The sequence below is a fragment of the Carettochelys insculpta genome, chromosome 2, assembly GCF_033958435.1.
Source record: "Carettochelys insculpta isolate YL-2023 chromosome 2, ASM3395843v1, whole genome shotgun sequence".
NCBI classification, from domain to species: Eukaryota; Metazoa; Chordata; order Testudines; family Carettochelyidae; genus Carettochelys; species Carettochelys insculpta.
In genome coordinates, this window is record NC_134138.1 from 109,140,120 (window position 1) to 109,263,797 (window position 123,678).

General features: G+C 42.8%; 2 protein-coding genes and 1 pseudogene across 4 annotated transcripts in view; all 3 read left to right on the forward strand.

Annotated features, from left to right (window-relative positions):
* The first annotated feature begins 1,026 nt into the window (after positions 1–1,026).
* Positions 1,027–23,316, forward strand: CNDP1 (carnosine dipeptidase 1). 2 transcript variants are annotated; one of them, XM_074985868.1, is made up of 13 exons: positions 1,027–1,335; positions 2,975–3,094; positions 4,525–4,668; positions 7,260–7,422; positions 8,604–8,692; positions 10,744–10,944; positions 12,340–12,424; positions 13,064–13,224; positions 16,151–16,315; positions 16,546–16,687; positions 18,586–18,733; positions 21,327–21,453; positions 23,204–23,316. In XM_074985868.1, the coding sequence occupies exons 1-12, from the start codon at positions 1,312–1,314 to the stop codon at positions 21,415–21,417; spliced, it is 1,533 nt and encodes a 510-aa protein (XP_074841969.1). In that variant the 5' UTR covers positions 1,027–1,311; the 3' UTR covers positions 21,418–21,453; positions 23,204–23,316. The 2 variants fall into 2 exon arrangements, with proteins under 2 accessions (XP_074841969.1, XP_074841968.1); XM_074985867.1 differs by lacking the exon at positions 23,204–23,316 and having other exon boundaries at positions 21,327–22,052.
* Positions 23,317–30,105: 6,789 nt separating this feature from the next.
* LOC142009442 (beta-Ala-His dipeptidase-like) lies at positions 30,106–57,275 on the forward strand (annotated as a pseudogene).
* A 47,067-nt stretch (positions 57,276–104,342) lies between these two features.
* ZNF407 (zinc finger protein 407) overlaps positions 104,343–123,678 on the forward strand; it is a 431,800-nt gene continuing 412,464 nt past the window's right edge. For both annotated transcript variants that reach the window (XM_074987526.1, XM_074987527.1), the window contains exons 1-2: positions 104,343–109,235; positions 115,248–115,362. In XM_074987526.1, coding sequence (XP_074843627.1) covers positions 104,402–109,235; positions 115,248–115,362 — 4,949 coding nt within the window. In that variant the 5' untranslated portion in view covers positions 104,343–104,401. The remainder of the gene's footprint in view (positions 109,236–115,247; positions 115,363–123,678) is intronic.

Genomic DNA, 123,678 nt, shown 5'->3' on the forward strand with positions numbered 1-123,678 from the left:
GAGTTTTTGTTACTTTGTCTTCATGATCTAATGAAAAAAAATAGTAGAGATGGTTATCTTCCCTGCCCATTGTTCTGACTGCAGCAACCCTATGTGTCACAGTCACTGGTTTCCCTGAGACTTCCTCACATTTTCAGATTTATTTGGTTACCCATGAAGGCCTTTGCAACATTGCCCATCTTTGCTTTTCCTTTTCTGTCTCCTAGTCCTATGCTTCCTCCACTGGGTAGCCTCAGCTGCCACTTTGTCAGCCCATCACCACTGTCACAGCATGCTTGTTGCCATAGGCTACGTCTACACGTGCCCCAAACTTCGAAATGGCCACGCAAATGGCCATTTCAAAGTTTACTAATGAAGCGCTGAAATGCATATTCAGCGCTTCATTAGCATGCGGGCAGCAGCGGCACTTCGAAATTGACCCTATCCCCATGGGAATAAGGGGACTTTGAAGTAGGCGGGGTCCTTTCGAAAAGGAGGCCCATCTGGATGAGACGCGCGGCAGCAAGCCGTGTCAATTTCAAAGTGCTGCTGCCGCCCGCATGCTAATGAAGCGCTGAATATGCATTTCAGCGCTTCATTAGTAAACTTCGAAATGGCCATTTGCGTGGCCATTTTGAAGTTTGGGGCACGTGTAGACACGGCCATACTGTCTCTCCTTCTTCACATCCCGCCTCAAGATTCACCTCTCTGTGGTGACAACAAGGAATCATCCAACTAGTACATGTCTGATTTTGTGTCCAATGGGTTTAGGCAAGGCTAGGTCGATTTAAGAAATGAGAAAGCTGGTGCCTTCAGGAGCCATCAAGTTGTGCAATAGCTATCGCCAAATTAGCTTATTTTCATGATTCTTGTTCTCCCTCATGCCTTTTTCTCCTCTTCTTTGTCAGTCTCACTTTCTGTATCTTGTTATCTCACAAACATCACTGAAACTGTAATCAAAACCAGAGGCTAAAGTTTGAGGAATGCATGTTTGCTTTGTACACTCTGTAGTCCTAAGTGTAGATATCACAGCTGTGCATACAGCATCGTGCTGAGTTTTGTGGACTCAGCATAGAGTATAAATTTTTGGACAGGCAGCTCATTTATTTTACATTCCAGAATTCCTTTTCTAAACGAGAACTCCCTACTAGGTTTTAGAACTCTATTTAGGTTTTAGCCTTACCCTTTGAATAGCTATCACCTGCTTCCCAGCTCAGAGAATCATCAGGGCAGAAACTCCAGGAACACGGCAAAAGAACTTCCACACCCTTGTGAAGCAAGAAAAATATTTTAACTGCAAGGATTGTTTAAATCTGCTTTTGTCTCACATTCATGGCAGAGGGACTATCCAAGACAGTAAGTGATTTCTTCACCTTTCAAATGCTTCAGCTTTGCCCACACGTTGAATCATCCACAAAAGTCATTTGTTGGCTCCTTTACATTTCCATCAGGTTTGTTACCTCTTTAAACAAAGTGCATGTAACATATGTAATGTACATTGTTAAATTGTTCCTGCTTTTTCCTTTTTGGAAATGTTGGAATAGGAAGGTGAGCTCCTTGGGCCACAGATCATTATGTTTGCATTCCCTCCCCATGTTTGTTTGTCGTGTTTGGTGAAAGCTACAGTTTCAGATTGTCTCACAGGTTCTCAGGAAGCAATAAATGTCTGTTTAGAAAATGTTTGTATATTAAACTCATTCCCACAAGTTGCTTGTTGTCTAGATAGTACAAAACCCGTTTACCATTTTTTCCCTACAGATTAACCAATAAACTCTCTGCGTGCTACATGTGTGAATTGCCTTTGCCTCTTGCAGTGGGACTTTAAAGCAGTTGTGCAGAATCCATTTGTGACTGCATGCCCAGCAGTGAAATGTACATGACTGTTAGCGGGTGGCTGGGTAATGTGCGGTGAGGTACTCCCCTGGGTCCTAAACAACCCAGTTTTTTACTGTTAGAGGAGGCAGCTCCTAGCACACTCACCCACGGCCAGGCTGTAGTAACCAAACGGTTAAAGTTCTTTTGTTGTGCCGGCTGTGTTGCAGTGACAAAAGGGTTAACAAAATGGTTAGGCTCAGAGCTTAACTAGTTACAAGTTTATTTAAGCTACAGTTATAAGCGTGCGGTTACAAAAGGCTATTGTTTACTTCTTATATGCTAGCAAAGTACAGGTGTTAACAAGTTACGTTACAATCCAATACAAAGATATCTGTTATCATCTAACACAATGATATCTTGGCACAATGACATCTAGTTACAGAGCTCTAATTCTTTAGCTGTGCACAAAAAAAGTCAGAGACCTAGCATGGGTGTATCTTACCCTCTCTGCGTCTCTCGATACCAGCGTAGCCAAGCCGGATCGGTCACTCAATTCCGCGGAAAGAAGAATACGAGGTTGGGCGTCCCCAGTTGTGGACCTCGGGAGGCAATCACCTGACCCGACCAGCAGGAAGTTGGTTGAATGCACTCAAAGTTAGAGTTCTGCTGGACCCATCTTTTATACCCCTTTTGGGTTACGTATTCTCTTTCTTATCTATGGTGCCAGATCATACTGGTCTGTCTTTGTGACACCAGTTTGTTACAAGGGCATTTCTTACTTAGTTTGCACTTGTAAGACAAGAGATAAGCAATTTAGGAGTACAGGGCATTCTTTTGTGTGGGCGGGGCACGTCCCCTTCTGGGTGATTGTGTGTGTGCATCATATTGATCAATGCCAGCTGCGGTGATTTCTTGAGGGTCCCCCCGCCCTCATGTTGACAGTCTGGCCTGTTAGCCTTCTAGCTGTACTTTCTGCTTCTCAGGGTCATGATAAGCTGACATATCTGGGCCTCAATGAGGGCATCAAAGACTGTGCTGTCAGCAGCCGTTTCCGTGCCCTGTGTGCTCCTCAGTGGGGGGGGGGCAACAAGCAAGCTGGCTTGTAAGGGGGAGACTCTGTCTAGCTACAATGACAAATGCTCTTCTCTTTAATATAGCAAGCTTTATCTTGAACTTGCAGATATTGACTATCTCCGTCATGCTGGTCTTAGAGGCAGGAAGGTACCCATTGGCCTCTTCCTCAGGCTTGGAGAATCAGGTCTTCCAATACATTGATGTTCATCAAAATGAATTTATTAAGGTAAGAGAGAGATGTGTGGTCAAATAGCTGTAATGCAGAAATGGTGCAATTGAGACCAACAGTGTATGTTCATGAGACCAACTTCGTTTTTATCTTCTAAGGGGAAAACACTGAGCAGGCTTCCATACCTCCACAAAGCCTAAAGCGTACTTGAAATGGCACATTTCACTGTGCAGCAGGGCTAGGCAAGGGAAAGTCTGTGATGGGGACTCTGCACTCTTCTTCTGTTCCATGCAGCAGAGATGGGTGGATGGTGGCTTTGTGCACAGTGTCAAGCAACATGGGGATATGGGTGGACTGCAGACATCACCAATACAAATCTGTGCATAGTATGCAAATCCATAGTGAACCAAAACCTTGCATGAAGGGGTGAAGCAGGCTAAGTCTGCAGTTGCTTCACTCACCTTGCCTTGCAGACAAGTAGGGATCAGTTTGCATTGGGGAAAAAAGCAGCAATAAATGTCTCCTTAGAAAACATTTGTGTATTAAACTCCTCCTCAATGGGAATGGATCAGACATGATTAGTTCATGTGAAATTATGAACACTTCATTTCATTAGAATTACCCAACACCATGTGCTTGCTGTGAGAGTGAGCATGTCTAAAACTAGATGAGGCTTGTCTAGACAAATCATGCAAAATACAAATATCCAGTTCAAAATGAAGTTAGATGGACAGCCCTAATACTTCTCCAGGCCCTCTCTACGTTCTCCTAGATGAGGGTGTAAAGCCCATGATGACAGTTAGCTGAGAGTTACCTAAAATGCACAGGAAACAGAAAAACCAACCACCCCTCCCATGAAAAATCTCTCTACAGTACTCTATCCTTAAGAAATCTGTTGGGGGCACATTTTGTTTGCTGTGAACGTATACTCCCCCTGCCCACCAAGGAGTGGTCTCTGTCAGGAAAAAGAAGTCTTGTGGCACCTTATAAACAAACAGATATTTTGGAGCATAAGCTTTCATGGGCAAAGACCCGCTTCATCAGATGCATGAGTGGGGGTTTCCAGAGGAGGGTCTAAATGTATAGGCTCATGAAAAGGAGGGAGTCCCAGTCAAGAGGAGGGCCAGAGTTGACAAGATAAGCACGAGGGACAAGTAGAAAGGTGATTCAAAATGTTGGGGCCCCTGCTGGAATCAAGAGGGTTGTTTTGATGTAGCTCTGGCAAGAGAGGTGAGAGAGCCAGATATTGATCACTATGACTTTTGCAGGAGAGCTGGCACTCAAGAGAGAAAGTGATCTGCTGTTCTGACAGTTCTTTGCTGGATAGAATAGGCAGAGGCTATGGTATGGCCATGACAGAACTGAAAGTCAAACAGCTTCGGATCTCATATGCTTTGAGTTCAACCGGCAAGGCACAGTGCAGATGAGCTGGTTCTCACACAGTCCTCTACTAATTCGTTCAGCTGTATTCCTGGCTTCCTTTGCAGACCCTTAAGGAGTGGGTGGCGGTGGAGAGTGATTCCATTCAACCACGGCTAAGTCAAGAAGTGACACGAATGGTGGAAATAGCAGGAGACAAGCTTCGAGTTTTGGGAGCCACTGTTAGGATAGTGAAGCAGGGCTCCCACAAGGTACCAATGTACTGTTGACATATAGTAGGTTTTGTACTTTAACTGTGTGCTCTAACTCCTGGAGCTGAGGTAATGCCTGGAGTAAGACCCTTGTCACATGGCTACAGAGGCATTCTCATTTCTAACCATAAGCAACTCCATTGCTAGACCATCTCCTCTACTTCTCCCAGTTCCTGCCGTGCCACTTCCTGCCTCTGCTCAACCCCCACTGCATCCTTTCCCCCACTATCCCTCCCCTGAGTGACACAGCCCAGGGGATTACCGGGGTGGCTTCCTCAGTGCCAGCAACAGAGATCAGGTCTTCCCCCACCCTCACCATGACAGCAGGAAGTTGAATGACTTGGCCCCAGCCTGAAGCACTCTGCTTGGGTGACCGTCTACTTCCCGTTAGTGCGGTGAAGTGATGGGACCTGGCTGGGTGATAGCGCTGTGAATGTATACTGCCCCTGCCTGTGGCAGGGCTGCTCCAGTTCCCACAGCTCCCACTTGTGCTGGGAGTGGGCTCAGGCTAACGTGAGCTCCATGGGACTCCTCAGATCATAGGGACTTCCCTGAACTGCCCAACGGATGCGATGGCTCTGAGTATACGATCGAAACGTTAGCCCAGGAAGGAAGGTTTCTGGTTGCATTTGGATTTGGTGCAGAAGGAGATACAGTAATCCCCAAGATATGCACATTCAGTATGAATGGGAAAGAGCCCCACTAGCTGCCTCAGGGGCAGGGGATCCCCTTGTTAAGGGGGATCTCCCTGTTAAAGGACTGCTGCTGCTGCTGTTAAAGCTACTCCAGCGCAGTCCCAGACACTGCCATGGGGTGGAGGTGGGAGCTATGACTGGAAGTTGGCTGGGCGTGGAACCACACCAGCGGCTATGGTATCCCTGGCTGGTGGTACTGGGGGACCCCACAGTGCCACGCTGGGAGCTGGCTGGGGACCAGAGCCCAGCCGGCAGCCCCATATGTGGGACCTGTGTCTAGTAGGTTCGAGGTCCCCTGCCATCCTACAGCTGGGAAGCAGCTGGGATTCCAGTCCAGCCCCTAGCGGCAGCTCCAAATGAGGCTGCTACTTGGTTCCTGGTTGCCCTGTGCTGGCAGGATTCAGGAAACCGACCAGCCACGTGCTGCCCCCTGATTCCCATCTCCCCCGACTTAAGCAAAATTTGAGTAACTCAGGGGTGTACTGTACAGACCCCAAGGAGCTCAACTAGCTGCCATGGAAACCTGTACTATTCCTGCAGCAAAACTGAAATCCAGAAGTGAGGCTTTGCCCTGGGGACAGGAGAGTGCTCCAGCTTTTAAAGGGCCAGAACGTTCCATACCTACCCCACACATTAAAAACACCTTTCCAGACATATATATAACATAATCATTTACATATAAGATTGGCTTTGTCCCGCATCCTGTCCCATTTCTTCCATGAGGTCCTGCCCCTGCTGTGCCCTGCTCTCTCACTGTAACCCACCTGCCCCTCCCTCACTCTCACCACGCTGGGAAAGAGGTTGTGGCACAGGATTGGGTGAGGGATCTGGCTTGGGGCACACAACCACCATTCCCGCAGCTCCTATTGGTTGTGGCCCCCAGCCAATGGGAACTGAAAAACCAGTGCTTGGGGCAGAGGCATGTAGTGCCTCCCTGGGTCCACCGTACACCGAAGAGGGGTTTGCCAGCTGCTTCCTGCAAGTTGCATGGAGTCAAAGAAAGTAGGAAGCCTGCCTTAGCCCTGCTACGCCACTAACTGGTCTTTTAATGGCCCAGTTAGTAATGCTGACCAGAATCTCCAGGATCCCTCTTTTACCTGGAGTTCTGGTAGAAAACCAGATGCCTGGCAACTCTATTTACATTGATACTGAGACTTAAGTCCAGGATGCCCATCATGATCACCCCATCTGACCTTCTGCACGTGGCAGATCACAGAATCTCAGCTATCAACTCCTATAATAGACCTTTGACCTCTGGCTGAGTTACTGCAATCCTCAATTCATGATTTAGAGACTTGAAGTCATGCAGAATCCACCATTTATACTAATTTAAACTTGCAAGTGGCCGATTTCCCATGCAGCAGAGGAAGGCCAAAACCCCTAGGGTTTCTGCCAATCTGACTCACAGAAAATATTCCTTCCCTGTCCCAAATGTAGTGATCATTTAGACCCTGAGTACATGGGCAAAACCCAGCAGCCGGACACCTGGGAAAGAATTCTTTGTGTGACTCAGAATTGTCTCCATCCAGTACCCCCTCACAGGCCACTGGAGATATTTCCTACAAACAGTTACAGATTTGCTACCTGCCATTCTAGCCAGCCTCATTATACCATCCCCTTCATGAAGAGTGTGTACTATCTTTGTATCACAGTTTAACTTTAGATGGGCTCTTCAATTTTCCTACAGAAGCTGAAGGACGGGGAGAGAATCTTAGTTTCTGAATAAGTGTTAAAAGTGTGGTGGAAATCAGATTTGGTAACCTTCTCTGATTAGAGTCTTGCACATCATTAACATCTCAATTGAATATTGACAGTTCCAATTATGCTTATAGCTAACAGCATGTTCTCACAAATAATTGTATTTTCTTTGTTACGGTGCTTAATGTTCCTCCACAGCTGCCTGATGGCCAGAGTCTTCTGTTGCCTCCTATAATTCTGGCAGAACTTGGTAAAGATCCACAAAAACCCACTGTATGTTTCTATGGTCATGTGGATGTACAGCCTGCCAAAAAAGAAGATGGATGGAAAACTGATCCCTACACGCTGACGGAAATTGATGGTCTGTCCATAGTCATCATTTGTGCATAAATACTTGTATGCATGACACTAAATTATGGAATGGGAAGAGGTTCCTGCTAAACTCGGGCATGGTGTAGGAAGATGCTCCTCCTGTGGAAATCTGTGGGACTAAATCAGGGGAAATGGGCCTTCAGGAGCAGCTCTGCCATTGGTTGAGTCCTACTTGTGATTTGTAGGCCGGGAGCTGCATGTGGTGGGGTTTTGCAGGTTTTGATTGGTGGGCTGGAAACATTTTCTGACCAGGGCTTATTCCTGATTTGGAATCATGTGTGTCAGAAGAGGACGATGTGCCTTCCCAATTCTGCGTTACTGCAGCTCCACAGAACTTTGCCATAGGACCTCCCAGGAGGGTTAACAGTCATGGGGGGGCATGCAATTCATAGAACTCAGTCCTTGTCCTTCCCTTAATTTCATGGACCCAGGAGAAATTAAATGGATCTAAGGTAACAAATTAATTGTAGAAGAGGAAACTATAAAGCCAAAGGCACTGTGGGTGAGTGGAAGAGTAAGGTAGAGAACTCAGAAATCCCTAACTCTCACTCCCATGCTTTGTCTCCTAAACTGCTCCCTCCCATTCTTTGGGACCAATTGTCATCAAACTCACCAAGTATCTCCATTGAGTTCAGTGGGAGTTAGTCTGGATTTACACCAATGTAAATGAAAGCAGAAGCTGGTCCTTTGCTAAATTTGCATACATTTATAATCCGAAAAAGACTTTTAGTAATACCCTGGCCTGTATCCCTGGATTTACCTGTAGGACTTCTAGGTAGCGTACAACCCCTACACACATCACTGTTGAGTGATAGCATCCCTAAGGTTCTTCACGGGGGCTTCATCTGCATAGCAACTGCATATTATGCCAAACTATTTTGAACTGCTGTGATTTGGACAAACTTCTGCTAAGAACAAGATGAAAGCCAGCAAGCAGACTTGTGCCACAAATCAACATTTTAACTTGGAGACCACCAATGTTTAGTGCACTAACCTGGCTCAGAAACATCTCACTTTTACTTAAACCTATTCTGTGAAACCCTGGTTCCATTAACGGCAATGGGTGATTTGTCATTGACTTCAGTGGAGCCAGGACTTCACCCATTGATATCTGAAGCAGCAACCGAAGCTCCAAAGTTTGATATGAGTTTTTTATTTTCATTTTTAAAGGAAATCTTTATGGGCGTGGAGCAACAGACAACAAAGGACCTGTCTTGGCATGGATACATGCAGTGGAAACATTCAGGGCACTAAAATTAGTAGGTGACAAAGGGAAACATTTTATTCCAGTAGCATTGTGCAGGAGTGAATTTCAGATGTAATCTCATCCCCACAAATTGGTTTCCTATATTTAGAATCATTAGCATATTTTAATGCTGTTTCAAATGTGTCCCAAGATCACTTTGTGTTGGGGTCTTTCATAAATTGACTAGGCTCAATGTAATGAAAAAGGTGCAGCTGTCTTGGTCTTGCCTTACAGAAGGCACCAAGGAAAAAGGCAAGCATTAAACTGATCTGCTAGCCATGAAGACCATGTGAAAGAAAGCTTTTTAAAGTAAAAGAATTGACTTTTTTAAAGGGTGTGTTGGTCATGCTTAATTTTGCACCTTTCTGTTCTTTTCTTGGTTGCAAATTATCATCATCAATATGAGTGTCCATGGGCAGAATAAGGATATCAAAGCACATTTAGGGTAGTAATATTCTTTCAATAGCATGTGAGATTCAGCAAAGTCTGCAAATATGTAAATTATATCTTAAGTTATTTGCTGTCCAAATCAGCTGTCGTAAACGGATTTGGTTTATGGTTGTTTCTCTACAATGTGCTAATCTTTCAAATCACTAATGTCAACCTTGGCATTTTAACAAATGAATCAGACAAGGCTTATCCTCCTGAAACCTCTCCCTAGCAAACAGCCAAGTTCATTATTGAACACAAGTGCACAGTTTATTCCTGATTTCTTTGTGCCTATTTCACGAAGCATTCACGTTTTAGCAGATCACTCAGGCTAAACTTGTCCCTGACATAAGTCCATGGACTTGCACTGGTGTTAAATCTGAGACCCGAAGAAATGTAATTGATGTTTTCTGATTAACTTAAAAGACAACCTCCATAGTCTAAAAATGAACCTCAGTGCAACACTGACTTTCTCTTGAGAAACTTGTGATCATTTCTAACTTTTCATGGCCCCTGATCAAAGTTATCTGTATGATCTTTCCTGCACTGAAGATTTTTCTCAAATTCTTCCTGTGCTGTAGTGTCGGTGCAACTTCCCAGTTGCTAGGGGCACTGGAAGTCCTGCTGTAGATTGCGTTTTTACTACCATATTGTCTAATTCTGCAGGTATGGAGAACAAAATTATAAAAATGACAGCAAAAGGTATATGTGAACAGCACCAGCATTTCATAGCATTGCAACAGTAAGAGATATAGAGGATGCAATGAAGATGCAGCCTGTATGTTAGGAAGCATGGGAAAAAAAGTGTGTGGGGGAAGAATAAGGCTAAGAGAGAAAGTTGGTAAGGAAATGGAAATGTATGTTTCAGGATTGCCCTTTCTACAGCGGTGGGTTGTTATTTATAACTTGTAGTACTGTAGTGCCCAAGAACCCTCACTATGGACCTGGACTTCATTGCACGAGGCAAACATGGCACAAAAACATCTCCCAAAGCGGTGACAATTTGATTAGATACAGCATGACCACATTTCCCCCAGCCAAATATGGGACACAGGGAATGACACCATACTGGCCAAAATGGGACAGATAGTCTCCCTACCTGGGAGTCAGGAGGTGGCTGCCCTGTGGGGGCTGCCACCTTGCTGGCGGGGGGAGGGGGGACAGGCGGCAGCTATGGCTCGCAGCTGCCCCATGACATGGGGCACTGGGAACTAGGCTGCCCCCTGCTAGTGAAGCTCGCTGCTCCCCCAGCTGGGGGAAGTTGGGGGGCAACCATGCTGCCATGCAAGTCTGGCTCTCAGCTCCCCCTCAGCCAGGGGAAGTTGGCGGCGGCCATGCCGCCATGCAGGTCCAGCTCCTGGCTATCCCCAGCAAGAGGAAGTCATGCAGCAGCCACCTGTGCTAGTAAAAAAAGTAGATTATGGGGCAATTGGCCCCTTTGGCAAAATAAATTGGGATGCTGGGATGGCACCTGAAATATGGGGCTCGCCCTCCCAAAACGGGACTGATGGTCACCCTAATTAGACAGCCCACTTGGGTTGTCTCCTCTCTCCTTCTCCCATGGCCTAGGTTATTTGTCTTTGTAATGATTGAAAAAGCCAATTTCTTATGTAGGCTTTGTTGATTTTTACTTAGGACATGCCAGTAAACTTCAAGTTCATTATTGAAGGTATGGAGGAAGTGGGATCTTTTGGTCTAGAAGAACTAATTGAAGAAGAAAAACAGCGTTTTTTCTCTGATGTTGATTATATTGTAATTTCGGATAACCTTTCACTGAGCAAGAGGAAACCAGCCCTCACTTATGGGACTCGAGGCAACATCTGCTTCTCTGTGGAGGTACAAGAAAAAATGGCATTGATTTATTTGGGATGGAGCTTTGGGCAGAGGATAACAATATGCTCTGTAAATACATGTTTGTGTGCAGAGGGAGACTGACTGAATGCGTGTGCAGACCCTTCATCCACATCCTCTGCCACGCCCCCCTGCACTAATTTCATCAGTGCCATTCATTCTCTCACCCACTCCCCCTTGCATTGTCCTCAGCCACAATTTCCTGTTTGCTTTGTCTCTCTCTCCCCTCTGCCATCTGAGTACACATTTGCTATGGCTGGAAGTGTAGTTTCCAGCTCAGGCAGACATACATGCATGAGCTATGATCAAGCTGATGCACTAAACATTGAAGTGGTTGCCTTGGTATTGAAGGCAGGGGCCCCACTGCTGTCCTGTCTCTCTGTGTGAGGCACTTCTCAATGCATGGTGTCTGCCAGCAGAGTGCACAACTGAGGGCGGGTCTACACAAGACCTTAAAGTCAATCCTAGATATGCAATTTCAGATATGGCAATTACATAGCTGGAACTGACGTATCTATGATCAAGTTATGTGGCCATCCTCCCTGAGGGAGGGAGATAGGAGACACTCTACCATCAACCTCCCTTACTTCTTGCAAGAGTGAAGAGTACAGGGGTTGACGGTCAACCCCTGATAGTTTCATTTCACACATTCCCACAAGGCGCGCAAAATCAACCCCCATAAAATTGACCCTGATTGGGTCAATCTCCCAGTAAGTGTAGATGTTCCCTCAGTGGGAACTGTTGGTTGAGAAGCCACTCTAAAATTCCGAAGCCACTGACCAGAGCAAATAGTACACGATAAGGTATTTACCCATCGGTGTGCACCACTGAGAAACATAGGAAGGACAGGGAAATCAATGCTCCAGCTGGAAGGTTTTGTGTCAGAGAAGATACTTCCTTGGCCCCATCCTTCAATCTAATCCCTAGAGAAGCAAATCAAAATCTATATAACCCTAGTACTGGAAAAAGAATAAAATTAGCATATGAATATTTTGACTCAAAGCAAGTCTCTCAAGATCCTAAAACCACTCTTTCAAGCTATGCTGAAGAGTGACTTCATCAAAACAGCAAATATGATGTGTAGCTGGTATTAAATGACTGAACTGAATGATGTGTGGAGCTCAACCTATCTGTCTCATGCTCTTCCATGAAGCTACTAGGTCGTTTTTCACTTGCCAGAAGCAGATCTGATCCTGAAATTTCCAGATTGTAGCAGAAAGTCTTTCCTAGAACTATCTAGTATATTTCTTTTTTAAATAGAGGAAATAAACAAACAATAACATGGAGATTTCCTAAATCCTTATGGAAATGCAGCAATTTGAAAGCATTCAAACAATGTCTGTCCTTTGTATGTCAACATGTTACCTTTATGTCACACAGGTGCAGGGTGGGGAGAAGGATCTTCATTCAGGAAGTTTTGGAGGCATCATTCATGAGCCAATGACTGATCTAATAGCTCTGCTTGGTAATACTGCAGCTCATATTCCTAGATAAGAACTAGTTAGGACTAGGTGAGGGTGAAGTTCCAAAGGTTTGATTTGCATAAGCATCCTAAAGTTTGGATGATCATGTGGTGGGATTTTTTGTTTTGTTGTGAAAGTGGCCCATTGGCACACATGTTGAAAGTGCCATGTTGATTCCAGGCCTATTCTGGATCTAAGTGTGGCCCCTCTGTGCCTTTCTAAAATACAAATACTTCCCACTATTTCCACGAGTGCTACCAATGGTAGGAGCCTTAAATTAGATGGCCCACCAGTTACTGACACTCTTTCCAGCACCATGTTTATCAGACTACTTCGTGCAAGTCATATCAACATCTGTTGTTGTTAGGCTTCTTAAATTGGATTTATTTTACGCTAATTCTTATACAAACTGAACTGTTCATGTCAGCCACTAACTCCATGAAAGACTGAACAGTAAACAGCAGCTCAGTGGGTTTCTTAATAAATTAGAAAATACCCCCATCAGATTGCCTTTCCATATTATTAAATGGGAACGAGTGACTGGGTGTTGGTATGAAACAGAGAGGCTCCTGTATGGAATGATGAAGAATTACTACACTGCATTAAAGAAAAGATTATGCATCTTGGTATCTGTTCTGTAGGTAGCCTGGTAGATTCAGCAGGTCGTATTCTGATCCCTGGAATCTATGATGATGTTGCTGTCCTTACAGAAGAGGAGAAGAAGTTGTATGAATCAATTGACTTTGATCTAGAGGAACATAAAAATATTAGTGGTGTGAAAAAATTCCTTTATGATACTAAGGTATATGAACATCTTTATTAATGGTCTGTAGAAAGAATTTAAATGACCCATGAATTGCTTTCACTGATTACTCCAAACCTTAAGGTTTTTTTCAAGTGATACTGAGCATAGGCAAATGAAGCAGAGGAACACAAAGAGGTAGGAAGTATCTCAGGTAGGAAGTAAAAAAAAGAAAGAAATTTGAAAAGAAAAGATTTGGCTGATCAAATGCAAACATCTAGGGGAAAATATTCTAAAATGCATAGAGTCAATAAAAAGTAATACAAAAAAAACATCCACCAAACAAACAAAAAAATCCATTATTAGAGAGCACAGGTCGAAGTGGGTTTTTGTATGATCATAGGGAGTAAGTAATATTTAGGCTTGGATGGCAGCAGAAAAGTTGGTATACTTTGGAGCTGGTTTTATTTATTTGGTTTAAAGTTTGATGCCTGAAGCTTTTGAGAGAATTTTAAAATAAAAATCTAAAAATTAACAATACCAATAACACTCAACAGTTAAGAATGGCTAGGTGTACACAGACCTGTAGTGCCAGCAGCTTCATGCTAATGAGCAGCCTCACAATTGCCAATGGCTACTCATTAGCATAATTGCTCAGCTAATTAGTATAGCCGCACAAGATCTCGCTGCTGCTGGCAGTAAACAGGCTGTGTAGATGTGCTTTGCTGGCAAAAAAACCCCTCTGTTGCCAGTCCCTTATGCCTGAATTCAGGCATAATCTGAATTCAGGTATAAGGCATAATTGCAGTTATGCCAACTAGCTGTGCAATTATGCTAATACGCATCCATTTGCACTTGCAAGACTGATAATTAGCATGAAGCTGCTGGCACTACAGGTCCATAGAGACCTAGCCAACTGGTCTACCCAAATATTACTACCTCAGTTAGGCAAGTGATTTTTTTTTTTAAATTACCATTATATTTATGTTGTTGTAAAGCCCTAATACATATGCAGTTATTCTGGTACATAAGTGCCTTATACTGGTATAGCTTATGACACTTCCTGAACCAGAATAAAAGCTAGATCATTTTAAACACTCTCATGCTGATATAACTGGGTCCACACTTGGAAATTTTTGCCTCTTTAACTATATCAGTATAGTTAAAGCAATGTATCTGTTCCAGAGACTGGATAGGATTGTCATTGTCCAGTTACTTTTCCCTTATTTAGACATGAATTGCACATTATTAAAAGCTTTTCTTCCCTTCTTCACCACCAGAGCTTATCCATTCTGGCTAGTGTCATGTGAGCCAATGAATGAATAATGTATGGGAGGATGCTGAAAACCCCTGTAAACTGAATAGGTCAACAGTTCTAAGTGTGGAGCTAGAGAGATCACAGAGGTTTTTAGTAGCTGTCTGGAAAGCACATAATAATGGTCCCTGTTAACTTGGTAATGATTATATTTCAGGTTAAGTATCGGAGAGGTAGCTGTGTTAGTCTGTGTCTTCAAAAACAGCAAGAAGTCCTGTGGCACCTTATAGACTAACATATTTTGGAGCATAAGCTTCGTGAGCAAAGACCCTCTTCATCAGATGCGTCAGATGAATCATGCAGTTGATGAAGCGGGTCTCTGCCCATGGCAGCTTATGCTCCAAAATGACTTCTTGTTGTTCATTCCAGGTTAATACGCTCGTTCGTCATTGGCATCAGAAATTAGCTCGCTTACAACTATTGCTTTGCACACAAGACGCACACTCAAATTATCACTGAAATATTAATGGGGACATTTTTCCAATTCATGATCTGATATGAATTAATGACAGATGACAATTGCTAAATAATCACTAGGTAACCCAGTCGGTTGTTAGAATTTAAAAAAACAAAACTGAGTGCCTAATGATATTTTCCTATTTAGCTCATTATCTTTATTAATGTAAACCCTTGATATAATGGACTAATAGTGGGGGAAGGGGTTTCCATTAACACCAAAAGTCTGTTATACCTGAGGGTTTACTCACTGGCCTTCCCAGCTCCTCCTGGCTCCAGCAGAGCATGGTGGTCCCTCTGGCCCTGAGCTACCCATGCTTAGGGCAGGCTTGGGGGCTCCTTCAGCTCCCAGGCACCTGCGCTCTACCCTGAGCGTGGTGGGTCCTCTGTCCCTCCCTCCATGGCTGGGATCACTGCAGTCACGGGACATGGTGGCTGCAGTTCTCTAAGCCATGTTCAGGGACCCAGTGGCTGCAGCTGTGGCTGTAGGAGTCCCAGCTGGGAGAGGGGGAGACACAGCAGCAGCAGCTCTCCAAGCCATGGCCAGGGACCCTGTGGCGATCTCAGCTGTGAGGGTGACCGGTGGCATCCCTGGTGAGTCGCCATTTACAGTACTGTAGTGTACTTTCTTTGAGTGGGAGGCTAGCAGACATCTGTTATTAATGATGTCCAGTAAAAGGAGGTCTGCTATATTAAGGGTTTACTGTATACACTTTTTCCTCCACGACAGCCTTGGCATGCCATTTTTTCCCCCCACTTATCTGCCCTTAGGCTATGCCTACACTAGAGGGTTTTGTCAACAAAACTGGAGTTTTGTTGACAAATGCCACAAAGCATCCAGGTTACCAGGGCATTGTGTCGACAGTAAATCAACAGAACTCAGCAGTTCTGTAAACAGCATTCTGCCATTCCCCACAAGGCAGAACACCTCTTGCTACAGAGATCTATCAACAGAAAGCCAGTCTGGAAGCTCTGAGGGGCCTTCTGTCGACAGAAAAGTCCTCCAGGGTGCCGCTCATGTGCCCTGGGGGGATGCGCTCTCCCCAGCAAGCTGCACTCTATGGTCCCTGCCTCCAGACATTCTTAAAGCTGCAGAGAGCCCCCAAAACCCCATGGCAGGAAGCTGAGAGTGGGTGAATTTTGATTGTGCTATTTGTGAATTGTTGTGGCATTGTCACTTTTTGTTTTATTTTATTTGTTTGTTATATTATAAAGGAGGAAATACTTCTGAACCTCTGGCGTTACCCCTCTCTCTCTATTCATGGGATTGAAGGAGCTTTTCACGAACCAGGAATAAAAACAGTTATACCCATAAGAGTAATAGGAAAATTTTCAATTCGACAAGTCCCTGACATGGACATTTCAATCGGAGCACGTAAGGTAATACTGGCAAATGTTAACTTTTGGTCAGTCCTATGCACGTTCAGTTCCTGTTAATTTTAGGGATCCCTTCAACACTTAAAATTTACAGCCCAAATAATGGCCACAGTTTGGCTCTTTTGGGGCTCGGGACTGAAAGTGTGCATCTGTAAGTGTACCGTTTCTAGCTATATTATTGTTTAAGGATGTCACGTATACATGCTCTCACTGAAAAGACTCTTTCCTTTTAGGTGATACAATATTTAGAAGATGTATTCTCTAAGAGAAACAGCCCAAACACACTGAAAGTGCACATGCTAATGGGTGCGATGCCGTGGGTTGCTGACATTAACAATCCTCTGTATACAGCAGCAAGAAGGGCAATCAAAATAGGTTTGTTCTTTCTTTTATTACTGTTAACAGATCTACCGTGCAATGTAACATCAGTTGTGACTTGCACAACGAAAAAGGAGCTTTCCTGAAATTAAAGACAGTCTTGATTGGAAAATTATTTAGAGACAGATTAATTTTGGAAGAGGGGGTGGTCTTTATTCAGTGAATGATCTGTGCCCGTTTGATGACATGCATTCAGTTTGGTTTTATGGTTCTCGTCTACTGTCAGTGCACTGGAGAATTTAAACACAGGTAGCTGCTTACTGCTGTCTTATGCACCAGGCATACTGAAGAAAACTCACCTCAACGCTGCCCCTTAGAGCCCTGAACATATAAAAATTGTGATCCACTTTTGCATCTGCAAAAATGATCCGCGGAGAGCTGCAGCCACATCTGCGGATGAGTTACCCACAGACTAAACTGATATCTGCAGATTTGCAGGCTTCCACCCATTCCCATGTCCTGATGTACCTGTATCATGATTTCAGAGAACTGTAATAAATAAATGCAGCCCAGCAGATAAATGGGGTGGAGAGCTGTTATGCAAGTAAGCATTACCCTTATAATGCTCCCACTTCTTGATAGAAGATCTTTTTAATGTTCCTCTCAGCAGTATCAAATTTTGTTCTCTCTCTGCCTCAGGAAAGGCAACATAAGCAGATGGTTCACTGCTAGCTCTCTCAGTCCAAGTTTCTTGTCCCTGGGGACACTCTAAGCTCCTCCTGAAACCCCCAGGAATTGCCCTCCTCCCCTGCCTGTCCTCTTTTCTCCATTCCCAAGCAACATGGTAAAAATACAGGTTGAACCTCTGTAATCTGGAACTCTCTCAGTGGGCAACATCCATCATCCGGCATGATTTTAGTTAGCCAGGTAACCGCTTATCATAGGTGTGGCCAGGTTCCCCATGGTCCTCCCATAAAGTTTGTTTCCAGCCACTAGTCCTGACTGTCCATGTTCTCTGCTGTAATTTAACCCAAATGTCTTCCAAGAGCCCAGTAAGCAGTGGAAGTATTGGTAATGTGCTGACCTCCCATAGTCTGGCAAATTCTTTTCTGGCATCAGTCAGGTCCCGAGGGTGCAGATGAGAGAGGTTCAACCTGTTTCATGAACCTGATTGCCTCTGTCACTCTTCAACTCTTTTGCTTAGCTTATTAAAAGGGGGCTCGGACAACAGAAATGGTATTTCCTCTTCCCCTCAGGTGTGACCGGTACTGTCTCTTCCCCACTTCATGTATTTTGCCTTCTCCACAAGATTAAGCATATGTGACACAGCAGGACTCCAAATAATTGTGTTCACTCACTGTGTATAAACACGCAAGACCTATATGCATTGCTGCATTGTTAAACCACAGTGGCTTCTACAATACGAATTAGGTCGTACCTCTTAAAATAGTTTGGGAGCCCCCTAATGGGTTTCTTTTTCCCCTAATCATTACTTTTTCAAAACCAAAAGACTCACTTATACCACTTTAAAAAAGAGGAGAAGAAATCCCTTTGCACTGGTTTTAGGTTGACTTGAGGCTCTGATTTAGCAAGATATTTAACCTTGTGCTTAATTAATCATGTGAGTTGAGTCACTGATTTCAAAGGACTACTTGTTTTTACACCTTCTTGATTTGAGTCCTACACAGCATGGTAAGAGGTAGCCAGAAGATAACACCTCACTCTTCTGTGCACTGAGATGCAAAACCAGAATAGTATCAAAAGGCTTGTGTAGTTTTCTAGGATGTGTATAAAATGGTACTATTACACGTGCAGGCTCTTCCAAAAGAAATGCATTCTGCTCAGCACCGACTTGCCTTGGCAGTATCAGAATTTAATATCACTATTTCCAGTGAAGAGACAAGTGTGTTGTCATTTTACTTCCACAGAATTTTATTCTTTCCTATGTGTTTCAGTTTCTGGACAAGACCCAGATATGATCCGGGATGGTGCAACAATTCCTATTGCCAGAACATTCCAGAATATCACAGAGAAGCATGTGATGATGTTTCCAATTGGAGCAGCTGATGCTGGGGAGCATGCCCAAAATGAGAAAATGAGCAGGTTCAGTAAAAAGGCTCCTTTAACGACGGAGTGGGGAGTAGAATTGAATTACTACTGCTCACTCACAGCAATCCCAGCATGCTAGACTGTGCCCACATGATTCCAATAGCAAATCTATCTTTGCATTCAGTTACGTATGCTTATTCTAATGACCCCCCCCCCACAAAAAAAATGTCTCACTGTTTTTACTAGTGTGGGTCCTGCAGCCCCAAACAAAGCTAAGAAGGAATAAGAATCTATTCTTTCTTCTCTAACTGACAGAACTGCAGTGCTGCCAACATGCATGATTTTACTGCAAGTCTCATAATAATTTCTGGGTTTTCTTAAAGTCCCAGATGCAGGCAGATGCTGGAATCAAAGTATTGCATGACAATCTCAATTGTCATTTAGAGAATGAAAAGTATGTGTTTCTGGACCTTGCAATTGTGGAGGAAAACATAAAGGTGAAGGAAGTGTGCCCTAACGCCTCTAACACCTAAAAGCAAACAAAAACACAAAAGTTAGTTATAAAACACACACACACACACACACACACACACACACACGAATTAAGCTTATTTTATTTTACTTTGAGCCAGATACATGAATTTGGAACACACAGGTTTCCCAGTCTTGCACTTGGGTACCAAGTTTCCAATGAAAACAAAAAAGCAGTCAAGTAGCACTTTAAAAAGATTATCAAAATAGTTTATTAGGTGAGCTTTTGTGGGACAGACCCACTTCTTCAGACCATGGCCAGACCAGACCAGACTCAATATTTAAGGCACAGACAACCAAAACAAGTAATCAAAGTTGACAAATCAGAAAAAAAATTATCAAGGTGAGCAAATCAGAGAGCAGAGAGGTTGGGGGAGTCAAGAACAGATTAAGCCAAGTACTGTTTTGGTTGTCTGTGCCTTAAATATTGGGTCTGTTCTGGTCTGGCTATGGTCTGAAGAAGTGGGTCTGTCCCACAAAAGCTCATCACCTAATAAACTATTTGGTTAGTCTTTAAAGTGCTACTTGACTGCTTTTTTGTTTTCATTGGAAACTTGGTACCCAAGTGCAGTATTGGGAAACACGTGTGTTCCAAATTCATGTATCTGGCTGAAAGTAAAATAGAATATAGGCTAACACGGCTCCTTCTCTATTACTAAGTTCCAATGAATTACATTTTCAGGCAGCTAGGCTGCTCCCAGAGGGCATAATTAGAAGCCAGTAGTGTGACTGAAGAAGGCTGCAAACTCTGTGTAACAGGTAATGATATGGGAGATGGAAGACCTGCTTGACTCTTAGAACTTAGGTTTGCAGGGCTGGTAGTTAGAAGAAAATATATTTTTCTTGTGAACTGACAACATTTGATCCGGAAATCACAGAGTCAGTAAATATGAAATCCTCCGATTGCATTCAACAGGTGTTTTTTCAGAGTAGCCCCATACATTAAAGTTATGGACAGAAGTGTTGTGGGGACATAACACAAAAATGTGAATACTCTGTTCATCTTTCTGAATTCAGACATTGCTGCATGTCAGGAAAAAAATCAATGTTTAAACTGATTTTACAGCCATGCACCTGTTCCATCCTCTCTGCCTAATTTCCTCTTACTATGGCTATGTCTAGGCTAGAGGGTTTTGTCAACAAAATAGCTATTTTGTCAACAAAACCTGTGGCGCGTCCAGATTCCAAAGGGGGTTCTGTCAATAGTAAGTCGACAGAGTGCAGCACTTTTGTCAACAGCTGTACCCTGCTCTTCAGGAGGAAGAGCACCTCGGTTGATAGAGATCTGTCAACAGAAAACCAGTCTGGATGTTCTGGGGTCCTTCTGTTGACAGAAAGGGCTTCTGGCACATCGGGCAGCCCTGTCTGCTGTGCGTCTAGTTGGCTGTTTTTCTAATAGAGCATCTGGGCAGTGTGACCGCTGTCTGTCAACAGAGTGGATCACTTTTTCAATCCACTTTGGTGGTCTGGTCCCAATCTGTCGACAGTTTTGTCGCAAAACATCTTCCGACAAAAACTTCTGTCAACAAATTGCTCTAGGCTAGGCATAGCACATGTGAATAATAATTAAAATAGGCTTGACAATGCTCTGTTTATAGGATGGAAGAGAAAAATTAATTCTTTCACTTCACCGCTTAGTTCCTCTGTGGTGTTATACAGTTAATTGACAGAGAAAGACTTGCCATTTTAGCTTGGCACTAATGGCATTCTTATGATACTCTTAGCAAAGAAACACGAATTAAGTTGCCACAGAGCACTGCAGTTCCTGTCTCATCGGGTTTTCTCTGTCCTTACCCCGGAAGTGGTATAAGGCATTTTGCTGAGGTGGCGTTGAAAAGCTAGCACAGCCATTTCCCATATTGCATTTGTCCTGTGGCTAAATTGGAGATTTACAGTGTAAAGGTTTTTTATCTGGCACCTTGAACCACAAGCACTTAATTCTTCCCTTCTCTCTCCTTCCCTACCAAATGTAGGGCCCAATTTTGCAAAGTGTTAAGTGCCCACCGAGTCTCATAGAAACCAATACAAGAGGAGGGTGTCGAGCACCTCACAAGGTTAGGTCCTTGTTTTGCAGAATCTGTTTAACAACATTGGTCTTTGTTTCTTTTTTGCACAGGCACAATTATATTCAAGGAACAAAAGTGTTTGCAACCTTTTTCTTGGAGATTGCAAAGCAGCATGAACAGTTACAGGAACCTCCGACATGAAAACTACAAACTGATTGATCCTGGCAAGACAATATGGTATAGATCAGCCTGCCATTCTAACCTTCTTCTTTACTACGGTGCAGAAACATGTTAGAATAATAAATAGTTAGAAGTGCACTGCATGTCTGAAAAACAAAACGCCTGCTACTGCTTGCAACATGCACTAAAACAGCATACAAACAGTGTTTAGCCAAATCATATTGAACAGTATCATTGGGATCAAAGGTGCTTCATGCTCATTGAAGGAAATGTTTCAGTTTGTAACTTTTGCCCTCACGAGTGGGGCGAGCAGGAAACACAGCTTACGTTATTAAAGTTTACTTATTTGCAGAGACAACCCAAGCCTGCCCATGCTAAGGGAAAAGCAAGGACATCTGGCTTCAGCAGATGTTACTGAGCATGCTCAGTACAAGCCAAGCAGCAAATCAGGGCTTGGGAATGCACATGACCTCTCATACCCTCCCTCCCACATATTGCAGTTTGTTTATTTGCGGTTTCGCAAAGACCATATGGCTTTGTTCACATGCCAGTGCCTGAAAGTAAGCTCTTTTGCAGCATTCCTCTTTCCTTTAGACACTAATAGAAACAATCTCAGCAAAAAATAACATCACTGTACAAAATAAAGTTCTTCTCTCTTGGTGTTTGTTCTTTCAAACTGGAGTCTGTTTCTGATTAAAAGGTGTGGCAAACATAATTCCCGTTTTGATTCAACACATACAGATTTGTACTAGATGCACAATTTTGTCTGTCTTCCTCATGTAAGTTTGGAATAAGAAGGGTGTTCCATCAGGATCAGTTTGTCAAACTCATTACAAAAACTAGCCTGTCTGAGGTCATTGAAGCCTCAGGTAAAAAAGAGATTGGCCAGTTTGGATCTTATATTTTTCTCTATTTAATATTGTTTTCTTCTTGTTTGGCATTAAAGATTATTGTGTACAGTAGACCCCCAACTTATGTGGAGGTTGTGTTCCTGCGCACCCCTGCATAAGTCAAATTTCACATAACTTGGGGGAGCTGGGAAACTGACCAGTTTTTAGTTTCCTTGGATCCCAGTTACGTATTTTGCCCTTAAAAATTCTTTGGTTTTTCAATGGTAACCAAGCAGGATTCACCAGACAGACAAAATTATTTTGTCCCTTTATACATTTAGGCTGAACCCTCAGTCATTTTTGGGAAATAATAACTTGGCCTCAAGTTGCCAAGAGAAAAGGACCGCATGTAAAACAGTTCTATCTGAAAAGTGTAATCTCTGTGGAAAAACTCCATGGAGACACACGCAGAAGAGACTGTATGGGAAGTAACCATGGTTTATCATTGGTGTTTGGATTAATATGTTCTTTTACTTTCTTTAACTATGAGATAACCTGGGTTAATAATTGAGATAATTTGTTCAGCACTTATTGTGGTGTCTGTAGTATAAGAAAGAACCCCTTTCCCTAAAATAGTGTGAGACTCATGCTTGTGTTGGAAGTAAGAGAGAACTTGTAAAAGCTGGCCTGCCATGTTTTGTTTATCTAATCAAAATATTTTTAGTAACTTTGGGGATAAAATTACTTGGCACTTAAAAGTCCCACACCTCAAATTTGCTCTCTGCCTTAAACTCTCCTTGAATAATTTCATAAACCAGTGTTGCTTCCTGGGAATCAGGCACTGGTGTTTGGGCTAAGATTTCTGGAAAAGGAATTTGCTTACCATTTGTGACACCTTCTGAGCTAGTAGTTGAGCATACAGTAGAATTACACCAAGAAAATATGCAGACCCTGTGTTGCTTTTTCTTTCCCAACAGGACACAGACCTTTAAGGCCCCAGTATTTGCTACTGCTCAGCGGAGGGGCAACAGCAATATGCCCATTCCATAGATGAGTAAATAAAAGGACAGAATTGTGACTGAAATGCCCAAGGTGCTGGTACGAGTGGGTGATACTGCAAAGAACAGAACTCTAGTACTAAGCTCTAACCACACCACCACCTTTCTTCAGTCATTTTTGCCTGAGGACGTGCTGAAGGTCAGAACTGTGTATTTTCTCAAATCCATTTAGCAGATCTCTGAGACCTCTAAAGCAGTGGTTCTTAAGCTGGGGTGCATGCACCCCCTGGGAGTGCATGATGGCCTTTCTGGGGGGGGAGCGAGACATGCCAGACTTTTCTGGAAGGTAAATCAGCAAAAACACATATTAAACACCGGCATGCCAGTACAACTACTTTGTTTCATCAGACCTATGTATTTAGTAACATTATACATTTTTAATACCATAAAGCTATTTTACATATATTTACTATGCATTTAAAAGTGTATAGGCCCCCCCATCTCCATTTTTGATTTTTGGTAAGGAGTGCAAGAACATATTTTGAGAACCAAAGGCATGCAGGCTGCCGCCAAGGTTAAGAATCACTGCAAATGGATGGTATGGATTTGGGGCTGGCAGAACTCACTGTATGTTATTTAGGCCAGATATTTTCCGCTCCCTGTGCATGCCTAAAATGCAGTAAGCTTCCTCAAACCCTTTTGATTTCATTATAACTGCCACATATCTTTACTAGTGTAACCCTTCTGCTGGAAGGAGTTGGCAGCAACCAGGACCGGGTTCAATATCTAGGGGTTCCTTTTCATCCATCTCACACAGAACCAGCTCAAGCCACCACCGAGTAGCCTGGGAAATTCACACACCCCTGGGCGCCTGGGAGAGGCAATGCTTCCCCACTCGCAAGCACAGAGTCTGAGTGTAGAAAAGAACATTTAATAAAAGAGGCAGAAAGGTCAATTAGCATACGCTTGGGAAAACACCACACCCAGAGTTCATAATCAATCCTCAAGTAACTGTCCCAGCTCAAATGCATTGAGCAATATCCTTGGCCTCTCATGCTCACCAGTCCAATACAGTAAACAGCCAATCCCCACACCCAACTTTCTCCGCACCCCCAATTCAAATGCCCCACTTACAACTCGATCCAGTCCATGTGGGCGTTGAACCTCACACTGATGCATTCCCTCGTGGAACCTGAAACAAAGCCACCTTTGTGCTGGTCCAGCATTCTGCTTGCTCCTACAGGCCATCCAACAGTTGCACTGTCGGCCGCTGCTCCTCCTACTAGCTGTCCCCTCATCACGGTGTCCACTGCTGCTCTTACCATCTGTCCACCAGTCACACCATCTGTCCACCACTGCTCCTCCTACTGACCAGCCACCCATTGTGCTGGCCATGGCCAATGTTTGCCTGCTGTGGGTTTGGCCTGAGGCAAAACCCTGGGATTTCAGCTCTTAATATCTACTAAAGCAAAGTCTCATAAAAACCACTTATAGCCACCTTCAGCTTTTAACAGGTGAGGAAAACTAGGCAAACCAGACTTATAGCTATATGGCCAAGGCTGAGCCATAACTAAAGCACTCAACTGCTTGCTTCTACCCATAACCTTCCCCCTCCTGCTTTACCATGCTTTAAACCAGGGAGCCCTGTGTAATTCATGTCTTATGCAGTTATGACGACTGCCCTGTCCCCCACAGTGACTTGGAGAATCCCTGAGATTTCACAATTCTTATACTGAGTGTTAGCATAAATTGTGATTTTACAATGTGTTTAGAATAGACAAAACCACATTGCTTCCTTGCTACCCATCAGTCTTTGTTTGCAAGGTATCACATACGCACACCTTTGCATTCTCATGCAAATGATCTCTGGGAGACACATTCCTCCCAGCCTTCAGCAGCATTGAGTTCCTGCTGGCACATTCCTTACACTAGTCTTTAACCTCCCTTAGCAGCAGAGGTTTCCGCTCTCCTCGTTAGTGGGCATATTTGGGTTTTCCAATCTGTTTCTGCATGTCTGTAGTTTAAAGAGCCTTTCATTTCATGTGTCTGTACTTGCTGAGCTCTGTGAGGTGCATTAACTGTGCAGCATTTCTCAAGAGTCAATTTTTGCAGTGCTATTTGTTTTTCTTCATTACCTGTAATCTGTGAAGGTCTGGGCTGGGCAGCTGGAACATGGGGGCTTTGGTTAATGCAGAGGTTCCCAACCTTTTTGAGACAGTGACCCATTTTGACAATTCAGTAAGATGTTGTAAACCAAGGCAATTCAAAATGGGTGTGTGGGGGGAGGTTCTCCTCTGGGAAAAAATTTATAAATCTTGACTTGCCCTTCTCCCTGCACCCCCAGCTTAAATCCCAATCAGCTCCAAACTGTCCCCCTTTCCCCAGGCTTAAACCCTCTTCAGCCTCAAGCTATGAACCCCTGCAACCCCAAACCACAGCCCCCCAGGCTTAAACCCCTAACAGCCTCAAACTACCTTCATCTGAGCCACAGGCTTAAACCCCTCACAACCCCAAGCCACCCCCCACACCTACCTCACATGAGCACCACTGCAGCCTCTGCTGCTCCTTCACTGGGCTGCCACCGCTGCCTCTTCCACATGGCTCCCACCGCACCCCCCCGGCTACCCCTTTCTGGCCCTGCCACACTGAAATGGGACTCAACTTAATTGGTTTAACATCTGGATCCCTCCTGTCAGCCATTAAAACAATTAAATTGAGTTCTATTTCAGTGCAGCAGGCAGGGACTGGGAGCCAGAGGAGTGAGCGGCGGCTGTGGCGGGAGCCACAAAAGGCTCCTTAAAGAGGCACATGCATCTCGGAGCCACCCAGCCAGTGACTCTTAGAAAATCTAATGGTGATCCATGGTTGTTGGGAATCCCTGAGCTAATGGCATTGGCAGCCACCAAAAGCCAGAGCCCACACACTCATTTCATAAATGAGAATTTGCTCATCATTATTTTTGACTAGCTGAGTGGGCAGAAAGAACTTCCTGTCATAAGATTCAGAGGAAATAATTTTGTTAGAACGTTATAACACGGTTACATAGTTTCATAAAAATGTTGTTTTTGTAGTAAATCCAGACAGTTGAGGGAAGGAAACACCTCTTCATAATCTGTCTCAAATGAACCATAAAAATTTGGGTTGAGAGAAATTTATTCCATGGGTAAACTGGTATTAAGCAAAGCAAAATATGAACAGGGTTCTCTCCAAGTTGATCATAGTAACCTAGATTTTTCTGATTCTATGTAAATGGCAGTCTACAGATATCATTAAGAAAATATTTGGAGAGACTAAATAACTAATGGTAACCTGCGGGAGAGGTGATGGTCATACCTTATTGAGCAAGAGGCACCTGATATAAAAGGAAGTCACCACAGGCCAGACTGTTACCCTGATGTGACTACCTCTGCCACCTGTGAGACAATTTTGGAAGCTGCTTCAATCTGCATCCATGGTAAAGCATTTCCTGGATAATTTTGTGCTTCATTTTTGTTATATTTGCACTAGCTAATTATGCTATAAAGAGAATTTAAGTGTTTTTGAAAAATCACAAAATTTAGACTACAGGAGAGTATTCTCTTTGAGGAGCCACAGGGCACAGAAAGAGTATGTATGAGAGTGTCAGACATTTTGCTTTTAGTTACAAATCAGCGTGTATAGCTATGTAGGCAAAGAGAATGACAACATTGTTTTGGCAAACGTAGAAAAGCTGTAATAAAAAGCAGAGAAAAACAGAGGAGAGCACTGAGTATGCAAAAAGGAAAATGACTTTAAAGTAGTTAAGTGAGGAATTAAAGCAAATTTTAAAAGATTAAAATAATTTTATAAGGAATTAAAAGAATTTCAGACATTCTAGGTTAAAGCTACTTATCATGAAATTTCAGCTGTTCAAGGATGCAGTTGTGTTTCCACTAAATAGTCAGTGGGAAATTTTGTCATTTTCTAGCATCAGGATTTGGCACCATTTGTGGAACTTTCAACAAAATCCTGTTATTTCTCCTAGAAAAAAAGTGAGTGAACCCACAGAAACAAAATTAATAAATAATAGTAATTATATAATAGCAGCAATTACATCACCCTTTTCAAACATTGATTTCAAAGGCTTTACAAAGGAATGTAAATGACCAGTCTAAGGCTGAGTCTATGCTACAAGATAAGATCGAATTTATTTGTATCAATTTTTCTAATTCTGGTATTTGTAAGTTTGATTTTGACCATTCTCACTTCCACCGTGCTCTCCACAAAGTCGAGTCATTGCTGCCACACATAAATTGGCTAACATCAACTGTTGCAATAGTGCATTGTGGGAAGCTATCCCACAGTTCCCTCATCCCTGTAGCATTCTGGGTATGCACGCTGGTCTTGACGCCATCTTCCCCCATTGCATTTTCATCATTCCCCTCCCAATCCCTGAAAATGTTGCTCCCTGGAAATAATGCAGAGCTCCTCCAAATTAGAAGAAAGAATTTTTGGTTTCCCCACACATTACATTGCCAACATGGGTGCAGCAACTGTATTCTCAATTGGCCATCCACTGAGTAGCCTACCTCCCATGATTGCATGCATGTGATCCTTGAAAACAAGGAAGGGGCCCCATGCAGGGGGAGGGATAGCTCAATGGTTTGAGCATTGGCCTGTTAAACCCAGGGTTGTAAGCTCAATCCTTGAAAAGACCATTTAGGTGGTAGGACAAACAGATGTCAGGTATGGTGCTTGGCCCTACCAAGAGAGTAGGGGACTGGACTAGATGACCTCGCACAGTCGCTTCCAGTTGTAGGAGATGTGCATTTGTGATGTGAACATCTCTTAGATTGGGAAGAATGTAGGAAGAAAGAATTTTTGGTTTCCCCATTTGTGATGTTGTTAATGGAAAGGGTATTTGGCTTTCCAGTGCACTATAAGACTTCCATGCAATGACTGTGTTCTCAACTGGCCATCCACTGAGTATCCCACCTCCCATCACTGCAGAAATGTGAGTCCTGAAAATAATGCAGGGACCCAGAATGTTTCTTAAATTGAGAAGAACATAGGAAGAAAGAATTTTTGGTTCCCCATTCACTATATTGGTGTTGGGGAGAGTCTTAATGCCAGGTCCTGGACTTTTTTTTTTAAAGTTAGAAGAAAGAGGACAGAAGAGTGCAGGAAAAAAAGAATTTTTGGTTTCCCCCAAGCATCAGCAAGCCCCAGTATGGGTGAAGTGGGGGGTGCAGTGAGGGGCCAGTTAAAGTGTTCCATCCCCGGCAGCAGCAAGCCCTTTAGTTGCTGGGGGGAGACTTTTCCCCGGTGGCAGCAGCAAGTCCAAGTATGGGCCAAGGGAGGGGATGGACATATTCATTGTAGGACCAGTTGAAGTTGTCCTTCCCCAGTGGCAGCAAGTCCCTTAGCCTCTGGGGGAAAGTTATCTTCACCCCTGCATTACCAACGTGGCTTGGCCAGTTTTCCTCTCAATCCCTTGGGAAGAAGTCCTTTGTCCCTTTTTCTCCAGGAGTCGGGCATCCCTGGGGACCTGGGGAGACCCCCACCCTCCTGTCCAGCAGGAAAGATTATTGGAGCTCAAATAGGGGGTCTGCTGGACCCCTCTTTTATACCCATTGGGTCATGTTGGCTTCTTCCTTGTTTCAATTGAATTAAACTGTCTGATGCTGGTTCTCACAGGGAGTTCAAGGGTGTAGCTCACACCTGTGAGGTAGACAATTGAGGGCATTTGTTTTTTTAATGGGCTGGAGATTTTCCTTGTGTTTGGGACCCTGTGGGTGAATCAACTGATGGTAATTAGCCAAGGGCAGTCCAGGGCCCGGCTGTTAATTAGCCCATTGTTCTTAGCTTTGCTCTGGAGCTTCAAAGACCTTGGCTAAGATAAGCCCATCTGCGCTCTCGGCATTCCAGGGCTGGGCTATTCCTTTTAACCCTTTCATGCTCTGAAGCACCTAGGGAAGGCAAGATGAAGTACAGCAAAAGGCGGGGGGGTTCTGTCTGGCTACAGTCTCACAGTTTCTAAACAAAACAATTTCTAAGCTTTCCTGATTTGTTTAACCCACTCAGGTCCCACTATAACAATGATTTGCATGGGAAAGAGGATCCCCATATCCATGAAGTGCTCATTGCAAATTCAGGTCCTAGTTGATATTTAAAGGCTGTGTGAATGAAGACAGAACAGTGAATGTTCTGTCAACACTCTGAAGTAGTTCATGACCTGAGTGCCAGCCTCAGGCAGATTGTCAAAAAGCAGAGCGGAAGCCTCAAATTTAATTGTATCTTCTCTAATTAACCGCTCCAGTGACAAATATGAACACCTGAATTGTTATAACAGTTTTATTTGGGGTTCACAGACAGTCCTCTGGGTATTCCAGTCTATTTTGACCCCCAGGCACAAAAATCACAAAAAGTTGGATTACTCCCACTCCCAAAGTCACTCACCCCAGATACAACAAACGAGCAGTCATGTAGCATTTTAAATAGTAATAAAAGTTAGCTCAGGTAACTTCAACTCAGATGTCAAACCAAAGACAATGCCTGTCACCAATCTTGTAATAAACTAACCATATATTAAGTAAAAAGAGAAATGAGAGATTTTTTATAAGGTTATACCAGGAAACATGCACACACAAATGATTTAAAGTCTTACACTTAATATAAACTTCTAAAATAAACAGCTCTGTATGTTTCCCACAGCTCACCCATGCCAAGCAGCATGGAATCAATTGATTGTTTAGGAATATTTGCCCGTCAGACTTTAAGCAGCAAAAGATCCATTTTCTCCACACTGTGGATTTTTATCCCCTTCACCTCAGAATCCAAACTGATAGAACAAGTGTTGGGGCCTGGCTCCTCTCCAGGTGGGTGAGTAGAGCCCTGTGTGGATATAAATTACTATTTGCGGATAGAAATCGGTATCTGCTGATCCACAGGGCTCTGCTCCCACGAACTGCAGCTGGCAAATGAGATGAATGCAGTACCACAGCTCCCAGGAGCCAGCGCTCCATGCTGGCTGGCAGTTCCTCTTGGTCATCCAGCTGTGCCACTCCGAGCCTTGGGACAGCATGACCCCCGCAAACAGCTATGGTTGGGAGCTGGGTTGCGGGTGGTATAGCCACATGGCTGAGAGAAACTGTGGCATGGGGTGCTGGTGTCTGGGAGCAGCAGCACTATGTTCTTCTCATTTGGCTGATGCGCTACTCAGGAGCTGAGCTCTGCAGATCAATGGATTCCAATTTCTATCCATGGACATCCACATCTGCAGGTAGAAATTTGCATCTGTGCAGGGCTCTGTAGGTGGGGAGGGTTATCAGCTAGGTCTTGGTCCTTTTGGTGCTTTACAATGGCTCAGTTGGCTTCAAAGGTCCTCTTGTCTGCAGGACCAGAAGTTTATACAAACTAATACTTCTTTTCCTGTTTGCTGAGTTACAAAGCTACAGCGATTTACAATGAAAAGACTCAATATAAAATTATATCATGGGAGGCAGATATCCCAAAGGAGATTATTACAAACAGCATCCTACCAGCATCTTCAAAATGCTGTGGCTAAACACATTCATATTACACTAATTTCTACTTTAACAACACTAACACATGAGTGAATCACCGGTTTTCAGGAATGCATTTGTCAAGGTGAGGCCCTTGGCACGTGCTGGCCCTATGTCTACCAGTGTCACAGTGATGTTTTCAAGTAACTTTCTTTTTAGAAGGCTGTGATGTGAGTTTAGAGCAGTACACTGCATGTAGAATGTCACTTTCTATTCTTACCCTACACCGACTCAAAGACTGGGTAGCCATAGAAAGTGATTCCCATGACCCCGAAAAAAGACATCTGGTTATAAACATGATGATTTTGGCAGCAGAGAGAATAAGAACATTAGGTGGAACAGTTGAGACAGTGAATGTGGGCATGCAAGAGGTAATGCTTTTTCATTGTGTTTCAGGATACAAATATAAGTACCTTCCAACTATAAGCATGGTTTTTCTTTGGCTTTCACATCACTAGGTAAAACTAGAGGACACATGGTAGCTCTACTTGCAAGCAGAAGTTGGGCTGGAAGAAAATTCTAGGCAGAAACTTGTTGTAATGCACATTCAAAGTGTATGGGACAGGCCCTGCGCTGGCCAGGAGAGGGGCTCCACTGGGGGCTGCGCTGGGCCCACGTTGTCCAGGGTAGGGACTGGGGCTCAGACGGTACAGGGGGAGTTTTGTTGGGGCTGCTGGGCTGGGCCCTGCACTGGCTGGGGTAGGTGCTGGGGCTGTCAAGGTGTGGAGGGGGGCTCTGTTTTGGGTGGGCTGGGCTAAGCCCCACACTGGCTGGTGAAGGGGCTGGCACAGTACAGGGGGAGGCTCAGTTGAGGGGCTTGACCGAGCCTCGCATTCGATGAGAGAGAGACTGGCACAGTGTGGAGGTGTAGCCAGACAGAAACACCCCCCTCCCCTCCTCCCTCTTGAATCACAAGAGAGAGAGCAGTCTTTGATGCCTCATTATGACCCTGAACAACAAACAGAAACCAGATAACAAAGGCAAACGGGCTAGCTGACGACTGGGGCCTCAGGCTGCCCTTGGCTGGTACCGGCATTTGATACGCCTACACAATGTCCCAGGAGAGGAATCTCATACCCATAAGAAAAGAATGCCTACTTATCTTCACCTCACAGGTGTAAATTAAGTCTCTGTAATCTCTCTGTGAGAACTGGCGTCACAAAGACGATCCAACACAATTGACATCTTTAGATAAGGAAGAGTGTGTGTGACCCAAGGGGTATAAAGAAGGGTCCGGCAGCCCACTCTAATTGAGCTCCAATTACCTATACCTGCCAGTCAGGAAGGTCTTTGCCTCCTGAGGTCCCAGGGGATGCCCTCCTCATACTTCTTCTTCCCGAGGGATTGAGTGAAAGACGCTGGCCACGCCACAGGCAGGTAACGCAGGGGTGAGAATTATACCTGCTATGTGTTTCCTTTGTGTGCATTCAATAATAGCTCTGTAAGCTAAATTACTTCGTTATATATAAGTCACTTGTAACCAAAGAAGTGAAGCAATAGCCTTGTAACCATAAGAGTTAAGTTTTCTTGTCTAATAAATAGTAACTGTTTAAGTTTCAGCCTGACTCCTCCTGTTACTGTGTTAAACCGAACACAAACAAAGAACCCCAGCCGGTCTTGGCTGTATTAGTGTGGTCACTGATGAGGTGTACTGAGAGCTGGGTGTTGAGTCGTGTCGCCTCCACAGGACAGACTCTTGGGGCACCCGTCAGCCACCCTGGCTGCCCACTGCGAAGGGACTGTGTGTCCTGGCAGCTAAAGACTCGGGTGAGAATCCTTGGGGCATCCGTCAGCCACCCTGGCTGTCCGCTGTGAAGGGGCTGTCTTCCCTAGCAGTTAAAGACTCAGATGAAGTGAAGGCACACTTGACATCTTACTAGGCCATCAGCTAACAGGAGGGGGCTCCATTCGGGGGGAGGCTGGGTCACACCCTGTGCTGGCTGGGGAAGAAGCTGGCACAATACAGAGGGGAGGCTCTGTTGGGGGGCTGGGCCCAGCCCCATGCTGGGTGGGGCAGGGGCTGACACAATGTGGCAGGGCTCAGTTGGGGGCTGGGCCGAGGCCCTCACAGGGTGAGGGAGGGGCTGGCATGGTGCAGGGGGGACCCTGTCAAGGGGGCTGGCTAGGGCCCCATGCTGGCCAAGGGAGGGGCTGGGGCTGGCACAGTGTGTGTGTGTGTGTGTGTGTGTGTGTGTAAGGGAACATGGTAGAACTTTTCCCAGCAGACAGACAGGTGGGCACAGCAAAAAATGCACAAGATGCAGTCTACACAGAAAGCTTCATTTTATATATGCAGGTGCCAATAGTGTAATTCAGGTGGATTAAACGACCAGAATTTAAAGGGTCATCATCAACTTTAAGATCATGTTCATGAGGCAGGGGAGTCAGCGAGCTCTGAAAATCTATTCCTCTCTTTTTTCAAAGACCAACAAGAGTGGATGCCAGGAAACAGCACGAAACATAATTTCTGTTCCTGACCCCTCAGGCTCCCTGTGGTTTAGAAGGGATGGAACTGGGTGTTGGTGGAACCATCTGTTTCCTAGCACTAGACCTCCCAGAACTTCTCCTTATGACCTTAAACCCAAGGCAATGTGCACACCGCTCATAGCTTTTGAAGTTATGTGCTTAGAACCTGTATCAACCCAACCAAACCTTTTGCATGTCTTTGAGGCCCTTTTTTTATTTTGTACTACTGCTGGCATTGTTACTCTTTTGCTGCATAACTTACTATTCCATGCGCCAGAAAATCATATATTCTTGCCTAATAGCCTTACGAGGTAGAGTCTCACCTGCTTCTGTGTAGCAGCCTTTCACAAATCTCTTTTACAAGGACAGAACTAAACAGATGATATTCAGAAATCAAGAGAAGCAGGATCAAAATCATTCCTGGTGCATGCTCCAGTGACTTCATCCTCTATGTAAGCAGGATATTGGCGAGAAATCTGGGCATGTGTATATAAATACAGTTTACTTTTGCGTGCTTAGATCTGCTAGATATTCAACAATTTGGTTATTGTGAGACCACCAACTATGTTCATGCTAAACACAGGCCCGTGAAACATGATCACCCATTACAGGGGCTCTTTTGCATAGTTGGCTTAATCTAATTCTTGATTCCCTCCACCCTGCTGCCCCTCTACTCTCTGATTTGTTCACCTTGATAATTTTTTTTCTGATTTGTCCATCTTGATTACTGTTTTTGGTTCTCTGTGCCTTAAATATTGAGTCTGTTCTGGTCTGGCTATGGTCTGAAGAAGTGGGTCTGTCCCACGAAAGCTCAACTAATAAACCATTTTGCTAGTCTTTAAAGTGCTACTTTACTGCTTTTTGTTTTGATAGTATATAGACTAGCACGGCTTCCTCTCTGTTACTAATGATCACCCATGCCTGCAATTATTGTAGGAATACAGAAAAAAAAGACTGACTGTCTGTAACCCTTTTCAAAAGGAAAGAGACACTGTCACTTTAAACAACTTTGGAGGCAAGGGACCCAGGCCAGAATTCTGTGAAATGAAGAGGGTGTGTGCATGTGTGTGAGGTGGGGTGGGAGGGAAGAGGAAACCGGGGTGGGCTCTGAGCCACCAGGCTACAGGCCCTCTCGGCATGAGCTGTAAGGCTCATTCAACCTGTTTCTCCCCACCGCTCAATGACAGAGCTAAAACAGGCTCAGTGAGGAGTCTCTCAGTATTTTAAAATGGCCCAGTAGGTGTTGGAGACTTCTTGTAGCTGAACAGTGTGTTGGGCCAAGAGCTTAAATCACTGAGGGCTGACGTTGCTGGGTTTTGCCCAGAGCCAAAGCCACCACAAGCTGGTGGAAGTAGTGAGCATTTGGCCAGCAGAAACAACAGTGTGACTGGCAGAATCAGCGGGGTGGCTGGCAGAGTGGCCAGCAGGAGCAGCACTGTCATGTTGGCACTGCCCAGATGTCCCCTTCCCATACCCAGCCTTTCTCTGCACCCCTCTCACAGCTGCTGCCTTTGGTCAGGGCAGTTCCAGAGTTCAGAGGTACATCTGCAGAGATCATCTCCCATCCTGAGCAGGGGACGTCAAGCAGCATCGTACTCATTCTGCTGGTCACTCTCCATCCATCTGCTCACTGCTCTCCAGCTCTGCCTTGCTGGCCACTTGTTGCACCACTGCTGAAGAGCTGCTCCTGGCATCTGCCCTGAGCTGTGTCTACATGTGCACGCTACTTCGAAGTAGGGGCACTAACTTCGAAATAGCGCCCGTCGCGGCTACAAGCGTCGGGCGCTATTTCGAAGTTAACTTTGACGTTAGGCGGCGAGACGTCGAAGTCGCTAACCCCATGAGGGGATCGGAATAGCGCCCTACTTCGACGTTCAACGTCGAAGTAGGGACTGTGTAGACGATCCGCGTCCCACAACGTCGAAATTGCCGTGTCCTCCATGGCGGCCATCAGCTGTGGCGTTGAGAGATGCTCTCTCTCCAGCCCCTGCGGGGCTCTATGGTCACCGTGGGCAGCAGCCCTTAGCCCAGGGCTTCTGGCTGCTGCTGCGGCAGCTGGGGATCCATGCTGCAGGCACAGGGTCTGCAACCAGTTGTCGGCTCTGTGGATCTTGTGTTGTTTAGTGCAAGTGTGTCTGGGAGGGGCCCTTTAAGGGAGCGGCTTGCTGTTGAGTCCGCCCTGTGACCCTGTCTGCAGCTGTGCCTGGCACCCTTATTTCGATGTGTGCTACTTTGGCGTGTAGACGTACCCTCGCAGTGCCTATTTCGATGTGGTGCCGCGCAACGTCGAAGTTGAACATCGACGTTGCCAGCCCTGGAGGACGTGTAGACGTTATTTTGATGTTGGCTTCACGTGTAGACATAGCCCTGAAGGCCATCGTGCTGCTCCCACTGGGCAACAGCTCACTGCTTCCACCAGCTTGTGGTGGATTTGGTGCTCCGTGTCCCTCCAAGGCTGTTTAAACTGACAGTGTCTCTCTCCTTTAGAAACAGGTTAAAGATAGTCCCTTTCTCCTGTATTCCTACAATAATTGCAATCATGGGTGATCATGTTTCACAAGTCCTGTGTTTAGCCATTAACATAGTTTGTGGTCCTACAATAACCAAATTGATCACAACAGGCAAAACACCACTATACCAGCTAAATATTTCGCAGATCTAAGAAACAGGAGCAAACTGTGTTTACATATAAACACCCAGGGCATCTCTCCCATTCCAGCAAGCCACAATGGAAGCACCCCTTCATAGCCTGCTTACCTCCATAAGCATTCATTTTGGAAGTCTCTATGAATGTATACAATTAACCTCTTTGATTTATTTTAGCTACCCAGTGGAAATAAAATCTCTTTGCAACCAGTTATTCTGGCAAACATTGTCAAGGATCCAAAAAAGCCTACTGTTTGTGTTTATGGACATTTGGATGTGCAGCCGGCAAAAACTGAGTATGGATGGTCAACAGAGCCTTACATATTGACAGAGAAAAATGGAAGGGACTTGAGCTGCTTATATATAGGCTAAGAAAGCTTTCAGCAACTGCCTTGTCATATATTCTGTGATATCCTTTGTACTAAAGCAGCTTCCCATGCAAGAAGAGAGGAAGAACATTGACATGACATAGAAACAAATAGTTTTGTTCAGGTAAAACAGAAAACCTGCTGGGAAATGCCTGCTCTGTGAATAGATTTTTCACTGAAATCCTTTGATCTTTTCTTCCCTTTTATGCAAAAATAAGCAGTTTCCTTAAAAATAAAGATGCGTGGAAGAGCTGAGGCCAAATTCAGGCCTATGCACATATCTTGCACGTAGTTTTACAGCAGTGAAATTCTGGCCCCATAAAATCCATAAGATTTTTGCTTTTGACTTCAGTACAGCCAGGAATTTCCTTCAGGTATCCAAATAGGGTACAGCTTTTGTGCCTTGCTACCAGTTCCTGTCAAACCCACAAAATCTGTTTGCTGCTTGTTCCTCTCTTGCTAGACAAGCAGAATTCTGGGGCAGGGCATAGTTAAGACACTGAGCTCCCCTGATGTGCTATTATACTCCCCCGTACAGACTACATGGATGTGTCTATGCTACAAAAATAACTTCGAAGTTGCTTACTTCCAAGTACAACTTTGAAGTAACAGACTTTGAAGCGAAGCCTCTACACACACCCTACTTTGAAGTTAGATGTTGAAGTAGGGCACTACTCCATTCCCGAGAATGGAGTGAGGACTTCAGAGTTGGGCTCCCTCACTGTGAAGTTAACTTTGAAGGAAGGAAAAATGTGTAGACTCTCTGCAGGCTACTTTGAAGTAACACCTAACTTCGAAGTTAGTTCTTAGTTAGACGCACCCCTTATGTTCGTGCTGCATACCCTCTATGGACAGCTATCCTGAATCTGATGACATTCATGAGCTGATCAGAAGAAGGGTGCAAAATCATACTGCCATTGTACTATTATTTTCTGCCAGTTTTCGAAGGCAATGCTGCAGAGAGTTTTGCATTAGCCCTTTCCTTTCAGCTTGTTACAATATTGCTTCACGTCAATTAACAGTTACCAAAGAACTTCAATGAGAAGAGAGTGTACAAATGTAAGCGAGTCCATACTGAGCATTTACTTCAAGTAAATATGGACTTTGCAATGATTACCGTACAAATCCAACACTGGAATTGGGAACAGCGAAGACTAAACTTCAGCTATGTTTTGAATATCAGGGGATCAGCTAGTCCTGGCTACAGGAGTCCTTGTTATTCAAATACTGATTGCTTTTCCTACCGACCATGTAGAGCAGTGTGTCACATACACAACTTGCCAAAACACTATTTTTTTTCTATACAAGATGATAAACATTAAGCAATAATACTGTGGAGTTTGTTAAGATTTTATTTTTATTAATAGTTCAAAGTGTAATTCTCTTTTAAAAATATTGCATTCTGTGGCTGTATATTGGATCCCAATGATTTCCACATCATATATGGTCAGTTTACAAGTAAAAAGTTAGTTTTTTAAAGGCTGTCCTGGTAAATTCATCCTGAGCTCTAAAAGTCTATCTGATATCTTTCCTGCTTAACTAGTACACAGCGATGAGTAATACAATTTCTAGAGAGCAACTATGTCTCTGTTGCACCTGTGCAACATCACTGTCTGTACTTGCCTAATGAATTAACCTCATCAGTTAACACAGTCTCCCTTTGTTTTGTTTTCAAGGCAATCTTTATGGACAAGGTGCATCTGATGACAAAGGACAAGTTCTGGTTGTACTGAATGCAATTGAAGCACTCCAAAAACATGCACAGTAAACTCATTCATATCCAGCATCTCTGGGACCAGGAGCTTGCCAGATATACCAATATGCTGGATATTCAAATATGCTCTGGGAAGGGCACCATAGGATGATCCAGTCGGGGCAGCTCATGCATGGCCGCGCCACAAGCTGCTCTGGACAGGCGCTGTGCCATGCAGGGAGCCCCTCCAAGTGGGGAAATTCTGGGGGAGCCGCTCTGGACAGGTCGCTTACGGCCATGTTGCAAACCACTCTGGACTGGGCGCTGTGCCGTGTGGTGAGCCACTCTGGGTGGCAAGCAATGGATGGGAGAGCAGAGGCACCACCGGCTGCTTACACATGGGAATGCCGGTTAATTGAGAAGTCCAGTCATTTGAATAATGGTTAAAACAGAGTTTGTTGCATGTTACTTTTTCTGCCTTTATCAATAAGTTTGCTCTTTTGCAACCAATTGCTTACAAATCTTTGTGAAACATTTCCTGCTAGGAGCTTCCTGTTAATGTAAAGGTTCTCCTTGAAGGTGTGGAAGAAGTAGGGTCCACTGGGCTATATACGCTTGTTGGACAAAGAAACAGTACATTTTTTTTCTGACGTGGATCACATTGTGATCACCAACTCCTTATGGATCAGCAGCAAACCGGCTATTACTTATGGAACAAGAGGACACTGCTACTTCTTTGTTGAGGTACAGTAGTGCCTTGATTGACATGAGGGTTCCATGCCCATGCACCCTTGCATAATCCAAATTTTGCATAAGTTGGGGGTGGCATTTTCTTGGTGGAACTCACGTTCTGCAGCCAAGGAAGCAGCAGGAGCACCTGGAGCTGCATTTGAGAGGTAAGTCCTGGGGTTGGGTGGGGCAGTTGGGGAGAGTTAAGCCTGGTGGTGGGTTGGGGACATGGGAAGGAGGGCAGGAGGGTTAAGCCTGGGGTGGGTCAGGGCTGCAGGGGGGCAGGTGGTGGAGTTGAGCCAGAGCCACGTGCAGAGGGGGTGCTGGGGAGTGGTTAAACTGCCATGGGGGGCAGGTTGAGCTATAGCCAGGCATGAGGGGTTTGAATCGGAGTGGGTGGGTTGAGCCAGAGCTGCACGTAGAGGGGTTGAACCAGGACCACATGTGGGGATGGTGAGCTGGAGCCATACTTTGTGGGGTTGATCCGGGGAAGGGGAGGGGGTTGAACTGGGGCCAGGGGGAGTCCATTTCTATTATATACAGTATTAATTTGAAAGGTGAACTAAAGGAATCACTACCTTATAGTACTGGCATATAGAAATAACAATAGTAAATTCATGTATCAGCATGTTATAGGTCAATTATCCTTTTAGTTATATCAGTACAGTCTCACTGAAATTAATCAAGAGGAGAATTTGTACCCTTTGTATGGTTGCAGGCCTTTACAAAACATTAGCTAATGAATTAAGGATTTCCTTACATGCCAGTCTCAGAGGAATTTATCTGGGATCATGAAATACATGGGATTTATGGTTGCAAGCCAAGCTATACCACCATTATGGCAAATAGTCTTTCTTGATAAAAAAAGAAAAAATACAATTTGATAGCTGGGAGATGGAAAAATTTATGTCATGAATTTATAATGACAAATGAGAAAAATAAGCGACAATATTTTGAGCAAAATATCTTGCATTTTCCATAAAACAGCTTCATTCTCCATAATCTATTAGCTTAACTTGACTTCAAACTCTTATTCAACACCAGTGTAGAAAGTTGGAAGTACAGGTCCTCCTTTTTTTGATTCATCACTGCTTCCCTGCTGCTGCCTCTGCAAAAGGCAGCTTGGGCATCTCTCACCATGTTGACTTCCTTGCTATGTAAACACCATAACAGTTTACTCAACAAAACAGAGATATTGTGCCATATTATAGCAAGACCATCCCCAATGACAGGACAAGAAAAATCAAACTGAGCATATAATTTTTGTGCTGAAAGTTTCATCTTGCTTGTCCACAAAACATTTATTCTACAGTGAATGTGGAATAGTAGAAAACATGAAAATGTCAGTTCTCATTTTCATACAAACAGGTACCCAGCATGTTTTGTAGAAAATATGGCTCTCAAGATTGTCAGACTAGTTTGTAATCCTCAGAAAAATTGTTTAATAATAAGTCAAATAAATAATATTTTAAAAAGATGCATTAGCACCTTTGGTTCTTTTCCTCCATGATGGGAAAGTGAACAAAATTGCAAGAAAAACAAACAAACAAACAAAAAATACAAGCAAAAAAGGCATTAAAATAGCATGAACATTTCTTGATTTTCACATACAAATCCTGAAATAAAAATGACCATGGAGGTTCCCTCTGGAATGAAACTGAAAGCTTAAACAGCATTACCCGCATTTTAGAAAGAAAGTATCAAGTGTGTTTACTTATTCTTCTTTTGCAGGTAGAATGTACTAAACAAGACTTAAACTCAGGGGTCTCTGGAGGATTGTTACATGAAGCAATGAGTGACTTAATATTTTTGTTAAGTAAGTATTGCTTTAATTATCTAAAGGCATCTCTACACTACAAAATTAGTTTGATTGTATTTAATTCAGCTTTGAGCATCCGATACACCAATTACGATTTTTCATGTCCCCACTAGGTGGCTGTGATTGACAGAGTACATCCTCCCTGGGGTTACATTGACTTAAAGAGTGATGCAATGTAGATAGTTATCCCAGGCTACGGTCTCACCGCCAAGTTATATCAAGATAATAGCTATTATTTCAAAGTGTCTTTGATGTTGTCCACACTACACACATGCTATTTTGAAATACATTCTAAATAGTGGGTGCATTATTTCAAAATCAGTAAATCTCATTGCAAGAGGAATAATGCCTATTTTGAAATAATTGTTTTAGAATAAGTGCTATTAAGATGTGGGATAGTGCATATTTTGAAAGGCCTATTTTGAAATACACGTTATTCCCTGTGGCTACGTCTACACTGGCTCCTTCCCCTCGAAAGTGGCATGCAAACGTGCCAGACTGAAAATGCAAATGGGACACTAATTTGCATATTTAGTGTCTTGTGTGCATAACAACAGCCACTTGCAGATCCAGGAGAGCTGCTTTCAAAATGCAAAACAGCCATGTAGATGGGGTTCCTTCGAAAGGAAGGCCCCCTTTTAAAGCACCTTTCTTCCTAATTTTTTTAAGGAAGGAGGTTGCTTTGGAAAAGGGGGCTTCCTCTTGAAGGAACCCCATCTACATGACTATTTTGCATGTCGAAAGCAACTCTTCTGGATTGGCAACTGGCTGTCATTATGCAAATGAGACACTGAATACGCAAAGTATCACCTAATTTGCATGTTCAACCTTGTGTATTTGCATGTCCCTTTTCAAAGGGAGGGGCCAGTGTAGACATAGACTGTCTTAACAGCACCTATTTTGAAATATCTATTTTGAAATGAGCACTGTGTGCGCAGACTATATATTTCAAAATAGCTAAGTGCTATTTTGAAATACAGTTTTGTGTGTAGCAGCCCTATTTTGAAATAGCTTTTTCAGAATACCTTGTTTCGAAATAAGACTGCTGTATAGATTTAGCCCCACAGTCACTGCAGCAGATTGGAATTGTAGGCTAGCATCCCAATGCCTCATGGAATGTGAACATTGTTGCAGGTGGTAATGGGTGCCTGTTGTTACCCTCCCATGATTGTGGCTCTGAACCAGTCCCTGTGGTACACTTGTTTAAGCTCCTTTATTTTCACCTGGCATTGCCATATGTCCCTCATGTAGCCTTACGCACCTTGCCCTGAGTGATTTTGACATGGATAACCTTGTTAATTTTGCTGGCTCAAAGCACTACCTACACAGACTTTTCCCTGCTTTGCCCAGCAGTCAGATCCACTGTCTTCTGAATGCTCCATGTGGAAGCATTTGTGATCCTGGACTTGTATGCTCAGTTGTGCTGGGGAACTCCCTGTGCTGCCCCAACAGTAGTAGTAGCAGGCATCCTTCAGTCTGCATAGACTATGGATCGCGCCCTTTAAAGTTTCAGTTGAGGACTTCATTTACAGCGTCTATTGTGACTATGAAGACCCACACGAGAGTGACAGTCCTTGCTGCATCTCTTGCAGATGTAGTGGGTGTCTGGCAAGTCCTTATTGTGCTTTTTGTGCGCTTGCTTCTCCTCTGCTAGCTGTCTGATCTTCATCTCGCCCTTCTGAAGGCCCTTGTGTAACCCCTGCCTCCATCTGCTGCGGTCATCTGCTAGTTCTTCCCAGTTGTCCAGCTCGATGTCTACCTCTCTGAGGTCTCTCTTGCAGACATCTTTGTAGCGCAACTGGGGGCGTCCGGGAGGTCTTTTGCCAGAGGCTAGCTCACCATACAGGATGTCTTTTGGAATCCTTCCATCATTCATCCTGTGGACATGGCCATGCCAGCGGAGTCGACGCTGCCTGAGGAGGGTGTGCATGGTTGGGATTCCAGCTTCCTCGAGGACAGCGGTGTTGGTCACTCTGTCCTTCCATGATATTCCAAGGATGCGCCTGAGGCAGCGCAAGTGGAAGACGTTCAGCCTCTTTTCCTGGCAGGCATACAGGATCCAAGTCTCGCTGCCATAAAGGAGAGTGCTGAGGATGCAGGCTCTGTAGACTTGAATTTTGGTGTGAGTGTACAGCTTGTTGTTATTCCACACTCTCTTGCTGAGTCTGGACAGAGTTGTGGCTGCTTTTCCGATCCTCCTGTTTAGCTCAGTGTTCAACGACAGGGTGTCAGTGATGGTGGATCCGAGGTAAATGAACTCGTGGACGACCTCTAACGTATAGTTGTCAATGCTGATTGATGGGGATTCAGCAACATCCTGACCGAGTACGTTTGTCTTCTTTAGGCTGATGGTAAGCCCAAAGTCCTTGCACGCTTTGGAGAACTGATCCAGCAGTTTTTGAAGCTGGTCTTCTGCGTGAGACACTACAGCAGCATTGTCTGCGAACAGCATGTCTCTGATGAGGACTTCTTGCACCTTAGACTTAGCTTTCAGCCTTGCAAGGTTAAACAGTTTCCCATCAGATCTTGTGTGCAGCAAGATGCCCTCTGTTTAAGATCCAAAGGCATGCTTCAGGAGGAGTGCGAAGAAGATCCCGAACAATGTCGGAGCAAGCACGCATCCTTGTTTGACGCCGCTCCTGATTCTGAAAGCATCTGATAATGCGCCGTCATATTGGATGGTTCCTCTCATGTCTTCGTGGAACGACTGGATCATCTTAGCCGTGTCTACACGTGCACGCTACTTCGAAGTAGCGGCACTAACTTCAAAATAGCGCCCGTCACGGCTACACGTATAGGGCGCTATTTTGATGTAAACATCGACGTTAAGCGGTGAGACATCGACGCCGCTAACCCCATGAGGGGATAGGAATAGCGCCCTACTTCAAAGTTCAACGTCGAAGTAGGGACCATGTAGTCGTTGTGCATCCTGCAACATCAGAATTGCGGGGTCTCCATGGCGGCCATCAGCTGAGGGGTTGAGAGACGCTCTCTCCAGCCCCTCAGCTCAATGGTGGTCACGTGGAGCAGCCCCTTAAAGGTCCCCGCCCCCTCCCTTTCTGTGCAGGAAGCTGAGAGAGCGTGCAGGCAGCAGCAATAACATGTGGCCAGCCTGCATGCTCTTCAGCAGCCCCAAGAACCCCCCAGCGCACCGATGGCCGCCCGTCAGCCCCCCACAGCGCCCCCAAGGGGAGCCAGGGCAGCCAGGCTGGCAGCCAGGCCGGCAAGCGGCAGCGGGGCCCCTCCTGGACGGAGGCCGAGCTTCGGGACCTGCTGGGGCTCTGGAGCGAGGAGGAGGTGCTCCAAGTAATGGGGAGCAAGAGGCGGAACGCGGATGCGTTCGCTTGGCTGGCCGAGGGTCTGGCTGACCAGGGTCACCCTGCCTGCTCTCCGGACCATGTCCGGAGTAAAGTCAAAGAGCTGCGGCAGGGTTACGCCCGGGCCCGGGATGCGGCCGGCTGATCTGGGGCCACCCCTGTCACTTGCCCCTTTTACAGGGAGCTCAGGGACATCCTGGGCCCCCGGCACACCTCCTCCCCTCTGGCCACTCTTGACACCTCGGCTGAGGAGCCCCAGCAGGCCCCAGAGCTGGAGTCCCCCCGGAGGTAAGCCCCGCACCCCGGGGGCCCCCCCTGGAGCCCACCCCCGGGGCATCGCAGCAGGAGGAGGAGGAGGAGGAGGAAGAGGAGGGGGACTCCTCCTCTGCTGAGACGGGGCTGCACATCCTCCTCCCATCCTGGAGCAGCAGCTGGGCGTCCGCCCCCCGGGTGTCCCCGGACCATGGGAGTGGACCTACAGGTATGTACCCCCCGTGGTGTACACCCCCGGGGTTGAGGGGCGGGGGTAATAGATATGTGGCCAGGGCCCTCCACATGCCCAGATGGCCATGTCCCCAAGGACAGCAGAGCCATGTCCCTTACAGGAGGGCATCAGCCCCTGCCCCGCCCCCCCCAGCAGGACAATGCCATGCCCCATCCCCGGGGCAGGGGGGAGCGGAACATCTAGGGTCCCCCGGGAGGAGGGGGTGGGACACCCCGCAGCAGCAGCAGCAGCAGCAGCATGTGATGGAGTGGGGGGAGTGCAAATGCGAGACTCAGGCTAGATATGAGCAACAAGCTGAATAGCTCCCAGGGGCAAAGGATGATCCTGGGGCTACAACTGGCAGGTGACACCTCTGCCCTGAACAAAGAGGACGGAGGAGCCGAGCTGGCTTTGAAGCTGGGGGTGGGGGGGTGCAGGTAGCGGCTAGGGGAAGGGAGAGCTGGAAGGCAGCCAGCCTGAGGAGGGGGAAAGCTACACCCCAGAGGGGCACCCCTTGGGGTCTTCTCCCCAGGACTGTGTCTGACTGCTGTACTGTCACTCCTGGGAGAAACTGGGCATCTGTGGCCTAAGAAACCTCTCCTGTCAGACCCTGCTGAGTGAAGTGAGAGTCACTCCTGCCAGGGGATGGGGTGCAGTGCAGGGGGACCCGTGAACCCCATCACAGCAGCATCTCCTGGGGACGGGGATGGGGAACCTGCAGCACAGGGGTGGGGGGACAAGGGCCACGGCTCGGGGCCCACACTAACGCCTGTCTCCACTCTTCCTCCCCGCCCTCCTGTGTTCCGCAGCTGCACCATCGGAAGGACCGGAGAGCGCCGGCGAGGCTTCAGTGGTCCCGGGAACCCCTCCAGGGCCATCGCTCCAGGCAAGCCCCTCGGCGGAGGACCGACTGGCCCCACGGCGGGCAAGACGGTGGACCCAGCAACACCACACACCGGCGACGGACCCCCAGCTGCTGGCCATCCATCGTCGGCAGCTGGAGGTCGCGGAGCAGCGTCTGCGGGTGGAGCAACGCCACCTCCACCTCCAGGAGCGGGTGCTGGCCTGGCGCCAAGAGGCATGGGGGGCCTACATGGAGACCTTCAACCGCCTCGTGGACTACCTGGCCCCCCATGCCGCGCCGGCCGCTGCTGCGCCCGCCCTGAGTGCTCCACCCACCGCGCCACCTACTGCTCTGCTCGTCGCCGCACCATCCGCCGTCGCCCCGCCACCTGCCACCGAGGGCCGGACCGCCGAGGGACACCTGGGGCCAGCTGAGACTCGCCGGACGTATCTTCCGGTCCACCCGGCCCCCAGCCAGCCCCGGACAGGGCTGCGGCCGAGGCGGGGCTCCCGGCTGCCCACCCCCAGTGCCGGACTATATGGTCGTGGGGCCCAGGACATGCCCCCCCCTTGTATATAGTTTTGGGACTTATTTATTTGTGACCCCCGTTTGCCCCGTTCCCCCGCCCCATGTAAATAGTTCTCCCCTTCCTTGTAATCCTTGGTTTTCTGTTTTTTGGACATAGACATGGACATGGTGTCCTGTTTTTTGGACATATGCAAACTTTTTTATTATTCACTTATATAATAGTTTAGTTAGAAGGTCTTGTATATAGTTTGTTGTTATTAGTTAAAAAACCAGTTCAAAGAAAACCAGTTTCATTTCACCAACAAGTACGTGCTTTTATTTGTCCAGGAAAAGTGTGGGGGGGTGTGCTGTTGGGTGCTCAGTGGTGTGGGCGTAGGGGCAGGGAGTGTTGTGGAGGAAGGAGGGGGGCCGTGGGGGGGCCTGGCAGAGTTCACCCCACGGCCTCATCGAAGTGGGCCCACAGGGCCTCCTGGACCCGGGTCCCTTCGGGGTCCACCTGGCGACTGGGGGCAGCGGGTGGCTGGACATCGGCCCTGTCGGCTTCCACAGCCCAGCCCTGAAAAAAGGCCACCCCCTTGCTCTCCACCAAATTGTGCAGGGTGCAGCAGGCACCCACAATCTGGGGGATGTTGCTGGGGCCCGCATCCAAGCGGGTCAGGAGACATCTCCAGCACCCTTTGAGGCGGCCAAATGAGCACTCCACCACCTGGCGCGCGTGGTTCAGGTGCTGGTTGAAGCGCTCCTGGCTGGCAGAGAGATGGCCCGTGTAAGGGTGCATGAGCCAGGGCCGGAGGGGGTATGCCGCATCTGTGATGACGCAGAGGGGCATGGTGGTGTCCCCCACAGGGATCTCCCGCTGGGGGATGTAGGTCCCTGCCTCCAGCCGGTGGCACAGTCCCGAGTTCCGGAAAACCTGGGCATCGTGGGTGCTGCCAGGCCAGCCCACATAAACATCCTGGAAATGGCCCTGGCTGTCCACCAAGGCCTGGAGGACCAATGAGTGGTAGCCCTTGCGGTTTAAGTAGCGTCCTCCACTGTGTTGCGGGGCGCGGGTGGGGATGTGAGTCCCATCCAGAGCCCTGAAGCAACTGGGGAAGCCCAGCGTGGCAAAGCCCACGATGGTGGCATCTGGGTCCCCCAGCCTCACGAACCTGTGGAGGAGCATGGCGTTCATGGTGCACACGACCTGCAGGGAAAGCACATGGGAGAGCACCAATGAGGGGTGAGCAGGGTGTGCGTGGCCCTGCCCTGCCCGGGCCCCCCTCCTCTCCCCTGCCCTGCTCTGCCCTGCCCTGCCCGGGCCTCCCTCCCCTCCCCTGCCCTGCCCTGCCCTGCCCGGGCCCACCTCCCCTCCCCTGCCCTGCCCTGCCCTGCCAGGGCCCCCCTGCCCACCCCCCTCCCGTGGGTCCTCTTACCTCCATGAGGACAGCCCCGACGGTGGCCTTGCCGACGCCAAACTGCTGGCCCACGGATCGGTAGCTGTCTGGAGTGGCCAGCTTCCAGACAGCGATGCTGACCCGTTTCTCCACTGGGAGGGCACGCCGCATGGCGGTGTCCTGGTGCCTGAGTGCGGGGGTGAGCCACTGGCACAGCTCCATAAATGTCTTTTGGCTCATCCTAAAGCTCCTGAGCCAGTGGTCGTCGTCCCACTCCTCAAGCACCAGCCGCTCCCACCAGTCGGTGCTGGTGGGGTAGCTCCACAGGCGGCGGCGTGTGAGGCGGGGTGGGGGTCGGGGTGCTGCACGGTTGGGGGTTGAGTCCTGCTCCCCTGCAGGCTGCTCTTCCTCCGGTGTGGCAAGGAGGTGCTCAGCTGCCTCCCGCATGGCATGGATCATGGCAAGCCCTGCTCCTGCAGGGAGGGCTGGGTGGACCTCTGGCTGCTGCTGTTGCTACTGCTGCTGCTGGGGGTCCATGACTGTGTCGCCTGAGGTCTGCGTGCCTATGGCTCTTCAGACCGCGTGCTGTGCAGGCTGAGTGTGTCTGGGAGGGGCCCTTTAAGGGAGCGGCTAGCTGTTGCCCCGGAAGCGCTAGTCCACCCTGTGACCCTGTCTGCAGCTGTGCCTGGCATCCCTATTTCGATGTGTGCTACTTTGGCGTGTAGACGTTCCCTCGCAGCGCCTATTTTGATGTGGTGCTGCGCAACGTCGATGTTGAACATCGACGTTGCCAGCCGTGGAGGACGTGTAGACGTTATTCAACAAAATAGCCTATTTTGATGTCTCCACATCGAAATAGGCTACTTCGAAGTAGGCTTCCTGTGTAGACGTAGCTCTTGAGTAACCGTGGAGGACAGCCTATCTTGTGGAGCAGTTTGAACAGACCATTCCTGCTGACCAAGTCAAAGGCCTTGGTCAGGTCAATGAAGGCTATGTAGCTGTCCCAACAGGAAAAAACATTCAAAAGTTCCAGGGCTTTTCCTGCTCACCTGGCTGAAGAGCATTGGAGTTCACAACTGAGCACTCCAGACCATCATCTAGATGCCAATAAATCTAAATTACATTGCACACTGTTTATACTGCCCTTATTTTGAGGTATGAATGTCATCTCTGGTTTTTCTGTACTTATTCAGGTGGGCCACTTCTACACATGCAGGATCTTCTGGAAGACCGTTGCTGTCTTCCAGAAGATCCATGGAGCATCTATACATGTAAGGTGCTCTTCAGGAAGGAATCTGAAAGAGGGAGCCTCATTTTCCCAGATTCCGTACTCCACTGCAGAACCAGGAAGCTAGTACAAGTATAAATAGTAGTGTATGTGGGTTTTCATGGGTGGTGGCCAGGATCATGGCAGACACGGCATGGCTGAGAACTTACCCAGTGGTTTCAGGTAAATAAATATTTAGCATGATAGCTCAGCAGCACCACAACTATTTATACTTGGGCTGGCTCACTAAGAGCTAACGTCTGTCCACAACAACAGAAAAATCACACCCCTGGCTCACAGTATAGACTTAGCCCATGTTTCCACAACAGGGATCACAAATTACTTTTTCTCTCAGGGAAAAGTTTGGTGCCTTTCCAATTCCTGTTGTTCCCAGAGACTGCAGTTAATTTTAGCCCTCAAATTTGTGACTCCCACATGACAATGACTTGAGTTGCTACTAAATCACAGCTGTAAATAGTTAATTGTTACATAATTGAATTATATAAAAGTAAGGTCAACTAGGGATATTAAACATGAAAACTATCTCTGCAAGTTTTGACAGACACTTTTTGGTGTAGATTTCTGCTATCCCTGTAGTGGTTATTAGACATGAACCCTCTTTTTTCTAGCACAATTAACATTAATTTGGCTCTTTTTCCAGATACCCTTACGGACGCCTCTGGTCATATCCTGATCCCTGGAATTTATGAAACACTTGCTCCTCTCACTGAAAAATAAAAGAAACTCTGTGAAGGAATTGAATATGATCTGGACAAGATTTCAGCCCAATGTGGAATAAAAGAGTTTTTTAATAAAACTAATCAATGTTACATTTATTTTTATATTGGTAATAGAATTTTCCTTCATAGGGTTCAGGCTTCTCAGATGGAATAAGAATTTGTAGTCATAACTGAAGACAACAGGGCTCTTTGCATTGTTCCTTCAGATCTCCTTCGCAGGTTCCTTCAGTTCTCTCAATCTCACCAGTGCTTAGACCTTTATATGTGTTACTTGTCTTAGATTTCAACAAGCTCTTCAGGGGAGGAATAACAACTTTTATGTGTGGCACTAACACAATGGGACCCAATCAGAATAAGGCCCCTTGGACAACATTGCAATATAATTATTAAATGAAGGTGGTCAAGAACAATTTTTGCCTTGTGGTAGGATCACATATTGCTGGAACTCGAAGGACAAAAGTCTGCTCTCAGTTGATTAGGTATTTCAGAAAGTTGTACCTATGTAAACTGAGACCCGATTTTGGCAATATGAAGAAGTCTTTTGTTTGCTAGCACAGTTATTTCTTTGAAAAAAATTGCATAACCCTTAGAATACCCACTGCAATAGTGGCATCTTTGTCAGCAACGAGATAAAGGGTGCTCTGTGACTAACATGGAGTAAGGTTTTAAGTATCCACAATATGCAAAACTAAGGACACACATTTTCACTAGACTCTACACATCAGTCTTCGGTTGAAGAATGTGACTCATCTGACAAAAAACTCACCTGAGGATTGTATCCCCTTATAAACACATTAATTAAAATATGCATTACTGTTTTATTTTAACTTAATACCATTTACATTTTTCTTCCAGTCAGCATATGTAACAGCCATTACCACAAATGGAAGTTGTGGGCCCATAAACAAAGAAAATACATTAATTGGGCAATCTAAAGATGTAAAATTTATATTCCATGTGAGGTGGTTTATTTTGAATGCTCATGACTGATGTGATCTCATACAAAGCACCTTAAATCTTGAAGCTAAGACACCAATAGGCCTAATATTTACATTTGCGATACTCTACTTTCACTGACTTGTTTTGTGGGCTTGAGAAAGGTGAATTATATGTACTTCTATACTGGCAATACTGTAAATGCTTAAGACCTGAACATCTTTATATGTAGTAGATATTAGGGTATAATAAATGAATCTCTTTCATTTTGCTATAATGAGTTATCTTCAAGAAAAAACAAGCCAAGGAAAATTTGGCAGTGTCAATATCTAGACAGATTTATATATAGCACACTTAACATATATAATGAGTGGTTTCAGACTGCTTGTCTAAGAATCACTTTTGTATTCTGTTACTGCCAAGTAGCATGAAGTGCTAGCTAATTAGAAATTATTGTTTAATGTCTCTTCTGTTTTAATATATTTACATTTTTTACATCTTCAGGAAGAATTGCTAATACAAAGTTCATGCTATCCATCTCTTTCCATCCATGGAATTGAAGAAGCTTTTTCTGTGCCTGGAACTAAGACCGTTATACCTGCAAAAGTAATTGGAAAGTTTTCAATACGTCTGGCACCAAACATGGAGCCTTCTGTAGAAGAAAAACAGGTAGGATGGTAAAAAACCCCTTTATTAATTCCTCCTATACCTGTGTATTGCATGCACCTGCTTAAAAATTAATGATTTCTACACATTTGATGCTTAGGAACAAGGAGTCTTTTGATGATGTTTTTGATGGTCTGTCCCCTTCTGAGCTACACTTTGTGCTTCTCAGTCGTAGCTGAGGATCTGAGACTGTTATGCAAGAAACGAACACAGGGGCATGCATGTCTCAAAGAAGAGATATGAGAAACAACATTAAATATGTTATACTGCAGCTTCACTACATATAGTGTGCCTATTCCAACAACAGAATCTGGATATAATCAATCTGTAGTCACTCCATAGCCCTCTGGTTGCAAATCAAAAACTATTCATCATTTTCCAAAATAATAATAATAAAAAGGTTACAACCATCAGATTCTAATAAAGGTATAGTTTTGTCCCAAGGTTAATTGTTCTTCACGTTACTTCCAAACAGCTTTGTTGATGGCACCGACAAAAGATGCAGCAACAAGGATTGTGGAGTAGATGGCCGACAGCAACAAAAAACCAGTATGCCTGGGACTCCATACATACTGCCAGCATGTCACTTTCATTATGCGTCCAAATAGTGACTTTCCTGAGATTATTCACATCTTAAATGCACAGTGGTGTTGCAGACATATTAGTACCAGAGTATTAGAGAGACAAGGTAATTGAGGTAATATCTTTCTTTGGACCAAATTTGGGTGTGGGTCTAGTAGTAGAAGATATTACTTCATCACCTTGTCTTGAACATCTTGAGCATGACAGCTCTGCCTCTGACAAGCCAACATTTTAAACAAATGCACTCAGAGATATTTAATTCAGTACGTAGAGAAAAAAATCATTACACTGCAATTATTTTCTTTAGGTGATTGACTATTTGCATAAGAAAACTACTGAGCTGAACAGTCACAATAGCTTCAAAGTAACCAGTAAAAGAGGATCAAAGCCCTGGCTATCAGACATAAATGAACCTCTTGCAGTATTTGGCTGCAAGAAAAGCAATTAAAAGAGGTTTGGCTGTTTTATAATCAATGGATTATATTTGCTGGACAACTAAGTTGATTTTGAAAGTATTACCTACAGTCATGAAACCAGGTTATTTCTGTGTGCACATATTCATATTGTCCACTGAATGCTTTTTAATTTTGACTATTTGTATGGAATTGAACTCTCAGACACAGCTGCTTTTATTGTTTGTTTCAATGAATTTAACTTGCAAGAACTATTAATGTACTGTGTTCCATACTGATGCTCACATATAGCACACACAGATGTGTCATTCACTGCTCTTACCACTTTTCAGCTTCTGTGGTAACTTGATTTCAGATGAATACTATTTATGGTTAGAGGACGGCTACCTGTGCCCATGTGGAATAACATTGGCTTCAGAACTCCAAATGGGTGCAACTTTCGCTTATAAAGTCATTTGTATGAACAAGACCTTAAATTAAATAGCAGATGCATCCCCCAGGCAAAACTGACAAGTATGCTTGTGCGTGAATTCTAAAACTTTGAATCAAAGCTAACAATACCAGATCATCACTTTTTAAGAGAAAAATGGAAATATGCTTAAGGAGCCCTCATAAGTTTCCACCAACAGCCCTGCCGACAAAAAATGTAGGAAACAAGTTTAAATCAGAATGATGTCTTTAGTTATTCAAATATAAAAGCAAGAAGAATACTGAATACATTTTTTATAAAGTTTATGTTGTCTTTACTTGTTAGTGTTTGGAAAAGAGGCTGACATGATCTGTGTAGGAGGGACAATTCCAATTGCCTCACATTTTCAGGAGGTGACTAGAAAGAGTATAATGTTACTAGGAATAGGAGGACATGATGATGCTGTTCATGGGTAAGATGAAAAGACCAGCAGGTAGGTTTTTGCTCATTTTCTTAAAAATCACAAATATGTTAATTTAGAAGAAACAAAGTTTTAAATGTTAATTTAATTTCAGAAGAAAAAAATACAACAGAATGACAAATACCTCATGCATTTGCATCACTTTTTCAAATATACATTTAAAACTCCCAAATGCAACTTTGAAAAACTGGCACAAATGCAGGCTGCTCGCTCAAGACCCCTTTTTCTGCTCTGAACAATCTGTGTTCAAATAAAAAACTACAATATATTTGGATTTTTAGGATTTAGTCATCTGAAAACATCCAATCTGAAGAGCTCCTTTAAGTGCAGGTTCAACCTCCCTGGTCCAGCGGCCTTGGGACCCAACCCTCCCACCACTACCTGCCGGCTCTCTGGCCACCTGACCCAGCCACCCCTCTCCAGCCAGAGCTCCCCTTGGCTTTAGCTTCCCACCCAGAGCCCGGGCCATGTCTTCCCACCCAGCCCTGGTGATGGGACACTGTGAGTTGCCACTCCCTGGCCTGGGGCTTGCTGTCCAGCTCCAGCCTTCCTGGGCTGTAGCTTCCAACCTGAGCCCAGACAAGAGCTGCTGGTTGCTAGCCTGGGCTGCCAGCATCCATGCCCTGGCCACTGCTCCCGGAGTGAGTGTCTCCCACCGTTGCTCATGGGCCTGGGCTCCCTGGCTGCAGCTATGCCCCCTTTTGCCACCAGACCAGTTATGGCTGTCCTGCCCCAGGCTCCTGGCGCTGGTCTAGCTGGCCCCTCCTCCTCCCAGCTCCAGGACTCTCTGGCTACGTCTACACGTGAAGCCAACATCGAAATAGCTTATTTCGATGTAGCAACATCGAAATAGTCTATTTCGATGAATAACGTCTACACCTCCTCCAGGGCTGGCAACGTCGATGTTCAACTTCGACGTTGCGCGGCACCACATCGAAATAGGCGCTGCGAGGGAACGTCTACACGCCAAAGTAGCACACATCGAAATAAGGGTGCCAGGCACAGCTGCAGACAGGGTCACAGGGCGGACTCAACAGCAAGCCGCTCCCTTAAAGGGCCCCTCCCAGACACAGTTGCACTAAACAACACAAGATACACAGAGCCGACAACTGGTTGCAGACCCTGTGCCTGCAGCATGGATCCCCAGCTGCCACAGCAGCAGCCAGAAGCCCTGGGCTAAGGGCTGCTGCCCACGGTGACCATAGAGCCCCGCAGGGGCTGGAGAGAGAGCATCTCTCAACCCCACAGCTGATGGCCGCCATGGAGGACCCGGCAATTTCGACGTTGCGGGACATGGATCGTCTACACAGTCCCTACTTCGACGTTGAACGTCGAAGTAGGGCACTATTCCGATCCCCTCATGAGGTTAGCGACTTCGACGTCTCGCCGCCTAACGTCGAAGTTAACTTCAAAATAGCGCCCGACGCGTGTAGCCACGACGGGCACTATTTCGAAGTTAGTGCCGCTACTTCGAAGTAGCGTGCACGTGTAGACACAGCTTCTGTTGCTAGAACATGCATAGTGTTGCTGGACCACGGATGTTGCCAGATGAGAGAATGCCAAATTTGGGAGTTTCAACCTGTAATAAGGTTGGTTAAAATATGTGTGCATCTTCCAGATGCTTTCTATATTACAGTACGGTCTCAACACTCGTGAGGGTTCCGTGTTGAGAACTGTCGTGAATGTTGAATTTCACGAATATGGCAGCTGCTCCTGCCTGGAGCCCAGCTGCTGGTGCTACTGCCTGGAGTTCCAGCGAGGCAGCTGCTGCCAGCATTCCTGCCCGGAGCCCCAGCGGAAGGGTGGCTGCCGGCGGAGCCCCCAGGAAGTGGCCACTCACAAATAATTCAATTTGCAAACCCTAAGTTCATGAATGTTGAGACCCTACTCTACTTTTCTACATCCTTTTTCACTTCAGCACTTACGTTGCTGTTTTTTGTTAAAACAGGCGGTAGTGAAATTAACTGAATTTAGCAGAGTTTTTAACACAATATCAGTGCATTTGGTTGTGCATGATTTCTTGGATTAACTAAAGATGCAATGGGGAATATTTTGTTTTTTTGAAACTATAATTAATATTTGTATTTCATACAAGCTACTGAGGGCAGTTGGGAGGTAAATATAGGCTGCATCTACCCTACAGATAAAATTGAATTTAAGGCATTCAGCTTGATTGAACCAAGTGCCTGTGTTCACTATAGATACAATTAGCTCAATTTACGGAGCACTAAAATTGATATCATATTGATATCGTAATATCTTCAGAATCTGACAGGTGTAGTGTTCAGGTCAAATCTAAAATTCCAAATGAAGGCTACTGTGGAAGTGCCAGGTCTTTAAACTGAATTCATTAGCCTCCAGAGATGTCCTGTATGTGCCCTCACAATGCCCCACAGTTCACTCCAGCCTCTTCCTTCTCCACTGCTCTCAGGTGCGCAGGAATTAAGCAACAGGAAGACAGTTTCAGTTTGGCACCTGGAAGCCTGTGGCTGTAGGGTCATGCTTGTATCAGAGGCTGAAAAACTTCTTTTCTTCTTTGCTGTCAGTGCAGCTGTAGGGTCTGTGTCTACCTCTGTTAGCTGTCTTTTTTTCCTGCACTGCCAGGTGCCAGCTGCTCCCCCTGCACCCGCCACGTGGCGGCTAGACTTTGGGTGGGGGTTGTACTTGTATGAGACCCCGTGGAGTCCAGCCCCCTGCACTCACAGCAGGACCTAGCATCTTCCCAGATAGACTGTTGTTTAAAGCTGTTTGCCCCATATCCCTAAACAGCCCCATCAAGGATTGAACTCACAGCACTGGGTTCAGCAGGTAAATGCTGCAACTGCCTTGCTACCCCTCTCTTCCCCTCACTTATAAAAAGCCAAGCACTTATACAAGCAACATTCCACCTGGAAAAAGGGACATTTGCTTAACACAGCAGGGGAACAAGGGAAATGAAATGTAGGAAGATGTCACATACCCACTTGCAGGGAAATTTTTTCCCATGCTGCACCAGTGAAAATACCCAGAATGCTGTGGGGCTCAGGGAACTGTGGGAGAGGCTCCCACAATACTCTGCTGCAACAGTCGAGGCTTGGCAACTTGTGTGTGGCAGTTGTAAGTCGAATTTATGGGGAGCCTGTGGGAAGGTGAGGATGCTCAAATTCAAATTTATAAATCCCAGTGTCAAAAAATCGATTTGAATAAAGTTGATTTTTAGCTTGTAGTGTAGATGCAGCCCTAGTAAATAGTTTGAAGCTAAAAGAGTAGGAGTACATTTTAATTAAATAAAAATCTACCTCCATGGACTCTTGCAAATTTTATTCTTGGTGCTGAATAATAATTACATAAAATGAAACACTTATTAATCATGCCTTTAAAGCCTTCACATTTGGAATCTGAACACAAGCTGCAGATTCTGTTCAAATGGCTGAGGTAAAATGTAGGGATACATTCTTCGCTCCAGTTAGTCCATGTGTGACTTCCATTGGCTTCACTAGAATTCCATGACTGTAATCAAGGGTATAATTTAGGGCTTAGTTGTGCAAACACATTACCTGAATAATTGTATTCAGGTGAATAGTACCAATTATTTTGGTTAATGTGCATATGACTGGGCCTTTAAGACATGAGCCAAAAGCGAGTAAAGTCAATAGGTGTCTTCTGACTTCAAAAGGCTTTGTATCAAGATCTCAGCGTAAAATTTTTGAAAGGCACTTATAAATGCAGATAGGAATCTTAAGATGTCCAAATACCTTTAAACATCTGGCCTTAATGATTTAGGATCCTAATTCCAATTTTCTAAATGGACTTTCAATGACACACTGCCAAGTCAGTTTTGAAAATGGGACTTAAATCACTTTGGCTTTGTAATACTGAGCGGAACAAAGGTCTAAATACAGGCTGAACCTCTCCCATGTGGCACTGTAGGAGCCTGACTGGTGCCGGACAAGAGAATTTGCCAAACGATGGGAGGTCAATATTTTCTAGCACATTAGCTGCTTACTGGGCACTTAGAGGACATTTAAGGGTACATTTCAGATAAATAGCACAGAACACTGAGAGCCAGGACTGCTATCTGTAAATAAACTGTATGGGACCCTGGGAAACTTGGTCACACCCATGATAAGTGGTCATTTGGCTACCTAAAATCATGCTGTACTATGGAATTTGCTGGACAAGAGAGTTCTGGATTAGAGAAATTCAACCTGTACCTTTCAAAATGTGGGTCAAGGATCCTGTGTCATGTAGGTCCTTCAGAATTTTTTTCTCTTAATTCTTAGTTGCTTTGCTTGACCTGATAGATATTGATTCAGGCTTAAATACCAATCAAAACTAAAAACAAAGCAGCCAATGCGTGTCTCTGACTACCTGAGTCATGACATGTTTATAGAGATTCATTGCAATTAAGGCCCTAAGGGACCACAGCAATCATCTTGTCTCATATCCTGTGGAACACAGACCATATAGGATTTCACCTAGTAATTCCTGCAACAAGACCAACAGTGTTATTGAACTTCAGCATATGTTTTAGACAAGAAGTCATACTTAAGAGTTTTTCCATCACTTGAAATCTTTATCACTCATCCATTGATAAGTTTTATGAAAATTGTCTTACTGTTAAAATTGATCATTTATTGATAGGCGAGAGTATATATTTGTATATCTGAAGAAATCTTTTGTTCTGTACAATGAAATCATACTGTTCTGTTTTCTTTCTGGTACAATTACATTGAGGGAACAAAACTGTATGCAGCTTTTCTTCAAGAACTTGCTACTGTCTAAACAAAAGGGATATGGCTTAGTAAACCTTTACAACTATCTGAATTTTTGGAAAGCTTATTTGCTAAGTACACATTACAGAATATTTTCGATTGCACAGTTACCTTGAGTTGTTTTTTCAAAGTTTTAATCTTAATTTAAAACAGAAATTAAACAAGAAAAAAACTTATAAAACACAATATATGACACGACTGTTATCCCTTTTATACTGGCTTCAAAATTAGGTTACTTTTCACTTTTCTTAGAATAATAGCAATGACTTTAAAAACAAATAGCATTTGATCCAAATGAACTGCTTAATATCTGGTGCTATCCACCAACTGAACACAACCTTCAGATTTCTGAACAATTTTAATGTAGCTCATGCTGAACTTGTCTTTGTCTGATAAGCCTGGATGAATTAGCTGAAACAAATATGAACCCATTATCTTTATAACATAGCTAAAAAAATAAATGTACACAGGTAACCTTAGGATAGAAGTAAGGAAGCTGGTTCTACCAGACCTCAAGGATATAAAAACAGTAAGCAGTACATCAAGCTCTCCAGGATTATTAACTTAGTATATAATGTTCATTCTCACATTGTACTATACTCTCTATTCTGCCCATAAGTTTTGGACAATATGAGTTTGTTTGGTATCATTTTCTCTATGCAATGGAGCAATTTTTAATTTGTTGCAACTCAGCTGTGAAATGTCCTGCTATATGATGTTCTCTAGTATTCCTTCCTCAGTTTCTGTAAGGCCTATTCCATTTCCCATTAAAGTCAATAAAAAAAACTAGTAATGACTTCAGTGAAGTTGGATCTTGTCTTAGGGGCACTGTGATAGGCTGGGTTAACTGGTTGAACTGCATAGTGGTTAGGTCCTTGGGTCGCAATATTCCCCAGCATCATCTGCCTGTGATTGCTCCAGTGTGGAGGCCGAATCTCTTCTAGTAGATAGTAACTTGGTCTTCCACTAAGTCACCACTGAGGAAGTCCAACATCTTCTCATGGACGTGGGTGGATGTGAGGCTGACTCAGTTCTAGGGTCTTAAAGGTCTGCTTCAGGGCTTCCAATGTTTTTATCTGCTTATCCCAAGGAAAGAGGCAGATCTTGCAATTGGCTGACAGGGAGCCTAGGCCTATCCTCTCTGCAAGACTATAGAGCTGGCACCAAGTGGCATCAATATCAAGTACCTAGAAATGCACAAGAAGCCTCTCTGGCTACTCCTTACCACGTATCCTCCCAGATTGATGCATGGTCACCCTCTCTCTCGCAAAAAAAACACAACTGGAAAAGGTATATAGAAGGGCAAGAACAATGATTAAAGGTATAGAACAACTTGAATAAGAGGAAAGATTAAAAAGACTGGGACTATTCAGCTTGGAAAGGAGATGATGGGGGAGCATGATGGAGGTCTGTACAATCATGAATAGTGTGGAGAATTTCTCAAAGGGGTTACTCTGTAGCTTCGCAGATAACAAGCAGTCCTATAGGACCTAAAAGATTAACAAATGTGTTATTTATGTAATACAAGAACCACGGTTCACTCAATGAAATTAGTAGGCAGCAGGTTAAAAACAAACAAAAGAATGTATGTCATCACAAAATGCACTCAACCTGCCACATACATTGCTCAGAGATGTTCTAAAGAGCAAAATTATACCTGGATTAAAAAAAGGATTCAGTAAGGTAATGGAGGATAGGGCCAAAGATAACCCCTGCATGTTCTGGGTGTCCCTCAGCTTCTGAATGGCAGACACTGAGATCAGCCGATGCAGGATGGATTATCTGAAAATTGATCTGTTTTGTTAATTTCCTTTGAAGCTCACGACATTGGTAAACAGGATACAGGGCTAGACAGATGACTGATCTCACCCCATGTGGTTATTCTTTTGCTCTAATACAAGCAAAGATAGAGGGAAGGATTCTTTACCTCTAAAGGACAAGCTAGTCTCTTTTCTGGGGATCAGGAATAGCTGCCTCTCATAAAAATCACCCGCTACCCTGCAATAAGGTCTCCCAATATACACTTACTCAGCTCCTCAGACAGATCCACTCCCTAGCCTCTCTGCTGTTCCCCTACCCTTTTGAGTTGATTGGTTTTTGTCCAAATTCCTCCTCCAGCTGGAGCTGGCCATACATGCGCTGTGAAGTGATGCTACTTAAGCTCAGAACTGCTTACTAGTTTGGGTTTTACGCACCCATCAGACCCCACTACAGGACTAATTCTCTTATTTAGGCTGCGTCTACTCTACAGGATAAAATGGATTTTAAGTCAGCTAGCCTGATTTTTGCAAGTGCCTGTCCTCACTGTTAATTCCATTAGCTTAATTTATGGAGCAATAAAATCTACATAATATCAAAATCCTAAAATTGTAGTAACCTGACAGGTGTAGCTTTCATTTCGAATTTAAAATTCCAAATGAAGGGTAGTGAGGAAGAGCGATGCCTTTAAATCAAGTTCATTAGCCTCCAGACATGTCTTGTAGTGCCCCACAGTTCTCTGCTCTGGCCTCTTCCATCTCCACTGCTCTCAGGTGCAGAGGAATTAGGCAACAGGAAGACGGTTACAATTCGGCACCTAGAAGCCCATGCCTGTAAGGTCATCAGTGGCTGAAAAAGCTTCTTTCTTTTTCTTTCCTAGTAGTGTGGCTGTGGCATCTGTGGTTCTGTGTACACCCCGCTAGCTGCCTTTTTATTCTGCACTGCCTGGCACCAGCCGCTGCCCCCCCACCCCATAACATGTGGCAGCTAGGCTATGGGAGAGGGTTGTGCTTGTGTGATAGTATGAGAAACTTCTTTTCAGCCATTTACATGTTATCCTGCCCCCCCCCCCCCACATCCCCTGCCTTCCTTCCTAGAAAGGTGCCATGTATTCTGGAACTTTCCCTTACCCACATCACGTAGCAGCTAGTCTGTGGGTACGGGTCTTTTCAGCCACTTACATTTTGTAATGACCCTCACACCCCCTCCCATACCTCTCCCCAAAGGCGCCACACAGTCTGGAATATTCCCACGCTCAGCCGTATCATGTGGCTTGACCCCAAACCAATAAAAGGACATGCTGCACAAGGTGCCAGGCAGCTTGCATGCAGTAAGGGTCACGATTTTGGGGGGCTGGCTGCAGTCTGGGTTCTTTTAGGTGGCTGTGGGGAGTGTTCCTCTACAGTCATGACTTTCAGGCCTGGCTATAGCCGGGGTTCTTTTAGCCACGCAGGGGATGTTTTCCTCGGCAGTCACGATTTTCAGGGCTGGCTGTAGCTGGGGGGTCTTTTAGCCACTGCAAGACAAACATGTTTCAGTGAAACAATGTAGTAGGTATACAATTACCAGTTTTCGAAGTAAGCCTTGCAGTGGGAAATATTTTTGTCCTGAGGGTCTTTTTTGGCAGGTCCAAACCTGGCTGTAGTCCGAAGTCTTTTAGCCACCCCAAGCCATAACTGTGAATGATTCATTCAAGTTTCAGACTAGCACCCATGTCTACTTAAACATACTATACACGACAGGGGAATGAAATGTGGGAAGATGTCATCATATACCCACATCTACTTGCGGGTTCAGAATGCTATAGGGCTCAGGGAACCGTAGGATAGGTTCCCACAATACCTTGCTGCAGCACTCAATTTAAGCTACTTGTGTGTGGCAAATTTCAAAAATCAAATGGAGAGAGAAATCTCTGAGCTGCAATTTATTTGCAAATTTGACTCCATTAACCACGGATTGAACAGAGACTGGGAGTGGCTCGCAGCGTGCAAAGGCAGTTTCTCTGCTCTGGGTGCTAATATCTCCCCATTAGACTCTGACAAAGGCTCATATCCCCCTGTCTGATCTGACTTGTTTTTTCCTCTTTTGAGAAGTGCTGTTGATATTGGGCCATTTCCACCTTGCTGAATAGACCTTGTCAACTCTGGCCATCCCTCTTATTGGGACCCCACTCTTTAAATACCCCTCTGAAACCCCACCCCTCCACCCCACTCATGCATCTGATGAAGCGGGTCTTTGCCCACCAAAGTTTATGCTCCAAAATATCTGTTAGTCTATAAGGTGCCACAAGACTTTTTGTTGTTCTTGAAGCTACAGACTAACACGGCTACCTCTCTGATAGTAATCTGAGGCTGCACACATCTGGTTTATGCATATGGCATTGGGAATATTAAAAATCTATGCACCATATGCCCTCTGCTGGCTGAACTGCACAGCATTAGTAATTAAGTACCTTCTCTAGACTTTAAAACACATTTCATATTCTTTACGCAAACAAAAGCTCAAATCAATGACATTTTGCAAGCATATACATTGCAGAACAATTCATAACAGAATTTTCTAGCTTTTTTTAAAAATAACAGCAAATTTCTTATAATTTGTTGATATTAGTGACAAAAATTCATGCATGTTTCATTTTGACTTACTTTTAACGATACATCCTGATGGTTTTAAAACTGGACATGTTAACTTTCAGAATTGTTTTAAAATTCTTTGTTAGAATTTAATTTAAATCAATTTGTGTACGTTAATCTCAGTTTAAAATGAGTCTTTTATCCATCACTGTTTCTTTTTTGCAAATATTGTTGTTTTATTTAATCTTGCCACTTCCACAGTAGGAATGGTTCCCTCTTCAAGTTGCAGAATACTGAAGAAAACTTAGGGCTCAACCCTGAAGTCCTTAAAGCACATAAAACTCTCAAAATATTCAGTTGGTGCTTTACTTATTAGGCTCGGCTTCTGCGTACTCAGTGTTACTTCAATAGTGAATAAACCTAATCGTTTTTTAAAAGTGTTTGTAAGTTCTTCACCTATGTGATGAAAATTAAAACAATGAAAAATAATTAGGATATGTTCAAAGGTGAAAGTAAGCTGGTGTGACCCCATTTGGTGCTCTGGCAAGGTGATGATAGGCTGGGGTAGTCAGTTGCAGGAGAAAGGATGGCCGCTTACAGATGGGCTCTTGGGGCTTCCTGCAGGGTGGATGTGCTCTCCCAACTCCACCCCAGTTTGGGACTGCCTCAGCACTAGTCCCTCTGCATGGCACTATTTGGGGAGGGTGGAGGGAGAAGATGCCTGCAGCTAAATATTCAGGGTCTCTGGCCTGGGCTATAAGGCTACGTCTAGATTGCTGAGTTCTGTCAGGAGAGGCTTCTCCAGTATTTGACTCATTCCCATGGGATGAAATGTCAGGAAAAAAAAGCCCCTGTTGAAACACCCACTCTTCCTCAAGGAACACGGTGTACAGGGGTGTAGACAGAACAGATCTGCAGTCTGGATGTGTGCTCAGTTGACAAAACTTTTGTCCGCAGAAGTTTTGTCTGTAGAAGCCTGCAGTCTAGACACAGCCTCAGGCAATGAGGGGAACGTGCACACCTTGCATACATTCCTCTCCCTCCTGGTTGCAGAGGAGAGGGGCTCAGCTATTTGGACAGATTGTGCACTTCCCCTCATTCTCCAACAGTCAGAAAGGAGAAGAAGCGTAACCAAGATTTACATACATGTGCCTGCAGCTCCTTCTCTCCTGAACTACATAAAACCCCAAGTTACACAATGGGTTGCATTCCTTGCAACCCCCACATAACTCAAATTTCACGTAAATCAAGGTGGGGGGGGGGGCTCTCTCTCCTCCTCCGAACCTGAGAGCCCGGAAACAGGTGCAGTAGTGTCTGTTCACTTTCCAGGATCCTGCTCAGCTGCAGGGAGCCAGGAGCTGTTTCCCAGCTTCCGGCTGCTTGTGTGAGCTGGGAAACTGACCAGGTGCTGCTACTCCGGGCTCCCGGGGGCTGAGGGGCTTCCCCACCCGCCTCTCTCCTCGCTCTTTCTCCGAGCCCCAGGGAGCCAGGTGCAGCCCTTGCTTCTGGCTCCCTGGGGGCTCAGAGGAGGGAGGCAGGGAGGGAAGTCCCTCACCCCTGAGGAGCAGGGAGTCAGGTGCACCAGCACCTTGTCAGTTTCCTGACTCCCCACTATTTGTCTAGGGGAAGACAGGGGGAAGATGTGCCTCCCCACCCCCCTTTTCCCCAGCTGGGGAAAGCAGGGAGCTGGAGCCCAAGATTTCAACATTTGCATTGATACAATTAACATGTATATCAACATTGTGTAAAGTGTCGGTTTACTGTAGTGCAGGGGGAAGGGCACTAACCCTTACACACTCTCCCAGCTCTCTGCCCTGACTCCTGCACTTCCACACCCTCCCTGCCCTGAGCTCCTCCTCACACTCTTGCCCGCCCCCCATATCCAAACTCTCTGTCCCTCCTCACATTATCAACCTTGGCCGCTGCACCCCCCCACACATCACCTAACATCCTGTGCTCAGCTCCTCCTCATATCCTCAACTCCTGAACCCCATCCCGCTGAGCACCCCCATTCCAATCCTCTCCTAACTTCTGCACTCCCCAACCTTCCTGCCCTGAGCCCTCCCACGTGTTCTCCCGCCCTGCCTTCTGATCCCCCCCCCGACTCCCATCCTGTACGCGCCGGGCGGCTCCTCGCACGTCCGTTCCCGCCGCATGTCACGTCATCGCAGGTCGCCTCTCTCCCGCTTCCTCTCTCCCGCCCCTCGGTTGTACGCGGCCTCGTTCTGGGAGTGACGCAGAACGGCGAATCTACGGCGCGCCACTTGTGACCAAGATCATCACAAGCGGAGGCGGACGGCTCCCCCGGGCGGTAAGTGAAACCGAGCAGCCTGAGGCCGTTCCGTTTCCTGGGGAGGCTCCCTCCCGCGGGTTGTCATTTGCAACTGTTAGAGGCGCCCATTAGGGGCGTGTGGGGCTCCTGTGGGACTGGGATCGGTCCTACCTTCCCCCCCAGGCTTTTTGGGCCTCTGTGCTGCCGTCGTTTTCTTGCTTTTTGTGGGCGGGGGGCCAGGAACTCATCAGCCAATCTCTTTGCATGTTCCGCCCCCAATGCTGTGAATGGCGGGACCGTTGAGGGCGGCAAAAACGTCGGGGGTTGTGATTGGCTGGCGCGCGGGGCCACAGGGCTCTTTCTCCCTTCCCGGTAAAAAGGAAGGAAAAGATCTGACTAGGGAGCTACGGAGTGCGCATGCGGGACGTGTCCCTGCGCTCTAGGTGGGCGCGTGCCCCCCGTCTTGCGGCGACAAGGGGGTGCACATGCGTGGAGCGCGCAGAACGCTGGAACAGGCTTTGCCTTTTTTGCGTTATTTTCCAAAGTGGACGGTGGAATGGGCACGCGCGAGAAACTTATTTCCCTCCCCCCGGGGGCGTGCGCATGCGCCACCTCCCCCCGCCCCCCCCCAACGCACTTGCGCCCTCGGGAGCTGTTAGTGGCTCTCGGACGCTTTGTTTCCCGGTGTGCGCTGCGGCTTAGCTGGCGGTGATGCGCAGGCGTGGCAGGGCCGCGGCTTTCCCACGCGTGGCCCCGGAGTCCTGGGCGCGAGTCCTGACGGCGCGAGGGGTGGCGCGGCGCGCGGCTTCTGCCCGGGAGGCGCCGCTGGCAGGCCTGGGCTCTGGGCTCGCGGCTCGGCCCTTCGCTGGGTTGGTGCTGCCGGGTGACTGGGCCCTTTCTCGTTGTTCTGCTTCTAATTCGTTCCGCTGCCGCCCTGCCTTCAGGGAGAGCAGTGCCGCTGGGGGGACGGTCCGCCAGTGTGCAGCGTTAACTGGTGCCCCCACCTGAGTGAGCCGAGCCGAGCCGAGCCGAGCCGTGCCGTGCAAACGGGCCCGCAGCCCTACTGGGCGGCGTGGGGCGTGAGGCCGGAAAGGGCTGCTTTATAAATGTCAGGAAATAAAGTTGCATTGTAAAAACGAGGAGCAAGTGGGTTGCAGCCTGTGAAAGCTGATGCCCAAATATACGTGCAAGCCCTTTAAGGTGTCAGGCGATTCCCTGTTTGCGGGAACATACGGACAGGGTACACTTGAAAAGGGTGCACTTCAGTGGCGATTTGGTGGAAGGCCATTGCATTATTCTTTTTCCTCTGTCTAAATACTCAGTGTGTGTCAGTGTCTGCCCAAATGCTTCTTCATCTCTGTTTTTTTTTTAAAGCTGCCTTCTAAGTCTGCAGACCCTTTGCAGATGAAACGTGTTTTTTTGCTTTTAACTCCTTCAGTCTTTTCTCAAATCTTTTCTTTCATGAGGCTTGTAAACCCTGTTTTATAGTTAAAGTGTGGGTGGGTTGGCTGTAGAGAGAGGGTGGGGCAAAAGTTCCAAAGTGTAACTTTCAAACACTGTCTTAGCAACAAAAAATATGTGGGTGCATCTGTTCCCTTGTGTCCCATTAGTTTTTTTGTAATTTATGTTTGAAAGAGTTTAGGAGCAGTGGTTTTTTTATGTGTGAAAGAGTTTAGTAGCAATGGGTTTTTTTGTTGTCTTTAATATATGAAATGAATTTGTGGTGCCTTTGGGATAATAAAAAATGGAATTCAAAATTGCAAGGAGTTTTGGTTTTTCTTAGATTGTCCTGAAGACATCATGAATAGGGCCCTACTACGTACCACATTCAGTGTCCATATTGATCAACTTATAGTCAGGATTTTAAAAATTGTCAATTTCATCTATTTAAATCTGAAATGTCAGTGTTGTAGTTGTGCGGGAAGACTGAATGTATTCAGGGAGGGGTAGGAGGGGAAAGGAGGATTTCTCTTACTTCTGTCAGGCTGTTGGTGCTGCCTTCAGAAGTGGGTAACAGTGTTCCAGCTAATTCTTTCTGCCTCTGAGCTGAATGCCTTTTGTTATGTGCACCAATATGGAGATAATGTGTGAAACAGCAGCTTTCTATGGGTGCAAATAACAAAATTAATATGTGGGGGTGGGGCAAAGTGCCCTAAGTATGGGAGGGGGGCTTAGGCTTGAGGCTGAGGATTGGCATGCAAAGGTGTGAGAGGTCTCAGTATGGGTATGGAGCCTGAGCCTCAGAGCTTTATAGTGTGGATTGCAGGACTGTGAGTGCTCTGGCTGGGATGTGGTTTGCAGGGTATAGAGTGGACTGAGTTAAGGAGTTGTGAGTAGAGAGGATTCTTCCTCCATACGCAGCTTTCACAGCCACACCTCTCCCGGCCCTTGCAGCTGCTATGTTCCATAGCGTGTGTGTTTCTTAATGGTTACTTACAGGTAACAAATATTTGTTAAACCAGATGTTGTTGCACTAAAGCTGTTTACTGGGTGGTGAGTTGCGACAGACCATCAAGTTTAATAAATGAGTCCTGAGCCCCAAAAGGTTGAGAATCACTGCCCTAGACTATTGACAGCAAGTTACATTCATTGTAGAGGTAACATTGTAGTTGGGCCAGCTTTATTTCATGAATTATTACAACATGGATATAGAATCAAATGGTAGCTCTTATATATATGGAAGTTGGCCGTTATTGTATAATCCATATATATAAAAAATTAAATGCACTGGTGTGACATACCGATGATGGACTGCGACTTTTTTAGTATGTTCAAACATGTCATTTTTATTAGTATTTTGGAAATGTAATTTAAATTACCTAAATTAAAACAGTAAAGGTTTAGCTCACTATCATGTCTGTAGAAACTCTTGGTTTTATATAAATGTAATCACTTCTATTAAAGGTTTCTTAGTTAAACTTAAAAACATCAGGTTAGTTGCATGTTTGCATAGCAGTATATGACATGGATTTGAATGAGTGAAGTCAATTAGACTTTTTTCCTTAGTTCCTTTAAAAAAGTACAGCTCTTGGCTGGAAAAAAGGCATGGTTTTCTTTAACAACTGTAACTTGAACTTCTGCATATGTGCGTTCTTGTATTTCTGTGTACTGTATGCTGTCATACGTATGGCCAAATAGGTATACTAAATGTGGTTGAATTGGGGTTTCTCTAGTTAGTAACTTGGAATTTTCTAGTATTTGTATATTTACATTCTTGGTAATTATGTTGCATGATCTTATTTTCTTTTATTGAATGTTGTCATCTTACAAAAAAGGAATCTGCAGAGAGTAGTTGTCCTTTGGAGAACAAAAAAGTGAGGGGAACACATTCTGTTTTCATTGTAGTTTTACCTAATAAAAGATATCTCAGCTCAGTGTCTGATCTAATAACTACTCATTTTTTAAAAATATGCCATTAAGATGTGTGCTGAAAATACATTTGGTACAGTTTTACCTTGTGCATCAGAATGCAGAATAACCTGCGACGCTTACACAGTATGAAAAGACACGTGGACATGGTAACAATATTCAGACCACCAAGGCCGCGTCTACACATGCACGCTACTTCGAAGTAGCGGTACCAACTTTGAAATAGCACCCGTCACGGCTACATGTGTTGGGTACTATTTCGAAGTTGAAATCGACGTTAGGTGGCGAGACGTCGAAGTCGCTAACCCCATGAGGGGATGGGAATAGCGCCCTACTTCGTAGTTGAACGTTGAAGTAGGGCACATGTAGACGATCTGCGTCCCGCAACATCGAAATAGCGGGTCTGCCATGGTGGCCATCAGCTGAGGGGTTGAGAGACGCTCTCTCTCCAGCCCCTGCGGGGCTCTATGGTCACTGTGGGCAGCAGCCCTTAGCCCAGGGCTTCTGGCTGCTGCTGCGGCAGCTGGGGATCCATGCTGCATGCACAGGGTCTGCAACCAGTTGTCAGCTCTGTGGATCTTGTGTTGTTTAGTGCAACTGTGTCTGGGAGGGGCCCTTTAAGGGAGCGGCTTGCTGTTGAGTCCGCCCTGTGACCCTGTCTGCAGCTGTTCCTGGCACCCTTATTTCGATGTGTGCTACTTTGGCGTGTAGACGTTCCCTTGCAGCGCCTATTTCGATGTGGTGCTGCCCAACGTCGAAGTTGAATGTTGACGTTGCCAGCCCTGGAGGACGTGTAGACGTTATTCATCGAAATAGACTATTTTGATGTCGCTACATCGAAATAAGATATTTCGATGTAGCGTGCACGTGTAGACGTAGCCCAAATGTACAGGACACATTTAAAAACCACTTTTAGAGGGTTAGGTTGTCTATCAATTCTGGTCTTTATGTAATCAATGTACAGAGGATGTGGAAAACATCATTTTGGTAGTTTACAAACCTTTCTGATGTCACCTCCTAACCACCAAGCGCTTGTTTTGGAATGTTCTAAAGCAGTATTAAACTTTGAGACTACGGAACACCAAACAATAATATTTTTATGTGGAACACCTACCAAAATTTTCTGAAAAAAATAGTCCGACCAAAAAAACAAAAACCCCCAAACCCAAACAAACAGCAACATATAGGCTGTGTCTACACTACAAAAGTAACTTTGAAGTTGAACATCTGCACACACCCCACTTTGAAGTTGGTTACTATTCCCTTCTCGGGAATGGAGTAAGCACTTTGAAGTTGGGCTTCTAAGTAAGGGAAAATGTGTGTAGACTCTCCGATGGTTACTTTGAAATAGTGCCTAATATTGATCTATCAACCTCATGAAAAAACTTGCACAGATACAGACAGACATCATCTTCCTCTCCAAATGCAAACAGAATGACATCATACTAAGAGGACTGAAGGTGAAAAACCCACTGAAATCAATATACTACACTGGTTAGCGTGAGAGATTGTGCCACACACTCTAAGAAACTGAGGAACCACCTGATCAGCATCCTGTACAACAAACAGGGCAACATCAAAAGAGAGCTCTCAAATCTGGAGATCCTCATAAATGACCAATCTTGTATGCAAACTTCCACATGGGTGGACTTTACTAGAAAAAGACAGGAGATTTACAACACACACTTCTCTTCTCACACAGAAGAAAAAGGAGTGTAAACTATCTAAATTCCTACTTTCCACATGGGGCTACAATGGTGGTACCCCAACTCATCCAGCAAGATTGTCAATCTATCCAACTACACGCTCAGCCCGGCAGAAGAATCTGCCCTCTCTTGAGGACTCTCTTTCTGCCGCACCAGTCCCACAAACTTGATACAGTTCTGTGGTGATCTGGAAGCTGCCTTTCGCTGTCTACGACTCAAGGAATACTTCCAACATGAGACAGAACAGCACACTGACCCACAGGTACCCTCCCACCTACGGTACAAGAAAAAGAATTCCTCATGGACTCCCCCAGTGGTCGAAATGACAAACTGGACCTATACATAGAATGCTTCCGCTGGCGTGCACAGACAGAAATTGTGGAAAAGTGGCATTGCTTACCCCATAACCTCAGCCGTGCAGAACGCAACACCATCAACAGCCTCAGAAACAAATCTGACATTGTCATCCAAGAGGCTGACAAGGGAGGTGCTGTTGGCATCATGAATAGGACAGACTACCAAAAGGTGGTTGCCAGGCAACTCTCCAATACCACATTCTACAGGCCTCTGTCCGAGGATCGCACTGAGAAATATGCAAAAAACTTCAGCATCTGCTCAAGACCTTCCCTATAAAAACACAGGAACAGATTTACACAGACACACCCCTTGAACCCAAACCAGGTTTATTCTACCTGCTACCCAAGATCCATAAACCTGGAAATCCCGGACACCCCATCATCTCAGGCATTGGCACCCTCACCACAGGATTGTCTGGATATGTGGGCTCTCTACGTAGACCTTATGCTACTAAAACCCCCACCTTTCTTCGAGATAACACCGACTTCCTCAGGAAACTACAATCCATTGGTGACCTGCCTGAAAACACCATCCTGGCCACTATGGATGTAGAGGCCCTTTACACCAATATCCCACATGAAGATGGATTCCAAGCTGTTAGGAACATTATCTCTGGTGAGACCGAGGCACAAATGGTGTTGGAGCTTTGTGACTTTTTCCTCACCCACAACTATTTCAGATTTGGGGACAAATTATACCTTCAAATCAGTGGCACTGCTATGGGCACCCGCATGGCCCCACAGTATGCCAATGTTTTTATGTCTGATCTGGAACAACGCTTTCTAAGTTCTCGTTCCCTAGCACCCCTCCTCTACCTGCACTACATTAATGACATATTCATCATCTGGACCCATGGGTAGGAGACTCTTGAAGAGTTCCACCATGATTTCAACAGTTTCCACCACCATCAACCTTACCCTGGACTAGTCCACACAAGAAATTCACTTCCTGGACACCACTGTGCAGATAAGTGACAGTCACATAAATACCACCCTATGCCGAAAACCCACGGACCACCATGCTTATCTACACACCTCCAGCTTCCATTCAGGGCATACTACATGATCCATTGTTTACAGCCAGGCACTAAGATACAACCGTATTTGCTCTGATCCATCAGACAGAGATAAACATCTACAAGACCTTTACCAAGCTTTCCTCAAACTTCAATACCCACCTAAGGAAGTGAGGAAACATTGATAGAGCCAGACGGGTCCCCAGAAGCCACCTACTACAAGACAGGCCTTGCAAGGAAAACAAGAGAACAGTTACACTACAGCGCTCTGTCAACAGAAGTCACTATTGGAAGAGATTTCCCAACAGAGCTTTCATTGACAGTATGTGGCCACATGCTAACAGTGGATCAAAAGAGCAAAAGAGCACTCTGCTGCTCTCTCAACAAAACAGGCACCCAGAAGCACAGCAGACAGGGCTGTTCATTGTTCTGGATGCCTGTCTGTTGAGAGAAGGCCCCTGGTAGCGTCCATGCAGCTTTTACTGTTGACAGGATCTGTTGACAGCAGTGTTATGCCTCACAGCTGAGAGGCAGGACACTGCTGGCAAATGTGCTGAGTTTTGTCAACAACCTGTTGACAAAAACACATTTTGTGTGTGCATGCTCCATGAGTTTTGTTGGCAAAACTTGCTAGTGTAACCATAGCCTCTCTGTTTGCCTTCCCCTTCTCCCTCTCCCATCTTGTTACATCTCTGCCTTTACCACCTGCAGAAGTCAGTTCCTCTGGTGCACCGCTATGGGTAAGATGCTGCCACACAGGTAATAGGTAATACAAAAAGAACTATCTCAGACACATCTGATCTGGGTTTTCTACACCTATGAAATTGAAAGAAATTATCCTACCCTGGCTGTGGCCACACTTGACCAAAATTTTGAAAGGACCATGCTAATGATCAAATCGGAGAATACTAATGAGGTGTTGAAATGAATATTCAACTCCTATTTAGCATGCTGCCACCTGTGGCACTTCGTGTGCAGCTCATTACACAGGGCCCTTTTTGAAAGGACCCTGCAGACTTCGAAATTCCCTTATTCCTATCAGCTGATGGCACTTGAATGACTTACATCCCACATAGAAAGTAATGAAACAAGGATGGTCAGGAGAACAGACACACACCCAGAGTCTTTGGCCTGAGGAGCTCCCGACATGGGAGACAATTTTAAGCGGGAAAGGAAACAGTAAAGAAAAACAAAGCCTCTGGCATTTGGTAGAAGCAAACAGATACCCTGGCATGGGTGTGTGGTTTGCTGGAAATCTGTGAAATTGAGGGAGGTAGGAAGGTGATACACAAGGAATGTCTCTAGTGTATCTGATGAGCTCATCCTACCACAGCAATGAAGTATATGACTCTCTAATATTCTTCTTTGTGTTACCCTCCCAGAGCCAACTGAGCTATAAGGCAGTGAAGCTGTTTGGGTTCTTGTCCTTGTATCACTGGCATGATTAGGGATAGGAATAAGGGGATCTTGAAGTCTGCGGTGTCCTTTCGAAAAGGGCCCCATGTAGACAAGCCATGTGCGATCGAAGTGTGTCACTTCTGAAGTGCTGTGGCTGGCAGCATGCTAATGAGGCGCTGAATATTCATTTCAGCGCCTCATTAGTATTCTCCTATTTGGCCATTAGCGTGGCCCTTTTGAAGTTTTGGCTCAGTGTGGCCACAGCACCTATGTCTGGTAAATTGTTAAATGGGTTATATATTTTATTTCTGAGAAGTCAAAATAGGGAAGAGTAAGGCACAAAGAAGCGTCTCTTGTTCAAACTTTGTTTCAGCACCATCAGAAGCAAAATGCACTGAATACTAAAAATGCTAGTTTAGCATATATATTCATTACCAGGCACAGCCTGATTGTTACAGGTCTGAGCTAATTTTTTTTGGCTTGAATCCAGTGCTGCTATAATGCCCTAGTTCAAAGATATGGTACATAAAAATGTTTTATGGACGTCATCTACAAGATCCACCAGGCTTCTTTTCTGTTGTTTTTCAGTTGTATTATTATAACAGTGGGATAATTTGAATTGCATTTCTATTTTTTTCTGTTCAGATTTTCATTTTAAATTATTTACAAGTTGGAGGTTTGAAGTTGAGGGCCTAATGAATGCTTAAGGAAAGCCTTCCTTAAACATGTTGTGCTTCATGCTTTGAGTTCATAACACAAATCTAAATGAATGTTTCCTAGTTTCCCTTATTTTATAATTTCCAAGTTGCCCTATTTACAAATTTTACTTAAGTTGTGAAAGGATATTTTTCAGTTAAATGAAAAGGCTGGTGCTTTAACAGGTTACAGCGGTTTTAGTTTGTAGCAGTGTAGAAGGAAATGCAATACAAGGAATGAAGAAAAAGCCTGCATCCCACAATGATAGGAATATAAATAACCTAAAGTCAGATCTTTTAACTGCACACATTTTGAAGGCACAACTGGCCCCAAGCACATTATGTACAGGAATCTATGATGTGTTCTCGACATTTTGTACTTACATTTCTGCATAAGTCATATGAAGCTGTAGAAACAAGGCATTGTCAGAATAAACTTTTAGAATGGGTTATACTGACTTTACTGGTGTTTTTATGCAGCCTGTTGTAAAACTAGGCAAATATCTAGATGAGTTGATGTACCCCTGGAAGACCTCGGTGTACCCCTGGGTGAGAAACATTGTTCTACTCCTCATAATGAAGAGCTCACAGAGCAGCAGCAACCCGCTATAGCAATGCCAACTATTCACAATTTCCTATTGCCATGTGAAAAAGATGCTGAACTTCCCAGCTGTGGGCAAAATTGTTTATTCTCTTCTCCTTCCCCTTCATTTCAGGTTACTGTTGTCTTGGAGATTATGCTTTGGAGTAACTTTGAAATGTACAAATGTCTCTGCTTTCTTTAAAAAAACAAACATTACAGGGGGAGCCGCAAAAACAACGAGAAGTCCTGTGGCACCTTATAGACTAACAGACTTAAAAAACAGTAATCATGCATTTTGTATATATAAAATATATAAAAATAAAGGTTGATTTATGATTTAATCAGTGATATCATGTCTTGATAGGTTATAAGAGAAATGAAAGTGTATTAGTTCTTTTAAAATTTATATATGAAATATTGTAAAGATTTTACCTTCCTGGTATGGCACCTTTGGGACCTAATTGGTCCCAGTCCATGGATTTTGCTGGACTAAGGGAGGTCAATGGTCCCATTTGTGGGCTCCCCTCTTAGCTGCTGCCCATGACTTCCCAGCCACCAGCTTCCCAGTTCCAGATGCCTGTCCTGGCCATGGCTGGAACCATCTGTGGGTCTCCGGCTCTTCAGGCCCAGCCATGGCTCCTTAGCCCTGATTCCCTGGATCTGGCTGCCAGCTTTCCCAGCTGCAGCTTCCTGGCTGTAGGTGCCACTGCTCCCAGGCCACAGACAGCTCTCATGCTGCTGGCCCAGCTGTGGCTGCTCTGGCCAGGGCTCCCAGCTGCTGGTCTCCCACTTCACTCTCCCCTCCCAGTTACGGGGGCTCTCTGGTCCCAAACACCTATGGTCCTGCTAGACCATGGATGATGTCGGACAAGAAAGTTTGGATTTCAGAGGTACAACCTGTTCAGTGGTGCAGAACTATTTGTGAGAAATCTGTATTTGCTTAGGGGCTCAGATAATGTAACAACGGATATGGTGTGATATAAATATCTAGACTGGTTGATCACATTAGACCTATAGTTACAGACTTTGGATGAAATACTAGCTCCATTGTAGCTGACTTTAGTGTGAGTATGTTTTCATCTTCTTTAAAAAAATGTTTTTCATGCTGCTTAATTATTTTTCCTAAGTAAACGATACCTGTATAATACCATAGTTCTACTTTTAATAAGTAAAATGATACTTTCTCTGGAACAAAATTGCGCTATTAATTTTGTTCTATAAAAAGATGTTCTGAGTGTTGGAATTGTCTAAACTATTAGAATTGCCAAGCCTAAGTAATTACATAATTTCACACGTTCCAGCAAAGTCAGATCCTGATTAAGAAGCTGATAGTCTGTGAGAGCCCATTCTATGACACTGTTGTCATTAGTCCCTAAACTTGTGGTGATTGTATCTGAGAAGACACCATTTACTCTGAGCGACACTCTTCACTGACTAATGGCAAGCATTCTACTTCGTAAGCAATGAAAACTTTACATACATGAATACTTCAGCTTTTCCTCTTTCTGCTGGCTTACATTTTGCTGATGCCAAGTGTTCTCTCTGTCTTGCTTCTTACTGTCATTCAGTGTGTTTTGATCATATTTCTTTTATATTCCTTCTTCTTTCCTTTCTCCTTTTCTTAAACAAATACATAATATGGTAATATAAGCCCTAATAGGAAAAAGGTATTGTCTAACTCAGTTGGGGCACTACTAATCCAGTCACCAAATGCACCCATAACACAGCATGCATTTTAATTATTAAATATAATGGAAACATTGCATTTTAAATCTAGAGCAATAAACCACTTGTTTGAAAGTGTACTTGTTCAGTTGTGCGATTTCAGCTCTTCATGAACTACAAGGCGGCAGTATTTGATCAGTTATTAAAAGTTAAAAAGTAATAGGATCCAGTGGACCTGTTATTTTTTAGAAATTATATATAGGGGACACTGAGGGTCAATCTGAGGATGAGTTCTATGTTTTTGGAACGTTTAAAAATCACTTAGTAAAGTGAATCAACAAAAAAAGAAATATATAGGAAATTATCTAGTCAGTCTACATAATTAGAATTTAGAGGACTGTTTTCAAGACTGGCAGCCTAAATTCCACTTATAAAATAGACTTTATTAAATGCCACCCTTATATTCTCTTTCTCTTATTTGTTTGTAAATAGGAATGCCTGAAATGCTTGTAGAGGAGAAGTCTTGCCAATCACATCTTATGTAAAGGACAGTGTGCAGCTACAGCTCTCCAGCAGGCTCCCTGAGGCTCTCTAAATCACAGTTCCTGCTTTCCTTTTGCTTATGGGGATAAGTGACATATGCAGTTCTTGATAGTTTTCTTTCCTTCTCCTGCCAACTCAACTCTGCTATATCAGCTACATAGGATTTGTGGGGCACAACCCCAAGCTTCTCTCCTTGAAAACACTGCTCTGGACATCAGTGCTGGGCATGCAGTCCCTCCTCCCTCTCACTTAAATATTTTGACCTATAAGAAGGGAGAGCTCACATGGCTAGAAGAGGGTTGTCTTAATGGGAAGCTAAAGAAGATTTGTCACAACCAGGCCTTTAATATTCATCACTATTTGCCTGTCTTTGTCTTACTCTTCATGTTGATGTTCATTTTGGAACCTTCATTCACATGTATTAATTCCTGATTATTTACCCTGCTACATTAAATTAAGGCCCTAATGCCCTTTAATCCTTTGACTGCCATTTATATGGCTTTTGTTTGCTCTTAACTTTTCCTTGTATGTTTCATTAGACTCTGAATCTAGCTCTAATTTTTACCATCTCTTTTGGGAGCAGATTTTTCCCTCTTTGAAGCCATTTGGCTATTGCTTATTTTTGCATTTTAGAACTTCCCTATTTGTCTTCAATATCTGCATGCTTCATTTCCTGTCTACATACTCAGTGGGTTTAATTCCTCCAAATGTTCAGTGTGTGGATGGCTCTATGGATGACTAATGGGACAGTGCCCTTTTTGCCTGCAGGGCACATCTGCGCTACAGGGAAGATCAATATTGGTGCGGTTGATCCTCCTGAGTTCGATTTTAGGGCATCTGGTAGGGACATACCTAAACCAAATTCAGAGGGCACCCCCATCAGCACTGGTACTATTCCTCCTTGTGAGGAGTAAGGCTATGTCTACACTAGCCTGGAAGATCAACCCACTCAGGGGCGATCTTTTGGGGTTCGATTTCGCATGTCTGGTAAGGACACGTGAAATCAACCTCTCGGGTCACAGTTGAACTCTGTACTCCTCATGATGTAGTCAGAGTAAGTACTCATGGGAGAAACTCCCCTCTCGACCTTCCTCAGTAGGGACAGCCAAGTACTCTGAGTGCAGATACGCCAATTTTAGCTATGCAACTGCTGTAGCTAGAATTGTGTGTGTCTGACCGATTTACTTTACCTAGTGTAGACATAGCATCAGGGTGGTTGATGGGAGTGTTTACTCCTGTCGATTACCTCAGTGGAGACCTCATGGGAGCTCAAAATGAAGTATGTCAACTCAGCTATGTAATGTACGTAGCTGGAGCTGTGTATCTTAATTCCACTTTTTCGTTTAGTATAGGCCTAGCCATAAGTTGCCTGAATCTGGCTTAGATCAACAGTGACTGAAAATTGTCATCTACTGTCTGTTCAGTGACCTGTGAGAAATGAGTTGATGGTCTCAGGCCAATTCTTAGTGGGCTGGTGTTCAGATCACACAAAACACAATCAAATTTTAAACTAATAGTGCCTGTCTTGTCAGTCTTGGCAAGAGATCAAGGACTGAATTACACTCACTGCTAAAAGTGAAACTTCACTGGAACAAAGTTGAGGAAGAGTTGGTGGGAGGTGATGTAGGAAAATATGAACAGTGTCTCCCTGTATTTTATCCCTGCATTTTATCTGTTCGATGGGTAAACAGATCACTTAAATCTCCAGCAGTAATTGGTACTACACCAGACTTCTATATTGCCTTTATGTTATTTAGGATAAAATACCATGTTGTCTGCAGTCCTCCTGTACAAGTCTCATTTATGAGCAGTTGTGAAAACAGAGTGAGGGCAGTATTATGGCCTCTAATTATAGTCTTAAGTAGATAGGCTTTAAAGTTTTAATTCTCATTGCCTTTTTCTTTCATCCTCTCCGCACTCCTTCCTTGTCTACCTCCTGAAACAGATTTATTTTTTAAAAATTTGTAAAAGGAAAAGTATACCAACTCTCAGTATCGAGTGGATTTTTACAGCTGAGCTATAAATTCCTGAAACTAGGGGGTTTATAATGGAAATACTGGGGGAAGAAGGGGCGGAGGTGCTATAATACATATGTAACCTTTTTCCCCCTCTTTTTAGTGAATAGACCGTTTAAACTAAATTAAGTAAAGGATATAAATTCTGTTGTTTCAGTTTTTAATATTTCATGGCTGATTTTATAGATAAAAATTACATTTAACAATAAATATGAAAAAGAATTTATATAGCCTGTTCTAGTTTGATATGGAATAGCAAATCCCATTTCTCTGTAGCTGTAAAGAAAATTCATTATAATGTCTTTTGGTTGTAAGAGATGGCTTCATTGTGATTAGTTACACTGATAATAAAACAACCTTTTTACAAATGGCACAAGATACATGGGATCTCATGTGTCTGCCTTTTAATGGCACTGAATCTGTGCATTTGCTACCTTTATTCAGAGATTCTTTTTTCTCTTTTACAGTAGGACAGTTTTTAAAACTGCAAGTTATTTAAAAATATGGCTAGCATACTATAACCATTATTTTTTCTTAAAATACATTTCTTAGATAATAATAATAATGCTATTGAGTTTTTGAAGCTAAATCAGCTGACTTCTGATATATTTTTTAGAAGGGCTCTATCTCCTTTGTTTCCCATATCATTTTGTTAATTGTGAATGTTAAATTCAGGGGCCAGATATTTTACTTTGGATGCCTGAACGTGGGTTTCAAAAGTCATGTTTAAGATCTAAATAAAAGGGTCATGTTTTTGAGAGGCTCAGCACCCCTTGATTTCAATAGAATTTGTGGTTTTCGGCTCTTTTGAAAATTCAGCCCACTTTCATTTAGATCAAAAATATGAATTTTAACTCTAGTGTTAGGTACCCATTTGTGAACATTGTGACCAGTATTTATATCTAATTTAGGCACTTGTTTTATTAAAATAAGTTTAAAGTGCCTTTAAAATATTTTGAGTTACCTGGTTCACTGACAGCAACGAAGGGTCCTGTGGCACCTTATAGACTAACAGAAAACTTTTCTGTTAGTCTATAAGGTGCCACAGGACCCTTCGTTGCTGTTACAGATGCAGACTAACACGGCTACCCCTCTGATACTGGTTCACTGAGTAAGTTGGCCAAGTAAAGTAAAGGAATTGATCGAATACCATTCTGTACATATTTGTATGTCAGCTATTTATACAATAGCAAATGCTTTACAAAAGTCTCTGATGTAATCTTATGTTTTCTAGTATGATCGGAAGATACATACTAGTGTTGGATGGTATCATGCTTGGAAAATTGGTGTAAAGGCTTCAAGAGAATGCCGTGTTTTAAAAGGTTCAATATAAGTGCAGTGCACTAATCTAAAATGTATTCCGTTTCTGGCTTAAGTTAAAAATGATACCGTTAAGTTTTTGTGATTGGAGAATATGATAGGTCTGACAACAGAGAGAGTATTTAAATAGTGACTTAGTAGTTGAAGGTTTGGATTTAACAAAGTTAATATATAAATATAATATGAAGAAAAATACTGCTTATTGATGTAAGAAACTGGGCCATTTAAATAGCATTGAAAACACACAAATACTAAACTTAGTATCAGGTTTTCCTTTTAAACATTTTTATAAACTCTATTGAAGTACGAAGTAGTACAGAATTTGTTGTCTATATTTTGATATTTTGCCACTGTGCTCATTAAACTACACACTTAATTTTGGACGTATCTTTGGTGGATTACTGTTGCTCAAATGAAAAGCCTTAGGGCACTGGGTAAGGTATTCCCATAGAATGAAATGAGGGGAAATATTTTGAATAAATAGATGAGGGGAAATATGTTTAATGTTTCTCACGTAGGGCTAGATATTTATGATGTGTGGTGAGTGAGGGGTAGTGTGTAAAAGCCCTTTCCTATAAGCAGATTGTGTCAGTCTGGGTCACAGTCAGCGTCCCCGTGCTCCAAGGAGAAAGTAAGCTATTCTGGCTTTATATTCTGGGAGCTGGTGCAACTGTACTGGTTTGTAAGCTAAGGGGACAGAATCAAGGCTTCATCCTTTCCTGCCTTCCTTTCACCAGACAGACAGGAAAGCAGCAGCTCTGAGGAACTTGTTTGTTTTCCCATGTTGCAGCTTGTAACGTGCGTAGCATGCATGAAAGTAAGGTGGGGAGCAGTTCATTAAATGGATGTATTTAGGCTAGTGATGATCTGTCCAGTAGTGTGTGTGACAACATTTACTGTAGGGACAATTTAATCCAGCTTTGCAAATATCATCTTTTGCTTGTATAGCTCAGAATGTAATCTATTTGCCAACTATTGCCATAGAGATGATGTTGGAAAAAACAAACATTTTACTTGACTATCAGAAAATATTACTTCACCAAGTAAATAAGAAACTAGAATTGTTCAATGTTCATTTTAACCCTTTTGTAGTCCTGTCGTAAGAAGCATTTGGAGTATTTGCACTTTGCTAAGATTTTCCCCAGAAAAAGAATGGTAGCTATTGGAAATAAATATACACCATGAATGGAATAGAGGGCAAATCCAAATTCAGCCCCGGAAGGATTCTGCACACAGAAAAACTGGTATATTACTACTGGAGGTATTTTTTTCGTATTCCTGGGTACCCAACTGTCTGACTTCCTACATAGTGCTGTGCAGAGTGTATAGAGGTAATGGACAGACCAGTAGAGAGTTGTGGGCAGGACTAGAGTAGTGGCAGATACTTGGATCCATCAGCTATTTTTCCATGTTTGGTGCAGTCATGCTGATACAGCAGCCATGAATTGGTTTTGCTGCCAGTCTGTGACTTGGGACAGAAGACTCTTATTGCCTTAATCTTTGCTTCGTTGTTTGGTTATGTACTGTGGAGATCATTTGCTGATAAACTGTTAGTTGAGGTATTTAAACATTGTAATCTTATGCAGCTATTACATAATGCTCCTGAAGAATACCAAGAGGATTTAGTATTGAATGACCAATTATGTACATAAAATTAATAAGAAAAAAGTTAATTGTTTTAGATATTAAAATGAAGCTGCATCATATTCATTTTTTTTTTTTTTGCCTAATAAACAGTGGTGTTTTTTCTTAACACATCTGGTCCTGGAACTGTGCTGCATGTATAATTCCTACCAGGGTAACGAGATTTTAATTGCTGATCAAGTCCCTGGTTCAGCAAGGCAGTGAAGCATGCTTAACTTTAGGCATATGAGTAATCCTTTTGGAAATTAGGCACATGCTTAAATACTTTGCTATGAGAGGGGGATAACTAAGTTTTAGTGACTGAGATGCAAATATTGGCATATTAAAACAATTTTGCATGGGAGAGAGAGGCTGTTACTGTTTCCTGCCTGTCAGCATAGAACCTGGCGAAGATCATACTAGATTTCAGTTGTAAAATTTTGAACGTCTTACAATACAAAACCAGATAACTTTACCAGATGTTTGGTGACTTGGAATGAAAGAAGGGCTTGTTCACTGAAACTTTGAAAATAAGTAAGTCATTATGGAGGAAGTCAGCCTCTGCACAAAGCCATTAATAGTTTAAATCTTGGTCACAAAATTGTCTGCTGCAAGGGAGATGGGAGGATTACAGTGACCTCTTGCATCTACTGTGAGAAATCAACGATAAGAAATGTTGTGGTTTGGTGTGCTTCTCTTGCACTGCATGCCAATGATCTATCAAATGTGTATCCTAGAATTGCATACAGCTACCTTGTTCTTTATATGGATTCATGTGACTAGTACAGATTGTGTTAGTGGAAGCAGGACCTGTTTGGAAAGAAGTATAGAGAGTACAAAGAACTAGAGGCTGCTGTGGCTCCTGTTTCAATGAAGTTTTTTAAAGGGCTTGTGTGTGCTCTGTGTGCAAGGATTTAAAATATCATCTCTTCTATTGGCTAGAAGAGTGTGCAACACATATTTAAAGTTTTCCAAGTAAATTAAAAAGTGAGATGACCATTTCCTCGGATCAGATTCTACCCCCCGCCCCATACACATTTTTGTTGGGCTGAGAAATCAAGAATGAAAGCCAAGTTTGCCGCTCATGTAACTTAAGCTATGTCTACATTAGGAAATAAAGTCAAATTTATTAAGGTCAACTTTATACCGCTAGCTTTGATAAAGTGTATGGTGAATGTCCACACACTTAGACAGTCTATGTAGCATGTCTCCATTATCTTTGCTAAGCTCAACTGTGTCAGCAGTACATTGTGAGTACCTATCCCACAGTTCCTGCACTCCTGTTGCATTCTGGGGGACTCTCTTTTTTCAAACACTTTACTATCATCTCTTTCTTCAAGCTTTTCAGGATCCCTGTGTTATTTTCAGGGATCAGATGCAATCACAGGAGGAGTTATAGTCAGTGGATGGCCTGTTGGGAACACAGACTGTGTATAGAAGCCAAATAGTGCACTGGAAAGCCACATTCTCTCCCGTCAGCAACTCTTTCAAGCGTTTCACGGTCCCTGTGTTGTTTTCAGTGATCATATGAAGTCACGGGAGGGGGTATAGTCAGTGGATGGCCAGTCGAGAAGATGCACACTTGCTGATTTTTTTTTATGAAAGCCTTGATGATTCAGTTACAGAAGAAAAAGATTTCTGTCAACTTTGCCATCTGTGTGGATGCCCTACTTTTCCTTCCTTCCAATGGGAAAAATGAACATTTGCTTAACATGGGAGGAGAATGAGGAAAATGCAGCACGTGAAGATGATGTCAAAGACCAGCGAGCATACCCAGAATGCTACAGGGATGATGGAACTGTGGGTTAGGTTTCCACAATGCACTACTGCAACAGTTGGTTTGCCAATTAGAGTATGGCAAGAATAAGTCGACTTTGTGAAAAGTACATGGGGAGGTGAGAATGGTCAAAATTGAATTTATAAATTCCAAAGTTACAAAATCTATATTAATTATATTCGATTTTATCTCATAGTGTAGATGCAGCCTAAGTCTACACTAAGATTGTCCACCTTTTTACGTTTGAATTTGGCATTACTCCTCATGAAAAAGCTGGAGTAGAAAAGTCAGCCTTAGGACCCCTTAAAATTGACCTAATGATATTTGTAGTGAAGACAGGTACATTATAAAATCTCCCTAACTCCCTTAAAATTGACTTTATGTTCTAGTGTAGACATAGCCTTACAGAGCTGAATTAAAATGTGTAAGAGAAAATAGAATACAAGTGGATTCGTTGTTGGAAATTGTTTGACAATCTAGAATTGTATGTTGATGTGTGTCAGAAATTTAGAAGCTTTTATTTTAGTGAAAGTAGTTTCTTCACATGTATGTAACACTGAAACATACTACTGTTTGAAATGCTCCTTCAAAGATGAAGTGTTGATAAAGTATTAATGTTCCTATGAAAATAGCCACCAGGTGTCAGCAGAATGCTTTTTTTTAAAAAAAAATCATTTGTCATTGCTCTTCAAGTGTGTTTTGAACATACTGTGTTTTTACCTGCAAACTTTTCCAAGCTACCGTACAAATATTTGTTATGGAATGTGTTACCTGCTTCAGCAAAAGTCTCATACAGCTCTCTTTCATCTGGGATTATTTGAATATGTTAGTGGCAAAAGAAGTACAGGAGACAGAATTGTGTTCCTGTGTATACTCCTACATATGTTAAATCTATTCTTTTCCTCAAATGGCCATTTGAAAGATAGAAATATGGTTAAGTGATACAAGACTATCAATATTAGAAAAGCTGCAGGGACCTCATGTGACAAACATATGCCACTTTGGTGTTTGGATTTTCATACTGTTTTCTTTTTTTAAAGATGTGAGGTATTTTATTTCTGTCCCTTTATGAAATCCCTACATAGAAGCGTTAAGGTCATTTGAGTGTCCTAACTGTACATTTTCACACTTTTAAATACAAAGATTCTATTTTACATTTAACCTTAACTCTGAATTTCATGGGATAATTATAACGTTTCTATAATGCATTTTTTTTAAATTGCTGTGATGTACTCTCAACCTTAATGCCATCTTAGGCAATATCTATACTATGAGATAAATTTGATTTTTAATAAATTCGATTTTTTAACCTCGTTCTTATGAATTTGAATTTGTGTCCACAAACCTTTTAGAAATTAGACCCATCATTTTTTGTGTTGTTTCTGCATCCCCATTGCCCTATGCAAGTTCGACAGTGTGAGCAGTGTTTTGTGGGTACATATCCCAGAGTGTCTTAGCCCCAGTTGCTTGGGGGTGTTTCTTGTTAGAATCCCAGAATGCAAAGCACTGTCCCAGAACTCAGAGCACCCAGTAACAGAATTCATGGCGGTGGGCAGCTGTGCTATCAGCCCTGTCCCCCGCTGCCCGGTTTTGTGAGCTGCGCGTCTAGACCTTTATATTTGCAGGCCTGGGTGCTGCAGAATTCAAATTCTAATTCAATCAAAAATTTGTGGGCTTACTGTGACCTTCCTGCTAACCTGGATGGAGTACAGTGGAGAAGGAAGCAGCCATACATGGAGGGTCACCACTTTGTTAGCCTGAGACAGATTAAATTAAATATGGTTATCAGAAGATGGGCTGCCTGCAAGTTCTATCTCCCATCCACATCTGTTCAACAGTAAGTATTTAGATTTTATAACACATTAAGATAGAACAAAGATAACAGTTATTGAACTATAATACAGATCTAGGACTCCCAAACTATATACACAAACTTATACAGGTCGGGTGTTAGCTCCAAACAATGAAAAGAAAAGAAACTGCCCCTTACATTAATGGAATAGATAGTACCATTTCCTGGTGGGAGAACAGTCCAGGATACTGGAACAGGCATGTTTCAGCCGCAACAGGAACGGTGGATGCGGGTAGGTGTCCTCCTCTTCTGGTCTTGTGCCTTCTATACTTGACATAACTAAAGATAAACTAAAAAGGTTTAGCTGTCCCTGCGGCCAAATCAGTGCTCAGACTTTTACCGTTGAGCTACTCAGCTGGCCAAGAGGCCTGGCTGCTCTCCATGGTCAAATCAGTCTTTGATGCTGCCAATGGCTAATCAGCTAACCCAACAAACTAGCTCAGCAGTCCTCAGCGGCCTAATCAGTATCTATACTGCCACCATTGAGCAAACCAGCCAGCCCGAATCCCCTAACTCTCCCCACCAAGAAGGCCTACGAGGCCTATCCACAGTCTCTGGTAAGGGGCCCTAGAGAATTCTCCTCAGTGAGCTCCTGGGAGGAAAAAAGGCTGAGGAGAAAAGAGCCCTGAGGGGCAGGCTCCTCTCTCTTATATACCCTCTTTGTTGCTGGGCAGTTTCCAGAGATTTCCTGACCTGACTAGGCGCCAATACTTCCCGCCTTTTCCATGGGGAAAAAGATGGAGTTGCATCCTTTTTAAAATGAAGGACAACTGGAGTCCATCTTGAATTCACTAAACTTAAAATTCAACCTAACATTTCCCCTCCTTGGTGGTGGTGTGAGCTTGGGACAACTGTCGTCATAATTGACACAGTCATCAATCAAGGGAATTGCTTCCTCCGGGCTTGATAAGATACTTTTTGTATCCTGTATTTAACCCATCCTACTATAACTACGAGGGAAATCGGCATAACAGCCTGAACAAGTGCAACTATCACAAAGGGGTGCAACAAAATATACCAAGGCTGGAATGACTCTCCAGAGGTCGTAAAAAGAGCCTCCCACCAGTGGGTAAAACTAGAGCTTTCCTTAACTCTCTTTAGCACTTGTGTTATTTGAGAGGTGGAGTGATGTACAGTGATCATCAATGCTCTACCTTGCTGTTTTAAGGTTTTAATTTGGTTGGCTAATTCAGGGTGCTGAACAAGTTCTCTTAAAGCTTCTATTATCTGCTCCCCACTTTACAGGCTCAATATGCTTATACCAGTGGTATGCAACCGTGATTGATCTACTATTAAGCTCTTGACATACATAGGTAATATTACATCCCTTTATCAACAGAATCAAACATATACAAAGATTAGCATGAGGAATATTCTTAACAGTGTACAGAAGATTTACCACAAACTCAAGGCATGAACTTCTGATACAAATACAATTACTGTTAACAATAACCACCTGGGAACTGTTGTTGCTATGTTGTTCCAGATTGTAATGACACTTCCCTTGCTCTACATTTAAACAGTATGAGGGCCTTGGATATACATCGGTGGGACAGATATACCCAGAATCTTGCTCCCAAACACAAGCATCTAATTTAATTCCAAGATATTTGCCTTGATTCTGGAGTGCTCATTGGGGAATGTCCACTGGGGTCATTACTGTGTGGTTAATAATCATTCCTAATGGCACGAGTGGATAGACCCAATGAACACTGGCGTTTGTGATTAGTTAGCATATGACTTGTTTTCTGATTGGCGTCTTCATTATACGCAAAATCTAGTAACTTCCACCACTTGTGGTGCTCCTTTTCAAAAGGCGTCACTTCTTTTAGCAACATGTTTTTCACTTCACTGGGTATTTTTCCATGCTACCCCACTCTTAAATGCCTGATACTACATTTTGGAGCCAGGATTGGATCTGTACACAGGCAATAGCCCAAGAGACATTGCTCTGTAGAGTGCCTAAGGCGTTAACTATATGGAGCTGACTCTTATTTTGGAATGAGAACCACTCTTTCATAATTGAAGCAATCTAAAAACTAAACTCCTCCATTTGATTTAGAGACGTAAACAATGGATGCTCCAGGGTGGCCATGTGATGACCCACATTACTGATGTGTTGTGCTGAATTCTCAGTAATCAACGTGTTTATTACTCCCAATCCAGTGCCAACCCCTCCTAGCACCTTTTCAGTTAGATCTTTCTTGGTTTGTGAATAGTCCATGGCCAAGCTTTTAATCCATGATCTCCACCCTTTTACTAGAAGGTCTATAAATGCTTCACACCTCGGTTGGATAAATTGTGTTTGAAATCGAAAGATGTATTACCTTATTTAGGGCATATCAAGTATTCACTATCAGAAGGTGCTTGAGGTCGTGCTTTACTACCACTAGCCCTATGTGGCTTACATGAGGGTCTGGAACTACAAGTATCTCTCTCCATTGTACAGTGCCATAAATTCCCACCATGTACCAGAAACCTGATTACTTCGGGTTTACATTCAGATCTATAAATCCCTTACATCTGGCCGTAGGAACAAATGGTTGCTCCCCATAACACAGGTCATTGAGGGCATGTGACCCGTTACAATAGTTCTTATTCTAGGTGTAACTACAATTTAACAGGATGTAATACAACATTGAGGGAGTGTGTAATCTCGCCTTTAAGGATGGAGTGAAAAATTGGGTTTCCATACAAGTGACGATTTTCTGGTGCCCTTCCTTGATTTTATAATTTAAGTTAGAGGACATACATGAGCACCGCCTTGAACCCGTGACCACCACTCCTCTCTCGTACTTTGTGATGCGAGGCTCTTTTAGCTCCCAAGTGCAACTCTTTTCCAATTTGAGCACAACACCTCGGGGCTCAGAGGTTAGGCCCTTCTGATCCTCATCAAAGGGGATCAGGATGAGGTTTGCTTTGTTCCCTACCTCCTCCTTCTACTCCAGCACACACAAAGAATCCCTGCAATGGGTGAGAATAGACACCAGGCCCTCTGCATCTGTTACACTTGGTCGAGGGTACCCACGTCATGCTGGGAATTCATATCTTCTTACCCCATCCTTCAGCTTGGTTACACAGTAATACAATTATCCCTCCTGTATAGTTACAGCAATACCCCTATTTACAAGGATTATTACAATGAGGAGATGATGAAGAGGCTGCTCCTGAAACACAAACAAATGCAACAACAATTATTTACGTGAAATAACATTCTCCTCTCATCCCTGGACTCCCTTCCATTTCTTTAACTGACTCAAGTAGAACCATTTTGTTTTCGTAGTTCTGCCCCCTTTCAACTCTACTTCATATACAGTCGGGCTGGCCTTATTTATTATGGTCACTGGACCCACCCATCTGGGGCTTAATGCGTGTCCCTGTTTGGAATAAGATTTATATAACACCCTGTCCCACTATTCTATTCTAGGAGCTTAAACTTATCACCTAGCCTCTGGTCCATGTGCCTAATGTTTGACTTAAGCTGAATGGCTACCTTTCTTTGAATGGCACTTATGTCCTGGAGAATACCTTGCATAAACTTGTCTACCTGTAGATGTGGCTGATAGTTGTCTGGGGGAGTACCACCCACCCACCAATGCTCTGGTGTCTTCATCACATGCCCAGTCATTACTTCATGGGGTGTAAATCCATGGGAAGCTATGGTGGGCCTTACTGCTATTAGGATTAGAGGAAGCTTCGCATCACAACTCTTTCCTTGGGAGTCCACTACCTTTCTGAGAGCACTTTGCAGGGTGCAATTAGTTCTTTCAGCTAGTCCCAAACTCTGGGGATGTCCCGCGATGTGCAACCTCTGTCTGATACCTAGGGCTTGACACAAGGTTTTGGTCACTTCTCCCACAAAATGGGGTCCTTGGTCAGAATCGATGCAGTCAGGTAGACCATATCAAGAAAAAACCTGTTTGAGCAATATCCGTGCAGTTGTCATTGCTGTACAGTTTTTCGTGGTGTATGCTTCTACCCACTTGGTGAATGCATCTATTAAGACTAGACAGTACTTGTTTCCTCTGCTGGTGTTGGGAAGAAGACCGATATAATCTATTTGGAGATGACTCCAAGGTCCCACAACAGGCTAATGCCTCATATGACCCTTAGTAATTCTGGTGTCCACGTTATTCTCAGCACAACTGAGACAACTGGCAATATATTGCTCTAACTCCGTATGCATACTGGGCGACCATGCCACCGGTAACAACCGTTGCACAGATTTTTCAGTGCCAAAATGACCTTGCTGATGTGCAAATTCAATTAATTCTTTTTGCAAACAGGTGGGAAATACCAGGACTGGCGCTTCATGCTGCATGCCTTTCTTGAGTGCCATTACCAAACCCTGGTTATTCAAGATGATGTCATATTCTTTGTGCTCTCCTTTCTTGAGCAGCTGCTGAATCTCCGTATCTCCTGCCTGCAGCTCTTTAACATCCAACATCCTCATGAACTCGTCTGGCTTTGGTTCTACCTTTAACACACTCTCATTGGACTGAGTCCAACGGCTTTCCTCGCTGAGGAGATCAGCTTCCTTGGCTAGGAGATCCACCTGGTTGTTTAATTGGGAGATCTCAGCAAAGTCTTTTCTATGGGCCCTGACCTTTAATAGGTGTGTTCTCCCCGATCTCTCCTCAGCTATTTCCCGGGCATGCTGCAGATACTTGGCATGAGCCACACATTGACCATCCACTGATTTTATGCCTCTCTGTAATCATAAAGGCATCCACTCACCTAATACCTGAATGACCCAACTTGCATCCAAACAAATGCACAAATTAACCTTGGGTGCTTCATTGTACAGCACTGCCAACACTGCCACTATCTCTGTGGCCTGTGCTGAGAACGGGCGTACGATACCCTGCAGCACCTGCTGAGATTCTGGCTGGAGGGCAGTGTAGCCTGCATGAGGACTTCCCTCTTTATGAAAACAGCTCCCATAGGTTACCCATATCTTTAGGCCCTTCTTCACTGCCTCATGATAACTAGACCCTAAGATAAATAGGGTTTTAGGCCCATTAATTTCTAAATTAGGAAGTGGGCATTCATGCTTCTCACCCTCGGTCAACACAGCATATGGGACAATCGCCAGTTGGGGTGTCCTTTCAACATCTATGTTTCGATTGATCAGGTTTAAGATCCAGTTAGTCAGCCTAGAGCCCAATACTTGCCCCTTGTTGATGCGCCCTGATAAAATATATTTCAGAGGGGTGTGGGTAGTCTTAAGGATCACCAGGGACATGCTGATTAAATACTCCCAATGCTCTAATGCCCAGACTAAAGCCAAGATCTCCCTTTCACATGCATTATATTGTTTTTCCACCTTGCTAAAGATCTTGGACCTGTACGCCATAGGGCGCAATCCCAGACCTTGGTCTTGCATCAGTACAGCGCTGATATCCTGACTACTCGTTACTGGTCTCAGATGGAATGGACGATCAGGCTGTGGGTATGCAAGGGCGGGAGCCTTGGCTAGGTCCTGTTTCAAGTCATTAAAAGCTGTTTGTTGTTCCGAACCCCAATGCCATTCTTGGCTCTTCCTTAGCAATTCATATAGAGGCTTGGCCATCTCCGCGTATCCCTCGATGAACTCCCTTGAGAAGCCAGTAAGTCCTAAAAAGGATCTTAGTCCAGAGACATCCTGGGGCACAGGCAACTTGCAAATCAGTCTCTTTGAGCATCAGGATTCTTCCCTTCTTTCCCTATGTTCATCCCCAGATAGGTGACTTCTGGGCGGACCACTTGTGCTTTCACAGGGTTAATTAAAAAGCTGTTTTCCTCAATGATCTTCAGAACCTCATTTAACATGATTAAGTTCTCTTGTCTGGTCTCGGTGGTGATGAGTATGTCATCCACATAGCTCAAAATTGGCTTTTGGTCACTTAGGGTAGTCCACATTTTAGACACATGGCAATGACATATTGACGGAGCCTTGTGGGACACGCATAAACGTGAGCTGTTGACCTCTGAATGTAAAAGCAAATTTGTGCCATGCCGACTGATGAAGGGGTATGAAGAAGAATGTGTTGCTTAAATCCAGTACTGGGAACCACTTAGCTACAGATGAAATGGCTGCCATTACTTCATTAAACTTTGCCTCTACAGGGGCCAATCTTGGTGTCACTTGGTTGAGTTCCCTGTAGTCCACCGTTGATCACCAGGGTGTACTGTCCGATTTCACCACCGGCCAGATGGGAGAATTGCATGGGCTCTCAATGGGCACAAGCACCTCCTGCTAGATCAAAGCCATGATAGTACTGCCGATTCCTTCCTTGGCAGCCATGGGGTACCTATACTGCCGCTGTGGCTTAGGATTGGGCCCCTCAACTTTCATTTTAGCTAATATCTTGCCATATTGCAGTTTGTTCTTAGCAAATGCTCTGTGATGATGGCTGGTAACTACGGTAATATCCTCCTCCCAGATTGGCATTTCAATATCTTCTGGCGCTTTTGCTGCGGCCACTCTGTGCAATGCTGGTATCACCTCAGGTCTCAAATTATTCAGGTCTTGAGTCAATTGTCTATTCAGCAAGTCAATAGTGAGATTGCATCTGGAAATAATGTCCATGCCTATTATGCCAGACTTCCCAATGTCTTCAGTCCAAAGGAAGCCACCGCAGAAATCTTGTGTATTTTACAAGCCACCGACTTGGTGAAGGGAACTGTACATTCGCCACCGTGAAATCCTTCTAAAATTTGGGTACATATACAGGGATGTTTCTTGCTGCTGGTTCAGCATCCAGGCACCGTAAGGAGACACTAGCCCCTGTATCCACTAGCATCTTCTATGTCGGTGATCCAAACTCTCCCACCAGGACCACGTTGGTGATGCGTCTGCCCTAGCCATCGAAGTATTACGGTGCCATGGCTGGAGCCACAGGGAGAGATTGGCCCTGTCACAAAAAGTCTTGAGGGGACTCCTCCTGTGCCCACCGCTTGCTCTTTTCGTGCTATGCGAGTCTCTGTACCAGTTCCTCTGTGGGGAGATGATCGATGTCCTCCATTTTTTTCATTGTGGTGAACCTGCCTCCAAACAAGAGCCCAAAATGATCTTGCCTCATCCCTACTAAGAGCCTCTGAATAGCTGCTTTTCTCTCTTTGGGGAAATCTAGAACTCCTTTTTGGTGATTCCTTCCTGGTCACAGGTTGTGTATTGACCACCGACACTTTTCTCCAGGCAGCGAAAGCATCTCACTGCACCTCATAAGCATTTCTGATTTTTGTGTCTAGTTCTGGTAAGGAGATTGTTTGGGTATCCTCCGGACCCAATGCCATTTTCATAATAGAGGTCAAGCCTTGGAAAACAGAGTCCTTAAATTCTGGTGTGTCACAAGTGGGAGCCCCCACTACTAAGTATAACAGTTTTTTCCTGGCTAGGTATTTCTCCAGTCGCTCTGCCACATTCTGGCACTTGGTGTAATAGCTGCCTATAAAATTTTGATGGGGGTTATAAAACCTCAGTATACCTTCCAGGAACTTTTAAAGATGACTCCGTATCACCTGTTTGCAGGTTAATGGGCAATGCCCCAAATTCTCCATTGGTCATACACTCTCAAGTAACCGCAGCCATATTCTCCCTGCCTGTGCCAGGCAAAGCGTACAATCTGGCAGCCCAATCCATGGCTGTCTCTCTATTTAGTGGACCCATGGATTTGCTTACTGCTCGGGCCTGCTCTAAAGTGTGGGCTTTTATCTCATGGAGCGTTTTCGTGGGCCTTCTCGAGCCCTTCCCATAACTAATTACTGTCGTTGTTACTGGAGCCATAGGCATCACCGCTCCCTCCTGCTCTGGTGTTAAAAGGGGGGCAGAAAGGGCTCCTTTTTTCTCCGGCAGCTCTCTCATATCCTAGCTTGATTGCCTGAGTGGTCTCCTATCATTTTCCTGCTCAGACCGATCTGAACTAATACAAGAGCTGCTGGATTCAAATGAGCTCCTCCCCAAGTGATCCCTGCTGACTGCCCTTAGCAGACCCTTGGTCCACTGCAGCTCTCGCTGCACCCTCTGTAGTTTGGCCTGACAGTGATCATGCTCTGAAGGGCAAGACTGGCTGGAGTGCAGTTCTTTTAATAATTCCTGAATTGCCACTTGAGTCTCTTCCTGCTTCAAATTGGCTTGGTGGAGTTCCTTCTCCATTTTAGTTATTACATCATTAAAATCAAGGACTTGAACTCCAGTCTTCCAATTTGAGCCTCATAATTAGCATTTTGAACCTCTAAACCCTCTATCCGATTACTCAATTTTTTCACCTCTTAACTTTTAACATTGATTTGTTGTTCCAGCCAGGACATCTCTGCTACCTTGGTCTCTGCAAACTCATGTAATTCCCTACAGGCTATAAACAACCCATACATCAATGCCCTTTTCTTTTCCTTTTTGCTGGGTTTAGGTTTATCTAATACAAAGTCTTCCCATTTTTCTATTAGGGTGGCATGAGCCTTACTCCCTTGAACAGCCCCACTGCCCAAGAATTCTTGTCCTTCCCAAAAGAATTGACACAGGAGGCAAGAGATGTTTGTTTTGTTGCTGGCAGCCAACCAGACTCCCAGTACATCTGGGCACTCATCTTGGAAGTATTACTCTGCTCAGATATGGATGTGAGGCTCACAGCCTCCAGCCGAAGTTTTGCTTGACTTTGGGTTTTGTTTGGCCCTCAGTGGTGGCTGAGTATAGCCAAGTGGATAGTGACGTGGCTCTAATAGGATGGAGTTAATCCTATGTTATTGGCCAGGCTCTTTGCCTGCCTCACTAAAATGCCACTACCCACACCGCCGATCCGGGTTGATATAGCCAGTCACCCGGTCCAACTGTCTGCTCTCCGACCCAGTGATTGGCAGAGTGCAGGCAGACTGTATTCAAACTAACTATGCAGGTGGCTTCCTGGACCTCCTGCTCCGCCTGACCGTCCCAGACATGCCCTCCGGTAGGAGATCCCAGTCATCAGATATTTCTCACTAATGGGAGGCCGTAACTAACTACTGCGCAGCCGTTGCTGCGGTGCGCTACAGACAGGGATCCACCCCTTCTGCACTTAGGCCTCAATAGGCCTTTCTTTAACCCTTCTGCTCCGATCAACAGACTCGGACGTGCTTTCCGGTGGGAGACCCTGGTTCTCGGATCCTGGTTTTGGGTTCGATAACCCCCAAGCGAGGCTTATCAGCGGTCCACCAACTGGTGGCTTTCACGGCCCATCCCGCTGTTGTCATGCCGATGCCCTCGGCTGTGACAACCTTCCCAATCAGCCTCCTGGGCTGGTCGCTAACAGAGCCAAGAACAAAACTTAAAATAAAAAATAAAACCTAAATAGTTAGGGAGTCCTGCCGCGGTTGCCAAATCTATTAGCCCAAGACAGATTAAATTAAATATGGTTATCAGAAGATGGGCTGCCTGCAAGTTCTGTCTCCCATCCGCATCTGTTCAACGGTAAGTATTTAGATTTTTAAGACACCTTAAGATAGAACAAACATAACAGTTATTGAACTATAATACAGAACTAGGACTCCCAAACTATATACACAAGCTTATATGGCTCGGATGTTAGCCTCAAGCAATGAAAATAAAAGAAACTCCCCCTTACATTAATGGAATAGATAGTACCATCTCCTGGTGAGAAAACAGTCCAGGATACCGGAACAGGGATGTGTCAGCCGCAACAGGAACGGTGGATGTGGGTAGGTGTCCTCCTCTTCTGGTCTGTTGCCTTCTATACTTGACATGACATCTTGCGTGTAGTGAGCCTGGAAAGAATGATCTGTGATAGTGTGTGCAGGTGAGTATGGTACTAAATTATAACTAAAGATAAACTAAAAAGGTTTAGCCGTTCCTGCGGCCAAATCAGTGCTCAGACTGCTACTGTTGAGCTAATCAGCTGGCCAAGAGGCCTAGCTGCCCTCGGTGGTCAAATCAGTCTTTGATACTGCTGCCAATGGCTAATCAGCTAACCCAACAAACTAGCTGAGCTGTCTTCAGTGGCCTAATCAGTATCTATACTGCTGCCATTGAGCAAACCAGCTGGCCTGAATCCCCTAACTCTCCCCATCAAGACAGCCTGCAAGGTGTATCCGCAGTCTCATAAAGAAGCAATGCGGTTTATGCCTTTTTTTTTAATTTTCATTTAATGTGGTTCCAACTGCGGCGATCACCTTTGATTGCCTCATCCAGAAAGTATGTGCATAGCTTTCTACATCAAAGATGGAGCTATCCATTCAGCTCAAAGAAGACATGTTCTTGTCTAGTGTCCTTGGCTGGAAGTGTTTGCTTTCTGCATGTGTTTCTTACTTACTTGGTGAGAAGTGTTAATGGGACAGCATCAGGAAGATTTCTTGATCCGTGATAACTAGTGTATCATCCAAGAGCCACTTGTGCTTTAAATCAACTGTTTGCAAACTGTACCAAACAAGATTGTTCCCTCTACCTTTCAGATTTCATTTGGGAGAAAAAGTGAAGAAAATCCCACATTCTTTGGGAAGAATGAAAATTGCAGGACAGTTATATTCCTCTCAGTCTAAATGGAACAGGGTTACGTACTCAAGGACAGATGAGCTAGGAAAAAAATATCTTAAGCGCTAGGCTGCTGGGAACATCACTTTTAACATAGATTACGTCTACGCTAGACAGTTTTATAGACAAAACTTATGGAGTGTCTCGACACAAAATGAATTTAATTGACAGAAACTATCAACAGAAAAGCTACGTAGACACTCCAAGGGGCCATTTTGTCAACAGAGCAGATCAGAAGATTGATCTGCTTTTATGTGTAGATGTGATCTGTCCACAGAAGTTTTGTCAGAATGTCTCTTCCAACAGTAACTTCTGTAGACAGACAGATGCTTCTAGTGCAGGCATAGTCATAGTGTTAATGTTTTACTGCCAAGGAACAGGTCATAGTAGAGAGCCAAATTTATTTATTTATTTTTTTCAAGCAGTCACCCAGATACATGGTGCACTCATACTCGGATCTCAAGCATAGAAATGAAGACAGCTTCATACAATGCAAAGGCCAATATCAGTACAGATGAATGGGTTCTTCTCTGTTTTTCAGGCCAAAAAGTTCAGTCTTGAACCATTTTGGATCATTGAATCAAGGTTCTTAGAGCAATGCAACAAGAACAAAGAGGGGTTAGTATTCTGAGAGTTCTGAAATGAACCAGTTGGAAAGTGTAAACTTCCCTGACATGTTAATATCTTCTGCACTGAATAAGTAAGCCCACTGAATTCCAGCAGTGGTAATATCTAGTTTTTATGTAGTACTTTTCATCTATGGATCTCAAAAGTTCTTCAGAATGGAAGTAAGACTACATTTCTTGCACTTACGGCAGGCGCACTTTTATATGTTCTCATTTCCATTTTCAGTTTCTCACTGTGTCCTAGAGCTGGTCAAAAGTCTTCAAAATTTCACAATTTAAAAAGGGAAATGTCATCTTAAAATGTTTTCCAGTTGGCTATCGAGCTAGTGAAAATGTCCAAATTTAAAAAATGATTGGAGAAAAATGTTTTCAATAATTCTTTTCCTTTTTGGGTAAGCTGGGCAGGGCCAGCTTTACATTCTCCAGCTCGGATGACCACTTTCAATACAGTAAACCTCCGACTTAGATGAATTTGACTTGCACGTTTCTTGCATTTACGCAAGTCAGATTTGTTACTGGGAGTCAGCAGGGGCTACACGAGCAGCTCCAGCCCTGGAGGATCCCAGCAGCCCAAGGACTGGGAGCTGGCCCCCTGCAGCTCCAGCCCCAGGGAAATGCTGGCCGGGGGAATCCTTTGCAGCAAAGGGGCTGTGTTCTGCAGGTTCTCAGCCCCTTTGCTGACTGGGATTCCTCCGGCCCCAGCAGTTTCCTGGAGCTGGAACCAGGGTGCCTGGCTCCTCCTACTCAGCTGGGGGAGCCAGAGACCAGACAGGAGCGGCAGCATGGCTGCTCCGTAGCTCCTCCCATCTGGGAAAGCTTGGGGGCCGGGGGTGGGGCGGGAAGGGAGTGTGATGGCTTGTCTTTCCCCAGCTGGGGGCTGAGTGGTGAAGTGCTGCACTGCCCGGCTGGCTCACAGCTGCTTCGCTGCCAGGGATTTCCCAGGCCCTGGCCTTGGCAGCTCCCTGTGGCTAGAGCTGGCAGAGCACTGCGCTGTGGCCAGCTCCAAGCCGTTTGGCTGCCAGAGTGCTTCGGCCCCGGCAGCTCCCTCTGGCTGGAGCTGGCGGAACACTGTGCTCCGCCAGCTCCCACCCCCCTAATTGCCCGGGAGTCCCCAGCCCTGAGGATGGAGCTGGTGGGTCTGCCTCCCACCTTAACTTACATGAAATGCAAATTATGCCTGATTCCCCAGGAATGTAATTCATGCACAAGTCTGGGGATCTACTGTACCAAAGTCTTCTGTTAAGTTTACATATGGCCCTTAGCCCCTTTTACCAACCGAACGATAATCCCCAGAGTCGCTCTTGGAGGAGTAGAGGCTACCAATTCATCCATGCTTCTAAGACGGTCTTTTCAGCATCTGATCAGTTAGTGGCTAGTACTACATTTATCAGGATTGGACTCGTCCTGGTATAACATGGGATATATCATGAATAGAAGAATACTTCTTTCTACTGCACAGAGTGTTTAGTGTTCTGAATGGCCCACTTCATCTCAGATTGAGAGAGTATATTTGTTTATGGATAGGAAGAATACTTGTGGACCTCTATCTCTACATTATTACAGTAAACTATGTCTTAACTGGCATTCTATCACCCAGAACTCTCAAATAACCGTCATTTTAACCATAAGTAAATTTCAGTTACGTTTTCTGTAAGTACAGTATAGTGAAAGTAAATGCAAATATAGTATAAGTTTACAGTGTTGTTTAAAACACAAAAGTAGTCATGTAGCACTTGAAAGATTAACACAATAATTTTTTAGGTGATGAGTTTTCATGGGACATACTCACTCCTTCAGATCTATAGCTTTACCAGAACAGACTCAATATATAAAGCACAGAGGTCCAGAACTTGTTGTTGGTTAATAAAGTACTCTGCATACATTTTTGTTTCTTGGTTAGGGTGAGCGTATCTCCCCCAGCCAAATATGGGACATGAGAGAATGATGCCGTCCCAGAAAAAATGGGATGGATGGTCGCCCTCCTTGGGATTCAGGCTGTGGCTGGCCTGGGGGGGCTGCCACCCTGCTTTCGGGGCTTGCATGGGGGCAGCGGTGGTTCTTGGGGCACCAGGAATGACTTGTCTTGACATGAGTTGGGGCACCGGGAACGGATCTGCCGCCCTGCTAGCTAAGCTCCCAGCTCCCACCAGCTGGGGGAAGCTGGGTGCCAGCCATGCTGCCATGTGGGTCCTGCTCCCAGCTTCCTCCAGCTGGGGGAAGCCAGGTGGCAGCCATGCTGCCGTGTGGGTCAGGCTCCTGGCTCTCCATAGCTGGGGGAGGCTGGGCAGCAGCCACATGGGTCTGGCTCCCCTAGTCAGGGGAAGCTGGGTAGCAGCTGTACAGGTCTGGTTCCCCCAGTTAGGGGAAGAGAGGCGGCAGCTGCGTTACCATGTGGGTCCAGCTTCCGGCTCTCCCAGCCGCAGGGAGCCAGAACCAGGGGCAGCCATGTGAGGGCCTAAAAAAGTGGAAAATGGCACAGTTAGCCCCTTTTGGCAAAATAAATTGGGATGCTGGGATAGTGTCCAAAATATGGAGCTGTCCTGCCCAAAATGGGATGGATGGTCACTTTATTAATGATATCGAAACTTTTTTCTTTCTTGTTATGCGTTGCTTGTTATACCTCTCTATTATCCAGATTATTTGAATATCTGACAACCTCCCACTCCTGTGGCTGCTGGATAGGAAAGAGTTTACTGTATTTGAAGGTACTTTCAGGTGCAGGGATAAAAGCAATAAGTGGTATCTTTGGTGGACTCTATCTGAGGCCACGACAGCTGTTTCTGCTACTGACTGGAAAGTGGAATTGGTAAATGCAGACTGCTAAATGTGGCAGTGATGTAGATTGTTTCTCACATGATGGTTTATTAGTGGTAAAAACCAAAAAAAAAAAAAAAAAAAGTGCACCTTTGATGCCTCAGAGTAGTGATTTACTTAGAGAGGCAGTGATAAAGGTCACTGGCATAAACAAAATTGTCCAAATATTTTCTGAAGATTAATGGTGAAACATGATTGGGAAATGGCATGTCTCACTTACATACATTACTGGAAATTTCAACGATACTGTCTCTACTGACAAAGAGGATCTTTTTGTCACTATTTGGACTGGCTTAGAAAAATCTGAAAACAGAGGATTATGAGGTACAATATTTCCTCTTTTTTCTTCAGGACATTTGTTGAAAAGGACGCTATAGTCCTCATGCAAGAGTAAGAGTACTGTCATTCACCGTTGTGGAGTGGAAGAGAAATTGATTATTTTATTTTCTTAAAATTATCAATAAAATACTAAATATCTCATTTAAAAGCAATTGCAATTAAATCTCATCATAAACATTCTGAACACATACTTGCTCATAAAAAGTCTCTTAAAAATTAATCAATGGTGTTAGTCTGTTCAGTTGACTTACTAGTTTTAGCTTCTTGAAAGTTTTGGGCTTTCAATTTCTGTTCCTCAGCAGACTGAAAAGTAATATGTACAAAAAAAAAATACAATCAGGATAGGATTTCTTTTGTTCAGTGCTTATGCGGTGGTGAACCTTGGCCAACCATGGCAGAGGAGCTAGTTAAAATATTGCCTTAAGGGAGAGAGACAGTAAATAAGAAAGGAGGATGTAGACCACATAGAAAGGAACAGTGGGTTGGTCTAGAAGGAAAAAAGGAAGATATTATTAAGCATACACAGAACTTCCTATATTCCCCCGACTTTTGTCACAGAATAACTATCAGGGCTTCTGGGCATAAGAGAGATCATATCTGGAAATATTTTGAAGAAATTAATTCCCTGGGTTAAAAAAGGAAATTGTGTCAGGTAATCAGGTCAAGAAGATGATGCAGGGTCTCATTGCAAGAATGAAACATTACAAGAAAAACTGCTGATTGGAAAAATATTTGGAAGAATACATGGATATAGTTGAGTAGATCAACTGGTTAGTAACTTAAATATGTCACTTTGCAATACATCATTCTTCAAGACTCTCTCTGCCTTTTAATATAGGTGTGATATGACAAGTAAATTCCCAAGATGTTTGCTATGTTGGATGTTGTGAGGGAAGAAAAAAGTTCAGTTTAGCTAATTCTTATGGCTTGTTTAATTAGTTTACTAGGTTTAGAATGTGTCACTCAAGTGCATAATAAAGCTGCAGCAAGAGAGAGCTAGAGTGCCCAGTGTCCACTAAGTGTCATTTTCTTATTTTACATTAGATAATACGTGCCCCTTATTATGGATCGTCATGGCCACAGATCATAATGGTGATGCCATAAGTCTATTCACTAGTTTACTTCAGCATAACTCAGCTTTTCCAAGGAAACCCCATTCTATACTTAAAAATCCAGAAGTTCAGGTGAGGTCAGTGATGCTTACTTCAAAATTAAGTGCCCTCTAAGCCCAGTCAGTCTTAGCTTTTTTGGAAACTCTATTTAAATCAATGATTTTTTTTCATGATTTATTTAAATCAATGATTTAAATTGCTTTGATTTAAGTCAGTCCATCCTGCACCATTGTATCCTAGTCAAATTTATTAAATTACAAATATTTAATATATTTAATTGGAAAGTTTGTATATAATTGTGCATGTGTGGGGATATAAATTTCCTGGGGTTTCATATGTATACATGTATCTGTGAAGTAATGATATGATATGTGCATGAGGGGCCCTTTGCAGATTTGAGTAATGCATTTTACCTCCTATGTAAAGTATGTTGAGATCTATGGATGAAAGCACTAAGAGTTAAGTTTCTATTACACCCAGAGTTATTAAGCTTACTGATTCTATGCACTGATGTTCAGAGCAATGCGTACTCCTTTTAGAATCCTGTAATTGATAATAAAGGGTCACAAATAACCTTAAAATGCCTTTTGAATTAATCAAAGGAATTTCGCAAGCAGAAGAATTTGTTAACCTGAAGTTAATGTGGTAGATTAATTTCTTGGACATATCCTTAAGAATCTAATCAAACATTCTTACATTATATAGGCATTTCAAAAGCTGCATGCCTTTTATTTTTTAAATCCTTCTTTGATTAGAAAAGTTTCACTTTGGAAATCAAACATAAAATGAGGAGAAGTTGCTATTTGATGGAATTTGGATTTAAAGTAACAAAATTTTGAAAGTTTGTTAATTGTGTACTGAGTATGTGCTTGTCCACGGCGAAACTTGCATTGACAATGATGCAGTATCAGAGACTGGGTTCTTTATGCATGGTAACAAAATAGTATACAGTAAGGTCCGTGTTACCCAGCATGTGTGTAACCAGCACATTCAGTTAACAGACATGCCTGCTTGGGGAAGCAAGCTGACTGGCTGGGGCCAGCTGCTGCAGGGCCAGCTAACTGGTGGGGTCAGCTGCTGCAGCTGCTGCAGAGATGGCTGTCCTCCTGGGGTCAGCTGCCACAGCCTCTGTGGGACTGGTTGGCCAGCTGGGACTAGCTGCTACAGCTTCTGTGGGGCCGACTGCCTGCTGCCTGCATGGGGGAGGGAAGGGGGAAGGAGAAGAGGGTACAGAGGGGTTCACCAGGGATGCCTGATAATAAAGCTCGTACTATAGTTTCCTTACTAACTTATTTAATACCTTATCAAGGTCTTCTGTAACATTACACTTCATATATTTATTCATTCTCATAATTTCAGCAGGTTCTCGAGGACTTCAGATGAAGTATAGGTTTACACTACACCTTAAAGTCGATCCTAGAGACCCAGTTCCAGGCTGGAAGTGATGTATCTGTGATCAACTTACCTGGCTGTCCTCACTGAGGGAGGTTGACAGGAGAAACTCTCCGTTGACCTCTCTTACTCTTAGTGATAATGAGAGGTACAGAGGTTGACTGTTGACCCCAAGAGTTTGATTTTGCACGTTCACACTAGGTACATGAAATGGAATCCTGGAAGATCACCTCTGACCGAGCTGATCTCCTGGTAAATGGAGATTTACCTAAAGGTGAAAAGAGTGAGGGAGAAGCACAGAAGCTTGGACTGGACATCCTTAGACATACAGATCTTTGAATTATACTGTTGGAACTTTAATATTGTACAGCACCTTCTACTTACAGGAATGATCCTTCTTACAATGTGAGAATAGTCAGAAAAAAAAGGCTGTTTAAAAATGGGACCTTTTTACTTAGTAGATATGTGTCCTCAATGTATTTCAACTATTACTTGCTATCTTTTGGTGGTACAAATAGTTTACTTCTGTCAATGCTCCAGAGCCAATGCTGCCATAGGACAATGCACACTAAAAATGTCATAAGGCCCTGATTCAGCACAAATTCTTCAATACATCTTAACTCTCAGTGGCTACGTCTACACGTGCACACTACATCGAAATAGGCTATTTCGATGAATAACGTCTACACGTCCTCCAGGGCTGGCAACGTCGACGTTCAACTTCGACGTTGGGCAGCACCACATCGAAATAGGCGCTGCGAGGGAACGTCTACACGCCAAAGTAGCACACATCGAAATAAGGGTGCCAGGAACAGCTGCAGACAGGGTCACAGGGCGGACTCAACAGCAAGCCGCTCCCTTAAAGGGCCCCTCCCAGACACAGTTGCACTAAACAACACAAGATCCACAGAGCCAACAACTGGCTGGAGACCCTGTGCATGCAGCATGGATCCCCAGCTGCGGCAGCAGCAGCCAGAAGCCCTGGGCTAAGGGCTGCTGCACAAGGTGACCACAGAGCCCCACGGGCTGGAGAGAGAGCGTCTCTCAACCCCTCAGCTGATGGCTGCCATGGCGGACCCTGCTATTTCGATGTTGTGGGACGCGGATCGTCTACACGTGCCCTACTTCGACGTTCAACTTCGAAGTAGGGCGCTATTCCCATCCCCTCATGGGGTTAGCGACTTCGACGTCTCGCCGCCTAACATCAATTTCAACTTCGAAATAGCGCCCAACACGTGTAGCTGTGACGGGCGCTATTTCGAAGTTGGCGCCACTACTTCGAAGTAGCGTGCACGTGTAGACGCGGCCAGTATGTGTTTAAGTCCCCTTGACCTCAGTAGAACTTCTTGTTAAGTTACATACATGCTTTGATTAATCAGTTTGCTATATCAAGTTCCAGTTGCAGAATCTTTCCTATTGATGGTGAGGCATGAGGCAGAGAGGATGAAGGTTGCCTTTCAAACCTCAGGTTGAATGTGCACTGGTGACTGTTTATACACTTTGAAATCTGATTACACTTAAATGTAGTCATTGAGTGCTGTACAATCTCAGAAAGTTTACAGAACCACTTTCCAGAGTTAACCCTCACTTGAAGGGCTTGATCATTAAGTAATTTGGTACAGCTCTTAATGAAGATATTGGAAATACACTGGTTTATACCAGCTCATGATCTGGCCATGACTTTAACAGCTAAGCTATGGAGTCATTTCCAAAATGTTAAATGTACTGGTTGAATTAGGAGAGAAAATCTCTAAATCCTAGGAATCAGGAAAGCAAGGTTAAAGTGCCAATGTCTGGGAACATGAAATACCTGTGCTGGTATTTGATAGCTGGTTTTAGAAGATGGGCAGGGCTAGGGCTGGTCAATGAATGAAAGACCTACAAGTGAAAAATGAATGAATATAATTTTTCTGCATTAAGTTGCTTTTAGGCCTCTTATAATGACTATTAATAGAAAAGCAAAGTGGATGAGGCAATATCTTTTAATGGACCAAGTTCTGTGGGTGAGAGAGACAAGCTTCCAAGCCATGCTGTGCTAGAGAAGAAGAGCTCCAAAGCTTGTCTCTCTCACTAACAGAAGTTGATCTAATATATTACCTCTCTCAGGTTCTCTCCCTAATATCCTGGGATCAACATAGCTATCGCTACACAGCTTACATATTAGCAGAAGAAGCAGATTCTCTGGCTTTATGTGTAACCAAACTGTTTTTGGTACAAAATCCTGAGCTCAGTAGCCTTTTGGAATGTATTCCTTGGAAATAAGGATAATTCTTATTTGGTACTCACTCATTTGAACAGCATACTGCGCACTATTGTCTGGTTCAGCTTTGGAATTATTTATTGTTGTTACCAGAATGCACATATGGTTATTGTCAGGGGTTTATGCATTCAGTGTAAACTGAACCAAAATTTGGCAGCTAACTAACACTGGGTTCAGTGGTGAATTGATGTTTCTATGTTACCGTAAGATAAATAGAAAAGCATAGATTTTTATTGACTTGCACGTTTAAAATGGATTTTTCAGTAAGATCATATTAATTTTATTACTTCAATTTTTATTTTAATATACACTTCAGATTGGGAATACTTTTTTCTTTCTATTATATATACACATGCACACGCACACACACAGATGCTGTATTTCCATAGATTTTGTTTAGCGGGCAGATGGAGAATTCTGAATCTGGAACAGATCTGTCTTTGTTTTGACATTGAGAGGAGGATCACACTGAGTTGTTGGGGAAGACGTTTATCTGCTGTTTTTAGCGAGAAGGAGTTTTTTGACTGCTGGACTGGAGTTTTTGGCTTGTGACTTTTTTTTTTTGGCAACTGAAGAGAAAGCATATGTTCTTGCTCTCCCTCCCATCTGGCACTCCTGTTACTTACGCTTCTCCCATTGGAAATAGTGTCCTATTGTTAACTTTTCCCCTTGGAAATGACAGGTAGTTTAGTGGAGCATTTTGTCAGTCACATAGCTTCATTTGCTCCATCAGTAATGGTCAGTATTCTTTTTCTCTCACTCTCTGGCTTGGGATGTGGGCAGAGGAAGGAGATAGGGGCTTATAATGATATTTTTAAAAAGCTATTTAGACAAATCCGCCTTGATTCTTCATTTTATTCATCCGATCTTAGTCTTGGCAGTTCTGTCTTTAGAACTCTTTCATTTGGGGTTAGTCAGCTTTTTTATCTGTTGTCCTCTTTGCTGAAAGCCATAGTAACTGAAAATACTATGTCAAAGCTGTCAGAAACAAAGGTCAGACTTCAACGTTGAGTGCCCAAGTATGGACAACTAAATCTTTATTTAGACACCCTAAGTAAAAGTAGCCTAATTTTCACCGGCAGCTCTCATTGTACGGTATGACTTACGACCAAATTGTGTAACCCTTTTTCCTTGTTTGAGCACTTGCTCATGCAACCAGTCCCATAAAAGCCAGTGATTTTTTTTACTCAAAAGTGTTCACCAGAATGAGCCAACAATCTGGCTTGTAACCATGGCCATTTTATTTAGATACCTAACTGAGTGTGATTTTAAGTACTGTATGTTTAGGCTTGTTTCTCTTGCCAACAGAAAGTGGTCCGATAAAGGATATTACCTCGCCCACCTTGTCTCTAGTTTTAGGCAGCCTTGTTTGCAATGCTGGCCAATATCTTTAATTATGGCTGTCCCCATGACACTTTGGATCACACTGCTCTTGTTAGCCTCAAGATAGTTATTAGTAAATTGGTTTTGTACAAAAATCTAACCACAAAAATCTTTTATTTTATAGGAACTAGTACAGCCAAATGTGCTACCCCTGACACTAGAACTGTGCTGTGCCACCTTCATGAAGAATGGATGCAGGAGAAAATCAGAAGAATGATGAAATTGATGGGAGTTTACAAACTGATCTAACAAAAGAGTCAGTGAGGAATGTTTCAGTAGAAAATGTTGAATGTGATTCCTTACCTAACCAGAAAACAAGCTTCTTATCAGCTGGAGTGCATAGGAGCCTGGAGAAGAAAGAAGAGAATGGCAAAAACAAAAGGACATTATCAGAATCAATTAGTCTAGACATAACTGAAGGGGAACAACTTGAAAACGAACCTATTCCAAAAAGAACAAAGCTAGATGTTTCAAAAAACACTAAAGGCAGTGAAGGCAAATCACTCGAACTCACAGTTAGTGGGCAGCAGTCAGTTGCAGAAACAGATAGCATAGAAGATGGAGCTATAAAGAGGGTAGCAGTGAGTGACTGCATCACTGGGGACACCTCTCTTTCAATGTACGTGTGTCCACATTGTGATTTCAAAACTGCTGATGCTACCGCACTTAAAATTCATTTACAAAGTAAAGATTCACAAGAAGTTCCATGTGCTGTTCCTGAAAGTACTTTCCAAGTGGAAGAAATTAGTGTTAGCCATACAGCTGGCAACATAGACCAAGTTCATAAATGCAAAATCTGTGATCAGGGTTTTTCCTCTTACCCTGATTTGGAAAGGCATATTCAAGAAGTCCACTCAAAACAACCCAAACAGCAAATGTGTCCCCACTGTAGTTATAAAGCAGAATGCAGTCCGGCTTTACAAACACACATCAAGCAGATTCATGGACAGCCAAAAATATTTTGTTGCAATCTTTGTGGTTTTCAGTGTGGTGAGGAGAATCTCCTACGTTTTCATTTCCTTGGCAAGAGGCACCTTCGGCATCAACAACTTGTTGCACGAGGAGGATTTGTACAGAAGCTGACAAAAAGATCCTCTCATAAAAAACAGTATATTGCAGTCAAAAAGAAAGTGGAAGCAAAATCTGGGCCTTGTAAATCAAAGACAAGGACTGCTAATTCAAAAGAATTAAATGCTAAAAATAACCTGAAGGACTTGCGAGTAAACTTGTCTAAACAAAGTGCTAGTAGCGAACTTCTTGGTGAAATGATAACATCTAAAAATATTTCCAGTGAAAAATCAGAGACCATTACAGAGGAAAATGTGGTTTCCTTCAGTGTAGAAGGAACTCATGACCTACAGGCTGAAAAGCTAGATGTATCAGGGTCCTCAAAAGAAAATTTGAACAAACAAGAGCCCACTAGAAGTACCAAAAAGATAATGGAGAGTTTAAACAGAACAAGGAGATTGTATAGATCCGGACATAAGAGAAATATTTTATCACTGAGAACTTCTTTCAGACAAAGTGGTTCTTTTCGATTAAAAAAACAGGTTATAGGAAAATATAGCTTGTTGGGTGTAAGTAAGAGAGGCAACCCCAAGTCTCACCGAATGCAAGTGAAGCACAACTTTAGAACCCAACGTCAACCTGGTGATTTAACACCCAAATCACCTGTAGAGTTAGAAATGGATGATGGTGATGTTAACAGTCAGTGTAAGGCTACCTCAGAAATATATGCTATGAATCAAGATAGGACAAATACCAGTTCTCCTGGTACCTCCAAATCTGAAGAATCTCAGATGAAGCCTGGTGCTGAAAACAAAGATCTACATACTTGTATTTACTGTGGTATTGCTTTTCAGAACAGAAGAAGTTTGGAAATTCATGTTATCAGACGTCATACGAATGAAATGCAGTTTCATTGTCAAACATGTAACTATTCCTGTGCAGTCAGGGGGGACATTGAACAACATTGTCAAAGTAATAAACATCAAATGGGGAGTTACAACTTTAACTGTCACCTTTGTTCATTTATTTGCTTGAATGATACAAGCCTTAGAACTCACATGAGTGAAAAGCATAACATGCCCCATAATTGCACTATTTGCAATCTGTATTTTCTAACTGAGGAAGAACTGATAGATCATAGAACAACTGAGAAACATGTTAGTTTATTGGCTCCACAAAATATTTCTCTGTCAATTAGCACTGATTTGTCTCTGCCAACTGCATCTTATAGTACGCTGGAATCAAACAATAATCTCCAAAAAATTGTAGATGAAATAGAAGTGACCATGGAGGAAGAATGCCCAAAGCCCTGTGTGATACATTATGGAAATGAATTAAAACATTCTGTTCTCAATAAAACTCAATTTCAATGTAAAAAGTGTTTTTATAAAACAAGATCCTCCACAGTTCTTACAAGACACATAAAACTTCGACATGCACAGGAATTTCATTTTCTTTGCAAAGCATGTAACCTTTATTCACTGAGCAAAGAAGGAATGGAAAAGCATATTAAAAGAAGCAAGCACCTTGAAAATGCCAGGAAAAACAATATTGGTTTACGTTTTGAGGAATGTATTGAAAGGGTATGTGTAGATATAAGTGATGTTAAACAAGTAATGGAGCCTTCCAGTTCGAGCAATATAAAGACTGAATTAGATAAAGAAAATATACTGGCACCCTCCTCTCCTTCAGATAATACGTTCACTGAAAAGGAACTCGTTCCATCAGGTGAAATTATCAAAGACAGCGAGTTAGGTTTGGCCAATACACCAAAGAGGGGGAGACCCAAAGGCACCATTTCTAGGACATGCGCACACTGTGGTCTTTTGGCTTCCAGTGTTACCAACTTGAGTGTACATATTCGACGAAAGCACAGTCATCAATACAGCTATTTGTGTAAAGTTTGCAATTATTATACTGTAACCAAAGGTGACATGGAACGTCATTGTGCAACCAAGAAACATAAAGGTCGTGTTGAAATAGAAGCGAATGGAAAACAAAACACAGAGGTAGTTGTTTACCCAGAAGGAGGTAATCCTGAATCCACTAGCAAGAATCTCAACAGCCCAATAGATATTTTGAATGCAAATGTAGAGTATGGTAGCCAGTCATTGGATTTGGATTCTTCAGTTTTGGAAAATAAGGCAGATGAGCAGATGAACTCCACTGAGGGAGAAGTTGACAATATATCTCAATTCACAGATCTGCAGTATACCAAGAACCCTGTAAATATAAAGCAACAAATATTTGTTGGGCCAAGTAAAGTTACTCAAGATGGTGATCCAGGTTTTCAGAGAAGAGTTACAGGTGCAAATGACAATAAATGTGAACACTGTGAATTTATTGCTCATTCATCATCTTCTTTAGAGCTGCACATTAAACGGAAGCATACTAAAGAATTTGAATATTACTGCATGGCTTGTGATTACTATGCTGTTACTCGCCGAGAGATGATGAGGCATGCAGCAACAGAGAAGCACAAAATTAAAAGACAATCTTATGTTTGTTGTTCTTCTGGAGAGGAAGCAGAGACAACAGATATTGCCAAAGAAACCTCTGCTATGTCTCCAGAGGACCATCAACAAGACACGGAAGAATTTCAGGCAGTTTCAGATGAAACAAAATATGTCAACAGCGTTAAAGCACGTGATGATCAAATGGTGAAAAGCTTAGATGATTGTTCTGTGTTAAATGAAAATACTACTTCTGAAATTTCTAAAAAAGGTGGTGCCCACACTGCAACAGAAGTTGAAATTGAGGAGGAATCTAATGGACAAGAACATCTCCTTTATGAAGTCATCCAACAAACATCTCATAAAGATGAAGCTGTTGAACTTGGTGAGATGATACCTCTTAAAGAAGCAGTCAGTTGTGATTTGCAGAAAAATGGGCAAGATACAAAAAATTCAAATTTCCATTGCACTGTACAAAATCAAAATATTTCAAGTGATATGAATGATCCAAACTTGGATGCAAAACAAAGTAGGAAGACTTTAGAAGAAAGTGGCAGCGATCTTGAAAATAAATATAAAAATACCGACGTTCTTGAAGAATTATTAACAGAAAGTACTCCGTATGTGCCAGAACTTCCAGAAACCCATAATGCAGCAGAACGATCAGAACTTGATGAAAACATTAGAAATGCTGCTGAGAATTTACATAGTGTAGAGGGTGACAGAATCTTCCAAAAGGATTCTACCATAGAGGAGGAGGTGGTGGAGGAGGAAACCCTAATGGAGGCAAAACATGAAGCAGAAGTAACTATAAACAACAACATTTGGGAGGCAGATGGCTCAACAGCTGAGGGCATGCAGGAAACTAGCAATGAGGCTTTGGGAACAGTTGTTAGTGATGATAAAGGAAAGGCAATACAAAATTGTGGCCAGTTTGATTCTTCTATAGTAAAATTGAAAAGCCATCAAGATGGAGAGTCCACTGACTATTCTGATGAAGGACAGATGTCAAGTGGAGTGAAAGTTAGTGAGGTAACAGTGAAAGTAGACAGTTTACTAGGTGGTGGAAAAAAGAAGAAATCTGAAGGAAGTCCCCTTGGGGAATCAACACGTATTCGTTGTGATGATTGTGGTTTTTTAGCAGATGGTTTAAGTGGACTAAATGTTCATATAGCCATGAAACATCCTTCAAAGGAGAAACATTTTCATTGTTTACTCTGTGGAAAATCCTTTTACACAGAAAGCAACCTCCACCAGCACTTGGCTAGTGCTGGTCACATGAGAAATGAACAGGCAAGTGTGGAAGAGCTACCGGAAGGAGGTGCCACCTTTAAATGTGTTAAGTGCACTGAGCCCTTTGATTCTGAGCAGAATTTGTTTCTTCATATTAAAGAACAACATGAAGAACTACTGCGGGAAGTGAATAAGTACATTGTGGAAGACACTGAGCAAATCAACCGAGAGAGAGAGGAAAATCAAGGCAATGTGTGCAAGTATTGTGGCAAGATGTGTAGAAGTAGCAATTCCATGGCCTTCTTAGCTCACATTCGAACCCACACAGGTATGTAAGCAGAAAATTTGCAGCTAGTGTCTTTCAACAGAAGTGGATTATGAGCTATCTTTCTTCTGTTTCTGCCATACTTGAGCTTGTTAATCAATTTAACATTTTAGATAAACCAGAATTCATAAAGCCTTCAGTATGTGTGCTGCCTCCTAAGCCATTGATGAAATTCAAAATTATCTACATGACCAGTACTATGATGGTCAAAGGGCAGGAAACTCAGGGGGTTTCTTGTATCAGAGAGGTAGCCGTGTTAGTCTGTAGCTTCCAGAACAACAAGAAGTCTTGTGGCACCTTACAGACTAACAGATATTTTGGAGCATAAGCTTTCGTGGGCAAAGACCCACTTCATCAGCATCTGATGAAGTGGGTCTTTGCCCACGAAAGCTTATGCTCCAAAATATCTGTTAGTCTGTAAGGTGCCACAAGACTTCTTGTTGTTCAGGGGGTTTCTTGTAACCTCCTTAAAAGTACTGAGGTATGGTTACCGTAGTGCCTTTAAAAAGTCATAAGGATTTTCTTCATATTCCAAGTTTTAATAATTACTTGGTTCTGCAGCACTTTGGGTTTTAGAGTACAGATGAGCTATTCTTCATAACTTGTCTCCTTTATAGTTACTGAAGGTTTCAAAATCATTTACTTCATTTGAATTAACAGTTACACTTTTACATTGAATGCTTCAGTGACAGTGATTTCATGCTGCATCACTCCTTGATAAATATATTTATTGAGCAACAACATTTTGTCATAGAAAATAAATTACTAACATTGGAAATAGTTTTTTTTTTTTTAAATAAACAAGGTGGGAGGCAATGTCAATGTGGCATACATGGATATAGCACCTGCTTTAGTTTATATGGTGTATCACACTTTCCATTTGTCTTTATGTTCGATTTTAAGTGGAAAATTTAAAAACATTTTTGCAGAAAATGCATAAGCTGTAGTTCTAAATTTATGTAAAAATTCACTGCTATGTTTCTATAAACCTGCCATACATTCTTTATTTTAAATAGACAGCTTTTCTAAATCACTGAGCTCTGCTTAGACAAGTGGTGTCTCCATGGTTGAATTTATGAGTGGATTTGAATAATAAATTCACATTTCAATGAACATATTTTCATTAAAACTGTAAGGTTTATTTTACTGTACTTTTAAATAATGGCTTATTATGGAAGCCATAGTTTAAATTCATGCAGCATTTGAACCTTTGTCCATGGTTACAGGCAAGAGAATAAAAAGGTAAGAAACAAGGAACATTATAAAAGAATAATAATTCTTTGCATAGTCTTAAAATAGTTTTGTATGTTTCATAGAAATGGCAAGATTATGACTGGACAAATGTGTTAAAATTAGTATAGAAGAGCATAGGCATTTTCAAACATCTTCAGATATGTTACTATAACTATGGTATTCATTTTCACTAACTATTTATCCACATTACTAACCTGTCAATAACGTATTCATGTGTAATGTTTCAGCAGACATTTAACTTTTCAATACGAAGTTAAGTCTTTAGAAGCACAGTCATGTTCACATGGTCAGAACCGTTGTATAAGCCCTTAATATGCCCTCTTAAGGCAGATAAAACTGAATAAAACTAAAGAGAAGATACTAATGGAGCTCTCTTTAGAATTCTTTATGCAACTGTCTGGTCAGGACATGTTGCTTATAATTGATGTGTCCATTACTTGAATTCTCTTGTAATTATAGTCAATAAGTCTTGTAAATGTGTTAAAGCTCACTAAAAGCATACAAATTCAAGAACAGAGTAAGGCTAATAATTTAAAATAATCAATGTAGGCATTTCAGCACTTAATTTCCCTTGTGTGTTGATAGCTGATCATTCTTAATCCATTAAGATTTATTTAGTCGTTTACAATGCAAAATAGGTTTGCACTGGTCACTTGTGCCATTTGAAAATGTCCACCAGGTTAAGTGCAGAATGTAGTCCATTAGTCTTCCTTGACTATATGTATTAATTGCATTTAAAATCAAGTTAATGTGGATGTGAAAGTGAGGTAACTATCAATATATGACAAAGCAACCCTACTTACGTAAGTTACATCATTGATTGTAACATTTAGTAAAAGTTAGCATACTTTTTAATGTCTTATGTGGGTCTGGTCACCAAATGTATTTTTATTGTGCTTTAGATTGGCCCTGAACATACAATTGAGCAGGCTTCTGGGAATTGAATACAAGTCTACCATTTCATTTTGCAAGTCATTTTCAGGGGAAAGTTACAGAGCAGGTTTTACTCTCTGCTCTCTTTCACAGCACCTACAAATGAATTGCTTTTCTGATACTTTGCTTATACATATGAAATCGTAACTTTTATTAATAGTTAACTGGAAGAGAGCTTACCCTTCCAAACCCTGTTTTCTTCCCATCTTTATTAAAATAAAAGCAGTTGATAAGAAATAAATGGATTTTGGTAATCAAGAACAGTGGCAGGAGGAAGAAACCTACAGTACTATACTGTGTATTTTGGGTTGCTTAAACCTAGAAGGACAAACAAATACAATATAGTTCTCTATCTCATGTGCCCTACTGTAACACCAGCTGGATCGTACTTCATGAATTTCTAGTCTTTGTCCTTTTCTTATTCCTCCTCTTGCTAAATTTCAGCAACATCTTCCATTCCCCCATTTTAATCCTGTTTTATGCTATTTGGAATCAGTAGTAGTGTTTTTATTGCAGGGTGGAAAAATATTACTAATGATTCCACATAGAGAACAGGATTTTCAAAAAGCCTTAAGTTATTTCCAAGAAATTTTAATGTAGCAAATGAGAAGGGATCTTATGACAGCACAGAGATAACAAGCAAGTCCATCACAGGCTGGCAAGTGAAAATGAGGAAGTGCAAAATAAAACAAAAGGAATAGTAAAGACTTTTTAATTTATGATTCAAGGAGGTCCTATAATCTTAATTAACAATCAGAATTTCTGAGGTAAAATTGAATGTTATCTCTGTTTGGGATTTAATAAGGGAGGACTAATCTGTATTTGGATGGGAAATTCTCTCTCACACAAATGCGTGCGCGCGCACACACACTCTCTCTCTCTCTCACACACTGTAGAAAGCATGGTATTGATAATGAGTTGAAATCACTCACTGGGTGACGCTTCATGTTAATGTTGAACCAGTGGTCCAGTATGGTGCTAATGAATACTGTGGAACTGCAAATGACATTTTGGAGTCTTAAAACTGAGGCCTTGAACATTTCTTGTAATTGAAGATTCATGATGCCTTTTGCCAGAATTAGTTTTATTTACTCCAGTGGTCTTGAGAGGTTGTACCACAAACCATTGTTGTTCTGCATTTTCTATAGTTTCAATTTTAGTTACATTTGCCTTTTAAAGAATGCTGATGCTATCACATGATAGCTGCTCTGTGTTCACACAACAGGTTGTGGGTGATCTCATCCCTGTATTTATTAAAGCTCTTTAGTTGGATAGGTGAAGGTACCACAACTGTTCTGAAATTAAGAACCAAGTGTAAAGCCAATGAACAACTTGTCATGTTTCACAGAACAAGAGAAAGTACTGAGATGATAAAAAAAAAAAGTATGGCCAATAAAAATCTAGGTTGGGCAAAAATATTGTTTTGAGTATTTATTTAGAAAAGGCAAAAATTTGCCTTAGTAATTTTAAGATTATGAATGTGAAATCTATGCATTAGGCATAAAGTACATGTATGTAGATTTGTTATACCCGGAAGAGGTTTTGGCCCAAATTTGGTGCTATCAGGTTAAAAAGGCCTTTTATTGGTTTTGTTTTAGACAATAAGTACTGGCAGTAGCCTGCCAGTACTTGAACTTTCATGGTGTTTAAATGGAGATGTTAAAAGACATTCAACTATGCATGTGAGAAAAAAATGGTCAAGGCTTCAGTGATTTTTGGATGAGAGCAGTCAACAGAAAAATACACTTATGTATTGATAGCACACTGTAGCAAAAACGCTAAGACTGGTCTGAACTACAGGTTTTCGAAAAGGACTAATATCAACTGGAAACAGCAAAGGTCCTATACAGAGCCCTTCAGGACACCCACATTAACAGAAAGATGAACAAATTTACAATTTAATCTGTGTGAGAGAGAAACCAAAAGAACATAGGGTTGAATTCACAGGATATTTGAATTTTATGAAATAAAAGGGCAATATAACTACTGGTAGAGAGGATTTTTTTAAATCATATCTGGCTGTCGGCTTGATATTATTAATTGTGTAATTAGTCTTGAAGCTCATAAGTTAGAACATCAACCTTAACATTTTGTATTTAATGTGAAGGTAACTTGACTCTGTTCACATTTTATTTTATTTGCATGGGCCCCTTTATAGAATGCAGTATTGATTTGGAATGTCACCAAATTAATGTTTAATTTAGTTTTATCAGTATCATTTAAATAAACTGGGGTTTTTCAGTGTGATTGATAGAATGTGATTGGTGTTAGCTGCAGTCTCAACCTGCTTTTGACATTTAAACATATAAAACTGAATAGATATAACCATTCAGGTGCTAAATATTTTTTACATCTACTTCAAACAGTAGGAATGGAAGTATTAAGAGATCTGGCTTCATTGTCATTGAACTGTGAAATATTCAACCTTGTCTGCCCGTGCTTAGTAGTGTTGACTTTTTTATTTCGGTTAGAAGATTAAAATTAAATGCTTCATTTTTCGTCAGCTTTTGGGAATTAAATTGAAATTTAAGACTCTAAAATTTTTTACTAAGATCCTCAATTTCAACAAAGTATTCTTGGAGGATATTCTGTTTTCAAGGGCGCAGCACAAAGGTTCATTGATCAAGTATGATATACTCTAACATTTTTCTTATCATGTATTATCTTTATGTGTATTTATTAAAGATCACATATCTCATATTGTGCTTAACTCTGTTGGAAGGCGTACATCAAAAACATACTAAATCTAAAGAATCTCTGAACATGTTGTATTTCATGTTAAATACAATTCTGTGGTTTTGATTTATTGATTTTAAGGATTTACTGGTTAGAAGATTGGAAAGTGTTACAGTATACTTTAAAATAAAGTGTCATTGCTTAGTAACCTACAAATGGGCATCTGCCACAGCTAACCATTATACCACAGTAGCAATATAACTTTCTCATCTTAACTGGGGAGTCAGTATTAATTAAGATATGTTATTTCTGTAAACATTGTTTCTGCACATACTTTTTCCTGGCCTGATATGTTCAAAAAGAATAGGGCATTCTTACTTTATTAGAAAAAAAACATTTTTGTATGTGCTGACCATATAACAATAAAGTTTATTCTTGAAATAAATAATAAGCAAAATGTCAATACTTCTGGTTTGCAGAAGAAGCATAAATTCTTAACCATAAAGCAGTCATAATTGCATAAAATTTTATCCACTATGTAGTCATACATTGCATGTCATTACGATAGCTAGGTGATGAATCATTCTCTGTGTATGACAGAAGAAATCTGAAATAACAATGTTAATGCGAAATCTATTCAAAGAGAGAGGAATATAGTAAAATTAAATGAACTGTTCATACATATTTACTTTAAAAACAAGTATATTTTCAAGTTTACATCTTCTATCCAAACTTCTTATGGCCATTAATTAACATGGCCATTTTGAAAATGGGAAAAGGTGGAGAAAAACATTTATCACCTCCTATAAATGGTATCTTTCCTATTGTATCATCTTTTGATTTTAGTGCTCTTTTTATAAAAGTAAATAGTTATTAAAAGTTCAGTCTGAAAGTAGTTCCAGTGAGCTTATTGTCATTTCAGTGACCTTAAGGAAGCTCTCTCTAATGGAAAATGAATAGCATATATCTGTATTCATGGAGTGGTAAATAAATGTGTATAGTAGATATATATTTTCCTAGAAAAAACTCTCAAGCAGGGTAAATGCCGGATATATTATTAAAGGTTATTTTTTCTAAGGATTTTTTATTTCTTTAGTTATGGGTAATATGTTATTCTAATTCACCTCATATCGTATGCTAAATTTTACTTAGGATCAAAGCCATTCAAGTGCAAGATATGCCACTTTGCAACAGCTCAGCTTGGAGATGCGAGAAACCATGTCAAGAGGCACCTTGGGATGAGGGAATACAAGTGTCATGTCTGTGGGTGAGTAAATTGAAACAGTTTCTACGATGGTTAACCAGGAGAAGAGTGCAGGATATGCATTGTTTCAGAATTCAAAACTGTGATGTGAGCAAGAGTGGCTAAAATTATGCATGCATATCCTCCTTGCCATTGTTATGGTAAATTCCTTAAATACAGTTATGACATTCTTTTCCCACTTCTAATCCCGCAGTGAAGATGAGCAATTTTACGGGCTACAAGGTCAATTTGAACCTGTAATCTGTAAATTGACTAAATTATAGGATGTTCATTCACATTGCCAGGGAGAACTGTAAATTCCATTTAAAGACACAAAAAATATATAATACAGACTTTACTCTGTGTGAATGTGGTGTCCCCCTCCCCAGTACTGTTATAATTTTAGTTCCATTAACAGATCTGTAGGCACCGTTAGGGATTTCATTCCTTAGGAAAACAAAACAGAAGACTGACTTTCAGAAAACTAGATATAAAATATTGTATGCAAAAGATATTTTTGTAAATTTAAGCACGCTAATGGATGTTTATATACTTGTTTGATACAAAAAATCCTATATATTTTTTTCTTTCTTAATGGTTATTTCTTCAGAAGGATGGTTCATAATGTTTAGTTGTCCTTCAAATGTGTTGCATTTAATAGAAGGCATTGGAACTTCTTAATGAAAAACAAATTAATTTATCAGAAACAGCATGATATATATGGCACATCATATGACATTTGAAGTTGGATTTTAATACCTTACTTCTGATTATAAATATATTTTAATGTTTTTATGTAAGAGAATTAACTAATATATGCATCATATAAAGACACTTAATGCAAACCTGTGTAACCTGCTGTACAGGTCTTGTGGCTAATGTGTTAAACAACATAGGTTCAGCTAGATAATGCACTGCACACATGAATAGTATGGTGTGATGTTAGGGTTATTATTCAGCAGGTGGTTCTTGTAGTCAGTATTTGCAATACATATTCATTGCAGGACAAAGTGAGTTTCACATTTCAAAGGACAAGTGAATCTTCAGCTGAAAATGCTGCTGAGTGATTTCCACCAATTTTGCTAGGAATACTATTAGATAGTTTGCATGATTTTATTCAGTTAGGGTAATTGATGGTTGAGTTATTTGAATATAAGTAACTTTATATAAAGTTTGTCCTTAAGTCTGCTGAAGAGCAGTAATAGGGTGACTTTTGTTAGTCCTTATATTAGCTACTAGAGTCAAGTACCACATGGGACATTTTAATGATGTTGTCCATTTTAGGCATTTAAAAACCTGTTAACAGATTTTACCCTATAAATTACAGGATCTTTTGTGTAAAAGATAATTAACAAATGCAGGAGCACAAAAAAACAGAACAAAGCTCAGACTTTTCTTTAAAGTTGTCAGCAAACTTGTCTATTACTTCATAATTCAACATCTCATTGATTTGTATTGCAAAGTTATCTTAAGTATCATATCAACAGAGAAATTGTTTTGTAATCACCAAAATGTTAAGTTTATATCACTTACAGAGAAGAAATTAACTGTGAGAAGAATTTGGCATGTTTTCGGATATCAAAACCTCTTTGCTACTTAGTATTGGCCTGGTGCTAATATAGTCCTAGAATGCTCAACAGAAAACATATAACTTTCAAGAACAAAACATATTTGTATACTTAAACTATGGAATTAAGTCTATTAATCACATTGCTATGCTAATTGTTTTCTACATGCTGTTGAAATGTTATACTGGTAGCCAAATAGCTATATATTTGTATTGCTGTATAGAGCTATTCCACTAATCTTCATCTGCAACGTGGATCTGTGCATTTTATATATGATAAAACCACCAGCTAGAGACATACTCTGCCACCACCATCCTCTGCGCACAAAAATCTGGTTTATAGTGCAGTTTAGTCCTTTTGCAATTTAAATAATCATCACATTTCACTTCATATGTACCAAAATGTATTTTAATAGTTATAAATTAACAGTGGTTTAATTGGAAAAGACATCTTTACACTGAAGCTAACAATCCTTAAGAATTAAAATGGATTCAAAGAATAAGGAATGACCAATACAGTTTGAACTGTAGACCAAATAATGAATATGCCACCCTTAATGTGGAAGAAGGGGGAAAAAAAGTATAATAGCTTGTGCTGTAATTCTGCTGTTTTAATTGAAAGGATAGAGGAGTGTGTAGGTTAAAAAATAAAGTAGCAACATAAAAAAATTGCTGGGATTGGCTATCGGTTTAGTGGAACTGTAGAACATTGGTACATTAACACTACTGACAATGTCAATTCATTATCATTGATGGCTAAATAATCTTAGAAATGCTCAGTGGACCTATTAGTTCCTGAACATAAGCAGCTCATGCTGCATTTCTTCATTAGCTTTAATTGCTATAAATTTTACCTTTTTAAAAATCATGCTTTAAGAGGTGAAGTGATCTTTCAGGAACATTAACTCTGTAATTTTGTCACAAACAGAAGGTCCTGCACTATGTTTTCTTTTCTGCAGTAGCTAATGTTCTATCCTCTGACTTTTGGATTCATAGAAATAAGCCCTCTGCTAGCTGTGAGGATAAATTGTCTCTCAAATGCTGTTGAACTTGTTCAGGCACCTTTTTAAGGTGAAATGTCAGTGCTAGGTTGTGGTTTATTGTAGTCTGAGGATACCACTAGATTGCTTTGAAGAATTCCTATTTCTTTTTGGTTTAGAAACTAAAATATTTGTATAAATAAATATGCCAAAGCATCACTAATTCTTTTAGTCTTGTGTAAATATTTCAACTGCTCAGAAGATATTATATATACCATAAGTCGCATAAAGGCAATTTACCTAGTTCTGCAAAAATCTAGAACCATTTTATGTTTTGATTTTTAATTTAAGTGAAGTGTCCCCCCCCCCAGCTGTACAGCAGAAACTCCTTGACAGAGAAAATGGACAAAACTCTCATATTTTAACATTTGAAATAAACCATCTGCTGCTCATTTCCTTGTCAGCAAATGTGTGACAATTGTTTTCCTCTCCCCATATTCATTACTAGAAAATATTACCAGTATTTTCTAATATCTATTTTCTAAATACTCAACTGCTTACATAAATTAAATTTTAAAAAAACCTAGCTATTTCTTTGCCTGAGACAGTTAGGTAGCTCAGCATTTAGAATTTTTGGTTTTGTATTTCAGATTTTGAACAGAATTTATAGGCAACTTAAATAATCATAACATTTCACTTCATATGCACCCAAATGTATTTTAGTACTTGTAAATTGTAAGTTTATAGTTGTAAATTTATAAGTGATAAATGCATCTACTTTTCTCTTGCCTTTGCTTTCAGAAATATATATATATATATTTGTAAAGGGTGGGGTATAATACGTTTCAACTAAGAGTGCTGCTTCTCTATGTCTTTCTGGCTTTTAATATGACTTTGTAATAAAGATTTGATGAAGAAAACTGTTACCCGGTAGGTGTGTTTATTTGGGGATATTTTTCATATTTAAACTGTACACATAGCCATATGTGAGTCTGTGCACGCACATAGTTAAAAAGACTTCTGTATTATTATCTTCACATTGTCATTATACTGATTCCAGATACAATAGTGCAGTGCTTTAAGAAGCAATAGTGTGTATTGGCATAGACAATCAGATGTTTTTCTCAGATTTTCTTTTCTTCTGGTTCTTATTTGCGTCCCTCTCCTCAGCTCCCAGAACTGTTTTGAAACTTCTTTTCTCACTTGACTTAGGAGAAATTGTTAGATATGCTGCTGAATAAGCCATGTGATGAGTTCAATTATATTTTCTAATACTAGTCTTAGTAAACTTTGAGAAGAGTTTTAAAAACCTTAAAGATGGAAATTATTTCAGTTTATATCTTCACACTACAGTTGATGTAATAGATAGTCTGGTGGTTTAACTAACTGAATAAAGTCCAGCCTTTTCATGACATTGGTTGATTCAAAATCATCTGAGGAAAATATCTGCAGCAAAAGATGTGTTAATTTATTTATAGCTTTATTAATAGGAATCTACTTTGACTTGTCAAAAATACAAGACATAATGCAAACAAATGGTTGTTACACCTTTCCCCCATTACAACCAAATTTTTGAGTGGGTAGTTTTAACAGCAGGATTCTTATTTATTGAACTTGCTAACATTCTTGTTTCTAAATTTATCTGTTGGAAGAGAGAAAATGTAGACTGGCTTTTCAGGGGTTCTGTAATGTACTATAAATTAACTGTTTATTCTTGTGTGCTTTAAGAAACCTTAAATAGAAAGTTGCAACTCCAGTAAAACTATTTTTGTGTGGTATTACCTAGTTTTTGTGCATTAGAAGGGATCTCTGTGTAGATGATTATAATGTCACTTTCTGACCTTTGCAGCTTGAATAATTGTAAATCATTGCTTCATAACGTGTCAGAGAATGTCTGTACTAGGCAATTAAATGGCAGAATATAATAGACCAAATTATTGCCTGTCATGTTTTCAACAACACAGTTAGTATTTGAGTTACACTTAATCATTACGTGCATTAGCAACTTCATTGGAATCCAGCTTCAGGCTGAGCATGAAATACATTACATTATTTAAACCTCTAATGGTAGAAGTCATTTATTTGTGTTGAAGTGTACAACATGCAGAGTTTCATAAAGCAAGGAACACTTGAGAGCTTAATTTATCCAAATCAAAGTCTAAATGCAGATAAACAGAAGTGGCAAAAATTAGTAATTTTTATAGACTGGAAATATTTAAAAATACATGGTTGTGAGTAATTGTAGGCAGCAGGAATAAATTAAAATCACTATTTTTAGTCAGTTCAGAGCATGAAAGCTGTTGTATATCTAAATCATCAAATGCACCATGGAATTGCATTTTTGACTGAACAATTAATTATGTATTTCATAGTAGCCATTCATAGCCAAATACCCACAAAATGTTTAGTTCAGCTATTTTATGTTTAAGATTTATTTGTATTAGAAAGACAACCATTGTATGTCTAAGTGTTCCTGAATGTCTATATCCAAATTTTGCAGTTTGGGGGTGTGTGTGTATGTGTTTGCTGTAATATAAAAAGTGAGGTAAAATATATACCAGTCATCTGTGATCACAATACATTTTAAATAAATTAATGCTAGAGAGTTGTGGGGAATAAGATTATGTGTGCATGTGTGTATTATGTTTCTGATTTCTGCTCAGTTAGAGATCATCCATTTGCATTTGCAGATTTATCACCTAGCATGTAATCTCTGTTCTTAAAAGATAGTTAAAATTCAAATAACTTGCTTATACTCACAAAAGCCCCTAACATCTCTTAACAGATGGTGGTGATATGCACACTTATATTTTACATAAACCCATCTTGATTTTCTTGGAAGTTCACTGGCATTGGTCTGAAGTCAAAGGAAATAATCTAGTTAGCAAGGAAGACAGATTAAGTGAAATTATCCTCTACTTAAAAGCTTGACAACAGGTTTCATTAGTGTCTGTTATCCATCTATACTGGAGGAAGGACAGGAGACACTGGATATGGTATAATTAGGCCACAACTTTATTACTAGCTGTCTGAGAGTACTCGGCAGATAAGTGTACAGTGCAGGTACACGTATTGTTTTACAGTCTACCTGGGGGTCTTGTAACACCTCTCCCCCAGTCCCATTTTTATCTGGGTCCAACAGCCAGCCTGAAGGACTTTACCATCTGCTTGTCCACTTGAATGAGGGTTAAGGTGGGCTACTAAGGGTGGAGGATTAGCTCCCTGTGGATGCAGTCATAAGAGTCCCAAATAACTCCATTTCCATTCCTTTAGCAAACACCTCTTCTATATCCTTTCCCAAACCAGTTATCTGATAATTGTATCTCTTCCCTGTAGAGTACCCTTCTGCCCCCCACATACAGAATGAGTTACAATATAATCGTCAACCTTTTCTTCTTGCTTGCCTCAACTAATCCCTAGTTCCCAACCAGCACTACGTGGGGAAAGTAAAACAAACAAAACAAAAAAAAAAAAACCCAACAACCCTTCATTCTTCTTTCACCAATCTATCAGTGAAAAATTCATTCCTAGCTCACTGAGAGGGCAGAGACTACTGCAGTGCCCCAAAATGGATTCTGACCACACTTAGTATTTTGCCACTTTCAAGTGTGGGAGCTTTGGGTGCTTCTCTGCTGGGTCTGGGTGAAAGAGAACTTCCTCTGTCCAGCTTCTCCCTCTCAGCTTGCATCAGGGAGGGAAGCAGGGAGTCGGTGTCCTCACACGTCTGCAGCAGTGTCTGTGTTGCCTTTGCCCTTAAAGAGGAATATCCCTTCCCCTGTCAAGCCCCAACTATCCCAGCCCAATTAAGGTGTGGTGTGGTCAGAATTGAAAATTAGGCAGAAAAGCCAAGACCCAACTTTCCTGTATGGTAGTTTAGTTTGAAAATATACTTTTTTCAAAGTGTATTGGAATTGAATTAATACTGGTCTTTAATTTAATTATTATTATTGTACTTGCTGAAGTGAATAGGCTCGAAAAGTACATACTCCAGTGAATGTGTTTGTATTTGAATTAGAGACACGGATGATGATATTTACTAATATCTATACTATATATAACCTACTGCAACATACTTCCAGACTGTAATTCTGAAGATACCCAGAGTTGTGAGTGTGTTATATGTGCTATGAATAACTAGTGTAGCTTCTTTTAGAAGCGTCACAGTTTTAATTTTTTTTTAAACTATGGATGGTTCTGAGACGCAGGGACCACATAAACATTTATTATAGGAAAGGTCCAGTGTGCAGTTAGACATTAAAGTGATTGCGAATGTTGCATTATATGGGACTACTCTTGCTTATATTATTGTTAGCTGCGCCCATCATCGATGTGGCCAGGTTTTCCAAATATTTCCAAACAGAAGAGCACACTGGTGTGTGTGTGTGTGGCTGAGATGTCTGTCTGTGAATTATGAAAGGGTTCCTGTGAATGAGTGCAAGGAACAACTGTAAATCTGGCTTATAGCAAATTAATTTTTTGCTCAACTCTATTGCACATATAGAAGGTGTTTGGGTAAAGAGGCAGGGCAATTTAGATCATGAGATCTGGGAAATAATGACATTGTTCTTGAACTTGGATGCGTAGCAATAAGTGCCTAAACAATTTTCGTAAGTTTAGGTGAGCATTACTGAATATTAGGTCACCGGTTTAGTTGACTTTAGACATCCAATTTGGATAATGTTGATGTCCCCTAAACCACCCCCTGTAGGAAAGGCTTACTGGTAGGGAGAAGAAGAGGGAACCAAAGTTAGCAGGGACTGGGCCAACACACAAGCCTTGGAGAAGGAAAATCATCATACAAGGTATTTGCTGTGGCAACAGCAGGCCTTTTTTGTTTGAAGCCCTAGTTTTTATATTTTGCTAAAACTTGAGTCACAATTTGGATCTGCAAAATTGAAGAGAAATTTTACTTTACTTTTCTGGTTTCATTTATTATGTAGAAGAAAGCAAGTCAAAGTCCAGTTTTGATTCTGACTCCTGTATCTCTAGATAAGAACTTTTTCATTTGAAATCTAGATGTTAAGTAATTGGTTAACAAGCTCTCTCTGTGAAGATCTCTTGATGCCAGACAACGATGGCCAAAACTACTATATGAATTCTAACAAATGACAATACAGGTTGAACCTCTCTTGTCTGGCACACTATAGTCTGGAAACATCCATAATCTGGCGTGATTTTAGGTAACTGGAAAACCACTTATCATGGGTATGGTCAAGTTTCCTGTGGTTCCATAAAGTTTGTTTACAGCCACTGGTCCTGGCTCTCAATGTTCTGTGCTGTTATTTAGCTCTAATTTACCACTAAATGTCTTCTAAGAGCCCAATAAGCAGTGGAAGTGTTGACAATGGTGCTAGACAAAATTGACCTCTTGTGGTCCAGTAAATTCTCTCATTTGGCAAGGGCCAAGGGTGATGGACTAGAGAGGCTCAGCTTGTAGGTCTGAGGTATTTTAACAAAACAGCTTATATTTAGCTTTGCAAGCTTTTCATGAAATCTGCTGATAATGAGGAAATCATGTTACTGAAAACTGATTTAAGTACACCCAGTCTATTCTATTTAGAATTCATGCTTTGGAGTAGAATATGTTTCATACTATTAATGTATTTGAGACCCCTGATATTACATAAATAGGTCAAATTCTGCTAACCTTACTCCTGTGAGTAAGTTTACTAAAGTCACGGGGTAGGTCTACACAGTACTATTATTTTGAAATAACTAACTTGGTGTCTACACAATGCAACTGCTAGTTGGAAATAAGTTTTTTTCAGACTAGCTCTTCTGGAATAGCTTATT

Bases quoted from the DNA above. Each gene is read 5' to 3' on its own strand.
- CNDP1 (XM_074985868.1), top strand. From the start codon at position 1,312: ATGGCAGAGGGACTATCCAAGACA. The intron at 1,336-2,974 runs GTAAGTGATTTC...TTGAACTTGCAG, and splicing joins CAGAGGGACTATCCAAGACA to ATATTGACTATCTCCGTCAT. The intron at 18,734-21,326 runs GTTCAGTAAAAA...TTTTTTGCACAG, and splicing joins CAAAATGAGAAAATGAGCAG to GCACAATTATATTCAAGGAA.